We start from the raw sequence: 144179 nt of genomic DNA on the forward strand, positions 1-144179 counted from the left end.
CTACAGATTCAATGAAATTCCTATAAAAATTCCAGTATCCTTTTATGCAGAAGTGGAAAGGCCAATCTTCAAATTCATATGCAACTGCAAAAGGTCCCAAGGAGCCAAAACAATTCTGAAAAAGAATAGAGTTGAAGGACTCATACTTCCCAATTTCAAAACCTACTGCAAAGCTACTGTAGTCAAACAATGTGGTACTGGCATGAAGACAGAGACCAATGGAATAGAATTGAGAATCCAAAGATAAACCTTACACCTACAGCCAATTTATTTTTGACAAGGGTGACAAATCTATTCAATGGGAGAAAATAGTCTCTTCAATTAAGGGTGTGCGGCGGCTTGCTCGGTCGGTAGAGGTGGGGTCTGGCTGCGGACGAGGGGTCGGTCCAGCTCTGGACAAGGGGTCGGTCCCACTTGGTACGAGGGGTCGGTCCCACTTGGGACGAGGGGTCGGTCCGGCAGCAGACGAGGGATCGGTCTCACAAGGGGTTGCGCGGTTTGGCTGACGGGGTCGCCCGGAGAAGCAGGTGACGAACTGGGGACAAGGGAGGCCAGGCCCTTGTCGGGGGCTCTCAGGACTGGAGGGCGCACGGCAGAAGAACTACCGCGGAGACAAGGTAAACACGCAAGTCCACTTTATTGAGGGAGAGGCAACAGTTTTATAGGGGCTGGGGAAGGCTGATTGGTCGAAGCCACGCCCTGTTCTGATTGGTTGCCGGCGAAAGGTCAGTGGGCGGTACTGGACGGGGGAGGGGTGGTGGTTAGGGATTGGCTGTCGCTGTTGCTGGGGGAAGGGGCAGGGTTTAGGGATTGGTGGCTGCTGTTGCTGGGGTGGAGGGCAGACTTGAGTTTCCCACCCACGCCTGGTTGTTGCTGCTGTCGGGGGAGGGAAAAGGGTAGACTGGATTTTTCTGCCCTGCGCCTGCGCAGGGAGAAGGAAGAAGAAGGGTGCTGCCCCACAGGCATCGTGTGGCGCCATCCGGGAGGAGGGTCGGCCGCGGAAGCATGGCTGCCGAGAAGGGGAGACCCGAGGGCACTCTGCGCCCATGCCGAGCTTCCTTCAGGGGTGGCGGTGGGCCCGACCAACCACCCTATTATGGGGGCAGCGGAATTAGGCCTACCGTGGCCGCTCCCCTCGCCAGGCCAGCAAACCACACTTCAGCCCGAGGGGTGACCGCAAGGGTGCTTGGGAAACTGTATATCTATACAAAAGTGAATGGAATTGGATCCCTACTCTATTTACAAAAATGAACGCAAAGTGGATCAATGATAATAATGATAATGGATAAGAACTAAAGATCATAAAATTCTTAGAAGAAAACATAGAGGAAATCTTCAGGACCTTATAATTTGCAATGGATTCTTAGATATGACACCAAAAGCATAAACAAAGAAAGAAAAAATAAATAAATTGGAATTCATCAGAATTAAAAACTTTTGTACATCACAGCACATTATCCTGAAAGTGAAAATAAACCAACAGAATGGGAGAAAATATTTGAAAATTCTATTTCTATAAGAGTTTAATATTTAAGATATATGAAGAACTCTTATAATTCAACAGCAAAAGACAAACAACCCAATTTTAAAAATGGGTAAAGGACTTGAATAGACATTCCTCCAAATAAAATAGACAAATATCTAGTAGCACATGAAAAGATACTTGACAACATAGTCATTAGGGAAAGGCAGCTAGAAACCACAATGAATGTGAACTACCATTTCACATTCACTAGGATGATTTTATTTTTAAATAGAAAATATCAAGTGTAGAGGAGAAATTGGATCTTTTGTGCATTGCCGGTGGGAATGTGAAATACTGTAACTGCTGTGGAAAAATCTGGTGGTTCCTCAAAATTTAAGTATAGCATTACATGGCCTGGCAGATCCACTACTAAATATATAACCCAAAGAATTGAAAATAGGGACTCAAAAAAATACAAAAAAATACCCATGTTCATAGCACCATTATTTACAATAACCTAAAGGTGGAAACAGTCTAAGTTTCCATTGACGGATGAAGGGTAAAGAAAATAGAATATATATGCAATGGAATATTATTGGGGCATAAAAGGAAAAGTGTATGTTTCCACTTATATGAAATATCTAGAATAAAGATATTTATAGAATCAGAAAGGAGATTAGAGGTTATCAGGGGCTGGGAGCCGGGAGGGGAATGCAGAGCTATTGCTTAATGGGTACAGAGTTTCTGTTTTAGATGATGAAAATGATTTGGTAATGGATGGTGTTGATGTTAGCACAATATTATAAATGTAATTTATGGGAAGTGGATATGGCTCAAGCAACTGGGCTCCTGTCTACCACATAGGAGGTCCAGGCTTTGATTTTCCTGGTGAAGGCAAGTGGGCCTGTGTAGAGTGCTGGCCCGTGCAGGAGAGCTGACCCATGCAGGAGTGCTGACCCACTCAGGAGTGCTGGCCCATCTGGAGAGCTCAGGCAGCAAGATGATGCAACAACAAAGAAAGAGACACAGAGGAGAGACAATAAGAGATGCAGTAGACCAGGGAGCTGAGATGGTGCAAGCAATTGAGCACCTCTTTCCCACTACGGAAGGTCCCAGGATCGGTTCCCAGTGCTGCCTAAAAGAGAAAGACGAGATGAAAAGACAAGTACACACAGAAGAACACATAGTGAATGGACACAGAGAGCAGACAGCGAGCATAAACAATGGCAGGGGGGATAAATAAATAAATAAATACGTAATTTATGCCACTGAATTGTACAATTAAAATGTTTAAAATGGCAAATTTTATGTTATATATATGCTACCACAATTAAAAAAGAAATCACATCAAATTACTAGAGACTTGGAGATTCAGGTCACTTTTCATTTGTTAACTCTTCAGGGAGTTTACCAGAAATGCATACTATTTTAGTCTGCTAGGCTGCCAAAATGCAATATACCAGAAATGAGTTGGTTTTTATAACAGGAATTTATTTGTTTACAAGCTTACAGTTCTGAGGTCGTGAATATGTCCAAATCAAGGCACCATCAGGAGATATTCTCTCTCCTATCCGGGTCCCCTCTCTCACAAGGCAAGGCACATAGCAGCATCTGCTTGTCTTTCCCCTCTCTTCTGGTTTCATCACTTTCAGTTTCTTGGTTTAGTGGCTTTCTGTCTAAACTCTTGTAGCTTGCTCTCTGTGCTTTGTGGGATTTTCTCTGTCTCTTTATATATTCATCCCAATTCTAAAGGACTCCAGTAAGAAGAATAAGACCTAACCTGGGTCACACCCTACTGAACTAACCCATAAGAAGGTCCCACTCACCACAGGTTTACACCCACAGGAATAGATTAGCCCTAAGAACATGATTTTCTGGGGTCCATAAAAACCTCAAACTACCAACTTACATAGAAATGCTTCCTGTTTGTAACCTGACTTTCCCTTCCCACCCAGAACACCAATATCCAGCAGTTTCCAGCCCTCAAAAGATGGATATTCAGTAAGTACAGGTTGAGTTGAATTGATTTGAAACAAAAGCTAACTTCATTTAAGGGTATCTCTCATGGCATAGAGATTTGAGTAGAAGTAGTTCAAAGGCCTAGAGATCCCAGCTTACGTGGATGCCTAAATTATGATGTGCCATGTAGATTGACTTGTTTTTGCTGATGGTCCTTTAAACTTTTCCTTATAATTTTAGGTTTATTGTTTCTCAGCCCTTACTACCCAGAAAATTTTAACCTACTGCCAAAAAAAAAAAAAAAAAAATCTTGTCCCTTCTAATTTTCCATTTACCCATTGGTTCTCAAATAAATGTATGTTCAACAAATTTTATGCCAATGTTGATTCTCCTGTGACAAGGAAGCATTTATCCACTTTTTCCCTTATACTGTTTTCTTCAGCAGCAGGGATACTATTTATTCGTACATACAATTGTAAACCTGAAAGGGAGTCCAGAGAAAATCTAGTCCAGGACTTCATATAGTTAAAGAAAGTAAGGCTTGGGAGTTTAGTGACTTTACCTAGCTCCCTTAGCTAGTTAGCGGCAAGAACAGTTAGAACTCAGTTCTTTTGGTTCACCCAACTAAATAGCTTCAATAAAACTACCATGACTAAACTACCATAAGCATATTATTCCAAATTTTAAGTGGAAATTTCCCATTCCAAACACTGTTATTGTAGAACATCCTTTCATTTTTAATTAAATTGTCATTGTAATTATTTTGCTTAGTTTATAGTAATCTTTTTTTAAAGATTTTTTAAAAAATTTATTTCTCTCCCCTTCCCCATTCCACCCCCCCAGTTGTCTGCTCTCTGTGCCCATTCACTACGTGTTCTTCTATGTCCGACTGTATTCTTGTCAGGGCCACCCAGAATCTGCGTCTCTTTTTGTTCCATCATCTTGTTGCATCAGCTTTCCCTGTGTGCGGTGCCATTCCTGGACAGGTTGCACTTTTTTTCATGTTGGGCGGCTCTCCTTATGGGGCACATTCCTTGCATGTGGGGCTCCCCTATGTGGAGGACACTCCTGTGTGGCCTGGGACTCCTTGCGCACATCAGCACTGCGCGTGGGCCAGCTCATCACATGGATCAGGAGGCCTGGGGTTTGAACCTTCGACTTGCCGTGTGGTAGACCAATGCCCTATCCCTTGGGCCAAATCCGCTCCCCCCTCCCTGTATTTTAATTCCTGGACATCTATATTTGTCTTCTTTAAACTACTATAAAGTGTACTAGTTAAGAGCTTGGACTCCAGAGTAGACTGGCAGGGTTCAAACAATAGCACTGCCACTTACTAGTTCCATAAACATGGTCAAACTACTTAGCCACTCTGAACCTCAGTTTCTTCATCTGTAAAACAGGGATAATTATAGTACTTAACTCGGAAACTTGTGTTTAGGTTTAAATGAACCTTATATGAAATTGGAACTTTGCCCAATACACGGTTAGTGCTCAATAACCATTAGCTTTTATTATTTAAAAGAAGTCTAGACTCTACAATTTCGACTATGAAGAACTCTGTTTTCAGAGATAAGGAAAGTATTGCTACTTTGATACAGGATGACCTGTTCTATTTTTTTTTTTCCCAGCAGAGCACTGCCTTTAATCGGCCACTCCCGGAGCACCCCCACGGGGGGCCTGGCCTGCTCCAAGTGCAAACCGAACGGCTGGGTCAGGCTGGGGTCAGGCTGGGGCCTGTGCGGGGAGGGGGGGTGGCTCCCGGCCCCAGGCAACGAGGCTGGCCTGGGCTAGCTCCGCGATGGACTCCCGGCCGCACTGCCCGGTGAAGCTGGCCACGGCCGCCAGCTCCTCCGGGGCTATGTAGATAAACTTGCCCCAGTCGTCAATCACACCTGTCAGGCTCCCGTCAGCCAGCAGGTCCTGGATCCGGCTCAGGGCGTCCTGAGTGCGCAGGCCCACCTGGGAAGCCAGGTCTTCCAAGAGCACCAGCTTGGACTGCTCGCTGTAGCTGATGAACTCAGTCCGGAAACTGGGGGACTGCTGCTCCGTGGCGCTCTGCCTGCGCCCTCCTCCTCCACCACAAAGGCCTCCTTCAGCCGCAGATATTCCTCGTGCTCCCGCCGGGCCTGCTCGTCCCGGGCCTTCCTCTCCTCGTCCTCCTTCTGTCCCTCCTGCTCCTCCTTCCTCCACTCGGCCTCACGCTGGGCCTCGACGCGCTTCCGCTCCTCCCTCGGCCTCCTCCGCCTCGCGCTGGGCTTTTCGCCCGGCTTCTCCTCCAGCTTCCGTAGTTTCTTGGCTCCAATCTTCCCTGACGGGAGAGTTTCCACCGGCTTCTCGACGCCCTCCTCCTCCTGGCCTGGGATGACCGCCTCCTCCTCGTTCTCCTCCTCCTCGGGCCGAGCCACCCGCTGGGCTCGACGCTGGGCCCGCAGGCGGCTGCCCAGGTTCCTCCGGCGCCCGGGCCTGACCTCAGCTCTCTGCTCTCCCGGCTCCGGCCTGCTCCCACCGGCGCCTCGTGCGGTGGCTCGCAGTCAGCTGCTGCCTCCCGGCCCCGGAAGTGAGTCAGAAAGAGAATAAGGCCCACTAGCAGCGCCGCCGCCGCCAGGTACGCCACGGGGGCCACCACGACTGCAGCTCCGACGCAACCAGCACGTCCACGCTAAGGCCTGGGACCCCCCCCAAGGCCCCGCCCAGCGCGCATGTTCTACTTCTCAATACCAGCCCCTGACACTTTAGTGCATCTCTTCTCCACAGAGAACATTAACCAAATACGTTGATTTACAATGTGCCAATCCACTCATGCCATTAGTTCGGCCCTGTGCACCCCTCGGCTTGGAATCTCTGGACAGTTTTTGGAGATTCCAGAATTCACTTTCTAGTTTCAGTTTGTCTAGAATGGCCCTTGAGAGAACAAAATGTGTCAGTAAGAAGCCTGAGAACCAGAGCTCTGTATTCCTATTGCCTTAAGATTCCCTGGACCAAGAAATGTCCAAATAATTTGTAAACACTTTAAGACAATTCAAAATGATCCACTTAGAGTTGCCTGCCTGGATTGTGACTGAAAGTAAAAGCTTATAAGTTATTGTATTATTTTGTTTTAAAAATAAGGCATTTAAGGAAAGAAAATTAATAGAATCTATAAGTTGAGGTCAGAAAGACCAAATTTGGCAAGATTTCTATATTAATCTTATTGCTACTGTAAAAAATTACCACAAATTTAGTGGCTTAAAACATCATAATTTTATTAATTTACAGTTTTGGAGGTCAGAAGTCTGAAATGGGTCTCACATGGCAAAAATCAAGATATCAGCAGGGCTACTTTCTTTTTCTATCTTTTTAAAAAAAAATTAGCAAAGTTTTAGGTTTACAGAAAAATCATGCATAAAATGCAAAATTCCCATATACCACCATATGTTTTTTTTTTTTTTTTTTTTAAATTTTTTTATTTTTTATTGACTTTGTAATAATATTACATTAAAAATATATATGTGAGGTCCCATTCAACCCCACCCCCCCACCCCCCCTCTCCTCCCCCCCAACAACACTCGTTCCCATCATCATGACACATCCATTGGATTTGGTAAGTACATCTTTGGGCACCTCTGCACCTCATATACATTGGTTCACATCATGGCCCATACTCTCCTCTATTCCATCATGTAGGCCCTGTGAGGATTTACAATGTCCAGTGATTACCTCTGAAGCACCATCCAGGGCAGCTCCATGTCCCGAAGACGCCTCCACCTCTCATCTCTTCCTGCCTTTCCCCATACCCTTTGTCCATTATGTCAACTTTTCCCAATCCAATGCCACCTCTTCTATGTGGACACTGGATTGGTTGTGTCCATTGCACCTTTATGTCAAGAGGAGGCTCAGATTCCACCTGGATGCTGGATGCAATCCTCCCATTTTCAGTTGTAATCACTCTAGGTTCCATGGTGTGGTGGTTGTCCTTCTTCACCTCCATCTTAGCTGAGTGTGGTAAGTCCAATAAATCAGAATGTAGGTGCTGGAGTCTGTTGAGGCTCAGGATCTGGCTATCACATTGTCAGTCCAGAGATTCAAATCCCCTAAATAAATCTTAAACCCCAACATTAACTGCACCTCCAGCACATTAGCATGAAAGTCTTATGAAGGGAGATCCCATCTGAGTCCAGATTCATCACACATAAACACCATTTCCAAAGAGGGGCCATCTGCCCTGGTAGTTAACCCCATCGGCCATGACCATAACTCCCATGGGTCTCTTTAGCCCTCAAAGGAACCAATATCTGGGGGTTGTATCTGCTTTATCTGTCTCTCTGACTCTGCTCAGTTGTGCATGAGGGCAAACCTTCTGCCAGCCTCCAGACTCTTTTTTAGAAACTCGTAGCCATATAAACTCATTTCTCCTTTCCATTTCCCCCTTACTTTAGGTCAAACAGCATTTTAAAGTCATGGTATTTTATGTAGACATGGATATTCTGCTGATCCGCATTGAACCTTCCGTATAAGGTCATTTTCCAGTTGCATCATCAGTTGGTAGTTGATAGTGGTCCCTCGTTGCCAGGGAGGCTCATCCCCGGGTGTCATGTCCCACGCTGGGGGGAAGGCATTGCATTTACATGCTGAGTTTGGCTTCGAGACTGGCCACATTTGAGTAACATGAAGGCTGACAGAAGGAAATTCCCAGGCACAAAGTTGCTCTAGGCCTTGTTATTATTTTGGGTTTATCAGCTCACAAGCATAGTCATTAGTATCAGGGGCTCACTGTTGAACCCTCACTCCCTCCCGGTCCCCACCACTGTACCTGGGAGACTGTCGCTGCTCCCCTAGGGACCACGACAGAGCACCACTGGCCAGGAACCCAGTACCCCCCCTACTGTGGTTTTTAATTGTTGCCACTATGAGTATATCCAAACATTACCATGCACCCTGGACATATGTTCTGTACAGCTCCCTGTCAGTCATATATCACCTGTCATTGGTATCCCATACCAGTATCCCTCCATTGCCATTGTTGAAACACTCTGTGATCCAGAACTCCCCGAAATTTGAAGCCCAATATAATGTCATGGTCCCTTACTAGGGAATGGCATATAGCGATGAGTTTAAACCACCATATGTTAATACCTTGCATTAGTGTGGTACAATTGTATAATTATACTATTAACTATAGTCCATGGTTTATATTAGGATTCACTGCTTATATTGTATAGTCCTACAGTTTTTTAAAATTTTATATTCTAGTAACAAATATACAACCTGCAATTTCCCCCTTATTCACATCAAAATACATAATTCAGTGCTATGCTATTAATTACTTTGACAATGTAGTGTGTCTATTGCCATTATCCATTACCAAAATCCAAAGTTGGTTCATTGAAGAGATGAATAAGTTTAGCTTTTAGCTAGACGACTGATAAAGAAAAAGCAGAGCAAGTTGGCCCACAACAGTTCCTGCTCTCCTCCCTGCTGAGCCTTGAGTGGAATCAAAGCCATGCCCAGCCAAGGGAGGAGGGTTGTTTCAAGGTGGGTGTGGATCTCCTTAACTCCTTCTGTCATCACCTACATGGTTTCAACCCCAAAGCTAGCTCAGGACCAAGGACAGGAGCTCCCAACCCCCAACTCCCAACTCCCAACTCCCATCAGCAATGAGTGATGCTTTATCCAATCAGTTGAATGCCTTAAAAGGGGAAGTAATTTCAGCATGGAGTAAGAATTTCCCAGCTTGTCTTTGGACAGCCAATGGAACTTTCCAAGAACCTTCATTGGACTTTCATCAGAACCCCTGGTTGCAGCCTGCCTGCGGAACGTGGACTTGTGCATCCCCAAGATCACATGAGAGACTCTTATAAAATTGCCTACTATTGACAGATATCTCCTGTTGATTCTGTTTCCTTAGAGAACTCTAACTAATACACCTACTGAAGTAAAACGGGCTATATGAGGATACTATGAACAACTGTATGTCAACAAATTAGATAACCTAGAGGAAATAGAGAAATTCCTAGAAATATGCTGTATTAGTCAGGTTTTTTTGGAAACAGAATCAACAGGAGATATCTGTAAATAATATGAGATTTATAAGATTCTCTCACATGACCATGGAGAGGCACAAGACCAGGTTCCGCAGGGAGGCTGCAAACCAGGGGCTGTGATGAATTCCAATGAAGGTACTTAATGAGTTTCTGGGAGACTTTGGCTGTCCAAAGGTGAGCTGGGAAATTCTCCCTAAATGCTGAAATCACTTCCCCTTTTAAGGCATTCAACTGATTGGATAAAGTGTCACTCATTGTTGATGGCAATCTCCCTGGTCAATGCAGATGTAATCACTCATCTATGCAGTAAACTCACTGATCACTATAGACCATAATTGTCCTTATATTACAGTTAGCCCAGTGCTTGCTTCACCAACAACTGGGTACTATTACCTGGCTGAGTTGATGCTTTAGCCAAACCATCACAGTGCTTTCGTATCTGGAGAGTGGGAAAGTGCTTTTGTAATTACCAAAATGCTGGAATGGTTTTATAAATGGCTACAGGGTATTTTTTGGAGCAATTATGAAATGCTTGATAGGAAAGGCCTAGATTGCTTTGTAGAGACTGTTGACAGGAATATGAATGCTAAAGAAACTTTTTATGATGAAACAATTATTGGAAACTGGAGGAATGGTGATTCATGTTTTAAAGTTGCAGAAAACTTATCAAGATTTACTCCTGATGTTATATGGAAGGCAGAATTTGAAAATGGTGAGCCTGAGCATTTAGATGAAGAGCTTCCCAAAGTAAACTCAGAGAATGCGGCTTGGCTTCTTGCAGCTTAGCAGAATGCTAGACAAGAGAGATAAGGTGAGGACTGAACTGTTGGGCACAAAGAAAACAGAAACTGATTCTGGAACTTCCAACTCTTTAGAATCAAGCCCAGAAGAAAGTGCCCATTGGAGGACTTAACTAAACTTGGAAATTGTAAATCAGGATTGAAGATGCAGTTATCTCAGAAATACTTGTGAAAAGTCTTACTGTCTGATGGGTTGGACCCCTGCTTCTTGCATGCTAAACCAACAAGCTTTTTGAGAGAGCTGTATGAACAAAACTACTGTCAGCTTGGACTAAAAGGGACATGGAAAGGAGAGATTGAAGGAGAAATAACTTTAAGAAGAAAACCATGGAAGGTGAGATCTGGAATTAAGAAATCTCCTCAAGCCAAGAGAGGAAGCCTGCCATGTGTACAGAGAGGGTGAGTTTGCCCAGGCAGTGAAAAGGTTGGATGTTCTCACCCAATGTTTGGGGAGAGTTTTGCCACCCCAGTGTACAAAGAAGGTGGAGCACATTCCCCAAGGATTAGAGAGATAAGGTCATCATCCCATAGGTCTGAGAGGGGTGGATCTGCCCCCTTCCCCCCATGAATTAGGGAAGATCCGGTGGTCAACTTGTTGTTCTGAGAGATTTAGCCTGTATGCCAAAGGTTAGGGAGGATGTTGTCTTCACTTCACTGTACTAGGGAGATTAGGACTCTAATCCAAAGATTGGGTAAAATGTGGCAATCATCCCATTGCTCTTGGAGGGTAAGGTCTAGAGCTTTGTCAACACCCAGATGCTTGATGTGGGTGGAACCAAGAAATGGCTGTTGGGCAAGTCTATGGAAAGGGTGGGTCCCCATGAGGCTACAGGGAGAAGAGGCCATTGTCTTAAGAATGACCCTCAGGCACTCAACATCTAATAAAGTATGTCCTGCAAGTTTATTGAATTATAGAGGACCCATGACTCAGGTTTCCCTCCCAATTTCTCCTTACGATAATGAAAATGTTTATTCTTTGTCCATTTGTGTATTGGAAGCAGATAAATAGTTTTGTAAGTTTCAGAGATCCACAGCAGGCCTTTGTCCCAAGACAAACTGTATTTCTTTAAACTGATCATGATGATTTTGTACTTAGTATTATTACTGAAATAAGGATTTTTGAATATTTTAATGTCTTTTTGGGATTCAGAGGGTGGAGTATGGCAGTTTGATATTGTTTATGAATTCCAAAAATAGATATTGGATTATGTTTATAAACTGGTCTGTCCTTCCAGGCATATTAGATTTATTGGACTCAAAGGTTTCACTTTTACTTGATTGAATAATGATTAAGGCTTTGACTGGGCCATGTCAGTAGGATATTGCATCCCTAACCCCTTGGTGGGCAGGAACACACAGAGAAACTGCACCACAGAGAAGCGAGTTTGGAGTTTTAATGCCGGAGCCCAGGAAATAAGCACACAGAGGAGCAGAGAGAAGGCTGGATTAGACAGGGCAGAAATCCTGGGAAGAGAGACAAGCCATTCACCTGATGATTTACAGTTTGCCTTGTGGAGAAAGCAGAGCAGCTGAGCCTGGAGATAAGAAAGCCCTGTGAAGAGAGGAACTCAGGAAGCCTGAACCCCTGCAGATGTTGGCAGCCATCTTGCTCCAACACATGGCAATAGGCTTTGGTGAGGGAAGTAACTTACGTTTTATGGCCTGGTAACTGTAAAACTTCTACCCCAAATAAATGCCCTTTATAAAAGCCTACTGATGAAAGAATTTGGTGATGTGGGAGGAGTGGGGGGCGGGGAGTGAAGAGTGGGGGTTTATGGGATCCTTTTATATTTTCTAATGTAACATTTTGTATGATCTATGTATCTTGAAAAAAAATGGTTTTAATCTGTTAAAAATAAAAGCTTACAGATTTCTGATATTTTGCATCAGCACCCCTTTGGCTGACTAATACATACACAAACTACCTACACTAACTCAAGAAGAAATAGAAGATCCCAATAAACCAGTAACTAGTAAAGAGTTGAATCAAAAACCTCCCAATGAAGAAAAGCCCAGGATGAGATGACTTCACAGGTGAATTTTATCAAACATTACACAAAGATTGAACACCAATCCTTCTCAGACTCTTCCAAAAAATTGAAGAGGAAGGAACACTTCCTAACTCATTCTACCAGGTTAGTATTACCCTCATAGTGGAGCAGGATAAATGTACCACAAGAAAACTACAGACCAATATCTCTTAAGAATATAGGTGCAATGCTCCCAGAGCCTGCCTGTGTGGAATATGAATGTGTTCATGTGGTCATGGAGTGTTATTTCAGTGGGTCTTGCTGTTTCTCTACTAAGAACTCTTTTTAAATGTGATTTGTTTCAATGTGGCACTTTTTACAACAAAACTACAGTTGAAAAGTTCCAAACTGTATATATGGTATGAAGCCTGTCCTCAATGTGTTTCTCATATCCATGTGGAATTTCATATCTTGCAGTGTGTCCTGTAAATAAAGATTAAATTCCAAATATATATACAGAATTCCCATACTGAGGAGTCCTGCTACATTCTCTAAAAGAGTGGCAAGAATCTCTAGCGTACATGGGCAGTGCCTAGTGAAAGAGGACAGACTAACATACCGGGCCCTTGATGTTAATGCTTGTACTTATGAACCTTATTTTGTTGTTTGTTTTGATTTTCATTTTTTTAATCTTACATCTGGTATATTTTTTCCACACCCTGCCCTATTTTTTTAAAAAAACAAATCCATTCTATTGGTACATATTAATAAAACATACAATGCATCCAAAGTATACAATCAATGGTATTTGGTATAATCACATAGTTGTGCATTCATCACTTCAATCATTATGAAAGCATTTTCATTATTTCAATAATAATAATGATAAACAAAAAGCAGACAACCAAACAAGGAAATTCCTCCTCTCTCAATCTCTGTTTCCCATGCTGTACATAGCTGCTATTTCTGGCTATTCTTGTACAATTATTTATTTGTTTATTAAGCAGTTTTATTGTGATATATTTATATTCCTTATGATTATCCAAAATGTACAATCAAAGGCTTTTTTTAGTTGTTAAAAAGACTTTTATTATAAAATTATAAAATAAATAGAAAAATAGATTGAAAGAAATTACAAATTTTAAAAGAGAGTGCAAGACCAGGTTAGATTCAGTATAGTCAATTATAAGAAATAGACAGTATAGCAACAAATATTTATAACTGTAAATAATAATTCTAATATAATAGAAATTAATTATAGAATAATTCTGATTTTTATATTACAGCTCTATTGGACATAATCTCTAAAAATGAAATAAATTATTGGTATGATTATTTAATTACTATTTGAGCCATTGTTCTTTCTGGATAATCAAATTCCTATTTAGGAATTCTTCACATCTTATTGGAATGAATTACAGCAGATAACAATATGCCAACTCAGGGAAGCAGATATGGCTCAACAGATAGAGCATCTGCCTACCATATAGGAGGTCCAGGGTTCGAACCCAGGACCTCCCGGCCTGTGTGTTGAGCTGGCCCATGTGCAGTGCTGATGTGCACAAGGAGTGCCCTGACACACAGAGGTGTCCCCCACGTGGGGGAGCCCCACATGCAAGGAGTGCGACCGGCAAGGAGAGCCGCCCTGCACAAAAAAAGTGCAGCCTGCCCGGGAGTGACACTGCACACACGGAGAGCTGACGCAGCAAGATGATGTAACAAAAAGAGGCACAGATTGCCGGTGCCATTGACAAAAATACAAGCGGACATAGCAGAACACAAAGCGAATGGACACAGAGCAGACAGTGGGCAGGGGTGGGAGGGAGAGAAAATAAATCTTAAAAAAAAATATGCCAACTCATAATTTTATGTGGCAGAAAAATTCAAAATCTTTTTCAACAGTAGTTATGCTTAATCATTATTGACCCAGATGGATTATTTTAATTAATGAGTACACATCAGAAAGGGTTAAAGAAAAATGAAGTATCCAAAAATATCTCTTCTCCAATCCTCCTCAATTATTTTGTATGAAGAAACTTACAGAATACTGATCACAGGAACCATTTGGTAGTTGCACTGAGTAATTATTGTTCATATACTATAGTAGTGTTATTTTACATTTATCTGGTCTACTCCAGCTCTTTTTTAGTTACTGTTTGTATGGAATACCCTTTTCCAACCTTTCACTTTTAACCTCTTTGTGTCCTTACATCTGAGGTGGGTCTCTTGTAGACAACATACGGGCAGTTTTTTTTTTTTTTGTTCTATCAGTCTATGTCTTTTGATTGGGAAGTTCAACCCACTAACATTCAGTGTTACTACTGTAAAGTCATTACTCACTTCATCCATTTTGTCCTTCAGTTCTCTGTTGTCAAACCGTTCTATTGTCTGTCTTCTTATTCTTTAGTTTACCCTTCCTAATAACCTTAATTTCTAAACTCTTCTCCAAATCTCTCACCCTTGTTTTTTTTCCTTTCAGGCTTCAGCACCCCCTTTAGTTTCTCTTGTAAATCTGGTCTTTTGATAACATATTCCATCAGTTTTTGTTTGTCTATGAAGACTTTGAACTCACCCTCATTTCTGAAGGACAGCTTTGCCGCAGTTTTTCTCTTTCAGTACCTTAATTACATCATAGCGCTTTCTTCTCTCCTCCATGGTTTCTGATGAAAGGTCTGCACTTAATCTTTTCAAGTTTCCCTTGTATGTGATGCTTTACTTTTCTCTTGCTGCTTTCAAAATCCTCTCTTTATCTCTATATTTGTCATTCTGAATAGTAGGTGTCTTGGGGTAGGTCTATTCAGATTTATTCTGTTTGGGGTGTGTTGTTCTTCTTGGATATTGATATTTATGTCCTTCATAAGGGTTGGGAAGTTTTCAGTCATTATTCCTCAAATATTCTTTCTGTCCCTTTTCTATTCTTTTCTCTTGGGACACCAATAAAGTGAATGTGCATTTTGCATTGTCTCAATTCCCTGAGACTCTTCTATTTTTTCTATTCTCTTCTCTTTCTGTTCTTCTGTCTTTTCCAGTTCAGTTATTCTTATAAAATTGAAACTTGGCCTATATAATATATATTGCCTAAGAGTTACCTCCTGAAAGCCTCCTTATCCCTCAAATGTGGCCTCTCTCTAAGCCAAACTCAGCATATAGGCTCACTGCCTTCCCCCAGTGCGGACCATAAGCCCTAGGGATGGGCTTCCCTGGCTCTGAGGGATTATTACCAAGTGCCAACTACTGAGGCATTTAGAAAAAAGATCTTGGCCAAAAGGGGGAAATACTAAATACATGTAAGTTTTTCATGGTTAAGAGATTTCAAGAGTAGGGAGGTCATTCCAGAGGTACACTTATTCACACCTCAGGAGGATCTCACTGACTGCAACAGTATACAATGCCTCCAGCAGAGGTGCTCCTGAGGGCTCTGGAGACATTTGGACACTACAGACAGTATAGGCAGGGCAGACAACCTTAGGAAATCGGCACCCCATCGATGGGCCTTACCTTGGAATATATGATAACCTATCTGTCCAAGGTCAGAGAGTTATGCTCACTTATAATTTTCCTACACATGCTTCTTCTGTCCCTTTTATTTGAACCTATAATTAGCACTACACCCATTACATATATGTCCCAGAGACTTAAATCTTTAGTCTGTTCATATGCTGGTTGAGCCCTGAATTTCAGCAGAGTTACTGAAGCCAACACCTACTCTCAAGTTCATCAGACTCACCCAGGAAAACTATCAAAAGGATGATAAAGGAGAACTCCTATCCCCCAAAATAGAGACCATCTATAACTGCAAGCAAGACATTTCCATGCATCTGCCCCATGGGATCTAAGCCTCTTCTCAATTGGAAGCAGAGTGGGCATCAACATCCCCAAACCCTCAAGATTAAGGAATGAACAAGCATAAGGGAGAATGCAACTATAAACTAAAGCAGACATTCTTATTCTAGTAATGGAAGAACTTGTAACATTGATATAAAGGCAATGGTCACCACAGGTTCTGAGGGGAGGGTGAGGGAAGAATATGTGTAATATGGGACATTTTGGGGACTTTGGAATTATTCTGTATAACACTACAATGACAGATTCAGGCCTTTATACATTTTGTCCAAACCTATAAAATTGTTCTGTGAAAAGTGTAAATCATAGTGTAAACTATAGACCATGGTTAGTAGCAATGTTTCGCCATGTGTTCATCAATTGTGGCAAATGTATAACACTAATGAAAGATGTTGTTAATGGGGGGGAAGTGTGGGAGGCAGTGGGGAGATAAATGGGAATCCCCTATATTTTTTACATAACTTTTAAGTTATCTAAAACTTCTTTAAAATAAAGAAAAAAAACAAACTCAGAGCAGATCTATGATTCAATAAAGTTGAGAAAAAGAACTAAAAAAAAAAAATGGGGCAAGAAGCTGTGTCTATCAAACATATTGGCAATTTCTAACCAAAGGCAATCTAGAATTTTAATGTTATTGATGGGAAACATTCCTAATAGACAAAAATTACTCATCTTAGGAATGCTCTCCCAAACAGGATATCCCAGACCAGTCACTTGCCTATTTCAAATGATGCTAAGTATATTTAAAAATTGCAGTATTTTAAAATATTTTCATTAAATGATTCTTTTTTTAAGATTTATTTTGTTTGTTTATCTCTCCCCTTGCTGTCTGTACCCACTGTCTGCCCTTTGTATCCATTTGCTGTGTGCTCTCTGTGTCTGCTTGTCTTTTCTTCTTGTCTTCTCTTTAGGAGGCACCAGCCACTGATCCTGGGACCTCCAATGTGGGAGAGAGGCACTCAATTGCTTGAGTCACCTCAGCTCCCTGGTTTGCTATGTCTCTCATTGTAGCTCCTCTTTGTCTCTTTTGTTGCACCAGCTTGCCCCATGGGCCAGCTTGCCTTCACCAGGAGGTCCCGGAAAACAAACCCAGGACCTCCCATATGGTAGATGGCAGCCCAATCACTTGAGCCACATCTGCTTCCCTAAATGATTCTTTTCAAAAGGCAAATGAAAAGCTCATGAGATGTCTATCTTTTTTGTATTTCTATGTTTCTATGTCTGATTAATAGCTTAAATTTTAAAATTTAAAGTATAAATTCTCTCTCTTTCTTAAAAAAAGAAAAGAATATATGTGCAAAAGTTCTGCTTGTAGGGTTGGTCTACAACTTTTTTTTTTTAAGGAAGTACCGGAATTTGAACCCAGGGCCTGGTACATGGGAAGTAGGTACTCAACCACTAAGCTACATCCACTCCCCAATAACAGTTGGTTTTTTTCATTTGTGTGTGTGTGTGTGTTTAGAAGGTACCATCTGAAAAACAAATATCCACCAGCTTTTGTTTTTCTGGAAATATCTTAATCTCTCCCTCATTTTTGAAAGAAAATCTTGCCAGATATAAAATTCCTGGTTGGCAATTGTTTTCTTTCAGCACTTTACATAGTTCACATCACTGCCTTCTTGCCTCCATGGCTTCTGATAAGAATTCAGCAATTAATCTTATTGGGATTCCCTTGCACATAACTAATTGCTTTTCTCTTGCAGCTTTCAGAACTCTCTCTTTGTCCTTGGCATTGGACAGTGTGGTGGTTTGGAGCTTTATATACTCCAGAAAAACATATTCTTAAATTTAATCTGTACCTGTCAGTGTGGACCCATTGTAGGTAGATCTTTTGGATGAGGTTAGTTCAGCTAAGGTGTGGTCCACTTCAATCAGGTTGGGACTTAATCCTATTACTGGCGTCCCTTATAAATGGAATGAACTTCAGACTGAAAGAAAGAAAGCCATAGAGGCAGCAGCCAGAAGCTGAACATCATTAGAACCAAGAGAAGGGAGATGCCACCATGTGCCTTGCCATGTGACAAGATAAGGACTGAGGATCACTTGCAGCCAGCCCCGGAACACCAGTGTTCAGAGGCAAAAACGTGGTTTTGATGATGCTTTTTTAAAAAAAGATTTATTTATTTATTCCCCCCCCCCCATTGTCTGCTTTCTGTGCTTATTCGCTGTGTGTTCTTCTGTGTCCTCTTGTATTGTCATCAGGTGGCACTGGGGATCTGTGTCTCTTTTTGTTGCATCATCTTGCTGTGTCGGCTCTCCATGTGCGTGGCACCACTCCTGTGGTTTCATGCAGGGCAGCTCTCCTTTGTACAGGGGCCACTCCTTGCATGGGGAGCACCCTTATGTGGGGGCATCCCTGCATGGGCCAGCACCCCTTGCACAAGCAGCACTGTGCATGGGCCCACTCACCACACGAGCCAGGAGGCCCTGGGTATCGAACGCTTGGACCTCCTATATGATAGGCAGATGCTCTATCTGTTGAGCCACATCTACTTCCCTGATGATGCCTTGATTTGGATTTTCTCTTAGTCTCAAAACTGTGAGCTAATAAGTTTCCATTGCTTAAGCCAAACACATTGAGGATCATTTTAAAAATGTCATCCAGGGTTTCCAAAGCCTGCTCCTCTCCATTGATGGTTTCTGGATTTTTATCTTATTCCTTTGGATGGGCCATCATTTCCTCTTTCTTTGTCTTGTAATTTTTTATTGCACACTGTACAGTTAACTTTTTAAAGAGCTAATTGGATTTTTATCTCCAGCTAGTGATAGGACAGAGATTATCTTGAATTCCAGATAAAACTAAATAAATCAAAGCAAAAAGCACATTTTGCTATCATTGCAATTTGGCTCAGGTCTGGTAGTCTCCTTCTTTGCTTAGTCTTCCTATCAAGAAGATAAGTCCAAGGCAAATTTGAAGTTGAGGCCCCTCTCTGTCTTCTCTGAGCCTGCAAGCTGCCCCAGAGCAGCCTTCTTTTCTGGTTTGTGCTTGCTAGTGGACTTCGGAATTTCCCTGTTTACAGTTTATAAGAGTTAGAGTGAATGCTCCCTCTACTCCCTTTGAAATAGACTTTTACTCCCTCCTGGATGTTCTCTTATGTGACAAAGCAGATAGTCCTTTGCCCCAGGTCACTTAAACAGAATTGTTTCTCAAACTGTCCAGCTCTCTGCAACTGTTGCTTCTCTGCCCTCAGGACAAATTCTGGGAGGTGAGCCTGAGGCAAGTTTCCTGGCTCATTCCCTTAAACTTCCCCAATAGATGGACACCAACATCCATGTACTTCAGTATACGCACAGGGGCCATTCTTCTCCCTTTGGAAGAGGGTCAGGGGCCCTCGATGGGAGTACAAACTGGTTCTACCCTGTGTCATGGGGGTTGGGGGGGGGAGGAAGGGGCGAGCAAGGATGCGAGGAGATTATTCTATGGATGGCTTTTGAAGCTGTGCTTCCTTAATTTATCACTGTCCCAGTTAATGCACCTTTGTTTTCTGTAGTTTTGAGGAAGGTTACTTTCTGTAAGAGTCCTCTGCTGCTTTTGCCCAATGGGATTTGGAACAATGGCTGCCCTTAAGTCGGCCCTAGGGATCTGAGCTGGTTGGTCAAAAGCAATGAGCAGTGATCAGACCACACACCTCTGGAGTTTGAGGACTAGGTCTTTTATATCCCACACTGTCATTAGCAAGGTGCCACAGGAGTCCAAGGAGCAGTTCCCCACTGCTGCCTACCGTATGCTATTGTATGAGGGACAGTAGCTCCTGCAGGGAGGGTATAAATCATGGTATTTATCAACTTCTTCCTCCTGCTCCTTCCTGGAGGCTGCACTGTGGTCCGTTAGACTTTGGAGTTTCAAAATAGTTGATTCAGAGAGTTCTATCAGTTCATTGGCTGTTTTGGTGGAGGTACTGATTCCTGGAGCTCCCTACTCTAGCATCTTTCCCCAGTCCTCTTTCAGTGCTGCTTTCCTTTCTGAAGGGATAATCTGCTTTCTCACTTTTTCCAGATTTACCTGCATTCATTGACTCATTGTCCACCTTCCATTTTCAAAGACAGCAAAGCAGTCAATGAAGACTTTCTCACATGTTTTCACACTGACACTCACTGTTCTGCTGCCTCCCTCTTCTACCTTTAAAGCACCTTTGTGATTATGTTGAGCCCACCTGGAGAATCCTGGAAAATTTCCTTATTTTTAGGAGAGTTGATTAGCAATCTTAATTCCCCCTTGCTATGTCTATGTAATATAGCATATTCACAGGTTCCAGGGATTAGGAAGTGGACATTTTGGGGGGGGGGGGGCGGGGGGAGGAAGAGGCAATTATTCTGTGTACCACAGTGTTTTCAGACTATTCAGTGACATCCCAGCAGACGTAAGTATTTAGACTCTGCAGCAAGTATGTCCATAGAATAAAAGTGGGTGCATCAGGTTATTATAACTTGATGTCACTAAATCCAGCTAGCTCCTAGAAATCTAATTCTGTTTTCACGTAATCTTTCTATAATAATTTGGCTTCCCACATGTATTTACTGTAGAAAGATAATGTTCTGAGCAGTGAACAAAAGTATTTGGCAATTTGGTAATTATTATTTTCTATATAAATCAATAAATTGATACTGGGTTTTTAATATATGGGTTTCAATGGCCTTGTTTAGTTTCCCTGGCTGCTGAAGCAAATACCATGCAATGGATTAGCTTAAACAATGGTAATTTATTAGTTCACAGTTTTGAGGCTAGGAAAAAGTCCAAATCAAGGTGTTATCAAGGTGATGCTTTCTTCCTGAAGACTGGTGTTCTGGGGCTGGCTTGCTGGTGACCCTCGGTCCTGGGATCCTCTGTCACATGGCAGCCTCTCCTGGCCTCTCTCTTCTGGATTACTTTGACCTTCAGCTTCTTGTTTTCCAAGGCCTATTCTCTATCTGAATTTTATTCTTCTTAAAAGGACTCGAGCAAATAGGACTAAGACTCATCCTGATTGGGTTGGGCCACACCTTAACTGAAGTAACCTCATCAAAAGGTCGTACTTACAATGGGTTCACGCCCCAGGAATGCATTAAGTTTAAGATCATGTTTTTCTAGGGTACATACAGCTCCAAATTACCACTGCTTGATTAATGTGTGTCCACATCTAAGAGATGATCTAGACTTGGTAAAGTGGCAGCTCAAGTTTCTAAGTCTGCAAGAATGAGACCAGGTCCTCAGATCCTGAAGAAGCCTGTCTGTCTCAGTGGCCTTCCCCAGGTGATTGAAATCTGACTTTGATATATTTGTCCCTTCAAACTGAAACTCAGAATATATTTCACCACCTAGTTATGGACTGGCTCCTCTCCTAACCTATTATGGATGTGTAAGGCCTCACAAAAAAATACTTGCCCAGCGCTCCATACACCTGGAGGCAACTCTGATGAGAACCACGATGATTGGCTTAGAGTGATGATTCTTAACCTTTGCTGTAATTTAGCTTTCCCTGGGGAGCTTCTAAAACATTTCAACTCCCAGTAACTACACCCAGACCAAATCTCTTCTGTAGAACAAATACACACACATGTATACATATAAACATATATTTATATGTCTTTGTGCTTATTTATTTATGAGCAAGGAGAAAATTATTTAAGGATATTCATCAAGACATTAAAATGATAATTTCAAAGGGATGGGGTTGGAGGGGATAGAGAAAACAGGGATGCTCTTAGCATGTGGGGTTTTGGGCAAATTTTCCTGGGAGCCCTTTTGTTTAAACAATTTATTTAAAATTGTGCTCCACTAGAAAATGTGAAGCTAAAAATGAAAAGAACAATATATAAACTGTACTCTAGTTTTAAAATTTTTTCTCACTGGAAGGAACATCCATTAACAATTCGGAACCTCCTTCACATATATTCTGTGGCTGAACAAATAAGTAAATGTATGATAGATAATGAGAGCCAAGTTTCTCCCTGTTATTACTGTAAGCTATCTCCAATAGACAGGCCTGGACATTGTAAATCCTCACAGGGCCCACTGGATGGAATGGAGGAGAGTATGGGCCATGATGTGGACCATTGACTATGAGGTGCAGAGGTGCCCAAAGATGTACTTACCAAATCCAATGGATGTGTCATGATGATGGGAACGAGTGTTGCTGGGGTGGGGAGAGGTGGGGTGGGGGGGTGGGGTTGAATGGGACCTCACATATATATTTTTAATGTAATATTATTACAAAGTCAATAAAAAAAAAATAGACAGGCCTGTCAAATCCCACACTGCAAAGGACAAATATGTCTTTTAGTGAGAAGGTGAGAAGGTGATTTATTTTGAGTGCACAAGCAAGGAACTGGGGGACTCTTCCCAAAACCAGTTCTAAGTGAGAATGGGAAGTAGGGTTTTTAAAGGCAGAGGGTAGGGGGAGAAGAAAAACAACCTTTTATTAATTAAAAAAAGTGATGCCAGGGGTCTTGTGAGGAAGGTACATGCAATTTCTCAGTCCTGTGTTGTCTCAAGCACATCTAAGGCCTGGATTTCAGCAGGTACAAGGGCTTCATGGCTCCTTTCTCAGACAACTGCTCAAGATTATCAACCTTTTTGTCTCTGGGGAAAGTTACACATTTACATCATTCTGTCTGATTTGCCTTGAGACATAATCTTATTCCTACAAGCAAAATGGAGACAGTCTGGTTAATATCCCCTAGGGAACTAAATGCAAAGAGTAAATGTTTAAAATTAGATTCATAAAAAACTAGTTCAATTACATTTAGGGTTTTCAAAGCTGCTTAAGGGAAGAAATTTCATTAGGCACATTTTCCAGCTATCACTGTGAGAGAAAGAAAGAAGTTACAATTAAGCAATGGGTTAGGCTTGAACGAACTCTGTGGTATTGGATTAGAGTCAGAGTTGCAGTATATGAACTTTGTTTAGTTTACCATATAATACACGTAGATAAGAAATAATTTTTAAGAAAGAAATAATTATAGATATGTCTATATACATTACAACTAGAATCCACACATATATTCCATTGCTCTGTCAGCTGAGAATGCCAAAAGCAACGACACCTTGGTAGCCATAAGCATGTCCACACCCAGAGCTTAGTTTCTAAAAACCATTCTCCAATAAAAGCAATAGGGCTCCTTGGAGAAATGACTAATTCTAGGGTTGGAGCAGGAAAAATGCAAGATGAGCTCTGAGCATCCTGTAATACCAGCATGTAAGGGAGTGCTTATGAAAACAAAAGGATGGGGGCAGGTCTAAAGACACAGGAGCCAATGTGAATGAGCTCCCAGGGCTAAAGCTGGAACAAGTTAAGCAACAACAAGAAAAACAATGAAGTATTATAGTCCAAAGCATAAAATAAATATAAATGAATCCTCCCTGATAAAAAATATATGATTGGATAAATTGTAAATGGATGAGAAGAGATGAATCTTCCTAACTGAAGAATTCCAAATAATACATGGACAAATCTACACGGATATTCCCCCTCCATGAGGTGGCACTTTAATCCCTCCCTCCTTAGGTAGGGGCTAGATTTATGACTTGCTTCAAAGGAATAGTGTGAGGAAAAGAAATAATAGTAACTTTATAGTGGAGAGAGATGAAAAACTCTACCTTAAGCGAATAATCAAGGTTAACGTCAATAGTGATAAGTCATGTTGATAGTATGCACCTCTGACGTGATGTGATGGGAAGGGCACACTACCTCTGTGGTCTGCCTCCTAAAGATCCAGAACCCCAGTCTGGGTCAAGAGAAAAACATCAGCCAAACTCAAACCGAGGGACATTTTGCAAAATACCTGACCAGTACCCCTCGAAACCATCAAGGTCATCAAAAACAAGAAAAGTCTGAGTGAACACCACAGCCAAGAGAAACCCAAGGATACGTGACTAAATGCAGTGTGGTATCCCAGATCAGCTCCTGGAAAAGAACAAGGGCATTAGTAGACACTAAAAACTGACAATTATTAATCCATCAACTGTAATGAGTGAACTACACTAATGCAAGTTATTAACAGAGGAAGCTGTGTGTGTATATTTGCGTCTGCGTGTGTGTGGTTGGGGACGGGGGTCATACATGGGAACTCTACTTTCTGTGCCTAAAATTGATCTAAAAATAAAATTTACTATTAAAGAGAAAGGGACATTAGTGAAAAAACTGGTGAAAGACAAATAAGTCTGAATTTTAGTTGGTAGTAATGTGCCAACATGAACCTCTTAATTTTGACAAATTACCATTTTAGGTAAGATATTAACATTAGGGGGACCTGTGTGAGAAGTATATATGGAAATTCTCTCCATCTCTGCAAATTTTCTGCAAGTCTAAAATCATTCAAGATAAAAAAATTTATTAGGGAAAAAAAGTACTCCAAAGCTTAAGACCCATGAGGCATAGGCCTGGAGTAGCATCTTTCTCGCTTGAGTCCAAAGGTTGTTCTGGTCTCTATTCACCTGGTTTATAATTGGTTTAGGTTAGGCATGGACATGTGTCAATTTTGGCCAATGTTAGAGACGGTAAGTCTGCTGAGAGCTCCTGGACAAGGACTTCCTTGGTCTCAAACTAAAGCATTTGGAAGAAAAAAAAAAATCATCCATCTTCTACTACTGCTGATTAAGTGGCTTTTTGCCAGAGGTTCTTGAATGGGATTGATTTTGTCCCCCTCTTTGAGGGGGAGTGGCATTCAACAATGTCTGGTACTTTTGATTGTCACATCTGGGCTGGTATGACTGGCTTCTAGTGGGTAGAAGCCAAGGATGCTACAACTTCTTGTAATTCACAAGATGGCTTCCTACCACAAAATGTCAACAGTGCTGAGGTTAGCAAACTCTGCTGTATGAGATAACTGCAGTGTGGCAGACGTCTTATGAGTAGGAGGGCAAGATGGTCAGACTGAGGATGATAACCGAAGGACAGAAAAAGAAAATTGGTTCTTAGTAACAATGCAGTGGAAATAAACACTGAATTAACCAACCTTGGAGCACCTGTCTCCAGACTTTTTGTTAGGTGAAATAATGTGTCCTTTTATTGTTTAAGCAACTTTGAGTTGGCATTTCTAATACCCACAGTTAAAAGCACTGCAATTGACACAGATGGTGGGAGAACAATGAGTAGTACAAAAATCACAGTGGGGCTGTAAGCACAATGTGAGCCAGGGAAGAGAGAAATGCCCTATCTGGCACAAACTCTGATCCCTTTGATGTATTCCATCTGAAATCCTACTTGCTCTAAGGATCCCAAAAATAGCTTCTATTATGTGAAACTGCACTGATTTGTTCCATTTATCAATAATAATTAGAATAAAACTTATTTGTAAGTGACTAGAAATCAGTAAGCATATATTAGGCTTTTTATATATTTTCTTGAGGAAACTTCTGAAATGTTTCTGTTCAAAGACATTTTATATTTATTTATTTATTTATTTTCATTTACATTGTCTCCTCTCTGTGTCCATTCGCAGTGTGTTCTTCTGTGTCCACTTGTATTCTTGTCAGTGGCACCAGGAATCTGTGTCTTTTTTTGTTGCATTATCTTGCTGCATCAGCTCTCCGTGTGTGTGCATCGCCACTCCTGGGCAGGCTGCACTTTTTTTGTAGGGGGCAGCTCTCCTTACGGAGTGTACTTCTTGCATGTGGGACACCCATGTGGCAGGGCACTCCTTGCACACATCAGCACTTCGCGTTGGCCAGCTCACCACACAGGTCAGGAGACTCTGGGTTTGAACCCTGGATCTCCCATGTGGTAGGCAGATGCTTTATCAGGTGAGCCAAAGCCACTTTCCTCAAAGATATTTTAAATCCTGGGAAGAAAAAATGGCATATTCTCTTCAAACTTGCAACTTGAAAAATTTTTGGATCCAATCTTGGAAATTTTAATATTAATTACTGAAAGCATGGGTAAATGGGGGTAGGAAAAATAAAGAAAGGAAAGCATTATAACATTTCCCTCCCACTTTCTGATGGGGTTAAAGAGGGCGGAAAATCAAGGAATGCAGAGCATAGTGAAAAGTATTACAGGTACTATTTATTACCTTGGACAAATAATTTTTCTGAGGCTCAGTTTTCAAATCAGAGTAACAATACCTGTTGAACCTGCTTTCCAATATTAAGACTATTAACAGAGAAGTTCTTTGGAAAATGTAATTTCCTGAGAAAGTGAAGGCCTTTATAGTTTCAAATTTTAAGTTCAAAGAGGCCTAATAATAGGAAAACACACATTTGGAAAAACCAGCTCAACCTCAACTACACAGATTTGCTAATAGTACAAACCTAGCTCAACAGCCCGCCATAAGTCTGGCTAATAACTCAGGAATTTCTCATTTGATCTTACTTCCTGAACCTATTTTCCTGACTCTTTCTTTGATTCCATAACCTCCCATCTAAACTAATCGGCTTCCTTTCCAAAGTCATTTGCTGGAACTGAAGTGAAGAAAGAAGTCTGGCCAGAAGTTAGGCATCCAGGGGAATTCTGACCAAGGAACACAGAGACCCCCTGTCCCTTCTCTCTTACCCCAGGCCCTGCAGGTCTTTTCAAAGAAAGCTTAAGCAAGTTAAAAGGAAGCAAGAGGGGGTGGCGGACTTGACGTCCAGCTACCACATGGGAGGTCTGCGGTTCAAACCCCGGGCCTCCCTGACTGGTGTGGAGCTGGCCCATACACAGCACTGATGCGTGCAAGGAGTGCCCTGCCATGTAGGGGAGTCCCCCGCATAGGGGAGCCCTACGTGCAAGGAGTGCACCCCATAAGGAGAGCCGCCCAGCGCGAAAGAAAGTGCAGCCTGCCCAGGAGTGGTGCCGCCCACACGGAGAGCTGACACAACAGGATGACGCAACAGAAAGAAACACAGATTTCTGTGCCGCTGACAACAACAGAAGTGGACAAAGAAGACGCAGCAAATAGACACACAGAACAGACAACGGGGGTGGGGGGGGAGGGGAGAGAAATAAATAAATAAATCTTAAAAAAAAAAAAAGAAAGCAAGCAAGCAAGAGGCATTGAGGTAGCAGGGTCTACTTATTTTATGATTCTAATTCTTTTGAGTGGCAGTTGACCTAAATTAAAAACAGTAAAGAGTTACTAGGACAAATGCATGATGTTTCTTTCTGAAAGGGGGGAAGGGATTCAGGGTGCTAGCCCCACTGTTCTTTTTTAATGGAATGTTTGGCTGCTTTCTCCACCCTCCACTTCCTTTTTTTCACCTTACTTATTTAGTGTTCGTCCTCTTTGGGCCCTCTTCCATGAGACTAGAACACATTAAATATCAGCTTTCCTTCCTGGGCAAAGATAAAATATACAATGTGGTGGTTTAGACTTATGGACCTCAGAGAAAAACATTCTTAAGCATTCCTGAGGTGTGAGCCCATTGTAAGTAGGATTTTTTGATGAGGTTAAGGTGTGGCCCAACTCAATCAGGATGGGTCTTTAAAAAAATTTTTTATTGACGTATATCATTCATACATGAACATACATAAACAATAAGTGTATAGTAAAAATTGTGAACTTACAAAACAAACATACAAACCATCACGCAGGGCTTCCATCCATCACCCTACCAACCAACACCTTGCACTGTTGTGAAACATTTGTTACAAACCATGAAAGAGCATAGTCAAAATATTACTGATAGTACTTACATTTGGGGTATTTCCCCACAACCCACCCAATTATTAACACTCTATATTAGTATTACTACATTTGTTATATTTTATGAAAGAACGTTCTCATCTTTGCACTGTTAACCAGAGTCCATCTTCTAGCACTGGATTCCCTGTGTAACAGTCCCATGCTTTGCACAATCCATTCAAAGTATACACAGTGGCTCTCATTTTCATCAGAGTTGCACTGTCATCACCTTTGTCAATTTTAGAATGTTTTCATTACCCAAAAAGTAAAAACCCCATACCCGCTTATACCCAGCTATCAATGTCCCTTAGAATTGTTATAACATCTTTACCAGTGTTGCAAAAATATTACATTATTACTGTTCACTGTCATCCATATGCTTCATTAATTGTAATTTTCCTGTGTCTCACCATACTCTTAACATTTTTTAAAAGAAGAACATGCTTATATTTATACTATTAACCATAATCTTCATCCACAACCTAAATCAGGTTGAATCTTAATCCTATTTACTGTACTCCCTTATAAGTAGAATGAAATTGAGACAGAGAGAAAGCCATTCAAAGCAGGAGGCTGAAGGTTAAGAGAACCCAGAAGAGGAGAGGACAGGAGAGACCATCTTGAGCACTGCCATGTGACAGAAGAGCCCAAGGATCGCCAGAAGCCAGTCTAGAACACCCGTCTTTGGGAAGAAAGTATCACCTTGATTTGGACTTTTCCCTAGCCACAAAACGACAAGCCATTAAATTCCCATTGTTAAAGCAAGCCGATCGCATGGTTATTTGCTTGAGCAGGCAAGGAAACAGAAGATACAGGATACTACAAGAAAGCTGATCACCCTGTGGGAGATCCCTCCAATCATGTCTAGCCCTATTTCCCTCCACACACACGCACACACACACGCACACACACACACAGAGGGCATAGTTCTAGTTCTAATGTCCCTGGCCCTCTATTCCTTTCCTGTCCTTTTTGAGGTGATCAACGGAAGAGTGACTCAGAGCATCTTCTCTATCCCTGCTCATGATGCCCAATTCTTTTTCATTCCTTCAAACTACTAGAAACGTAAGCTTCCTGAGGCCAGAGACCTTGCCTATTTTGTTCATGGAGTATCTGAGCCCGGTACATAATTGGCGTTCAACAAACACTTGTTAAATGAATGAACCAATGATTCACTAGGCACAGCTGTGTGCCAGGTACCGCTCTAGTAGCTGAGACTGCAGAGGCGACCTCTACAATGTGCTTCCTTAGGAAACAGACTAGGGCCCAAACACTGGCACGCTAAACGCACTGTGTAACAGAACTGTGGGATAGCCGAGGTCACAGGTGGCGGGTGTCTACAGGTTGGATTTCCACTGCGGCGAGGACGATCTACAACGCCAGTCACAGACCCAAGAGCGGTTTGACCACCACGTGATTCTCCTTGGCAGACAGCCCGGGCTTCCTAGGCCCTAGCGGGTGCTGGGATTCAGCGGTGCGCAGCTGCTGGCCGCATCTACCTCGCTGTGGCTCAGGCCTGCGGGACTCGGGACAGCCAGGCGTCACGCCCTAAGCCCCGGCCTAGAACTGAGGTGGGGCCTCAAAAGAAAAAATCTCCCCCCCTCCACCAGGGCCGCTGCTTCCCCAAGACCTCACCTTATCCCGCGCTGAGGGTGAGGCGTATCTCAGATAGAGAGCAAGGGGAAGTGCGTGGAGGGCAGTTGCGCGGGCGGTTACGGTGCGCTTCTTACCCCGCACGCCGGGTGTCAAAGGGTCCTATGCAGGTGCTTTCACGTCGGCCGCGTCTGGTGGGGATTCTTCTCCCAGGCTGCGGTTTAGCTGAAGCCAGAGAGGAAGCTCAGGCACGTGGCCAAGGCTACCGAGCCCTGCGGCCCCTGTGCGATCCTGGACTCAGAGTAGCTGCACGTGTCGCCTGCTACTTACAACGAGCCCTAAGGGTGGGCCCTTTACCCTCAGGCCAACTTAAGGCCACAGCGCACCCCCTGTTGCGACCAGGTCTTCCCTCCCCCGCCCCTCCCCGCCGGGGAAGGAATCTTCTGCCTCCCACGCCTGGCTCGGTGCATTCAGATGCTAATTCCTAGAGCCCTCAAGCCGGCCTGGCCTCACTTCCCCTGCGTACGCCATCCCACTGAATCCAGAGTTTCTCCCTGCTTCTGCAAGCGCTGAAGGAGCTCTAGCCTGTTTAGACCCTGCTTACTTAAGAAGGGCCACGGTGTTTCTCCTCCCCACGCTAAATGTTCTAGCGGGACAGCTTGGGAAGTCCGCGCTCTCCAGCGGTCAGTCTCCGGACAGAATTCTAGAGAGAGCTAGAAAATTCTCCGGTATCTTAAACGCAAATTATAGCTGCGAGATGATCCGGAGGAAGGAACGCGGCTGCCGCGGAGACGTTGGAGGCAGCGGCGCGGCGAGCCCAGCTATGGGAGTTCCGCCTCCTCCGAAGCTGCTGGGCTGGGGCGACCTACTCCCCACCTTGTCTTAAGCCTAGAGCTCTGACGGCCCCGTTGCTTTTGCGCAGCATCGCCAAACAACTGCCCTGGTTTTGCTACGTGGCGAATTACCGGGCGAGGAGACTGGTAGAGGAAGAGTTAATCGCCCACGAATAGTATTTCATCTTTACCTTCCTACCACTTGTTTTTATTTAAGGGTTATGTTTGTTTAAGGGTTATATTTCACCAGACTGTTCAACTGAAAATTTCCACATTTTTACCTAGAACATTTTTTAAAAGGAAAAAAGCTTCCCTTCTTGAAAACATGCTTTCTTGCTAGTGTTTCGTAATAAAACCATACTGTCCACTATGGACATGAGAACCGATTACGTAGTAGTTTTTACAATTACGGTCATCAGTTTTCTGTATTTTTTCTTAGCATATGAATACTTACACTGACTGTAAGTTCTTTCAGACGTAACTGCAATTCTTGGACTTAAGTAGAATTGATTTTTACACTTTCTACCCTTTTAAAAGGAAGATACATGCTGACTGTGATTTAAAAATCGTCTAGCGAGTCTTCCGCCTCCTCGAGGGAGTGGCTGACGTGCACCAAGTCCTTGACAATGGTCCGTTTTCTCTAAAGCGGCATTGCCTGGGGCCTAAATCTGGACTGGAGCCTGAGACTGTGCAAGTGGATTGGAAAACTTTTTCTTGTGCGTTCCCATGCCTTTTCTTTGCATTGATCACCAGACCTTTTGAAAACTGTAATAGTTTCCTTGCAGAGCTCCTGTAAACTTACTTAGGAGAAAGGTCATATTTAAGGGGTCTAGGAGGAACTAGAATGGCGCTTGCCACCGCCTGTACAGGACTGGCCGAGGGAAAGTGCAAATTAAGTCTTGGAAAGCATGGAAGCGAGAAATGATAAAGGAAAGAGTGTTCAGGCCAAGAACCCAGGTACCCAAACTCTTACAGATCAATGTGTGCTCCTGTTTCTCTTTTATTAACATCTGTCTTTACCATGAGTAAAAAACACTTAGTAAAATTATTTTTTAAAGGAGTAGTAGGAATTGCACCCAGGACCTAGTGCATGAGAAGCAGGCGCTGAAGCACTTGAGTAACATTGGCTCCCAACAAAATTATTTTAACAGGCTTCTTGCCTTGGGATGTTGATCTGGGACATTCGCAGCCAGCGTCCTACAGTCAAGGTGGGCTCCTTGCCCCCACCCCCGCCTTCCTCCCGTGGTGCGACTCATCAGACCTCAAGGCCTTGGCAGGGCCAAGCTATCTGCTCATTGTCCGTTGTAAACAAGCTGCGTTTGCAGCAAGGATGCGGAGAAGAGGGGTTGCAGTGCCAGCCGCGGAGGGCGGGGGTTCGAGGCCCGGGCACGCAAGGAGGGTGCGAGCTGCGTGGGCGATGGGTCTTGGGACCGACCGGGGTCCTGGGCCCGGTGCGGAGCTGGAGTGCCGCGCCCATGGGGCTGATGTGCCGCCAGGGTTGAGCGCCAGGATGCGCCAGGGTCCATAGACGGGACCGACCAGCTCTTCTCGTATCCGGGGGCAGTTCCTGTAGCCCACCTCAAAGCAGGTCGCCGCGCGCGGGTTTCCGCGAGCGCACCACGAAAGCGGCGCGAACGGCTTGAGGCGGCGGGGAAACGACAGCAGAGAAGAGGCAACGCCCGGGGGCGGGCTTGGGTCTCCGCAGAGGCACGAAACTGGGAGACCCGGGCGAGTCTTTCCTCTAGCCCCTTTCTGTCCGCCTCAGCGGCGCGTCCAGGCGCGAACCAGAGGAGAGCGACACTGAGCCCTGTCTCAGCCGCAGACGAAAGCCGGGCGCCGGCGTAGGGGACAGCCGGGCCTCGCGGCCGGTGGGCGACGGAGCTCCGCGGCCGGGCCGAGGGAGCGGCTGGGGCTGGTGGCCGCTGCGGGCTTCCCGCGGCCCTGCGGGATGGGACGCACCTCTTCGGCGTCCGGGGTGGGCCTCGGCTGCGACCACAGGTCCCTGACCTCGCCTCTCTCCTCTCCTCGGCGGGCGCCAGAGGTCAGACGGGTGCTCAGAGGAGCAGAAGAACCAAACGCGGGATCTGATGGAATCTCTCGTTCCATTATTGTCTCGCTTCTGTGTCTATTTGTCAAAGGATACTTTGTGCGGAGTTTTCTTTCTTTTAAAAGATATTAAATGCTTTTATTTTCAGTATTAAAAATCAGTATTTTTAATATTGAAACAGTGCTGATTTTAACAAAATGGCAGCAAAAAAAAAAAAAAAAAAATTCCAAGGTACAATCTACAGGGTAATCCATTCTGAGTGCCCCGCAGCGCTGGCAGGGCCCTGTCCTTGGGCGCCCAGTGGAGCCCCATTCACAGAAATGCACACGCGTGTGCGCGTCTGCGGGGGCTGGGCCAGGAGCAAATACCACATAGTTTTAGTTTCTGAACCTTCGCGTGGTTTTGATGGGATGAAGTAAAATCTCAGGGCCCGAGCAATCACTTCTTGTCAGAGTTGACTCACTTAACCATTGGAAATGATTGAATGCTTCAGAAGGAAGACTGCTTTTGAGGTCCAGCATTCTAAGTAGCATTTGGTATCTGCAAAATTTAGACTCGATTGTTTGCATTCTCTGTAAAGAGAGTAGAGTTGTATTGTACTTACAAGTTTCTAACTAGTTTTTTTTTTTTTAAGACTAAGCAATGATTAATGGTAAATTAACTGCAAGCACAGAAGGGAAAAATTACTTACAGGTTCCTGGGTTTCAAGCACAACTACTAGAAACTGGTCTTTCTTTACTTTTTGTTGTTTATTTTAAAAAAAATTTTCCCCAGCAGTCTTTTTACTTTCTTCTTCCCTATTTCAATCCCAATTTATAAGAGCAAGAAGCAAAGCTAAATACTCATGTTTCACATTTAGGTTACCAAAGTAGTTATCCGATTATTCAAAAAACACCCAATATTTCTTTATTCTTTGATGTGAAGTTCTAACCTTCTAGACTTAAAAAGTTGGACAGAAACTTTCCTTGCAATAAGACTTTTCAATAGTTCTAGCATTGGCTCTTTTTTTGTTAACATATTCAAGCTAAACCTCCCTTAATGGCCCCTCTTTAATGAGCATTCCTGCAAATCATAGTAGAAAGTACTTCCTAATTTTTAATAAGATTAGGAAGGAATAAATTTATAATGCTGAGAGCAAAAGGTGTTCTTTCCTCCTCAGATTATCACTATTTTGTACAAATATCTTGTTTTAAAACCAATATTCCAGCATTCTACATCTATATCTAAATATTCTTAGTTTTAAATTGACTTGGAATATGAAAAAGGTATATACTCCTAATTCTAACTTTTTACTATGTTTATTGCCTTGGGTGCCAAGAATAAAAAAGTCAGAGGTTAGGGCTTTGAGGAAATCATGAATATCCTTAGTTCACATTTTTTTTTCCAAATTGGAAGAGGACTGACCTTTCTCCTGATATCAGAACAGTATTTACTTTTCTTTTCTGTATATTTCTGGCCTTGCATTCTAAAAACCAGAGACTTGGACACTCATTCTCTACTATATAGAGAGTTTGAAAATAAATAGGAATGGTTTTGTAAACACACATACTAAATATACTTTATTTTCTTTGCAAAGGCTCTGTGGAGTCTACTTAATTCTCCACTACTGCCATTTTCATCTAAAATAATAAAATTAGAATACCATGGGTAATGCTATTCAGCAACTATATCAATAATTTAAAAGATTTCTTCATTGAATATCTAGGTGATTTAGTCTTGACTGAATAGCCATGGTTACTTAAAATGGAATAAAATTCAAGGAAATACAGCCTATGTCTTCAATCCTTTCATCATTAAACATTATTGCCACTTCTTATAACCCATTCAACATTTCAGTTGCTCTTAAGTGATGCCTTTAAATTGTTTTGCCCTTAAACACACCAAAATCTTGGGGTTTACCTAAAAGTCATTTCTGTAGAGGGATATTACTAGAAATAATAACCTGCCCTGAAATCAGGATATCTGCCTGCTCCTTGATGAGATTCAAGTGGATTTGCAGGTTTTTTAAAAAAAGTTTTTCATAAAACGTATTTGTTATAATGAGAGAAGTACTTCTCTTTTGTTGAATTACAAGATGTTGAGACCAAGGAAGCTCGAGTGTGACTAGTCAAAAGATAGAAAGAGGGGGACAGAAGCAAAAGTTTCTGTCTCTCAGATATTCACTTGTTCCAGCATCAGTAATAATCAATTAAGATGTCCTGTGGAACTTATTTTAATTGGGTGACCCAGAAGAATCCTATTACATTTGACTTTTGTCTTACCTATGTGTATTTGGATTTTTAAACAGTATCTGAAGGATGGGGTCCACAGCCTCCAGAGATCCCTTCAGGTCTGAGATACTTGGCTCCTTGGGATGCAATACTAATGGCCTCTAGGAGTCTCCTAGTAATGAGGATGTTGTGTCATTTGGTAGGGTTGTATTAAAGGATGGGAGTTTAGCCAGGCTTGGGAAAAGAATGATTGTTCAGAGGAGGTGATCAGTTCAAACTAGACTATACTATTTCAGTTTTCAACTCCAGGATCAAAGCTCTTTTAGATGCATGCTGGAGAGCTGGTGGTCATGCAAGACAAAAGTAGATCAGGCTTCCTACCTGCAGTGAGGGAATGCTAGGGACAGACTCATCCTTCTGACTTCCCAGGGGAGGCTTAGGGGACCCGGATACAAAAGATACATTGCTTATCCTTTCATCAACTCCCTTTTTAACTACCCTGGAGGAAGTATGGTGAGGAAAAAGGAGAGGTTGCACCTCTCTCACTGATTGTATGGCTTTAGGCAAGTGTCGCCACTTTCTGGGCTGTAGTTTCCTTATAAAATGAAGTGTTTGATTAGATGATGGTTAAGGCCTTCTCAGTTTTGTAGTTCGATGAGAGCTGGAGAAGAAAAGTATTAAAGGTTGAATTGTCGAACCCACCTCCCAATCTGCCAGAAGTTTTCAGGGATATGTTTTTATCAACCATCTCAATTTAACTCTCAATTAACTGCAGTTATTAATTTCTCTCTATTGCATCATCAATATTTTCCCCTTTTGTAACTTGTTACCATACATCTTTGTGTATGATGTAATAATATCTACCAATCTTTAAAAACCTTCTCTGTTCCAACATCAGATACTGATGGTAACTCATTCGCCTCCAGTTACCATCCTATTTCTCTGCTTCCCGTTATAGAAAAGCTCATCAAAAAAGGAACCCACAGTTACTGCCCCCATTTCATCTCCCATTCTCTTGTGAACCTGCTACAGTCAGATTTCTACCTGCATGGCTCCAACTGAAACTACTGCCAAGGCTAGCATAGACCTCCAGGCAGATTCATCTAATGGTCAAGTTTGAATCCTCGTCTTACTTGAACTTTCAAAATCATTTGACAGAGATCATTACTCCCTCTTTTTAGAAACTTTGCTTGATTTCCAAGACTCTGCTTTCTTAGTTCTCCTATCTCACTGGTTGCTACTTCTTTGTTGTTTCTTCACCTCTCTGACTTAAAAGTTGAAGTGCCCTAAGGTTCAGTCCTTGGATTTTTCATGTCTATATGTACTCATTCCTTTGATGATCTAGTTTCATGGTTTCAAATACACACCATGTGTTGAAGACTTCCCAATTTATATCTAGCCTGACAGCTCCTCTGAATTCTAAATTTATATATTTCAACTTCCTACTTGATATCTTCATTTGGATGTCTAATTAAATATCCCCAAATTAACATGAACTCTTGATTTCTTTGCCGTATTTGCTACCCCTTCAGTCTTCTTCATCTCAGTAAATGATAAATTCATACTAACAATTTCCTTAGGCCTAAATTCTAAGAGTCACCCTTGATTTCTCTTTCTTTCACATCCCTCCCCAATCCATCAGAAAAGCTTGGTGGTTCTGCTGTAGAAACACATCCAGATTTTTCCTCTTCTCATTACCAACACCACCACCCTCGTCTAAGCCACCATCACCTCTCTCCTGGACTGTTGTTACAGTCTACTGATTGGTCTCTGCTTCCACCTTTGTCCTCCTTCATTCTCTTGTCCACATTGTGGCCAGTGTGAACCTTCTAAATTGAAATTCCATTCACATTATATCCCTGTTCAAACCCTGTAATGATTCCACATATCACCAAAGTAAAACCCACAGTCCTTAACATGACTTAAAAGGATAGATAGAATCTATCTGCATGGATAGATTCTAATGCTCTGTTATGATCTCATTACCTACCATTTTTCCGTCATGCACTCTGTTCCAGGCTCACTGGATTCCTTGCTATAGTTTAAATCTACTAGGCACATTCATGGCCATTGTGCCTTTCCCAGATATATTATGTAACCTTCTCCCTCACTCCTTTAGGTCTCAAATACCATCTTATCAGAGAGACTTTTTCCAGTTATACCATATAAAAGAGCACCTCTTACCATCAGTTTCTTACCATTTAATTTGCTTTATTCTTATAGCACACATCCTCACCTGAGATATTATTATTTATCTTTAGGTAGAACTGCTCTAAAATTTGTTATTTCAGTGACTTGCAATGGCTCAAAGATAACCAGTCTCTGGCCTCCTTAGGATGTTAGTTTCTGTTTTAGATTTGTTCCCTCATAAATGATTGCTGCTATTCTAGGAATCCCATCCTCACACAACATTCAAAAACAGAAATAGTGGGGCCAATTCTTTTGGAGCACCACTTAAAGATCCAGGAAAACCTTTCACCGGTATCTCCAGCAAACTTGCCCTCTTGACTTTTTGGCCAGAATTGTGTCACATGTCTATTCCCAAACCACTTATAGGCAAGAGAAAAGAAACACCCATGGCTGATTTAAGTTAATTAGAATTCACCTATTGGGGCTTGGAGAGATTCAGCATCCCTAAAGCACTTGACCACTTTATACACAAACATAATTAGTATTCTGTTAGCAAGAAAGAAGTGGGGATGATAGTTAGTTGTTGGATGTACATTTTAACAGTGTTTGCCACACTTGTGATTGATCACAACACCCATTTTGTTGTCCATCTCTTGTCTAAATAGCTTGTTTTCTCGCATTCCTAGGCAGCTGATCATTTGAATCAAGGAAGTTTTTTCCACATTTATTTCTGTTGTATTTAATTGTATTCATGTGTAGGAGGCGTATTTGTTTTTTATTGCTGAATAGCCAACCTCCTTGAAATTCAGAAGCGTAAAGCAACAGTCATTTCTTTGCTTATAATTCTGCAATTTGGGCTGAACTTAGCTGGGTGACTCTTCTGCTGGTCTCATTTATGTGTCTGTAATCATTTTGGGGACAGATGAGGACTGGGCTTCTCTCTCCATCTTTTTTTTTTTTTTTAACTTCTAAGGAGATTAGATTAGGCTTCTTCATATGGCAATCAACAGTGTTTCAAAAGGGCAGTGTGCCCAAATGTGCAAGTTCTTTTTAAACTTCTGCTTGTATCACCTTTGCTGATGTATCATTGATCAAAGCAAGTCACAAGGAGAAGTACAGAGTTATTGTGAGAAGAGACTGCATGAGGGCATGGATACCAGGAGATGGGATTCACTATGGGTCATTATGTAACAATTTACCACAGGCAGTTAACCACTGGAGAGAAAGCTATCCTTGGAAAAACTGTGTGAAAACTGAAACAGCCGTTCTTCCTGGGAATATTGTACAACTTCTCTAAGTTGTACACTAAGAAAGGGCTGCATGAAATGTAAAAATGAGAATAACAAGTCTGCAGAATAAAATTTGTATGCATGATTTATTATATATCTTAAAAATTAACAAGCTAATCTAAAACTGAGTTCAGTTATGACATGAAGGTAGCAGTCAGTATCAGGTACAGGAATGAAAGTGAAATATCTTCCTAGATGTTTTCCTCCTTCCCTCCCCCCCTTCTTCTTTTCTCTTTAAATGCTCTTTACACTTTTAAAAATACTTTTTATACTTCAGTGACACAAGTAAATTATCTTCACACTTTAGAGATGTTAAAGATTACCTGAGATACTTACCTGGCAGGGGAGATACCATGATCACGAAGATGGTTTTCCCAGGGCGAGGCTTATCCACTGCACTCTGAATGTGCTGACCCCTGTGATTTCCCCAAATGTGGGAAAGTCCACTGCATAATTTGTGGTAGTGGGAACTGTGTTCGTGCTCTCCCCTGGCAAAAAAAAAAAAAAAAAAAAAAAAGAAAAGAAAAGAAAAGAAAAGAAAAGGATTACATGAAACTATATGTATGTGCAATCCTAGACCGTAGTATTACCCAAAATATAATGACCAGTATTATTTATTTTCTACATGCAATATGTATTTCTCATTCATCAGGAAAAGTCTTCTTAAAGATGTCTTATTTGGGAAGAGGGTGTAGCTCAGTAGCTGAGCATCTGCTTTGCATATACAAGATTCCAGGTTCAATGTCCTTTAAAAAAAACTTATTTGTACACTAATGCATTATTTACAGTACCCACACAGTGGAAATAACCAGAGTGTCACCCAACAGATGAGTGGATAAACAAAATATGATTCATACAAACAATGGAGTATTATTCAGCTGTAAAAATCAATGAAGTTCTGGTACAAGTTACAATACACTCGGAACTTTTTTTTTTCTTTAAGATTTATTTATTTCTCTCCCTCCCCACTCCTCGTTGTCTGTTCTCTGTGTCCATTTGCTGTGTGTTCTTCTGTGTCCACCTGTATACTTATCAGGCAGCACTGGGGATGTGTCTTTTCGTTGCGTCATCTTGCTGCGTCAGCTCTCGTGTGTGTGTGTGTGGCACCACTCCTGGGCGGGCTGCAGTTTCATGCCAGGTGGCTCTCCTGGCCCAGGGACCACTCCTTGTGTGTGTGGGGGGGTGGGCACCCTTACCCCAGGGCATCCCTGTGTGGACCAGCACTCCTTGTGTGCAGCAGCACTTCATTGGCCAGTTCACCACATGAGCTAGGAAGCCCTGGGTATCAAACCTCCTATATAGTAGGTGAATATTCTATCTGTTGAGCCACATCTGATTCCCCAGATAGAACCTTGAAGACTTGTTGCATGAAACGAGCTAGACACAAACAGACAAATATTATGATTCCATTTATATGAAATATCTAGTACGGCAAATTCATAGACAGAAAGTTGATTAGCGGTTACCAAGGGCCAGGGAAGAGGAGGCAAAGGGAAGTTATTACTTAATGGGTGCCATTTGTTTTGGATGGAAAACTTTTGGTAATGGTTGCACAACTTTGTGAATGTAATTAATACCACTTAAATGTGCACATACAATTGTTAAAATAGGATATTATGTTATGTGATCACAATGGGATATACATATATATATCCCATTTCTGATCCTGTAACCCTAAATTACAGGTCAATAATCAAGGTACTACCCTGCTAGCAATCAGACTTCACTGTGACCAGATTTGCTCTCCCAATTATTTCTCTGGTTAGCTCTGCTCAGACCCTCCTGCTCTGGCCCCTGCCAATGCCATACAACCGTGGTTAAAACCAAGAGGGCTTCAGAGAAAGTGTAGAAACATCCTGAACCAGGAGACCCTAAGCACAAATCAAGTATAGACAGGCATCAATGCTCCCATGGGCCAACATGACCCTCAAACTGAACACTGGACATACAGTCAAGTCAGGCCATGAGATATGCCTTGTTAAAAAGTTTTATTAAAGGACTTTATAAGGCAACATCCTGGCTCCAGATCCAGCTGCCAAGGAAACCTTTTATGCAGCAGGGACTGGGTGGGGCATGGCAGGCAGCTCTGGCTTCCCACCTTTTTGCTCTGAGATGGGAGTGGTGGGTAGGATCTTATCTTTGGGTTCCACAGTACTCACATGGTCAGACAGGGGTTTCTTAAGACCAATCTTACCACTTGGATCCTGTCTGGGCAGCACATGGTGCACAGCAGTATCAACATCCTAGGGTCCCCACTGTGGATCATCAGGCCATCCACAAACTTCATGGTTTAGCCTTCTGTCCTTGGGGGTTTCCCAGCCTCCACGACCTCACAGCCCTTGCCTCGACTCTCCATGATGAACCACAGCACACCATAGCAGGCCCTCAGCACAGCAAGCCCTCCTGGGAGTTTGGAACGCAGAGACTCTGCCTGGGCAATGGCACGGAGACCTCTTGTGGCCACCTTTTCAACACAAAGCTCTACACTGCCCTCAGAGAAGTCAAACCTCTTCTGAATTAGAGCAGTCAATTCCCAGATCCACTGGCCTTTCCCACCAAGAACATTCTGTGTCCTGTTGGCCAGAATAATAATTTCTCTCCTGGTTGATTTCAACTCGAACCTCAACTTCACCTAGCTCCTGAGTGAGAAACTTGTTCAGTTCAGCTTTGAAGATGCCATCAATGACAAACTTCCTCTTTTTGGAAAGTTGTGCCGCCATCTTGCCGCTGCATGCTACCGAAGGGAAAAACCTAGATGTGTACAATAGGAATCAAACCCTATCCCAGTTTATTCACTGTCCATTTGCCTTATTTTACCTAGCATCACTGGTGTTTGAAAACAAAAGTCAAGTTATTTTTAAAATAAGAACCAGAAAAATTGTCCTTGGTTGTCAGCTTCATTAATTACTGGGTTATATGTCCTAAAAATACACATCCATTACTCTCAGGTCTAACCGTGAGGAGGTAAGGGCTTCTGTTTGCTGTGTGCTTTGTCAAACCATGCTTTTCGTGGCTAGCAGGCACTGAAATGCCTCTTAAGTTATCACAGAAAAGAAAATCTTTTGCTGAATTATATTTTCCCTCACTAATGGCAGATCCCATCTCTTTTCATGTTCTGAATCACACTAATCAATGAACCATTCTGTCTTTCTATGTTGTTCCACTAGAAAGTATTTCTAACAGCTCCTCAGCCTTCCTCCCTTCTCGACCTTTTCTTCTCTTATGTCCCTTTACCATCCTCTCCCTTCCCCTTCTCTCTCAAAATCAACTCTTCACATGACTCAAAATGAGGCAGCTGAAATTAAAGTCCTCTATTGTCACCACCAGTGCTAAAATTAAGAAGTGTGTGGCTATGGTCTTTGGTATGAAGTTGGGAACCAATAAGGGATCTCCTTCACGGTCAGTGTTTAGAGCCGCTTTTTCTCCTTGAACTTAATAGTCTTGTATTTGTCATCTTTTCCTGAGATATCTAAAATACTTCATACAGCTGTTTAAGATTAAGAAGGAGTAAGTTCATTTTGAAAAGTAGAAAACTGAGGAAGATAGATGCTATAGGAATAGTGCCTTTATTAAGCAGGCACTGACATAAAATTAAGCCTAAGCCTTTTGTGGGGAAAGGGGACTGAGGCCTAATTTTGCATTCCCTTCCAGGCAGTGTATCCTTCCCTATTGATTTCTGGAGTAGTTGTCACTTTATTATTGGGGCTTTTTTTCCCCTTTTCTTGTACTGGTCTTTGAGCACTCAGGACCCATTTGTTTCCTTTGGGGCTTAAGTATCTATTAGTGTAGAAAATAAAAACCTGCTTAAAAAAATAAATAAAAAAGGGATGAAGTACTGACATGGAGGAAACTTGAAAACAGTATGCTAACTGAAAGAAGCTAGTCACAAAACACCACATGTTTTATGCTTCTATTTGTATAAAATATCCAGAAGAGCAAAATCTAAGGATACAGAAAATAGACTGGTAGTTGCCTAGGACTGGGGAAGTTGGGAACAAATGTAGAGGAACTGCTAATGGGTATGGGCTTTCTTTTAGGAGAGAATGAAAATATTCTAAAATTAGGTGGTGTTGATGGTTGCACAACCCTGTGAATATACTAAAAAATATTGAATTGTATGCTTTAAATGGGCATACTGCATGGTATTTGAATTATATCTCAAAGCTGTTAAAAAAGAAAGAAATGTATGTGCATAAAAACTCATCTTTTGTAAAATAACCTAAGTTTTACATTATGATTCTGTGTGTATTTAAGAGGTTATCTAAATGTGAGTCCCTACTATAAATGAAGGATATATAAAATTCAAACATGCTTTCAGAAAATTAAAATGTATCATTATTTGGTCATGGGCATGAAAAACATGTGTGATGGCATTGCATTTTAAACCAGACAAACACATAATTATGAGAGTACAGGAGCCTAACCAGTGAACTTATTATTGTTATTCAAAGATGCTGACCATGAACCTGAATTTGGTCCTTAGTGATGACTTAAGCTGGATATTTATATTGTTTTGTTCCTATGGCTATGGTAATGGACAACTGATGAACTTTCATTGTTCATAAGTTGTCTTCCAGAACAGTTTCCTCCCATTATGTACTACTCTTCAAAGAGTTTTAGATTCTTGACTTGAGTTAAAGGAAAACTCTGTGCCTGAACAGAAATTCTGTGGCTGAACAGAGATTTACAATTACTTTCTTCACGAGGTAGGCCAGCCTGAGGAGAAAGGAGGTTTTCAGGCCAAAGTCTGTTGAGGAATTGAAAGAAAGACTCACCACTGGCGTCTTGTCCCTCTGTCATATGATCATCCCCCTTGGCCAGAACCTTCTTTGTGGCAAGAGGTCCCATTTTCCCACTCTGGCCAGGTGAGGAGGTCCTGGATTCTGTGTGGCCAACACATGTCCCTACAGATATTGGGTTTGGGAGTCTAAATTTGTGTAGGACTTTATTACCAACTCCTACTCCCCCCAAAAAAGTGCACTGGCCATTATCCCTTCTCCAAATTCCCACATCTCCTTCCTTCTCTTTTCTCCCCCTTTCCCTCTTGTTCTCATAAAAAAAATCATTTAAATCCCTAGAGTAAATTTTAATTGGCAATAAATTCCTATGTTTCCAAATTTAAAAAGGTATCAAATGGATACAGTGAGCAGTCTCTTTCCTGTCCCCAAGCTCAGACATGGAAAGTCTCCCATCCTCCAGGGAACCCATGTTTCTAGGTAGATTTAAACAATCAGAAAAACATATCAGGAAATTCAGATAATTTTTAATATCTACGATCCCTCTGTTATTCTGTCGTTCATTGTCCATCTGCCCTTTCTGGCTTCTCTGCTCCTTGTGGACTAAAAAAGGCTGTCACTGCTCTCTAGTTAAACAACTGTCCCAGCTTCAGCTTTATGCTGCCTTTTAGTTTTTAAAAGTCCCTTTTCTCTTCAGCTTTCAAACTCAGGAGCCGCTTATGGGTGTAGATTTGCAAGCAGACTGTATCCCTATATATATATAGGCTGAATGGAATCACTTAGGATATTCCTGTTTTATACTGTGTGTATATTTTACACATGTTTACACACATCGGGAAATATTTTCTTTGACTTACTTGGGTGCAAAGTTGTCTTTAATATACAAAAGAAGATCTTTCTGTTTTCCTTCACAACGGTTCTTTTTCCTAATTCAAATTGTTATTATTATTGCCCCGAAGAGGGTAGTTCTCTGGGGTTGGAAGGTAGAGATGAGAGATAGAGATAGAGATACAGAGACAGAGAGAGACAGCGAAAGAGAGACAGAGACAGAGACAGACCCAGAGAATCTGAGCTTTCCAAGGGAAAGAAAAAAGAAAAGAGGGAAAAAAAGTCTGGGAATCTCAAGAACATCTTTATTTCGCCTTTTAACTCCCCGCCTTTCTGATTAAGGAGTTCAGCCCTGCTCCCCCGCCCGCATTAATTATCGCCAGCATCTTTTCTCAGAAGCTGTCACCACCACTTGCTGAACTTCAGCCCCACCGTGAGCCATTAGCCCGGTTCTTTCCCGTTCCGCTTATTCTTTCCTCAGTTTCTCCCTGAAATCTTTATAAATCTCCCTTGGAGGAGGAGTGACAGAGCGGGTGGAAGTCTGAACACAATGCAACCTGAGAATTTCTGTCACTCCCTGCATATGCTCCTAAGTGCTTTAATCCCAATTAGGGGCGGCTGACACACGGTCCTATTCATTCCCATCAGCTCTTGAATACATTTGCCTAGAAATGAACTTCACAAATAGAGGCGCTCCTAAATGTGCCCAACAGCAAGGAAAATCGAATTGAGTGCGGGCTCATTCGGCAGCGGCCGGCAGAGAAGCACTGAATGTGGAGGTGCCCCGAGACATCGCAATTCAGCAATACACTCGCTGACTTTTCTTTGCACCATGTCAACCGAAAGAACCAAGAAATAAGTTGGGGAACTCCGGTTAAAAGGCAACTTGAGAGGGACTCTGAATACTTGTATTGAGCCGCTTCCAATGGAGGACTTTAAAAACAACAAAAAAGGCACCACAAAACCCACCAGCGGCGTCAGGGCTGCGTCCTGGCCGCGCGTTTGGAGTGTCCCGGCCGCCGCGCACCCACCGGCCTCGTAATTAAGGGGGAAATGGTCTCGTCGCCGGCGTGTCATCTGGTGGCGTTCCCAGAGCCGGTCTCTGCGGTCCTATTCAAGAGCCGGCCTTAATGTCCCACCCGCGCCTCAGGGGCTGCGCAGCTGGTCCGCGCTGACCTGCGGGCGGAGCCGGCGCGGACGCCTCGGGGGGCGCGGCCTGAGCCACCGCGACCGGCGTTCCCTGCCCAGGCCCAGGCTCCGCCGGTGGACGCGGGATGGCCGGGCCGCTGCCTGCCTGCAGGCCTCGCCTGCGGTCCCTCATCCTGCGCTCCCTATCCCGGGGCTCGGGGCTTGGCAACCCCATAACACGCGAGGCCCCAAGGCCAACTCGGGCCCCCTGCGGCGCCGAAGCCTAGGCCTTCACTGGCTGGACACAGGCAGTCCTAGAAAAGGGTGCCCTGAATGCGCCTCTGGCCAGAGCCCCTTAATCTCAGTCCCGAAGTCCTTCGCGGGGCGATTTCCCCCGAGGCAGAACCCAGTCGGGTCCAACCTGCTCGGCTCCCTCAACCTCTCGAGCCCCGCGCTCCAACACAACAGGCGCGGGCGCGGGTGGGTGCCCCGCACCTCTCAATGCAGCGGAGCCTGAAGGCAGCGCGGTGGTGGGACGCGGCTCCCTGCAGCCTGCTCCTCCCGCTGGCTGCAGCTCTCGAACATCCATGCCTCAATGAGGGCAACCTGTTACCCGGGCAGGGTCGGTGCCCGCGCAGTTCCGCGGTGGGCAGGCGACAGGGTCGCCCCCACAGCCGCAGCCGCGCACCTCGGTGCAGGAGGGGTTTCACTTTAACGGGGCCCCTGGACGCCCATTTTAAGTCCATAAAAAAGCCGAGTGGAATGTTTTGATTGAGTCTCAACATTGTCTTTGAATAAGGTTGAGACCATGTAATTAATGTGTCTTTTTAATAAGGGACAATACGGCCGTTCAAGCTATTTAATTTCATTTAATTTTCCATCCCATTTGCTGCACAGCCCGCTTTTACTTTTAACACCCAGCCTTTCACTGCCCATCTTGCTCCACTGGGCACATTAGATTGGTTTCACCCTTGCTTTTTAGGGGAGGAAAAATAAAAGAAAATGTGTTCCTTTCCTCCTTTGTGGACAATTTATTTCACTTGGGGAACTTCAACTCTGAGCCACAGGACAGAATAAAACTCGGCGAGCTGGTGTGAATGCCTCTAGCGCAGGCCCTTTCTTCTCGCGGGGCTGGGAACCAGTCACAATTGGCTATATTAATAAATAACTTTCCTCACAGTCGGCCTTTACATGGTCCTATTGATAAAATTGTTCGCGTGTCGTTCACGCTATTTCACTCATTAAGGAGGGCCGGGGAGGCGCCCCGAACCCAGGCCCTGCGCTCGCCCCTTCCCGATCACAGCGCTGGTAATTTAAACTGGGTGTCATCCCGGAGTCGCCAGGCCAGAGGTTAGAGGGACATGTTCATGGCTTAAATTTATTGCCCTCGACTCTTCGGAGTGGCTTCCTCTCCTCCTCCCCTCCCCCAGCTTTTGCCATTCATGGGCCGGATCAAAGGCGTCCTCCCCTCGTCGCGGACTGCCTTCGCGGCCTGCAGAGGAGCAAATGGAAGGTTAAAAAGAAAAATAAGCAGCAGCTCTCTTAAAAAGTGGCCCTGGACCAGGTGCTACTGCACGGCCCGAGGGGCCACAGGGTGTGGCTGCGCAGACCAGCCCACCCGGTCTACACAGGCCTTGGACCTGGTACGGTGGAGGACCATGCGTGTGCTCTGCAAGCTCTTGTCTTGAGATGCTTAGACACTTGAGACATTTGACCGGGCCTGGATCCCTGCGTGATGGAAAGCTTGGGCTTCGGAGTTTCCAAGTCGCATTCGCTGTGCAGATCCTTGCTACTGACTTCTGCTGTAAATTAGTGTGAGAGACTGGGAGGAAGCCCAAGATCCGTTTGCATCATTCCCATTTGACGGACTAGGAGACTGAGGCTCAGAAGTAATTCACTCAAGATTCCCGGGGTCTTGAACGGCAGAGCAGACTCTTGACCCTGTCGGTTGTAGCGTCTCCAGCGAGGGATATTGCCGTAAGGGCTGGTGCTAGGCAAACTTGTTGAGTTAGTAGGAGTTGCCATCCTGCCTCCTGCTGTCCTTGTTAAGCACGGTCGCCGCGTCGGGCAAGCAGGCTAAGCCAGGCAGGGCAGGCGCAGGCGCTGAGCGGAACCCTGCACCCTTTTGTAGAGTGGGGGTGGTGGGGGTGGGGGTGGGCAGCAGGCCTGTGCAGAGCCGGAAACCGGCGCCACTCTCACCTCTCCAGGAAGAACCGCTTAGGGCTCATGTCCTGGCAGCCTAGGGTCACCAAGTGGGGTCTGGAGTGAACAGAGCGAGGCAGGTGCTGGCAGAACTGCCACAAATATCTGATGAGTTCGACGATTCAATTACTTGGCATCTATCTTTTGAAAATAACCTCACACAAGAGGAGGATCTCCCCTCACCCCAGCAAATGAGCAGCACTCTGGTTTAACCTTGAAGTTCCCATTTTCCTAGTTCATGTATTAGGCTACAAGAGTTGTCCCCAACGCCCACTTCACCCTTCACTACACAGCGACATTTGATGGAGTGGGTGTTCTTGTTTTTTATTTAATTAAAAAATTATTTTTAAAGCCCACTTTGTTGGTTTTGGAGAATGTAGCCCCTTGCCCTCTCTCTGGGTTTTACACTTAAAAGTAAATCAGAGCTTGCGAGGACTAGTTGCTTAATTACCCGGCCTGCAGTACCCTTTCTTCACCAGGGCTCAAGAACCCCTGCAATGCGACTGCTTCCACTGTCCGGAGAAAATGCGGGTCCGGATATGCCAGAGCGCAGTGATGTACAGCTGACCTGCCTCCCCAAACTTGTCTGGACGCTTCATATTTTGGGCGAAACGGGACAGAAGGAACGATAAAGTGGTTCTAAATAGACGACTGGCCCGAACCCAATTCCCTGAAATGGTAATATGGTCGTTATTTTAAAAGTGTAGGTATTTTCTGGTGTTTTCCCATCAAGTACCTGCCTAATTTCTGTATGGCACACGCCAGAAATCAATAGAAGTTAACAAGTCCTCCAAACAGTCCCCATCTCTTTGTTTAATCTCCTTTACAATAAAGCCAAGGGGAAAGAATTAAAAATCTTTGAAGTAGACCAAGGCTCAAAGGAATCAGCCAAGTAAACTTAAAGTAGTCACTTATTTCCCAAAACTGGTTTGTCGGCTAACAATAAAAGGAAGTAAAATTTATGGATAAATTATACAGTGGATTTGTCACTTAAAATATCGTAACTGTCTCGAGGACAATACCCCATGCTGAGGATTAATGGTCCCGCCGGACCTTTGATTCACCAGCGCCTTTTCTTCGCCCTTGACAAATTGGATTTTTAGGAATGGGAAGGTCGCCTGGACCATTGTGCGCCAGCCATTCAGAGTCCTCGATTATGCAGGGGGCTGAGGGAACCACTCCATGTGACCCTCTCGGGTGGGACTCTGCAGCTACTCTGCAGCTGCTCCGCAGGGCAACTCTCTCACCAAACTCCGCGCCCTTGCCCTCGCGGTGCCAAAAGGCGCCCGCCGCAGTAGAAAAGGCGCAGTGCATGCCTGCCCGCGTCACTCCGCGGGCGGAGGACGCACGTCGGGGCGCGGCTCCCCCGCTCCCGCGGGGCTAGGGCTCCGTCACTCGCGCCCGACCGAGGACTAGGGGCACCGGAGCGCCTGCCTGGCGGCGGCGGCAGCAATGTACGGCAACGCCCGCGCTCCCGCCGCGAGCGTGAGCGCCGACTGCTGCATCCCGGCCGGCCTGCGTCTTGGGCCCGTGCCCGGCACCTTCAAGCTGGGCAAGTACCTGTCAGATCGCAGGGAGCCCGGGCCCAGGAAAAAGGTATTGACTACCCTGACCTCCTCCCCGTGGAAGTTCGCCTCCCTTTCCCCTGGCCCAGGAAAGGCGTAGAGAAGGAGGGGAAGAAGAAGGGGTGATTAAGTCGTTACCTGCCAATTCGGCCAGGTGGAAGGGCACTCCGATTATTTCCAGCAGATTGCATTAACAGAGAGCGAGACTTGATGAGAACGGACAGTCCCCGGGTGGGGTGCACCGGGCTCTCTCCTGCCGGGACCGCTTGGAATCCCTCCTCGCCCTGGGGTGTCTTTCGTATAGGCGTGGGGGGCACTGGTTTTTCTCCGCAGACGCGCCCTGTCTCAGGGGACGCAAGACGTCCAGGACTTTTCCTGCATTCTTCCCTTCAACGACCTAATTTGAGGCTTAAATTTGCCTTAAAATAATTTAATCTCATCTCTTCCGCAAAAAGCCCTGGGGATGCTCCCAGTTCCTAGAACCTCCTCCGAGTTCTTTGCTGATGTCTGCTCGTCGGTTTGGGGTAAATGGAGAGGGGGTGAGCCTGGTGGTGGCTCTGAGGCAGCGCCCAGTCCTCGAGGTCCCGAGGGCTAAAGGCGTCCACCCGCATGGGCCACGGGGTCCCGGCGCCTGCAGCCCTGCTCTGAGAGTCCAGGGGCCAGAGCCTAACCGGGGAGGCCAGGGTCAGCTCACTGGCTCTGACTCGCCCAGCAGCGTCACCACCCTTGATCAGAGAGGGCTTTTAAAGTCCCGGCCCGCCCTGAGGCATCCCGGCAGCCGGAGAGGCAGCGGGAGAGGAGAGGCATCCCGGCAGCGGCAGACAGCGACAGGGAATTGAAGGCATCTGGTGGGGAGGGAAGGACTTTGACAGTAGCTTGGCGTTGACTAGAGCTTTGCCGTAAGAAACCGCTCCAGAGCCCGCGCCCCTGGACCTTCTTGCCCCACTCACTAAAGCTGTGTTTGCAGCGCACCACGCCTTCCTCTTTAGACGGACTTTAATTGCATTTAAACGTCGGGCCAGCTATGGACCAGCTTTTTTTTTTTTCCTTTCCTGCGCGCGCGCTTTGTTCGGAGACTTTGGCTGTTCAGCGTGGCCGCACCTCCATGTGGTGCAGCTGTAAGAGAGAGGCACCAGACTGCGGGGTGGGGGGCGCTCTGGGCGCTGGAACTGACCGCGAAGCGTCTCTATTCCGGTGTAATGGCTGTTTTGGAGCCGCTGTTGGAAGACCTGGGGCTGAGCGGGGGTGGGGATGGGGGGGCGCATCTTGGTATAAGGTTAGCTCAGGCGAGCAGGGAGCATATCCTCACCGCTGGTGTAGCCAGGGTGCGGCGGGGTGGGAACTGTTAGGCTAGTTGACCTCCTGTCTCCCCTCTCCTAAGTAACGTCCCTACGGAAATTCCTACCTCCCAGCAGCCAACAGCGGTTTGGCCAAAGCAAACACAACCATTTTCCGGGGTCGAGTGGAAGATAAACTTTCTCTCTGGGTTGGGGGCCTGGCCGTGGCGTGGGGGAGAACGACCACTGCTTGTGTTGCAGGTGCGCTTGGTGAGAGGGGAGCTTGTGGACGAGTCGGGGGGCTCTCCTCTGGAGTGGATAGGGTTAATCCGGGCAGCCAGAAACGCCCAGGAACAGACTCTGGAAGCTATTGCAGACTTACCCGGAGGACAGGTACTGTGGGCTCTCCCCCTACCCCAGTCGTCATTGCGGGGGACACCAATATTTAAAGCAAAGCGCTTTAGGTAGAGGTCCCATTTAATCGTCCCAACAGCTCGATAAGGTAGATATCATCATTTCCCCCTTTCTAAGGATGAAGAAAGTGAGGTTCAGAGAGGCCCAGTAGCGTTTCCAGGGTCACACAGCGTCAGATTCAAACCTTTCCTCGCCTTTGACCGATTCCCGGGAAAAGACGGTGAGCTATCCCATTCCTTGTGTCCCAGATCTTCTACCGAGCGCTTCGAGACGTACAGCCAGGGGAGGAGCTGACCGTGTGGTATTCCAACTCCTTGGCTCAGTGGTTCGACATCCCTACGACCGCGACGCCGACGCACGACGAGAAAGGTACCGACTCGGAGAGGTCTTCCCGGGCGGCGATGGGCGAGAGTCCGCTCTACTCTGGTCTTTGGTTGCATACTACACCTGAAGGGCCTTTCTCTCGCGCTGTGTAAAACTGAATTCACGCTCCCTGTCTGCGTAGGCAGGAATCAACGTCATCACCACTTCCTTAAAATCAACAGTTAATGGTGACAACTGCAACAGTAACAACCTGGCTCATGATGGCAGGGGAAAATATTCTTGAAAAAATATTGTGCTGTCTTCCCGGGGTCATCCTTTCCTATTGCCTATCCAAAGAGAACCATTTACTCAATTAAGAGTCAGTAAAAGAGCCTTAAAATATTATGACAGTAATTACTTCATGGGTTCCAGAGAGTATAACTCAAACCTGGAATGCTTTTAGAAAGTAGAGACATATCTCTTCTCCACTGGTTTGGAGGAAAGAAATGTATTTCTACAGCATTTTAGAAGCATTATGGTACTTACAGCTGGTCAGCTGGCAGGTACTAGGAACCTTCTATTTAAATGGCATTTATTCATTTCCCCCTCCTTACTTAAATTGAATCTGGGATGTATCCCAATTTCTTCTCAGATTTATTTGATCCCTTCCAAAGCCAAGAACGGGTTTATGCAAATTAAGGTGCAGTAACTAAAGAGAAAAACATTTTCAAACCTTCCCTAGGACATGGAAGAACATTTCCTGTGCAAAGAGGGCAGCCTGGGATCTGCTAAAATATTTAAAGTCTTGAGACTCCTTTTCAATACACCAGCTTCTACGGCTTTCTTTTTTCCTCATCAATTGTTTTAGTTTGTTGATAATTTCCCCTAAAGAAAGTTATTAAAGTGAATTTAATGAATGCTGTGACATATTTTAACAAGCTTTCCTCTTGAACTGCTGGCTCAATCTCATCCCTTTAAAAAAGGATTTAAAGAAATGAACACAAATGTGGGAGTTAGGAAACACTTCATGAATAAGACAGAATGAGGTTTATTCAGAATGATGAGGCACTTCACTTCAAAGAATCACTGTACTCTGTAAATTTATTCTATTGATTTTGTGAGTAAATATTATGTAGGATTTATAAAATAAATGTTTGTTTTTCACATCACATTATATTCAATTCTCTTGTCAATGTCTTCCAGTAAGAGAGAAGCATGACAAAAGCCCCGCAGTGGAGAACTCTCAAATCTGCCACTATAGAACAATTCAGAAGACTATGGGGCTTTAGGGGTTAGACATTGTGTTCAGGACGCCTTCCTTAGGCACACCTAAAGAGCACAAAAGCAACTTGTTTGAGTAGTGGCCCTCATGTTTCATTTCAGCCAACTGAGCTTGTAAACATCACATGGCAACAGATGTCAGAATAACCACTGTTTTCCTTTTGGTGGTTATATGGATTATTCTGAACCCTGATTTTTGAGAGGCTTGAAATCTTGACCACCTTCAGAATTCAGGAAGAAGAGGAGGCAAAGTTACCTATAAATGTGTCTGATATTCTTGGCATGGGGTGGATCTCAGAGTCTGGCAAATTTGTTAGTTGGTTAGGATAAAGTGAAGAAGGGACATGATCAAACAGAACACATGTATTTGCTTAAATCTTGAAAAAAGGAAGAAATAGGTAGGGATGGTTGCCATTCTTCCAATGTTGCAGGGGTTCTTAATCTTTTTTGTTCCACGGAACCTTTGCCAGTCGTTCCCCTTAGTAAATCCACGCTATACTGTGTATTATTTAATAAATATATCACACCCACACCTACACGTCCCCACAAGAATTTCTTTTTTTAAATTTCAATTCAGACTTATGGACCCCTTTTAAGAATTCCTGCACTGTTGTCTAATTTTGGTGGGTTTCAATTCCATAAAAATAAGAAGGAAATGCTGATTCTTTGTTTTAGGGACAAAGTTTACTTGGCTTTCCATTGAGCTGAGTCATCCTGGGAAAGTCTCTGAAAACTCCCTCTTTAAAAAGGGGTGGCAGGAGGGAAGTTCTGAACTTAGTGAAAAAGAGGTTAAGTTACCCCCTCTTGATGTAGAAGGGGATTGGACATAGCCATCCCAGGTCCACAAGATGGAGGAATAGAGTATGGATTAGAGTAGACTTACTGGTGTTCTGCTGGGGAACTATTGTGATTAGTAAGGGAAGAAATTGTACTAGTGATGTGGAGAGGATGGCCACGGTGGCTGCTGATGGTCGGGAGAGGGAAGAAGAGATATGGTGTGGGTTCATTTTCAGGAGGTGGAGTTGTTCTATGTGGTGCTGCAGGGATGGATGCTGGATGTTGTGTGTCCTGTTGTGGCCCACTGGGTGGACTGGGCTAGAGTGTGGACTACAATGTGGACCACTGTCCATGTGCTGCAGCGGTTCTCCAGAATGTATTTGCCAGGTGCAGAGGATGTGCCACAATGATGGAAGAGTTTGTTGATGGGGGAGGGATGGCGTGGGTGGGGTGGGAGGTATATGGGGACCGTATATTTTTTGAATGTAACATTTAAAAGAAAATAAAGAAAAAAAAGAAAAAAGTAAAGCAAAAGGCAAAAAAAAAAAAAAAAGGTTAAGTTATTACATCAACATATACACTAAGAGACCTCAGAGTTCTCTTTCCTCCACTCAAGATTTACATGGATGTTGAATACAAGGTAATAGGAATATTGAAGTGGTTTAATCTAAGTCATCCATTGATAATTAGGACAGGTTCTCATAGGCAGATCCTCCTCCTCCCCCTCTCTTTTTTCCTGCTTTCCCTTAGCCTTAGCTGGAGTAAGTTGCTCTTCATTTGAAACTCCATCTTGCTTATCTGGAGGAATACTTGGAGCTGCCTGTGTGCAAGGAAGGAGAATTGAACTAATGAGACAAATGTATACCTTGGATACTTCTATGTGGGTCAACTAACTTCTTTCTCAGAGACATCTTTCTCTGATGTCTCTGATAGTATCAATCACATTTTAAAAGAATCCTAATTGCAAGATTCCTCTTCTGTGTACAGATGTAATATGACCTTTTTGAAATTAACTTCCACCATATGATTAGAATCTATTGCACACGAGTCCCTTCATTGTGTCTACAAACCCTGGCAAACTTAAAAAACACTTAATGCTAATAATATAAAATTCAAAAAGCACTGACACCAAAACATATATGTAGAGTTTGATAGAGAATTATGAACTTATTAAAGGCTGAACATCTTTTCATATATATATAATTAATGTATTATATATTATATACTCATGTCATAAAAAATAATCCATGTGTAACTTTTCCAAGGACTTTACCAAGTTTGGATTTGTCACATATCTAGGAGTTAATCAATAACCAGGTGGAACAACTGACAAGATAATGCAAAAGCCCTCCAGTTTTTAGAATATCAGGACATAGGACTTTATTTTCCTCCCATCAAATTAAATCGAGTTAAAGAGGAAATAAAGATACAAATAATTTTGAAGAATAGCAAATCACAGTCCCTCTGTGGTCCTTCGGTTGGTTACGCTCCAGGAAAACCTCAGGCAAAGTGTTTAAGGCTCGGAGGGGGCAGAAAGGGTGGGCAATGGACACAAAAGACATTGTTCCATGAAAAAGAATGATTACATATGGCCCATACATACAGGATATTGTCTGGCCTGGTAATGAGGCGCTCACGACCATTAGATTGGCCTTTGTTCAGTTTATCCAAACTCCTTGACATACGCCACCTATTCTGCAAACGCCAACAGATGGGCCCGGGCACAGCACAGTCTCAACACTTGATTTAAAGCAACAGCTGCTCTCTGCTCTCTCTCTTCCCCTGCCAGCCTGCCATAGCGCTGCCCTCCCAACAAAGATTTGCTCGGGTGACCTGGAGGAAGTCTCCATTGGAAGGGCTCAGATCACCTCTATTCGTCTCTGCGTAGTCCCAGAGGGTGGAGATGGTGACAATGGTTAGCCATTTGGGGACTTCTCGAGGTCCTTGCTCACCGAGTCCCAAATTCATTTTTTGTCCGCGAGGACCCAAGAATACTCCCTCTTTCCCCCATTCCGCTGGTCAAAACCTGGGCTGTGCCTTGGGTGCGCTGAAGTTTTCTGTCCGCTCATTCGCCTCTCACGGGGTCGCTTTCCCACTCTTTCTCTCCTAGGGGAGGAACGCTACATTTGCTGGTTCTGCTGGAGGACATTTAAATACCCCAATAGCCTTAAGGCGCACCTACGCTTCCACTGCGGGCTCAGCGACGGCGGGGGCCGCACCTTCCTGCACCACGAGCACGCGGTTCGCCCGGGCACCGCTGCAGCCGCGGATGGCCGCCGCGTCTCACCGAAACCCTCCGCGCCCGACTTCGCCGCGGCTGTCCCCGGCGGCCCTCAGCGGCCCCACCCGCAGTGCCCAGCGCTCCCACAGGCATGCGGGACGCCGGAGGGCATCAAGCGCGAGGCATCCTCCGCGCCCTCGGCCACCGCGCCGTCCCCGGGCAAGTGGGGACCGCTCAGGAAGGGCAAGGAGCAACCGGAGCGCTCCCTGGACATGAGCGGGGCGGCCCGCGGACACGGCCACCTCCTTGGCATCGTGGGCGGCTCTCCAGCGGGGGGCGGCGGTCTGACCTTCTACCCCGGTGTGCGCTCGGCCTTCAAGCCCGCTGGCTTGGCCAGGGCGGTGGCGGCCGCGCACGGCGACCCCTATCGTGACGAAGGCGGCGCCAAGCCCGGGGCTGGGCAGGCCTTGGGCAGGCTGCTGGGCGGGGGCCGGCAGGGCGGGCGCCCCGGGAGTGGGGAGAGCTCGGCGGCGGGCGGCGCGGGCCACCACCACCACCACCATCACCACCACCACCCCAAGTGCCTGCTCGCGGGGGACCCGCTGCCGCCGCCGCCGCCTGGCCTGCCCTGCTCGGGAGCCCTGCGTGGCCTCCCTCTGCTCCCGGGCTCCCCGGAAGAGGTGTCCGCCTTCAAGCACGTGGAGCGCGCCCCGCCCGCCGCCTCGCTGCCCGGCGCCCGTTACGCGCAGCTGCCCCCCGCGGCCGCGCTGCCCCTCGAGCGCTGCGCCCTGCCGCCCCTGGACGCGGGCGGGCTCAAGGCCTACCCGGGCGGCGAGTGCAGCCACCTCCCCGCCGTCATGCCGGCCTTCACCGTCTACAACGGGGAGCTGCTGTACGGCTCCCCGGCCGCCGCCACCTACTACCCACTCAAACTGCACTTCGGCGGGCTGCTCAAGTACCCGGAGCCCATCTCCTACTTCAGCGGGCCTGCGGCGGCGGCCGCCGCCCTGGGCCCCGCCGAGCTGGGCTCTCTGGCCAGCATCGACAGGGAGATCGCCATGCACACGCAGCAGCTGAACGAGATGGCGGCGGGGAAGGGCCGCGGCCGCTTGGACGCGGGGGTGCTGCCGCCGGCCCTAGTGGCGGGGGGTTCCGCGGGGGGTGGCGGCGGCGGCGGCGGCGGCTCGGGCAAGCCCAAAACAGGTCACCTGTGCCTCTACTGCGGCAAGCTGTACTCGCGCAAGTACGGGCTCAAGATCCACATGCGGACGCACACGGGCTACAAGCCGCTCAAGTGCAAAGTGTGTCTGCGGCCCTTCGGCGACCCCAGCAACCTCAACAAGCACATCCGGCTGCACGCCGAGGGCAACACGCCGTACCGCTGCGAGTTCTGCGGCAAGGTGCTGGTGCGCCGCCGGGACCTGGAGCGCCACGTCAAGTCCCGCCACCCCGGCCAGAGCCTGCTGCCCAAGGCGGACGACGGCCCGGGCGCCGACTCCGGCTATCCCCCGGAACCCCGAGAGCCCAAGAGCGACAACGAGAGCGACGTGGATGTCTGCTTCACGGACGACCAGAGCGACCCCGAGGCCGGGGGCGGCGGTCAGCGCGACTCGTGATGCGCCTTCCCCGCGGGTGGGAGAGGGGGTGGACCGACCGAAGTGGGGGGAGTCTGCTCGCGGAGGAGCCACAGGCAGGCGCACAAAGGCTGCAAGCCGCTCAGGTGCTGGACAAAACCGTTGTTATTTTTCGGAGGTCTCTAAGTTTGAACAGTGAGAGATTTCTCGTGGGGGTGCTGAAAGGTTCGGAAGTTAAGCAGATCCCGCCACCTGGACTACCCAAGAGCGGCTGGCACCCCCTGCCCCCCAACTCTGCGCGCTGCAGCTCTGGGGAGCCTACACCTAGGCTTTCCCGGAACCGCCCAGGCGGCTGGCTCCCCGGGTTTAGGTTAACGTCTATTCGAACGTCACAGCGCTCTCGAGGGTATCGGGTTTTAACTGCCACGTATTTTTAAATTGTACTTTTGTGAGGAGGAAATTGTGCCTTTTGAAACGATGTTTTGTTTGTATTTTACGTTAGCATTTCACTGCATAGGCAAACAGTAAACAAAATTCGGTAGGTGTGACAACGGTACACTTGTTTCCATGTCGTCTGTTTTCGTGTAGAAGACTACGCCTTGCCGCACTGAATATACAGTGGTAGCAGGTGTACAAATTGGTCAAGTTGCAATTATTTATAAGAGAATAATGACAAATGTAAAATATTTAAAGCATGAATCTAAAAGCACGCAGTATATAATTTTAAAGAAAATATCCTATTGGGTAGAACAAATGTGGTGTGCGTATTGTGTTATAATGAATGATATACAGTGAAGACAGTATTTTGATCTTGTGCAATCTTTAAGAAAAATAAAGATACAAAACGAGAGCTCACTTAGCGATTTCGGTAGCTCCTTTAAGTAATATTTTAATTTAAAAACGATTTTCTAGGAGATTCCACAATAAAATAAATCACAGCACACTTGAATTTAACAAACACTTTGATTATCATAAAATAAATGTTAAGCCCTATTGTAAAGAGAAATATACTATTTTCAGTATGTATATCTCACAGGTTCCCAGATAGCAGGAAAACCAATTGTTTTCTGAAACCATTATTAATCATGCCAAGTGTTTTCAAGTTTACTGAAAGAACCTAACAACCATCAAAGAAAAAAAAAAAAGGCCAGATATTCTCCCTTTCCAGAAAGAATTATCGAACTGTGGAATGACTCTTTATTTCTTGTATTCGATTTTGACAGAACTTAACTTGGGAAGCTAAAGGAAATTTGCTCAGTGCTTTTTACGATTTATATACACTTTAGTATTAATTCAACAATTACTTAAAGAAGAGTTATTTCAACTGCTGATCTATGTATTTTATGTATGTTTCTTTTTTCCTCATGTACTCTTTTCAACAATCCTGTTCTTCATTGTGGGTCCTATTTTACAGAAGAAGGAACAGACTCTTCAAGGTCACTGGGGGGCCCATAATTAAATTGGCAGTTGGAGGCAATGACTTTATTTACTGGCTTAAAAAAAATGCTAGCTAATGAAGGATATTATGAAGAATATAATTTTGTGATCTAAAATTGGAAACCTTTCTCTCCTCCACATACACATTCTTGGGGAGGATTAGATTAGACAGTCCTTCAGCACCTTAACTCTTCCCAGAGGCTGGTAGGAAAATTCTGGAAGGTCACCAAAGGGTCTGTATATGACCCTAATTATTTTAATCAAATGCCTTTTATTATCTGAGTCCTGGGTGCTGCAAGCAGTTTCTGCCCTGTTATTTCCGTGTATGGAATACTGCTGGTCACTGAGGGCCACCAAGGGCTTTTTCTCGCACATGGATTGGGGGCAGGTGGCTGAATTCTGAGGGTAGTGATCAGCAAAACTATTTCTTCTATGAGAAAAATTTTGTTGGAAATTCTTGATATCTATTGACAGCTAATCAGAAAGTGTTTTGCTTTTTAAAGAAGCCTGGAGAGAAAAAAGTATGGATTAACATGTATATGTGGTGATAATGATACTGCTCTTTTTTTGCAGACCTACTCTGTGCCAGATCATTACACTATTTGTAACTCTTTCCTCTCAAGAGAGGAGGACCATGCGCTCCCTGGCCAGGTGAGGGACAGCCCTGCCATACAGAACTGGAAGGGAACTCAAGCATCTGTCTACTCAGCTCCAGCTCCAGGCTCTCTTACCGTTTCTTGCGTTCCTTTTGAAGCAATTATTGCTTGCAACCAAATCCACCTTTATAGAGGAATATTGGAAAACTTTTCTGAAATGAGAATGTGTAAGTCCTCAGGGAAAGTGAGAAAGGCCTAAGTGATAAATATCGGAAAAGACTTGTATCAGCTGCAAAAGTCATGCTCCCCAATTTCTTATGTCAGAACTAACTCCTACAATTCTTTTGGTTCTGTGTGAAAATAATCTATAAAGAAAGAAATTTTAAAAGTTTGGTCAAAGGAAATACATTTAGAATTGATACAGAATTTAATAAAACAAGGCAGTGTTTTGTTCCCCCTTTATAAATTGGTATCTGCTAGAAGTTACTAGAATTAATTTCGATATAAAAATGGTATTGGAAGTCAGATTTTAAAAGCTCTTAATTGCAGGCTACTTGTAATTCAGCAAAGGTTGCCTCAGATGACACGTATATTTGTTCATGTATGTGTATACTACTATAAAAATGAGCATTAATTTTACTAGCAAAGTCAAATCAGTGATATACAATCAGTAAAAATAATATTATTTAAAATGGCTCAGTTGAATCAGAATTTCTCAGATTTCTTGTATCAGTCTCCTGTCTCTTTCTCTCTGCTCCTAGTCCTGTGCCCTGGAATCCTCTTTCAGAATATAAAAGTTTAGAAATGAAAAATCCACATCCCAGTGTCTATAACTAACTTTGAGGATTACACTGGAAGTTTCCGAGATTTCAACTGAATATTTTTACCAAAAGATTACAAAGAAATACATAAAAAAGGAGGAAGACTCCTATCTTTTAGAAGTGAAAGACTCCAGATTGTTTAGAGTCAGTTGATCTGGGCCTTGAAATGTTTTTGCTTACCTACATAAATTCTACAGACTTGGGTTCTACTCTTACCTCCACAGCTTACTAGCTTGGCATCTTGGACAGTCTCTTTATTTCCTCAGTTTCCTCAGCTGTAATAACGAGAAATAAATAGGGTATTTGTGAGGATTAAATAGGCTAATGAAGGTAAGCTCTTTAGAATCTTGCCTGACACGTAGTAAGCGCTCAAACAATTATTAAAATAACTGTAGCAATCCTTGGTGTTTTCATTGCAAAGACATCAGCTGGGAGTGGTGGTAGTGTTAAGAGCAGGTGCCCATTTCTAAGCATTAGCATCCTTTTGCAGGGCACGCGCCCTCGACTCACTTCTAGCCCCAGAAGAACTCTCATCAACTGCAGAAAATTAAGGCCTTTGATACTTTTGCAAAGGAGAAATTTCTCCTCACCTCCTACCAGGCCATCCTTCCATTTTAAGCTGACTCTGAGTCAAACGATTCATCGCGGTTAGACATACCGGAAGGAAAATGCTCATTTCGTCCGTTTTTTTCACTTATTTTGGGGAAGTTTGGGTTGGCGGTGACGCCTGAGCTTAAGGAAGATGAATGTAACTGAGGTGAGCGCGAGTGCAAAGAGCGAAGCCTCCAGCAAGAGCTGCAGTTCCGCGAGGTTCTACCGGGGGAAAGTTGGAGAGTTGGAGGAGCGTGGTGGCCTCAGCGGCGGGGTTCCAGAGCAGAGAGAGCGATGATTGGCTGGGCTCGATATTGGCGCACTCCCATTGGCTTATCCCGTGGAGGCAGAGTTGTTATTGGCGGCGCGCCCGTGGCGGGCTGGCGGGGCGCGGAGCTCGGTGCAGGCGCCGCCTGGCTAGCTCCGGGAGGGGCGGCAGCGTTTGGGACCGGGTGGGCGCCGGGGCTGCAGCCTGTCAGCCTGGCGGGCTTGCGGCTCACAGCTTCGCTCTGGCTTTCCTTTCGCAGACTGACTTGCTTTTCGGGTTCTGGGTTCTGGGTTCGGAGCAGAGGTGGGAATGTGCCACTTTTAGGTGTATAGCCCATGCGCCCGGGGAGAGAGAGGCGCGGGAACCCGGCGGCGCCCAGTGGGAAGCGGAGCGGAGAAGGCTGGCGACGGAATTTTAGGCGCCAAACTCGTCCTTGCTGAAGCCCCTTACCCTGCTTGGCAGGGAGCTGCGGCACCAGCGTTGTGCACCCTCGCCATCTGCTGCTTCCCCAAAGGGAAGAGGGCAGAGGTGCTGGCGCCATCGGGAGGTCAGACGTGACCCTTGGCCACCCAGGTGTGAGCTGTGAAGAGGAGGCCTCAACAGACGGCGGGGCCAACTTGTTTAGTTCCAGAAGGAGCGTGGCGCTGGCTCTGGGCTGGGTGACCTTCCTACAAAAGATGAAAGGAGAGCTTCTGTCATCTGCGACTGTAGTTTAATTCAAATTAGGTGTAACCGTTGTAGCAGACAACTTGTTAATGCCCTTGGCTTGCAAACCATCCGAGGGTCCTTCAAAGAGGGATCGAGATTGGATGGACTCAATATTGGATGTAATCCCTTTGAGGACACTGTTTTTTATGCTCAGTGCAATCCATTTTAACATTGAAAATTTAAAATGCTAAAGTTAATTAAATAACATAAAAGTGATGGCATAAAAGAGTTATTTGGTAATTTGAGTTAACCAGATTAAGAGAATGTTTTCATGTGCATAGTGAGCAACTATTAAAAATAAATATATCAAATGTCCAAGGATCATAAGTATTCTCTACTTTTTTTTCTATTCATATACACTTCTGTATAATTCTAAATTGAAGAAATAGCTATAAATACACACGTTTTCTGTTTTTAAGGATGAAAGTGCTGTGATGTTCCTGGAAGTTACTTTAGAGAATGATTTAAAATCCAGTGTTCCATGGCAAGTTGTATTTGAATAGGAGACAATCAACTCCAGCCACCTGAATAGAATGCCTTAGGTGGTAATGTCATATGTAATAGGAGATATAGTGAAGAGACATGCAATAGCAGACAGCTTTGGATAAGAACTTAGTGAAACTCAAAGATTGTTTATAATCTTTTTTTTTTTTAAGTTCCTAACAGCTGGCAGAAAGATAAGATTTTATGCTTGGCACTGAGCAGTTGATTTCCTGAATTCTTACCTTAAGGTAAATGGAGATGCGACCAGGTCAGGTTCAAGCTCCCTTAAGTGCATTGGACCAGAGAAGAAAACATCTGTGAGCAATAAAATGCTTTCAGGAATGCTAAAAGTCCATCCAATGAGAAATGAGTCCATGCAGGAAGTTGAATTTTATAAATTTATTTGTGATTTGCAGAAAGCAGGAGAAATGTCTTAGCAACCAAGAAGACAGAGAAAAGAAAATACATTAGGGAGGTTATGGTATAGGTTTTTCTGAATTATTTAAAATTAACATGCTGAAACATGGTCTCAGGGCATCCATACATGCCTGCAATTGTTTCCAAGATCAATTGTAGTCTATTTTCTTGAATTGGTAGTTGTAGGCTTCATGGTATTCATATTGGCTAATACTCTCCTCATGAAGTGAAAAAAGTAGCTTTTCTTGAGGTTTCCTTGACAGCACTTAGTTTGTTAAATCATCATTATCTTATTTTAATCTTTAGAACAAGCTATTTTACAGAAAAAGGAAATAAGACTATGTTACACAGCTAGCTGGAAATATTGCCAGGATTCCCTCTTAGGTCCACTGACTCCACAGCCACACTCTCAACACCGTCATCTGATATAGGAGGTGTCCAGAAATCCAATTTGAATCCTTAATAAGGGATTCAGTGAATGTTTATATATATACATATAGGTACATACATAATTTTGAAAGAAGCTTAGATTACATGTATGTTACATCGGAAATATAGGGGATTCCCATATATGCCACTCCTCCCCCTACCACACTTCCCCCATAAGAACATCTTTCATTAGTATGGTATATTCGTTACAATTGATAAACACATATTGAAACATTGCTACTAATCATAGTCTATAGTTTACATTATGTGCCACACAATCTTATAGGTTTTGACAAAATGTGTAATGGCTTGTATCTGTCATTGCAATGTCATGCAGGACAATTCCAATGTCCCAAAAATGTCCCATGTTACACCTATTCTTCCCTCTTCTTCCTCTCAGAACCTGTGGTGACCACTGCTTTTATATCAATGTTACAAATTCTTCCATTGCTAGAATAATAAGTCTACTTCAGTTCATGGTTCCAGTCTCCCTTTATGTTTGTTCATTCTTCCATCTCGAGGGTTGAATGTTTTTTAGGACGATGATGAGGTGAATTGAAAGATCAGTGGGTCAACAGAATTTGTCAGCTGGAATCGGAGTTAAGCTAGAGACCATCTTTGGCTAGTTATGTATTTGAAACCATTTGAATTCTTGTAAATCCCCATAAGGCTGGGTTCAGTCCAGCCTAGTCTGGCTTGGTCTTATTAAACACAAAGATGTGTGTCTAGGAATGAGTCTAGAATGACCCACCTGTGGAGCTGAAGACTCTAGGAAGGAAGGTAAGATTGATTCTGTTAAGAATTTTAGGGGAAATGGACTTTGGCCCAGTGGTTAGGGCGTCCGTCTACCACATGGGAGGCCCGCGGTTCAAGCCCCGGGCCTCCTTGACCCGTGTGGAGCTGGCCCATGTGCAGTGCTGATGCGCGCAAGGAGTGCCCTGCCACACAGGGGTGTCCCCCGCGTAGGGGAGCCCCACGCGCAAGGAGTGCACCCATAAGGAGAGCCCCCACACTTCCTGTGCCGCTGACGACAACAGGAGCGGACAAAGAAACAAGACGCACTTCAAGTGTTTCTTTTTCTTTTTATTATTGGTATTTAATTACATTAATTTATTTTTTTAAAAGAAACTTTAGATTATGTAAATGTTACATAAAAATATAGGGAATTCCCATATGCCCACACTCCCTCCCCCTCCACACTTTCCCACATTAACAACAACCTTCATTAGTGCGGTAAATTTGTTACAATTGGTGAACATATTGGAGCCTTGCCACTAACCGTGGATTATAGTTTACATTATAGTTTATACTCTGTCCCGTGCAATTTTGTAAGTGATGACAAAATATATAATGACCTGTATCCATCATTACAACATCATGCAGGACAATTCCAAAAATGCCCCTATATTGCAAATATTTTTCTCTTTCCCTTCCCTCAGAATCTCTAGTGGCCACTGCCTCCACATTGAGATAAAAGTTCTTCCATTGCTAGAATAACAATCAAGTGTTTCTTTTTATAAGTTTAAGCACACAAGAATGGATGTATTATTTTCCTCTCTTTCTTAAACTAAATATTTAATGTACACCTTTCTCTATTGTGCTTGTTTTTCTTCCCACTTAATAATATACTCTGGAAGTTTTTCCATAGCTATTCAAGGAGAGCTTCCTCCTCCTTCACCTCCTTCTCTTCCTTCTCCCCACCCCCCGCCACTTTTTTATACTGCTCCTTAGTATTCCATTGTGTAGACATAGGTAGATTAATTTAACCACTTCTCCTGTTGATGGACTTTTGGGTTATTTTCAATGTTTTGTAGGTGGAATGCAGGCATTTTCTAGAAGTTGCCACTGTTTGGCTGTCATGGAAAGGGAGCCATTGAGGACACTGAGCTGGACAGGATAGTCAGGAGATGAATGATTAGCTGACTGCTCAACCTGCTCCTCCTCTCCTTGGTTGGAAGACTGAGAGTCACCTTTAGCTCTTGACCATAGTCTGCACATAGGGAGACAATAATGGGGCCTCCACCCCATTCTTTTCTTCTCTTGGGAATTTGGCAAAGAATCCTTAGCTACAGAACCATACTTCTCCAGGCTAAGCAAAAAGCAATTCTTATGTTAGGTAAACATGGAAAAAGTATGTGTTTGCATGTACATGCATTTGAACTTTTAAATTTCTTTTCTATGAACAATATCATCAAGTATTGATTTCCCCTGTGATGAGTATTATTAAAAGACACCTTATATAAAACCACCTTTGGGATTATGATTCAGACCTGTAACTGGATGATTGGAGCATGGGCCTATTGTAAGTAGCAGGTACTGAGCACAGCCCACACCAGCTGTAGAATAGTGGCGAACACTCCAGTAGGGAAACAAACAAATGCAAATGAGATGCTCTTGGCCATGGAACAAAGATGAAAATGACATTCACTTGTAAATGAGTTTTCTGTGTTTGATGTAAACAGAATGACATGTATTTTGCAGGAAGACCTCTATGACCTTTGGACGGTTGTTGAATTCATTACGTGGAGCTACATGTTTCTGACATTTTATCATTGTTAGTGTGTCTCATGATCTAACTATCTCTAGGTTTTACATTTTTTTTTAGAAGGCTTTCCATGATTTTCTCTCCTTGTAGATGGTGTGTGAGTTACAGTGAGATATTTATCACTGACCGGTGAAATACCCTGAAATAAAACCTGAATCTGGCCTTGTTCTAGGATAAGTTTGTGGCTCATTTGTTGGAACTCGGGGTCAAGAGAACTAAACTAATTTCTTAGCTTTGCTTTTCATTGCTTGCTGTTGCCCAAACTAAGCATTTGCTCAAACTTTATATTTAGATGATTAATATGTGGCTTTGCTTTCTGAGCCTCATTCATCCTTCAAGCTCTCTTCTCTATAGTCTTTCCTCACCCTCACTGTTCCATCCTAAAGCAGTCTTTTCCTCTTCTGAATGTCCAAAGCAGGTGGTCTGTGATGCTCATCAGTCATTCATTCTGTCAAATGCTGATATTGGGCTTGGACTATCTCATTTACTTTTTTTAAAGGTAAAATTCACATAGCATAAAATTAACCATTTTAAAGTGTCCAAGTCAGTGACATTTACCTCATCGACAATGTTGTACAACCAACCTGGAACCTATATAATTCCAGAACATTTTCATCACTACGAAAGGAAACCCTGTCATTCCCCATTCCCCCAATACCCCATCCTCTGCAATCACAGATCTGCTCTATCTTCATATTTACCTATCCTGGATGTTTTGTATAAATGGAATCATATAATATGGGACCTTTTGTGTATGGCTTCCTTCACTTAGCATAATGTTTTAAGATTCGTCCATGTTGTGGCATGTGTCTATATTTTATTCTTCATGACTTAATCTATTCCATTGTCTGTATATCACATTTTGTTGATCCATTCGTCAGTTGATGGGGGACATTTGTGTTGGTTTGACCTTTTGGCTATTGTGAATATGAACATTCATGTACACATTTTTGTTTGCATGCATGTTTTCAATTCTTTGAGGCATATACTATGAGTGGAATTGCTGGGTCATATGGTAATTCTATATTTAATTTTTTGAGGAACCACCAAACTTTTATTTACTTTTAAAATATCTTGGCATAAAACTTTAGACATAGTAGGTATGCGACAAATATTTGAGAATTTTGATTAAACATTTTTTGAATTTTCATTTTTCTGAGACTGAGAGCCTGCTACATGCCAGGCACTATACCAGCTGGGGTAAAAAGGACCATTAAGGTTTTCCCAAGATGCTCATGGATCAGTGGAGGAGGAAACACAGGAAAGAAATTGACAGCATGATGTGGTGAGTACATGGTGGAGATAAGCACAGAAGAAGGGCACCTCCTCGGGCAGAGAAAGAAGAGGGTGAGGTTAGGGAAGGAAGAGCAGAGGGAACGACTTCCCAGAGGAGGTAACCCCTGAACTGATTCTTACAAGATGAATAGAAGCCACATAGGTCAAGGTTAAAGTGAGATGGAAGAGCATTTCCAACAAAAGGAGGGCATGACCAGAGACTGCATGGAGAAGCACCATGGATATACCTGGATGTGTGGAATTCCAGACATTGTGGTGCTGAAGAGGGGCAGGGTGGCAGGCAAGCTGTGCTGAGAGGAATATCCATCAGGGAGAAAGTGAGGTGCAATCAGCAAGAGGAAAGCTTTGGAGTGAGGCAGAGCCAAGTTTGCATCCTGGCTCTGCATCTTCTTAGCTGTGGGAATTTGGTCAAGTTACTTAACCTCTAGATGCCTCAGTTTCCTCAAATGGAAAATGGAAACAACAGCTTTGTATTTAAAGTGTTCTTGGGAATGTTAATTGAAGTAATGCTTGCAAAGTATTTAGCACAGTGCCAGGCATAGGATAAGCATTGAAAGCTTACCCTCAATATTTTAGGGTAAAGATTTTTTGACTAATTGCTTTTGAGAGATTGGAAGGTTGCGTGGAGGCCATGATGGGTAAGGTTAAGCCAGAACCGACAGGTAGTTTTGTCTTGCAAGAGGACTGATTAGAAGGTAAGGAGACCAGTTAAGAAGCAATCACATTCAGCATTTCAGGAGACAGATGATGAGGGCCAGTGGTAGTAGGGATGGAGAGGAGAGAATACAGCTAAGAAATATTTAGGCCATAGCAGCGACAGGATTTTGCAACCGGATGGGGGAGTGTGAGGAAGAATGAGAAGTCGTGTATATTAATGATAGATAGTGCCAAGGTGTTCAGTAGAACTGCACAGTGTTGTTGGGTTATTTGCAAATACCCTTTAGCCTGAGATGTTCTTAGAGGTGTTCTGTTTAAGAAATACGGTCTGAAAAAGAAAAAAGGAAAGATTGATAGATTTAAATATATAAACAACAAAAGCTCATGCTGCCTCCACCAAAAACAAAAACAAAACAACTAAACTAAGCTAAAGATAACAATTAAAATTGAAGGAAAATATTAGTTTTGCCAATAACAGAAGGTAATAGTAATATATAAATAGCTCATTAAAATTTATGAGACTGCTTCATGATTCCAATAGATAAATGACAAATGGTAAGAATTTAGTTAAGTCACTGGTAAACATACATGTTTCAAAGATATGCATATTAAAATACATTTAAATATAAAAATTAGATAAAAATGTAAGGAAACAAAGTGCTAGTTATATTGCTCTGAAATTGTTGGAAGCACATATTGCTGATGTCACTTGTAAGGTGGTCCAACCACTTGCCCAGCAATATGGGAAAATTTTGCCAGGACTCTATATTTGTTTATATTTAGTATTCATATTTCTGAGGCTTAATTTTTGAGAAACAATTGAATGATTTAATAAAAGCATAGAGGTATATGCACATAGTTTTTCACTGCAGCATTACATACTATAGCAAAAGTAAATTATTTAGAAAACTTCAATATTATGGCATAATATGAATGAATGTTAAAATAATCAAGATAAAACTGGAAAACTTTATGAAAATATTGAGAAAAGCTGAATAAAAATGATTGTCCATTATGATTGTAGTTACTTAAGAACATGTATTTGTATAGACAAAGACTAGAAGGTAATACCCAAAATGTGAAGGTAGTTGAATTAAGCTTACGCATACTCTCAGGTGCTTTTTTTTTTTTACTTTGACAACTGTAGTCCTATCACCTGTATTAAGTAACTGTTAACATTTTGCCAATCTTGCTTTGTTTTCATTGCTGACTTATTTTGAAGTAAATTAAAGTTATCATGACATTTTTCCTCTTTTTTTTTAGTATGTACAGGGGATTGAATAGGACCTTGTACTTGGGAAGCAGACGCTCAACCACTGAGCTATGTCTGCTTCTCAACATGTTTCCTCTTAAGACTTTAGTATGCATCAAGGACATCTCCCTCCATACCATAATACCATACTACCACATCAAAGTCAACAATATCATCTGGATCCCAGGTCCCTGGTGCTATGTCGGTGAGTGTTCCCAGGTTGGCAGGCTCAGGGGATCAGCCATCAGCTCTCTATATCTTATGGCAAGGGTCTTAGAGTCAGTGAGCTCCATCTGCAAGTCGAGCTGCCTCTTTTTTCCCTGCCCTCTGCTCTTGGGAACCTGGGGCCCAGGCTCTTAGACCCTTGGAGCCAGCTGGCAGTGAATTGTGGGAAACCAGCCAGCAGCTCTGTACATAGGGTGAAGAACCTTGGAACATCTTTGTCCAGCCATTTGTGGAAGGTCCCAAGATTTCACTCAACTTCCAACTCAACTTACTGCTGCTAGCTCCTAAACATCTGGCTAAGGAGAAGATTTTCTTTCTTTATAGCTTGTGCAAAGAACCATTTTTCCTTTTGATTAGCTGGATCTTCTGAATTAAATCAGGCCTCGAAAAATCGACAATTAGGAATGTGAGTACCTAATAAAGTTATCAAGATGATTGTGTAACTTCTGGAAAAAGCAAAACAAAAGAAAAGCAAAAACAACAACCAAAGAACATTTTACTATGGCTGTTCTCCAAAATTTACAGAAGTAGAAGGAATGGTAACATGAAACTCCCAATATTTTACCATTCTTATTTCATATAATTTTGTTTAAGTATTTTAAAACAAATTCCAAACATTTTATTATTTCACTTGTTAATACATTACACCTGGCAAAAGTAACAATTATCTCCTAATATTATGTAATAATCAGTCTATGTTGAAATTTCTCCAGTTGTCTTAAGAATATCTTTTTACAGTTGTATTTGTTTTAATCTGGATATAAACAAGTTCCAACCACCCTGTTGGTTTATGCCTCCAGAGTCTTTTAAAATTTATAAGGACTCCACCCTCCTCCACTTCATTATTTAAAGAGAATACGTCATTTGTCCTGTAGAGTTCAAAATATTTCATAGATGGTGCTATGTACTTATTTACTGTATGATATTAGAAGTAGTGTAACACATGCATGTCCCACAGAACTAGTCAGCCAAAGGGGTGCTGATACTAAATACCAGAAATTGGTTGGTTTTTATAAAGGGTATTTATTTGGGGTAGGAGCTTACAGATACCAGGCCTTAAAGCATAAGTTACTTCCCTCACTAAAGTCTATTTTCATGTGTTGGAGCAAGATGGCTGCTGACATCTGGGAGGGTTCAGACTTCCTGGGTTCTTCCCTTCCAGAGTCTTGCTTCTCTCTGGGTTTAGGGTTCCTCTCTTCCTCGGGCTCCAACTTAAGGCTTCAGCATCAAACTCCAACATCAAAAACCTTTCCCATGCCTTTTTTCTGTGAGTCCCCACCCACCAAAGGGTGGAGACTCAATGCCCTACTGGCATAAGAGGTTTACATAATTACTTAATCAAGTAAACCTATGAATCCAATATAATCTAATATGTCCAGGGGAAAAGATCAGTTTACAAACATAGTCTAATATTTCTTTTTGGAATTCATCAATAATATCAAACTGCTACACCTACCTTTAGTGAGATAAAGATTGAATATTGGATTCAGGGGTAGTCATAATCTTTTCAACTAATGGTTTTGGCAGACACTGATGAAACTTGCCTAGACCATTCTTTCATTAGGGTGTAAAATATTTATTTTCTAATTTTATCATTCTGCATTTATTATTTTATCCTGTTGCCTTTTAATCTCAGCTAGTTGCATTTTCCATTTAATTCACATTTCCCCCCTTTTTTTTTAAGATTTATTTTTTATTTCTCTCCCCTCCCCCCCTTCCATTGTCTGCTCTCTGTGTCCATTCGCTGTGTGTTCTTCTGTGTCCACCTGCATTCTTGTCAGTGGCACCGGGAATCTGCGTCTGCTTTTTGTGGCATCATCTTGCTGCATCAGTTCTCTGTGTGTGCAGCACTACTCCTGGGCAGGTTGCACTTTTTTTGCATGGGGCGGCTCTCTGTACGCGGTGCACTCCTTGCGCATGGGGCTCCCCTGCACAGGGGATACCCCTGTGTGGCACAGTACTCCTTCAGTGCATCAGTACTGTGCATGGGCCAGCTCATCACACATGTCAGGAGGCCCTGGGTTTGAACCCTGGACCTCCCATGTGGTAGGTGGACGCTCTATCAGGTGAGCCAAATCCACTTCCCTGGATTTAATTCTGATGCTTTGAGAAATGGCCTGGAACCAAGGTTTCAGAGGAAGGTTTCTCTCATCTTTAGCTGCAAACTTTTGAGGTAATGATAATTATAAATAGTGTCAGCTTTACGCCTTGGCATTGTTTTGATACCTTTTTTTTTTATTATTTCATTTTCTTTTTCTTTTTTATTTTTATTGACTTTGTAATAATATTACATTAAAAATATATGAGGTCCCATTCAACCCTACCCCCCCACCCCACCTCTCCCCCCCCCCCCCCCAGCAACACTCGTTCCCATCATCATGACACATCCATTGCATTTGGTAAGTACATCTTTGGGCACCTCTGCACCTCATGGTCAATGGTCCACATCATGGCCCATACTCTCCTCCATTCCATCCAGTGGGCCCTGTGAGGATTTACAATGTCCGGTGATTGCCCCTGAAGCACCATCCAGGGCAGCTCCATGTCCCAAAGATGCCTTCACCTCTCATCTCTTCCTGCCTTTCCCCATACCCATCAGCCACCATGTCCACTTTTCCCAATCCAAGGCCACCTCTTCTATGTGGATATTGGATTGGTTGTGTCCATTGCACCTCTATGTCAAGAGGAGGCTCAGATTCCACATGGATGCTGGATGCAATCCTCCCACTTTCAGTTGTAATCACTCTAGGCTCCATGGTGTGGTGGTTGTCCTTCTTCAACTCCATCTTAGCTGAGTGTGGTAAGTCCAATAAATCAGATTGTAGGTGCTGGAGTCTGTTGAGGCTCAGGACCTGGCTATCACATTGTCAGTCCAGAGATTCAAATCCCCTAAATATATCTTAAACCCCAACACTAACTGTACCTCCAGCACATTAGCATGAAAGTCTTATGAAGAGAGATCCCATCTGAGTCCAGATTCATCACATATAAACACCATTTCCAAAGGGCCATCTGCCTTGGTAGTTAACCCCATCGGCCATGACCATAACTCCCATGGGTCTCTTTAGCCCTCAAAGGAACCAATACCTGGGGGTTGTATCTGCTTTATCTGTCTCTCAGATTCTGCTCAGTTGTGCATAAGGGCAATCCTTCTGCCAGCCTCCAGACTCTTTTTTAGAGACTTGTAGCCATATAAACTCATTTCTCCCTTCCATCTCCCCCTTACATTAGGTCAAACAGCATTTTAAAGTCATGTTATTTTATGTAGACAGGGATATTCTGCTGATCCACATTGAACCTTCCGTATAAGGTCATTTTCCAGTTGCATCATCAGTTGGTAGTTGATAGTGGTCCCTCGGTGCCAGGGAGGCTCGTTTTGATACCTTTGTGATATGATTTGAGGAGAGCTGAAAGGTGTGCTTGATAAAAATATTTTTCTGTTCTCTGACTATAGTGTCTGACACCACACAACAATGCTATTCTCTCCCTTAAGGCCTTTCTGCAGACTTGTGATTTGTAACCAGGATAAGTTCTGATGTTGTCTGGGAGTGAGATGGGAAGAAGCACAGAGCAGCACATTAACGAACTTATTAGCTGGAATTTGTTTATCTTGTTAGCTGATTGCACTTGTCTCTGGATCTGGGCCTTGAGGGAATGGGACATGGGACTATTAGCTTTGATGAGGGGAAGAAGGTTGGGATTGGTCCAGAGAGTGTGCACTCTTGGCCCTGGTTTATATGTGAGTCTCCAAGAATGAAAACTATTGGAGTAGAAGGCAGAGAAAGAAAAAAGTTGCAATTGATGTGGGGGAGTACTGAAAACAAATTCCTTGCTTTATACTTTTGCTGAGAATGATTCTGCTTAAACCCTCAAAGTAGCATAGAAAGAAGAACAAGAATCTGTTTTCTCTTTTTCTTTTCATCACCATGTGTGCTGGTGGGATGATGGGATTCTAAGGTTTAGCGGTGTTTTCATTACAAGTCGGCAGTAAGAAAGAATGAGTAATAAAGAAATGGGTGGGGGAAGAGGACTTGGTTCAGTGGTTAGGGTGTCCGTCTACCATATGGGAGGTCCGCGGTTCAAACCCCGGGCCTCCTTGACTCGTGTGGAGCTGGCCCATGCGCAGTGCTGATGCGCCTAGCGTGAAAGAAAGTGCAGCCTGCCTAAGAATGGTGCTGTCCACATGGAGAGCTGACACAACAAGATGACAGAACAAAAAGAAACACAGATTCCCGTGCTGCTGACAACAACAGAAGCAGACAAAGAAGAAGACACAGCAAATAGACACAGAGAACAGACAACCAGGGGGGTGGGGGGAGAAGGGGAGGGAAATAAATAAATAAATCTTAAAAAAAAAAAAGAAATGGATGAAAGAATTGATTACGCATTTTTCCTAACTGGAAATACAAATGGCCAAAAAAACACATGAAAAGATGTTCAACATCACTAGCTATTAGGGAAATGCAGATCAAAACTACAATAAGCTATTATCTCACACCCATACAGAATGGCCATTATTTAAAAAACCAGACAAACACAGAAAACTGCAAGTGCTAAAGAGGATGTGGAGAAATAGGAACACTCTTTCAGTATTGGTGGGAGTATAAAATGTTGCAGCCTCTGTGGAAGACAATTTGGTGGTTCCTCAGAAAACTAAATATAGAACTGCCAAATGATCTGGCAATCCTGCTGCTAGGAATATATTCAGAAGAACTGAGCAAGAACGCAAACAGATATTTGCACACCTATTTTTATGACAGCATTATTCATAATTGCTAAAATATGGAAACAACTTAAGTATCTGTGAACCAATGAATGGATATATAAGATGTGGTATATTCATATTATAGAATATTATTCGGTTGGAGAAGAAATCAACTGGGGAAGCATATGACAACATGGAGGAAACTTGAGGATATTATGTTGAGTGAAATTATGGCAGACACAAAAAAGACAAATTTTGTATGGTCTCACTGATATGAACTAATTATAATGATAAGACTTAGGAAGTTGGAATATGAAGTGTGGGTTGGTGGGAGATGGAATGTGGAATGAGAAGGGGAAGATGATGCTGAAAGTACATAGAATGTTTAATAAGGTCAAAGTAAATATGTGGCAATGGTTGGGCTTGATGGTAGTACATTACAATGAATGTAACAAACATTATTGTTTTATGAATGTAATTGTGGTTGAAATGAGAGATTTTTATATTTTTATTTTTAGAGAAGTTTTAGATTACATAAATGTTACATAAAAAATACAGGGAATTCTCGTATGCCTCACCCTTCCTCCTCCCACACTTTTCCCCCTTAACAGCATCTTTCGTTAGTGTAGTACCTTTGTTACAATTGATGAACACATACTGAAGCGTTGCTACTAACCGTGGTCTATAGTGTACATTATGGTTTACACTTTGTACCTCACAACTTTATAAGTTTTGACAAAATGTATAGTGGCCTGTATCTGTCTTTGTAATGTTATGCAGAACATTTCCAATGTCCCAATAATGCCCCATGTTACACATACTCTTCCCTCTCTCTCCCCTCAGAACCTCTGGTGACCATTGTCTTTATATCAGTGTTCCAAGTTCTTCCATTAGAGAATAATAATAAGTCTACTTTAGTCCATAGTTGCATTCCTCCCTTACGTTTTTTCCTTTCTCAGTCTTGGGGATTTTGTGATGGTGATGCCCACTTTACTTCCAATTGAAAGGGCGCTTAGATCTCATTGGGCAGATCTCATTGCAATTGTAGATGCTCTCTGTTATTTGTAATGGGCATTATCCATAATTATCCTTTTGTTAGTTTTCCTGTATGATTCCAATGAACTTGAGAGTAGGTATTGGCTGCAACTCTGCTGAGATTAAGGGCTCAATCAGCATATGAACAGACAGAAGATTTAAGTCTCTGGGGCACATGTTTAATGGGTATAGCACTACTTATAGGTTAAAATAAAAGGGGCATGAGACCATGTGTAGGAAAATTATAAATGAGTTCAACTCTGATACTTTGGGGACATAGGTTATTATATATTCTAAGGAAAGGTCCACTGACAGTGTGCTAAATTCCTGGGGGTTTGTTCTGTGTATACTGTCTGGATGTCTCTAAAGCCCTCAGATGCCCCCCTACTTGAGGCACTGTTTACTGCAGCAGGCAATGAGATCCTGCTGAGATATGCGTAAGTATAAATGCTGGAATGACCTCCCAACTCACTTTGAATTCTCTTAGTCATAAAAACTCATTTGTATTTGATATTTCCCCCTTTTGATCAAGGTCTTTTTCCAAATGCACTGCTAGTTGGAACTTGGTATTAATCCTTCGGTGCCAGGGAAGCTCATCCCTGGGATTCATGTTCCATGCTGGGGGTGGGGAGAAGTAGTGAGTTTATATGCTGAGTTTGGCTTAGAGAGAGGTAACATTTGAGCAACAAGGAGGCATTCAGGAGGTAACTCTTAGGCAATATATATTATTAGGCTAAGTTTCAATTTCACAAGAACAAAGTTTGTAAGTACAAAGCATCAATATCAAGGGCCTGACATGTTGGTCTGTCCTCCTTCACTAGACACTGCCCGTGTATGCTAGAGATTCTTGCTACTCTATGAGAGAAAGTATCAGGATTTCCCAGTATGGGACTTCAATATTCCATCGATTAATCTGTGGGTCTCCACCCACTGAGACCACACCCCATGACCACTTGAACACATTCATATTCTATAGAGGTGCCCCAGGTGCACCCCTCTCAACACAGACCCCTTACCCACACCCTGCACCATTGATTCTCCCTTGCCACAGTTGTGACTCTTCTGTAATCCAAAACCTTCCCTCAAAAGAGCCAAAAAATAAATAATACCAAATACACACACACAAAATTCTTGCATTGCCTTTCATCACTGTAAGATCTGTTATCTTTCAGGTACAGAGCCAGTTTCTTCTGTATGGTACCCCAGTGTGTTATTTTTTTCTCTTTATTTTCAGAGAAGCTTTAGGTTACAGAAAAGTCACATAGAAAATACAGAGGATTCCTATATTCCATACCCCCTCTCCCTCTCACATTTTCCCCTATTAACATCTTACTTGAATATAGTACATGTGTTACAATTGGTGAACAAATATTTAATCATTGTCACTAACCATGGTCAATGATTTACATTATGGTTCACATTCTGTACACTTGTATAGGTTCTAACAAAATGCACAATAGCCTGTATCCATCATTGCAAGGTCAAGAAGAGTAATTCCAATGCCCTAAAAATGCTCCATGCTCCATCCCTTCTTCCCTCTCCTCCCCTCGGAATCCATGTTAGCCACTAAGTTGCAATTTTTGGAGAAAAAGGTTCATAGTTAGATGCATTAATATCGAGGACTCGACTTATTGGTGTGTCTTCTTTGTTAGGCAGTGCCTATGTTCTTTTTTTTTAAATTTATTTATTTATTTATTTATTTATTTATTTTATTTATTTAATTCCCCTCCCCTCCCCCGGTTGTCTGTTTTCTGTGTCTTTTTGCTGCGTCTTGTTTCTTGTTTCTTTGTCCGCTTCTGTTGTCGTCAGCGGCACGGGAAGTGTGGGCGGCGCCATTCCTGGGCAGGCTGCTCCCTCCTTCGCGCTGGGCGGCTCTCCTTATGGGTGCACTCCTTGCGCGTGGGGCTCCCCTACGCGGGGGACACCCTGCGTGGCGCGGCACTCCTTGCGCGCATCAGCACTGCGCTTGGCCAGCTCCACACGGGTCAAGGAGGCCCGGGGCTTGAACCGCGGACCTCCCATGTGGTAGACGGACGCCCTAACCACTGGGCCAAAGTCCGTTTCCCAATGTGCCTATGTTCTTGAGAAACTCTTGCCCCTCTATTTGAGAATACAGCAGGACTCCTCAGGATGGGAGTTTAATATTTTCTTGTTTGTTGGTACTGTGATAACACCCTATGACTAGATGAACACTTTTATATTCCATAGAAAAATGTCCCAGGTGCACCCTTTACCACATATCTCCCCACCTCCATGCTCTGTACCAATAACCCTTCCCTGCTGTATTTGCTAAAGAACATTCCCCACCATTGTCATTTTTAACCACAGACCTACACATTCTGTGTTCACCCATTCCTTCCTCTAGCTCTCCTCCCCAGTTCCATGGAGAGCCCAGTCCAACCCCTCACCCTGCTCACCCTTATATTCCAGTGCCATTGACCCCATTCACATCCCTGCACCACTATCACTCCATCTATTGCCAAACCACCCCCCCTTCCACATATCATAGGTTTTTCCCACATTAAGACAAACTTACCACACTCTATTCCCTTTCTGTCTTCTTTTAACCTATCTTCCAGACTCTAGCTCTGTGAGTCTCCTCAATTGCTTAGGTCATAGCAGTGAGATCATGTAATATCTGTCCTTTCGTGATTGGCTTGCTGCACCCAATAAAAGGTCTTCAAGATTCATCCATGTTGTACCGTGTGTCAATACTTCATTCCTTCTCATAGCTGAGTAATATTTCATTGCATGTCTATATCACGATTTGCTTATCCATTCAGCTGTTAATGGACACTTGGGTTGCTTTCAACTTTTGGCAATAGCGAATAATGACGCTATGAACATTGGTGTGTATATATCTGTTTGTGTCCCTGCTTTAAATTCTTCTGAGTATAAGCCCAGCAGTGGGATTGCTGGATAATATGGAAATTCTATAGTTAGCTTCCTGAAGAACTGCCAAACTGTCCTCCACAATGGCTGCACAATCCCAAATTCCCACCAACAGTGGATGAAGATTCCCTTTCCCCACATCCTCTCCAACTCTTGTAGTTCTCTGTTTTTTAATAGCTGTCAGTCTAATAGGTGTAAGATTATATCTCATTGTATTTTGATGTGCATTTAGTCTAGGGAGATTAATGTTAGTTGGAGGATAATATAGGGAATGTGTAACAATGATTTTGGCAGCAGATGAGGACTGTGGTTAATAAAATAAGTATAGAATGTTCTTCTATTACAAGGTATTAAGAATGTGGTGATACATGGGAAATATAACTAATGTAATTTATGGATTTTAGTTACAAAATTGTTATGGTTTTGTAGCAAAAGCAAAGTTGATACCATATTAATGCTAAAGGTAAAAAATAGAATATGGGGTTTAGTTTTGTGAGATATGAATATGATCAAGCATTTTTTTCTCTTCTTCAATTTTTCATTAATAAGGAGACCTTGACTATGTCATTTAACTAATTTGTATTCATCTGTGTATCTTTCTGAACACTAGAGGAACAACTGGGTTTGTAGTTGGAATTAGAAGAGGTGAGAATGCCTGGACAGAGCGTTTTAGGAATGATGCTTTCATAACTAGTTGACATGCATTTTTCTGGTGTTTTACTTTTTTGAATTTGAAATAAAGTTACTGAAAAAAAAAAATGAAAAGTTCCAAGGAGGAAAATTTAAGCAAGATGGAGGACTTAGAAAAATATGTGGGAAATAGGAGGAATCACTTTTTTTTGAGGTACCAGGGCTGGGGATTGAACTGTGGACCTCATATGTGGGAAGCTGGGGCTCAACCACTGAGCCACACTGGCTCTCCTGAATTGTTTTTTTTCATTTCTTTGCTTGTTGTTTGTTGTTGTGGTTGTTGTTGTTGTTTTAGGAGGTACCGGGCACCCAACCCAGGACCTTCCATGTGGGAAGCAGGTGCTCAACTGCTTGAGCCACATCTACTCTCCAGAATCACTTTTTTAAAGGTGAAATATGACAGCTTGATCTCTTTTGCCATAGAAGAAAGTTTGGCTTGCTGTTTTAGAGAAACAGGCCATTTTTTTCTTTCCACCTACTCAACAACCAGTTCTAATAAGGACATTTCAGTATTTTTATCTTTATAATAATTTCAGAAACAGTAGTTCATTTATTCCTAATAATGTTACTGAGAAATACCAGTAATTATATAATGACTACAGAAATCACCTTTTTAAGTAAATGAAGAGGGAAATGATTTTTTCTTATTATGTGTACCCAATTTATATGTAATTACCAGCTATAAAAGAACCTTCCTGGTATGCTTAATGACCACCTTTTGTTCTTGCATGAAAAGTCGAGGTTTTTCATTCAACGTTTTGTTCTACTCAGCTTATTTCTAGCTGGTTGGGGAGATAGAGGCAGCTGTTTCATGACACCCCTCACAGCCTTCCTCAGACCAGGGAGTGGATTGCTCTGGAAACCAGCTGGCTGTGTTCTTTGCCTGTCAGACCCAGTACAAGCAAACAGAGTTTGGGCAAACCAGTGGAAACTCGCTATGGAGAGAAGTGGCTCTTGACCAAAAAACATGGGCAGATAACACATAATATATAAACATGCATTTTTTCCCCCATTACATTTGGCTTTATTAGCTATTTCCTCCTTTATGAAATAGCCTTTGAAAACAAGGCAGGAAATAAAAAAGAGCAAAATAAATAGGTTTTTCTTTTTCCTGTTTAGCGATGGGATCAGGTGTTTAGATGTCTGCTGTCTACACATTGCAAGAGCAAAAATAATCAAAATAACGATTTTCCTTTTAATTAAAATAAACTTTTAGATTTTCCCCTTAGACTTTTTCATCTATCTATAGCTAGAGGGCAAACCTATTTTACTTTTTGTATTTAATAAGCTCATATCTTATATACTACAATATCTTATTAAATACAATCTAAAATTTTCTAATTTTCCAAATGGAATAATTTTGATGTGTGGAGTAATATGTAGACAATATCTTTGCATATACATTATTTATAGTCATGAAAATCATGTGTATGAAATGGCAGGAAAAATGGGGCAGTAAGCTTTCCCAGAGATCCAGTGTACTTGTGTGGTCAGTGCTTGGGAGACAGGGTAGGTGTGTGCACACGAAGGAAACTTTGCTCCTCTTGATCATGACCTTGGGCCATCACAATATCACTGAGCCACCTCATCACTGGAGCTGGAGCAGCCTTCCTGGATTTTCCTTATAGCAGTAAAAGTTTGGCAATGTATTTTGTACATCTATATTACATTTTAACAACGCATCTCATGTATTTGTTTATGAATCTGGTTCCTTGCTAAAGTGTGAGCTCTACTAAGATGAAACTACATATTGGATTTTTTTTTTTAAGATTTATTTTTTATTTATGTCTCTCCTCTCCCTGCCCCCCCCAGTTGTCTGCTGTCTGTGTCCATTCACTGTGTGTTCTTCTGTGACTACTTCTATCCTTATCAGCGGCACCGGGAATCTGTGTTTCTTTTTGTTGCGTCATCTTGCTGTGTCATCTCTCCGTGTGTGTGTCGCCATTCTTGGGCAGGCTGCACTTTCTTTCACACAGAGCGGCTCTCTTTATGGGGTGCACTCCTTGCACGTGGGGCTCTCCTATGCTGGGGACACACCTGCGTGGCAGGGCACTCCTTGTGTTCATGAGCACTGAGCATGGGCCAGCTCCACACAGGTCAAGGATTTGAACTGTGGACCTCCCATGTAGTAGGCAGACGCCCTATCCATTGGGCCAAGTCCGCTTCCCTGCATATTGGTTTTTATAGCTGCAGTGCCACTCAGCAACAGGAAAACAGTAGGCAAAAGTTTTTTTCTATTAGATGGTAACTTCTTTTTTTTTTAGCTAGTAAAAAGAGTTTATCGAGAAATGAGGGGAAAAGAAAAAGTATACAATCAAGATGTATATGTGGGCTCCTCCAGGCAAACAGCGAGGATTTGGGGTTGCGGGATGGCCTTTGTAAGGCTGTTCTTCACTCCTCCACTTTACTAATGTAGGAGGAGGACTCCAGCTGTTTACTGTTCTGATTGGTTGCCCCACCTGTCAGCTCTTAGGGGACCACTGGTGATGCTTTTTGTTTGGGGTTATCCATGCCCAAGGGAGGTAACCCTTTTTTTTAATTATTTCATTCATTCAACATGTAATAATCGTAGTGAACAATGTGTCATCCCTTACATGTATTAACTAATTTGATTCTCAAAATAACCCTATGAGGTGTTGTTATTATTCCCCATATTACAGATGAGGAAACCTAGTAAGCTATTAATTTATTTTGATTTTCAATCTGTGTTCACTCAACAAACAATTTTTCAATCTTTGTTCACTCAACAAACAATACTTTGTGCCAGGCACCATTCTGGGTGCTAGTGGGTATAGTGGTGAACAAAATACCTGCTCTTATGGCCGAAGACAAATGGGAACAAACAAATTAATAAGCAAAATACTAGCATTAAGTGCTATGTAACATTGAGTTACGTGACAGGTAGGGACTGAGGAGATCTTTTGTAGACTGGAAGGTCAGCAGGGCCTCTTTGAAGAAGTAACATTTTTTTAATTATCTTTTTAATTTTTTTAAAGATACATAGATCACACAAAATGTTACATTAAAAAATATAAGAGGTTCCCATATACTCCACTTCCCACACCCCCCACTCCTCCCATATCAACAACTTCTTTCATTAGTGTGGTACATTCGTAGCATTTGATGAGTACATTTTGGAGTATTGCTACACAGCATGGATTATAGTTTATGTTGTAGTTTATACTCTCTCCCAGTCCATTCAGTGAATTATGGCAGGATATATAATGTCCTGTATCTATCCCTGCAATATAATTCAGGACAAGTCCAAGCCCCCCAAATGCCCCAATATCACACCTCTTTTTCCCGCTCCCTGCCTTCAGCAATTCCTGTGACCACTGTTTCTACATCAATGATATAATTTCTTCCATTGCTAGAGGCACAATAATTCTATAGTAGAATACCAGTAAGTCCACTCTAATCCATATTTTATTATTCCATCCTGAGGACCCTGGGATGGTGATGTCCACTCCATCTCTAAATTGAGAGGGGACTTAGGTCACACCTGGCTGATGGATGGAATTCTTCTGTTTGCAGCTGTAGACTCTCTCAGTTCCTTGATGTGGTGGTTGGCCATCCTCAACTCCCTGTTAGCTGACCTGTGTAAGTCCAACAAACTGGAGAGTAGGTGTTGCAACTCTGTTGAGGCTCAGGGCCCAGTCCAAAGATTCAAGTTTCCTGAGCATACACAATCCCCAGCACCAACCACAGGTTCAGTAAAAGTGACAGAAGAGTCATGTGTAGAGGGGTCACATCTGAATCCAACTCCATCACATGTAGGAGCACAAATTTCAAAGCAGGGACCACTGGCAAGGCACTGGATTCCAGAGCCATCTGTCATGGCTGTAGGACCTGGGTGTCTCTGGAACCCTCAGGAACACCGCTCCCTGGAGTTGTATCAACTTTGGCTGTCTCTGAGATCCTGCTGAGATTTGCATAAGCTCGACCCCTCTGATGACCTCCTGACTCATTTTGAATTCTCTTAGCCACATAAACGCAATTGTCTTTACCATTTCCCCATTTTATCCAAGGTCTTTTTCTAGTTGCATCACTGGCTAGTGCTTGGTAGTAATCTCTCAGCACCAGGGAGGCTCACCCCTAGAAGTCATGTCCCATGCTGGGGGGGCGGGGAGGGGCGGGGAAGTAATGCATTTACATGCTGAGTTTGGCTTAAAGAGTGGTCACATTTGAGCAACATGGAGGCTCTCAGGAGCTAACTCTGAGGCACCCTGCAGCTCTAGACCTAGTTGAAATTTCAAGCACACAGGCTCCTAAGCATAGTCATCAGTATCAAGGGCCCATCATTGGACCATCCTTCTTCACTGGTCTTTGCCCTTGTACTTGGGGGATTGTTGCTGCTTCATTGGGGAGTGCTTCCCAGAATTGGGAACTCAGCACTCCCTCAGTTCTCGTGTGAAACTCTACCCCCTAAGGAAGTGACATTTAAGATGAGACCTGAAGGACCAGAGGAGCCATGTGTTGAATATCAAATGGAGGTCCTTTGAGGCAAAAGGCAAAGCTCATGCAAATGCTTTATGGCAGTAATAAGTCTTGTGCTTTTAAGAGAGTAAGACCAGTGGGGCTACAACTTTAGGGATTGTGGGGAGGTGGTAGGCAGAGGTGAGGTCAGTTAAGGCTGTATATGTCAAGGCAAGGGTAATGAATTTTGTTCTAAGTCTGATGGGAAGCCATTAGAAGATTTAAAGCAGATAAGTGGTTTTAGAAAGATCACTTTGGCCTCACAGTGTGGAAGAAATTGTGGAGTGAGACAAGAGTGGAATCAATTGCTTGGAGGCAATTGTAGCATTTCAAGGGAGAGAGTTCAGTGACTTGGGCTATAGTGTTAGCAGTGGAGGAGGTGACAAGTGGTTGGATTCTGATGTATGTTTTGGAGAAAAAAATATAAAACACTTGCAGATGGATTTAATGTTTAAGGTGAAAGAAGGAACTGAATCAATGTTAACTTCTAGATTTTAGGTTCGAAAACCAGGTGTTTGGTGGTGCTATTTACTGAGATGGGGAAGGTTGCAGAAATGGGGAAGCAGGAACTCTTTGTGATTTATGCCTTTTCCAAAAGGGCTCAGCAACAGTACAGGACTAAGAAAATGTGGATGATTGCATCATTCTATAGTTTAGTCTTTGCAAAGGCAGTTGAAGAGGTGACAACCTAGCAGTTGCACAGAGGAGTATGCAGAGGTGTGTAGAGGAAAGATGAAAGAGTTGAAGAACTGAGAGTTGCAATGCAATCCAAGATTGTGTGTACAATTGCGAGGAGGAAGTATGAAGGATGAGAGGTGATACTGGAGTATGAGATTCCAGATGTGGAGCTTTTCTAAGTGATGATAAGATTCAAGGTGTTGTCATTGGTATGAACTGCCAAAGTGAGGTGGAGGTAAACTCTTTAGGGTTGAAAATATTAATATTAATATTAAAATGCTTTTTAAAAAATGTATATTGAAGTTCCAAGTAATGATGGAAGGAGCCAAGGTAGAGAGGGAGGAAATAATTGGGTGCCAAGATCATTGATGAACAGGGGAGGAAAGATATGGATGGCAATCATGAAGAAACACAGAGGGTGATGCAGAGACATGGAATGGCATTCAAAGACTTGTTTGGAAATGTAGGTATTTGGATGTGGGAGGGAGGTAGGAAAATGTGGTATCTAGGTCCCTTAGAAAAAGGAGAGGTTCATTACTAAATAGAGAAGGCCCCCAGCAAAACTGGATCCTGGCAGGAGGCTGTCTATATGTCAGTTAACTCTGGAGATGCAAGGAGTACTTTGTTAAGAGGTCTAGGAGAACTTGCATATTGAAAACAGAAAAGACTGGGATAAAGGCAGGCAGGAGAAAAAATAAGCCATGGGCAGGCATGGAGTTGGGGGTGGTTTTTCAGGGAGAGACTCAGAACAATGTGGGGAAGGTTAATTTCTGCATAACACCAAAAACTTTGGGGCAGCTGTTTGTTATAACCTAGAAGGATTAAAACTCTGATTCCACATCACACAGAAGTTGTTAGGGAATCTCTCCAATCTACCAGAGACACCATAACATATCCAACTAACATATCCAATGTAACATTACCAGTAGAGGGCCAAATTGACCTGTGTCTCCTGAGGAGTGCACACTGAAGGACCTAACACCATCTACATAGTATTCTAGCCCAAACTGTTTAACCTGAATTGAATAATAAGAAACAGACAAATTTCGACTGAGATGCATTCTTCAAAAATAATTGGCTTAGATTCTTCCCAAATGTTAATGTCATGAGGAACAAAAATGGACAAAAAAGCTGAAGAACTGTTCTAGATTAATGGGCATGAAAGAGGTATAATAATTCAATTCAATGTGTAATCCTTGATTGGAATGCAAACGAACAAAAATAATAAAAATCCCCTGAACCCAGTTATTAAGGACATTATTGGAACAATAAAGGGAACTTGAATATGGACTGTGTATAAGACAATAGTGTTGCATCAATGTTCAGTTACCCATGTGGAATAATTATACTGAGGTTATAAAGGAGAATGTTCTTTTTCTTAGGAGATGCAAGCTGAAAAGTATATAGGGATGAAGTGTTATAAGGTGTGCACCTGACTTTCAAATGGCTCAGCGATATCTATATCTAGACCTTTATATTGCTATGAAACGGTATTCATATCTCTTTCTATTTCTCTAAAGAGAAAGAAGGCAATTTTTTTTACATTTAAAGAAAATGTTTTAAATTTACAGACATGATTTTTAAGATGCAACGTGAAAAATATTTCAATAATTACATTAAATAAAAATTATTAAATTGTTAAGTAACTTTTAAATAGAAATTATTTCAAGAATCACACTAAAACCAAGCATAAGGGGAGCAGGTGTAACTCAGTAGTTGAGTGCCTGCTTCCCATGTACAAGGTCCCGGGTTCTGCCCCTGTACTCCAGAAAAACAACAACAACAACAAATCCAAGCATAGAATAGATCAAACCTTGAGGGTTAATAGTCTATTTTCGGGGAAGCAGACTTGGTGCAATGGATAGGGTGTCCGCCTACCACATGGGAGGTCGGCGGTTCAAACCTCGGGCCTCCTTGACCCGTGTGGAGCTGGCCCATGCGCAGTGCTGATGTGCGCAAGGAGTGCCCTGCCACTCAGGGGTGACCCCCGCGGAGGGGAGTCCCACGCTCAAGGAGTGTACCCCGTAAAGAGAGACGCCCAGCGCGAAAGAAAGTGCAGCCTGCCCAAGAATAGCGTTGCACACACGGAGAGCTGACACAACAAGAGTACGGAACAAAAAAGAAACACAGATTCCTGGTGCCACTGATAAGGATAGAAGCGGTTACAGAAGAACACACAGCAAATGAACACAGAGAGCAGACAACTGGGCGGGGGGAGGGGAGAGAAATTAAAAAAAAATCTTAAAAAAGAATAGTCTATTGTCAGTCATGACCAACCTAACAACATAATATACCTTATTTTATATTCTGGAAGTCATCCAAATGGGCTGCGTTGGGCAGATGGAGAAACAGATATACTTTATGCCCTTATTTTGGCAAATCGATGATAGTTTATCATGTCAAAACAAAATACTCCTTTCATTGAAGAGGAAAATAAAGACTTCTTTAGATGGATCATTTTTATTCCTTCCACACATCTCGACCCTTCATGGTATCTCTGGGATAGGAGACTACAGGTAATATGGTAGAATTAATGCTTGAGGTGTATTATCCTGGCTCCTCATTTCCTTCTTGCCTTACAAAGCAGGGCAATCACTAATTCACATAATATGTGCTCTGGAGAGATAGGGATGATTTCCAGAGGTGGGTGGTAGAAGTTGTGGCTAAGGGGAGAGTGAAGGTATAGAGGTGGTATAAGCAAGGGTCTTTAATCCTTTCTCTCTAGGGAATGTGTTCTTGGTACAGGGCCACACCTTGTACCAAGAGTAGTATCTTGAGCACTACAATATCAACTTTAGCTCAGGAAAACCAAATACAATTTTTTCTTAATTTTAAGAAAATCCTTGCCCCCTTTATTAAAGGGAAAGATGCATTTTTTTCTTTGAGATAGAACATAAAAAAAATAAGAACTGGTTTAATTTTAATTTTATAGAAATAGAGGAGATGAAGAGATATTAGGGAGTCCAATATGGGCTCACATTTCTGGATTAGCATGTTTTAAAAAAAGCCAATTGTAAAACAATGCCTGTTACTTATGACATCATAAAAGGAAAGAATCGTACATGAGGCATAGATATTTTCATATTCTTAAAAACTTTACAATACTTTTTCTTATAAGTGGTGGCGTGGAGCTATGTACCCTTGAAAAACACATACTTAATAGTAATCCAGTATTAGGGTGTAAACTCCTATAAATAGGACCTTTTGATGAGATTACTTAAGTTAAGGTGTCATCTACTTGAATGAAGATGGGTCTTAATCCTATTACTGAAGGCTGTTTAGGAAGGCCACAGAGGGAGTAGCCAGAAACTGAATGTTAACAGAACCTGGAAGAGAAGGGAAAAGCCAGGAAAGTCTTCCAAGTGCATTGTGATGTGGATAGAAAAGCCAAGGACCAAATATCACCAGCTGCCAGCCCCAGAATGCCCCAGTCTTCTTGGAGAAGGCATTATCTTGCTGATGCTTTGATTTTGGACTTCTTCTAGCCTCAAAACTACGAGCCAATAAATTCCCATTGTTTAAGCCAACTCATTGTATGGTATTTGATTTAACAGCCAGGAAACTAAAACATTATGATTGTTGAAAGATATTTGAAGCTATTTATACAACAATATGCAGATCTTCCAAAGGTGAATTTTTAAAAGTGTATTTCAGTGATTCAACTGATGATTAAAGATGGCTAACAAGCTGCTTTTTTGTACTGTTCACTCCTTGAATTCAATATAACCCAGACCAGCACATCTTCTCAAAATATTTTTTAAAACTTCATTCTCTTAAATCATAAAAATGTATAAATGTGTTACAGAAAAACCAGAAAGCTCAAACAGGCAAAAATAAGACAAGTTAAAACACCCACAAAACCACCTACCTGGAGAAAAACAATGTTAACATGTTGCTTGATTACCTTCCAGTGCTTCTCCTATCAAATAAGTGGATGCATGTGGTGAAACTGACCATACATAACTTTGTTATCTACTTTTTAAGAAAATGTGTAATTTAAAAAAATTGTGATATTTGGATACCTTTAATTGATCTGTGGTCAAATTTCATTCAATGAAGTCTAGTCTTTAGCATTGTTTGATTTTACCAATTTGAAACACTTTGGCATGAATGAATAAGGTCTTAGTGGTTGTTTTGGTTTCCTAGGCTGCTCAAGCAACTACCATGAAATGGATTAGGTTAAACAATGGGAATTTATTAACTCATGGTTTTGAAGCTAAGATAGAAGTCCAAATGAAAGCATCACCAATGTGATGCTTTTTTCCCAAAGATTTTGATGTTCTGGGTTTGACTGTGGGTGATCCTTGGTCCTTAGCTTGTCATACGGCAAGGCACACGGCAGCATCTTGTCATCTCTTCCTTCTCTTCTGGGTTCCATTGATGTTCAGCTTCTGGCTGCTCCCTCCGTAGCTTTCTTTCTCTATGAATTGCATTCTGTTTATAAGGACTTCAATAATAGGATTAAGATCATCGTGATTGAGGTGGGCCACGCCTTAACTGATGTAGCCTCATCAAAAAGTACTAGTTACAATAGATTCACAACTACAGGAATGCATTAAGAACATGTTTTCCTGGGGGTACATTCAGTGGTCCCATAGGATCTAATGTGTTCCTTATTTCTTTTCTGTGTTAGAAAGTGGTTTACTGATTTGGACTCTGCTGTGAAAATCCTTGAGAAGTTGTAGCAGGTTATACTGCTGCACACAATCCCTATATCTCATCATATCATACTACACAATCTTATTGGGAAGAAAGGTGATGGGATGGGACAAGACCAAAAGGGCCAGGTTGAAAGATAAAACCACCAAATAGCTTTACAGAGATGTCAGTTCAGCACATGCTTTGGAACATCAGGCAATGGAAATGACATCCCAAATGACATGCCTTTTTTCCTCCCTCTATACACTAAAAATGCTTGTATTAATTGACAGCATATAAAAAGTGAGAGAATACAATGCCTAGTAAGTCGTGTGACGCTTACAGGTAAAAGACTGAATTCTTATGAAAAATAAATGGCTTTCCACTTAATGAACTGGAGTAGTTCCAAGGACATCTATTCATTTGTGGAGCAGGTGCAAATGAAGTTTTGAGAAACTTGTACAGTATTTAAAAAAAAATAAAACATTTAATTAACAAGCTTGAAAACAGTGGAGCACTTGAAGTAGGAATAAAACAATTGTTTTATATCAAATAGTGCAAAACCAATTTGTGAATGCAACTGTATTGAAAAGCTTTAAAATATTGATAAATTGCTGTGGGCTTTAAAAAAGAAGTTTTAATTTTCTTTCAAGGTTTTCCCTTGAGACAAGTTCTAAGCCAGAAAAGATGTTCAAATGAATAAAAAAAAAAGTATATTCTTTTTGATGGGCCAAACTGATTTAGAAGGAACAAAGATGAAAGGAGTTAGAATATTTATAAGCATTAAAAAATAAATTAAATGCAAACATATTTCTGTATGTGGGTTTTCCCCCTTAAGGTTGTTTTTCACATCTCTGTAGTAACTTGTTCTTAGGGATTTAAATATGACAAATTTGGAAAAATAATATAATATTATGTTTGTGTATGTTTCCCAAGGAATTAATCCACAAGGAGATCTGTGAAAGAATATCTAAAGATTATGTAATAAATAGAATCTTGAGAAAGAGATATTTCATGATAAGAAAACTTCAGTTAAAGTTTAGGTTTAAAAATACTTTACATTACTTTTTCCATACAGTAATCCCTTTTGATTCCAGCCTTTTCTAAAGGCACATGCTGTTGGACATATCAGATCTTGCACTGTGTTTGCCAGGCCTTTAGGGTAATTGCTTCATTAGTGACTCTAGGCAGGAAACCTGAGCTACGTCGCTGGGTTAGGTGTCCTGCAAAGCATGCTGGGTGTGGGGAACGGGAGGAAGAGATGAGATGTGGAGGCGTTTTCAGGACGTGGAGTTGTCCTGGATAGTGCTTCACGGACAATTACGGGACACTGTAGATCCCCCCAGGGTCCACTGGATGGAACGTGAGAGAGTCTGGGCTATGATGTGGACCATTGACTATGGGGTGCAGTGATGCTCAGAGATGAACTTACCAGGTGCAATGGATGTATCACGATGATGGGAGAGAGTGTTGCTGTGGGGGGAGTGGGGGGCGGGGGCGGTGGGGTTGAATGGGACCTCATATATTTTTTTTAATGTAATTTAAAAATAATAATAATAAATAAATATTAAAAAAAAAAAAAAGCATGCTGGGTAAACCCTCATGACAGCATGGCCTTCCAACAGAGGATCCAGGTACCACTGCTCTGTTATTTGGTGTCTCTTGTTTGGAAAAATGCAGCAGATAAAAAAACCACAAATCACTTTCTGGGCAATTCTGCCCAGTGCTGGGGATTAAAGAATGAGGTTAAAGAACTTGATTCATTTCTTCCTCCTGACAAGGGCTTATTCCCCAGAAGTGATCCTGAAGCCAACAGAAGAAAATTAAAAGTACAAGGGATGATGTTTCCCAAAGCAGTCACGAGAAAAAGGCAGCAATCTTTGTTATTCTTTAGTCCACAAACCTTTTTAATAGCTAAAGACTGATAATGATTGAATAAGAGATAATGCTCTGATTTTCCTTTTATGAATCTTGATTCTTTAGGCTTAATTTTCCATGTCTTGAAATGAAAATTACTGGTCTCTGGGTATATTGATTTGTTTTTGTTTAGAAAAAGAAAATCAGGGAAGTGGATTTGGCTCAATGGATAGAGCGTCTGCCTACCACATGGGAGGTCCAGAGTTCAAACCCAGGGCCTCCTGACCCATGTGGTGAGCTGGCCCACATGCAGTGCTGATGTACGCAAGGAGTGCCGTGCCACGCAGGGGTGTCCCCGGTGTAGGGGAGCCCCACCCACAAGGAGTGAGCCCTGTAAGGAGAATTGCCTGAAAAAAGTATATCCTGCCTAGGAGTGGTACTGCACACACGGAGAGCTGCTGCAGCAAGATTACACAACAAAGAGAAACAGAGATTCCTGGTGCCGCTGACAAGAATCCAAGCAGACACAGAAGAACATACAGCGAATGGACACAGAGAGCAGACAACGGGCGGGGGAATAAATAAAAAGTAAATCTTTAAAAAAAAGAAAAAGAAAACCAATAACCATCAAAGAGCAAAACAAGGCATGAATAGAAAGTAGAGAAACAAAGCAGTTCAACACAATGCATTAAGCACTCTGTGCTATTAAATTATGTTAGTTAATGCTCATTCTTAAAAAGAACTCCATTTTCTCAAATGCATGCTCTTCTACTCCTCTAAATGAATTCTTTATTAAGCTACTGTTTTGCTTTCCTTGTGTTTCCCAGGGGTACAAATCTTTTAATCATTTGGTAGCATTTTGCCTTCTGATTCTTTGGTTTTCTTCATTCTACCTGTTTGCTTAATTATTTGACCTTCCTACTTTTCACCTTCTTCTCTCTAAAGCAATTTTTTTAGGTGTTCCTTCACATCTTAATTCTTCTCACTAATCTTCCATTGCTTAAAACCTTTTATATATTGAATGAAGCTGCAGAGATTAAAGGTAATTTCTGCTTACATAAAAACATTACACTATTTACCTTTCCTTCTGGTATATTATCACGAGTAACACAATACAAATATTTCTGTATTCACTGTTTCATATGCTGTTGTTGATTCCTGCTGTGATAATTTTCACCATGTAGGAGAACCACAGAGTATCTTAGAAATTATAGCAACCCTTAGCTAGAAATCAAGACAGGAACTTTATAAACCTGTCTCCTCGTGGACCCCTTTTAGCAGGACTTTATTTACTAAAGTTTGATAATATGATGGAGATCTGCTGGTAACATCCAGCAGAATTTTCATCCCCAGAGTTGATTTGGCAAAATAGTTTCCCTTTTCTCCCTCTCTAGAGTAAAGCACCATTAAGTATGATAATATTCAGAGGGAAGAGATCAGTGCTTTGTTTAAGCACACATTGAAGTTCAATAACTTTGTTATAAGGTACTCTCATCTAATGGTGGTCTTACGGAAAAATCTTTAAGGATTGTATTATAATGAGATTCCAGTTTACTAGCATCTGGCAATGATTCCATTTGAACCAATTCTAACGTATATGACAATTACAACATCCGCCATCATGTCTTCTTAAACACAGTAGGCTGAAACGAATTTTTACTTTCTTTGTAGTTAAAAGCTGTAATACAGAAATAACTGTGATACCCTTAGCTACCTCTAAAATAGGTAAGAATGTTTACCCATGCTGTAAATGGCCCTAGGTGACTGTGCTACACCTTGGTGTAGGTATCCTTTCTGGCTGCTCTCAGTTGGTACTCTCCTGCTGCTTCTGAAATGCTGCTGTATTTTGCATAGCACTTATTCACTCTGTAGGCCAGTATGGTCTAATAGCCAAATATGTAATAAAATTTCTCTAATAGTTACATTAAACAAAGTAAACGGAATCAGGTGAATTTATTTTTGATGATGTCTTTTATTTAATCCAATATATCCAACATGTAATCAACATAAATATATTAATGATACATTTTAGATTCATTTTTTTGGTATTAAGTCTTTAAAATTTGGTATATATTTTAGCCTTATAGCACATCTCAACTCAAAAGCTGAAATTTTATTGGATGCTTAATCTTTAGATTTCATAAAGTTTACAGTGAAAGTAGATTCATACATCTAAGTTGTGCCAAATGTGCTTAAAAGTTTTCTAATAAGTCAACTTAGTATCAGTTTTTAAATTTAAATTAATTACAGTACAATAAAAAATTCAATTCCTCAGTCGTGCTAGTCACATTTCTAGTGCTTAGTAGCCACATGTATTTGTGGCCACTGCCTAGGTCAGCATTACTATGGATGCTTACAGAGGCATTAGGCTGAAGAGAAACAATGATACATGGTACCCATCCCTTTCGCCTTCAAGGGTAGGGAAAGTGAAAGGAGTATAAAATGCAGCAGTGGCCTGAGAGTAGTTTTTTTGGTCTCTGTCTATAGAACAATGTGACTTTTGGGGATTGAATCATGTCCTCCATAATGACATGTTCAAGTCTTAATCCATGGTCCTGTGGCTGTGAACCCATTTGTAAACAGGACTTTTGAAGATGTTATTATTAATTAAGGTATATACTCATTTGAGAATAGAACCTTCCAAGATCCTATTTAAATGAGTTCAAATCTAATCAGGATGGTACTTAATTCATTCACTGGAGTCCTCATAAGACAGAGGAAATTTGAATGCAGTCCATCAGAAAAAGTCAGAGGCCAGTAGAAGCCGGAAGTCAGAAGAAGCCAGAGAATGAAACAGATTGCCATGTGACTAAGACAGAGATGCAAGTGAAGGAACCCCGAGGACTGATGAACTCTACAGACTCTGGGAGAAAGCATGGCCCTATTGAGATCTTGATTTTGGACTTCTGGTCTCCAAAACCGTGAGACAATAAATTTCAATTGTTTAAGTCAACCAGGGTGTGGTATTTGTCATACCAGTCTGGCAAACTAAGACAGTGACTTTATAGCTAAAAGGCCTTTTTTGGGTGTGATTCCTTTTGACTTCATATCCATGCCTAAGATGACTAAGGTGCCTGACAGTCTTAGTTCTTTATAGGTGAGACATTATTTTATATTTTTATGTGTTACATGTAAAGAGATAGGCATGATTGTTATAATTGTATATGCTTTTCATGATCAAACAAAGCACCTTGCATTTAAACTTTGTTTTTTAACAAGAAACCTTGTATTTCCCAATGTACAATCAGATTTTCTAATGTCAAAATGTATATATTTGTTAATTATACGAGCTCCCTATCTACATTGTTGTTAACTTCAGAATTCTGTCTAATTTTCCCCCTTCAGATAACTGGCTTTTTCTCATTATTTTCTGCTATTGAATCCAACGTTTCACAGAAAAGTTGATTTGTTAATTGGTTTAATCGCCTCTTCTCATAATGACCGGGTATGATTGGCGGAGGAAGCTTGTTATCAGTCCGTGGTACTGGTAAGCAGTAATTACAGATAATGACGCTTTTGTCTTGCGGCATTCTGAAGATTGTCCTGAACTCCTCCTCTCTGAATTAGCAAATAGATTGTCACGTTGAATTCTCCTCTGGTTTCTTCCCCTGCCTCATTCCCTACTCTCCCCCCAATGAAACAAAATTGCAGCTTGTTAGGTGGAAGCTCATTTGAAGTCTCAATTTTCTTGAGTACTCAGCTCTCTTGGGGAAGTGCCAGGTGCTTAGTCGTGGTCATAGCACTTGCCTTTGGCTTAAGGTCCCAACTCACCTGGCATCCTACATGTCTTTGATTTTCCTTTTGCTTGAAAAGGCAGCGGTTGTCTTGACAGCAGAGCTAAAGCTCTGTCCTTGTACTTTGATGCACATTAATGCAATCTAATAATCAAAGTCATTTGTCAAGAAACAGGGTGTTCACACTTTTCTCTGAAGAGATTGGATTAAATAGGTGATTTTATGTGGATGTATGCCAGAAAAGACAGCCACTACCATTTCAAAAATGTGCCTGGAATGCAGAGCGCAGAGGTTTTAACTAAGACCCTACCTTTATACTAGTGGTTCTAAACCAGGGACAATTTTTGCTTCCCAGAGGACAATGGCGAGGTCTGGTGACATTTTTTATTTTCATGACTGAGGAGGCAACGTTCTATTGGCATCTGGAGAGTAGAGATCAGGGATTCTGCTAAACATCCTACAGTGCATAGGACAGTCCCTCACAACAAAGAATTATCTGGACCAAAATATTCATAGTGCTGAGGTTGGGAAACCTTGCTTCAAACGATGAAAGTACTGCTGTGGCATATTTAATTCCTCCCTCTCCCAACAGCCAGTAATATATGTGGTTTGGGGAACAATAGATTGAGAGGAAAATTGGAATTAATCACAAAGAGGATGGATTTGCCATGCCCTGATCTGGGGACTCATAATGGGCAAGAGAGAAGAAACAAAGATGGAAATAAAAATACAATTCTTATAATTACAATAGAAATATTGTATATAAGAAATTCTGAAATATAAGTGAAATGGAAGCAATACCCTAAACTCTGCCATACTTCAGAGTCTCCAGAAAATTTTCCAAAAGAATCATATTCTTTCACCTGCAGGGTGATCCGTGAAAAAATATAATCAGATATATTTTAGCCAAGGGCTGCTTATATCCCTCACTACTTGAGGTTAGACTCCATTTGGTGAAACCCTGATGTTGTAGCCTTATATGACACCAAACCCAGTTTAATTCAGAGCAACATGAATTTATCCCATGATAATAAAGAGGTTGTTTGAATAGGCCCTGTTTCCAGAGTTTTTCGATTAAGGTGGATCTACAGCTGTAAACTGGATTAACATCTTTAGGATCACTACCCTTTCTGGTATATTCTGCATAGCAATGTCATAAACATCAATTTATTCCTGACATTTACAACATAGTAGTGGGAAAAGGATGACATTTTAACTTATTATTTATCTCTGTAAGTCAGTAAGAGAACCAATAGTAATCCCACAAAGAAGACAGTTCTAACAATTAGAATATTTCTAACAATGCTAACATTCTAATGATGAGAGCTCTCCTCTTGAAAGATGGTAAGTTTTCTTATTGGAATTTTTTTTGCAACTACTCTATGATCACATGTAGATATTATTATTATTGCATTGAGTTAAAATTGTGCTAAATGATTTCTGAGATTCTTAACAACCCCAAAGTTCTCTGATTCAATGATTCTGTGAGTTTATCCTTTAGAACTTACAATTGCATAGCCTCCCAGTTCCAAACTTCCCATTCTTTCATTGTGACAGTTTGAAGGTGGATGGACCCCAGAAAGTTATGTTCTTAGAGTTAATCCAATCCTGTACATGGGTGTATGGGAACTTTTGGTTAGGTTACATCAATTAAGGTGTAGCCCAGGATGGGTCTTAATCCTCTTACAAGAGTCCTTTTTAAACAGCGTGAAATGGACAGACAGACAGGAGAAAGACACAGAAGCTGAGAAAGAAAGTCCTGGAAGCCAGAAGCTGAAAGCAATGAAATGTGGGAGAAGGGAAAGGTTAGTGGACACCTCCATGTGTCTTGACATATGACGAGGAGTCCAGGATTGTCATCAGCTGGTCTTCAGGGAGAAACCATCACCTAGCGATGCCATGATTTGGATATTTTTCTCAGCCTTGAAACTGTAAGCTTATAAGATAATAAATCCTCTTGAAAAAGCCAACATGTTTCTGATATACTGCATTCTGTTAGCCCAGCAAACTAAAACATTCATGTACAGGTTTTCTTAATTTGATCTAAGACATTGCTCTTCCCTATAATCCCCAAACAAAACCTCTGCTAGCATCATCTCTGTCCCTCAAATATGCTAAGCTCTTTTAGTCTCCTATTCCTGGATTGTCTGCTCTTCCTTCAAGGCTCAGCTCACCTACTCCCCTTCATGAAGCTCTTACCTATTGTTCTAGCCCAAACTGCTTGATGACTGCTTCCTTTTCTTATTTCTCCCACATTTGTAATTGGGTTGTAGAATATTGGGAACATAACAAAGTCATAAAGCTAGTGTACCAGTTGAAGAGGAAAGGATTGCCATCTTAACTTCTATAGTTTCTGTGTTTCTTTATGACTTCTCTACAATGAATTCCTCATCTACTCACTGTTAATGATGATCAGACTATTTAACACTTGATTACATGCTGCATTTCATAAATTCTTGTGTCTTCGACTAAACTCTAAGTTTTCTGGGGCCATACATTTGCTTTGGTTCTTCTATTCCAAACTTTTACAGTGCTGGAACCACAGTAAGCAGTTAATAAATGACTGCTAAAGTAAATTAAATGAAGGTTACACTGGTGAATGTTTGGCTGATTATTGATTTGCCAGTGATTTCATAGAATAGGATTTTATTTTAGAACAGTGGATGCCAGATTGCTTTTGAGATGTTCCCTTATATGAATAAACCTGGGGAAGGTTATGTTTTAGTTCTCTTTTTCATTGTCTTTTAAGAGCAGAATGGGAACAATAGAGATGGAAGAATAGAAATGGCTTTAAAAGAACAAAGGATGTAGAACTGGGCTGCCAATCGTTTCTGAATCATGGCAATTCTTTCCCCCTTTTTTTCTAAGGAATGCATAGCAATCTTAAAATGTCAGTCTCCATCTCATTGTCCTTGTGCCTGCCTTTTCCTATTCTTGGAGCTAAAACAATGATGGCCTTCACATTTAGGATGAGTCTTACCCATGTGAGCTTGCCCTGTCAGAGACAAGGAAGGTATATCAACAATGTTGGCTCTGCCATCTTGTACAGTTTACAATTGAGGAATGATCTTAGATTCCTGGGAGTGCTGTAAAGAAGAACTACGAATTGGGTGGCTTAAAACAACAGAAATTTATTATCTTACAGTTCCGGAGGCTAGAAGTCAAAATCCTCTGAAGTCTGTAGGGTTCTGGCAGTGGCTTGCTAGCAATTATGGCCTACCTTGGCTTGTGGTATGACTCAGTTTCTGCCTCCATCACATGGCTGTCTTCTCTTTTGGTTTGCATCCAAATTTCCTCTTCTTATAAGGTCCATCCTAATCCAGTTTGGCCTCATCTTAACTATTAACATCTTCAAAGATCCTATTTCCAAATAGGATCACATTCACAAGACCTGGGTTAGGACTTGAATGTAACTTTATAGGGAACACAATTCCATCCATAATTGCTATCATCTTGAATTTTGGATCCAGTGACTCCTTTGCTGATCCACTTTACTATTTGAGATCAATTTCAGCTGATCTTGTCAGGAACTTGGTGTCCCCAGCACAACCTTTGAGTGCCAGTGTTTCCTCTTCAGTGAAGATCTCTCCTACCTAGTTCTAATCATTTTTTTCCTTTCTGATGAGTATCATGATTCCCCTGTAGAACTGTAACTCTGACGTAAACCTTAGTCTGGTGACAGATACCCTGTTCTTTGCCTTGTGTTTTCACGTCAGTTATCCTTTAGACCTGGAAGCCTCCTTTGTATCTCTGCCTAATTATCAACATCCTATACATGAAGAGTGTCAACTAAGCTAACTGCTGCCTAGTTGTCTTTTCACAAGTTTTACCTAAGATGTCCATCTGTTTTTGCCTTTCAGAATTATACATGGTATTTCACTGTTCTGTTCAATAACTAAGTTAATTTTCCTAAATATTTGTGTCTCATGTATAAGTTTTTTTTTAAAGATTTATTTTATTTTATTTATTTCTCCCCCCTTCCTCCACTGTCTGCTCTCTGTGTCCATTCACTGTGTGTTCTTCTTTGTCTGCTTGATTCTCATTAGGCAGCTCCAGGAACTGATCCTGGGACCTTCCAGAATGGGAGAGAGGCAATCATTCTCTTGCACCACCTCAGCTCCCTGATCTGCTGCATCTCTTATTGTCTCTCCTCTGTGTATCTTTTTGTTGCAGCATCTTGCTGCATTAGCTCTCTGCATGGGCAAGCACTCCTGTGTGGGGTAACACTCCGCATAGGCCAGCACTCCACGTGGGCCAGCTTGCCACATGGACCAGCTTGCCTTCACCAGGAGGCCCGGGGTATCAAACCCTGGACCTCCTATATGGTAGATGGGAGCCCAATTGCTTGAGCCACATCTGCTTCCCTCATGTATAAGTTTTGATGTGGGTCCATATTCTTTCCTGATTCTGGTAGCTCATTCATTTGCATGCTGCATCTGACTGGTAATTTTCCATGGAAAATGATTACCATGAGCAAGCATGTGGTAGAAAAGAATGCTAGGAAAATTAAATTCTGTTAAGTCTATTCTTTCAGAAGTCTTAAGCACAGTTCTAATTTTATGACTTTACTGTCTAGGAGTTTCCCAGTTAGACCAGCCATCGAAAGTCCATTGGGGGAGAAGTGGATTTGGCTCAACTGATAGAGCATCTGCCTATCATATGGGAGGTCCAGGGTTCAAACCCAGGGTAAAAGTTCATTATACAAGGTTGTCTTGGCCTGTGAACCCCTGGGGAAGGCAACTTCCATGGCATCCTTTTTGGCTCTGCCTGCTGCCTTCCCAGAAAGGTGAGCCTGCAAAGGCATGGACCCAGGAAGCCCCTGGCTCTCTGGCTCTCTGTCACTGTTGTACACCCACTAGGGCAGAGGGTGGGAGAAGGCAAAGGCTGCTGGCCCCAAGGGCAGAGTTGACAGCTGCTAAAAGAGTTTGAAAGAGCAGCACAGTGAGCTCCTGTCCTGTGCCCCAGCCCTCCTGACTTGGGTCATATCTAACAAGCCTGGGCGTGTGGTACAGATGCAGAGAGTGCTCCAGTCTCTTCCCTTCTGGGATTACATTCTGTGGGGGCTTGTAGATGAACCTGTTTAAAACAGATAACCAAAGGAAGGCAATGAGTAGGCTGTAGGCCATTGTTTGACTCACTAATAACCTCCTGGCTGGCTTGCCAAATAGGTTACTGGATTTTGTCTAGATTCTTGACTATGCTGCAGAAATGAATTTCAAGAATATGTTGGTGAGTTAGGCCAGAAATTTATTCAAGTAGAGAGGGACAAGAAATGGGAGAAAATAACCGGTCATGGGTCCCAGATAGAGAGAAGAGGCTGAAAAGTGATAAAGCAGGCTGATTTATAGATGGTAATCCCATTAGATTTTAAATCTCAGGTTTTACTTGAACAGCCATCATGGCAGAGGAAAAACGGTGAGAGCAGGGCACAGAAGGCAGGAAGAGGCACACAGGTCAGCATCACAACTGGAACATGGTGAAGGCAAGAGTAGGGGTCCAAAGGTGAGAGAGTGAGTTCAGGCTTTGTGCTTACCTTTTGTTTTTTTAAGATTTATTTTCTCTCCTCTTCCCCCTGTTGTCTGCTCTGTGTCCATTCGCTGGATGTTCTTCTGCATCCACTTGTATTATCAGGGGGCACCAGGAAACAATGCCTCTTTTTTTTTTTATGCTTTATTTTATTTTTTTTAAGATTTATTATTATTATTATTTTATTTATTTCTCTCCCCTTTCTCCCCCACCCCCCAGTTGTCTGCTCTCTGTGTCCATTCACTGTGTGTTCTTCTGTGACCCCTTCTATCCTTACCAGCGGCACTGGGAATCTGTGTTTCTTTTTTTTTATATAATTTTTTTTTAAAGACATTTAATGTAGGTCAAAGCCAACTTTTACAAGCCTAACATCTACGTGTAATTTGGCAAATATTCCCTGTAGTTTTCCAGTCTCATTTTCTAGGACATTTAACTTTCTCTTTTTATTTTTTTGAAGATTTATTTATTTGTTTTTTTCTCTCCCCTTCCCCCCCACCCCGGTTGTCTGTTCTCTGTGTCTATTTGCTGCGTGTTCTTCTTTGTCTGCTTCTGTTGTCAGCGGCATGGGAATCTGTGCTTCTTTTTGTTGCGTCATCTTGTTGTGTCAGCTCTCTGTGTGTGCGGCACCATTCCTGGGCAGGCTGCACTTTCTTTTGTACTGGGCAGTTCTCCATTAGGGGGCACTCTCCTTGCATGTGGGGCTCCCCCATGCAGGGGACACCCCTACGTGGCACGGCACTCCTTGAGTGCATTAGCACTGCTCATGGGCCAGCTCCACACGGGTCAAGGAGGTCTGGGGTTTGAACCGTGGACCTTCCATGTGGTAGGTGGATGCCCTATCCATTGGGCCAGGTCCACTTCCCCAGTGTCTCTTTTTTGTTGCATCATCTTGCTACATCAGCTCTCTGTGCGTGTGGTGCCACTGCTGGGTGGGCTGCGTTTTTTTCATGCAGGATGGCTCTCCTTGTGGGGTGCACTCCTTGCATATGGAGCATCCCTATGTGGGGCACCCCTTCATGGCACAGCAGTCTTTGCGCGTCACAGCACTGTGCATGGGCCAGCTTACCACACGGGTCAGGAGGCCCTGGGTATCAAATCCTGGACCCTCCATATGGTAGGCGGGCACTCTATCAGTCCATGTCCACTTCCCTATGCTTACCTTTTAAACTCTTAATTATTCCACCTCTTTGCTAATGACCAGAGAGGAGTCCAAGCTGTTTGCTGTTTTGATTGATTACCCCACCCATCAATCCCCCAGGAGGGCTCAGTTATAAAGGCCTTGGGTAATATCCAGGGCTTCTCCTGGCTTCTGGAGGAAATCTTGTTCTGAATGGCAAAATCTTGGAGGGAAGGGGGGTCTTCTAGCAGCCACCTTGAGGATATTGATGTCCATGTGGACACTTTGCAGGTTCCAGATCCATCTATTGATTTCCTATCTTACTTGCTAGCTTCATTCCCCCCTCAGAGTTTACACCTTTATTCTTAAATGGGTGCTGAAGGGAGATGGTCTTTCTTCTGTAGCTACTTCCTGCTGGTTAGGGCTAATCGGCTCCACCTGACAAGGTGTAAAACCATCCTGCTATTCTATCTCGGTTGGAGGAAGATGGATCTGGCTTCCTGGATGAAGTTCCCATATGGCTAATAAGATGCTGATTCTGGAAGAAATAAACTTGATTAGAATTTTGAGAATATATGGTCCCACTAAAAGGATACTGGACCATGAAAGTAGAAAAGGCCAGATGCCTGCAAAGGCTGCATTTTCCCCGAAGTTGGTGGGAAATAATTCTTCCTTGAATTATTTTGTGTGTTGGTTAACTATAAGGAGAGATTACAATAGGCAATGGGGTTTGGTATAAATTGCCAATCCCTGTTCCTATGGTAGGGGAGAGGAATGAGAAGAGGTATTGCCCTTTTTAGTTAAGTTATCGTAGATGAAAACAGACAAGATTTTTTAAAGGGGTGCCTGGTTTGCCCTTTCCTAGCAATAGCATTTGGGCTAGAGATAGAGAGAACAGCTGACTTCGACACAGACACTACTTAGCTTTTTCTCTTGAAGAGGGATTTTAGGCTGTCCAATGACTGGCAATCAGGTGTTCCATCAGATGCTTCTGGTGAACTGGCACTTTCTTGGGCAGCTGGCTTCACTCAGGATTAGTGTGCCAAGCTGGAAATTTCTTTAATGTTAATAGCTGTGGGAGTGATCAGAGCTACAGAATAAGGTTTCTTCCACTTTGGCTCTAACTGAGAGTGAGGCTTGTTTTCTTGCCAAGTTTTGATCGGAACCTGGTTTACAGGTCCTGGGTGAGGAAAGGTTGCTCACAGACCATCTCAAAAGGGCTAAGCTGAAGTGTATCCTAGCCACCTCATTTGCCATTTCCCTCCTGGTAGGAAATGCTTAGCCCTGGTAGGATGGCATGTGGATCTGCCAGTCCTCTCCAGAATATGAGTGGGACAGGTTCTGGAATAAGGGCTAGGAGGGAGACCTGGGCTTAGCACTTTCATTAACTACCTAGAAAATGAAGTTTACCAGGACTTTTAACATGTTCAATATTTTTCTGCTGATGATCTAGAATAATAGAAAAGATATCATCATAATCATCAGTCATATGTCTAGAATAGGAGAGATATTGGCATAGTACTTAATACTAACTAACTAATGTGCTACTCAATGCATAAGTTTCTCTTTTGGCTCCAATAGATTTATGTTCCAGGTTTGCAATACCTTGTATGTTGTCTCTCCATGGGAACAGGCCATAATGCCAATTGTGTTTAAGTTCTACTCACAGTATTCTGGTGATCATTTCTCCATTTGGTATGTTCTTCACTCAGCTGGCAAGCTGCAGCACTGTTGACCCTAGAAAGAAGCTAGGAAGGTAGGTTCCAGTATTCCACAGGCCTGGTGCATAGTGCCCTTTGGCACCATGAAACAGTGACAGTCTGGAGGTGATATTCACTGTATATTTGGCTATACTGAGCCATCAATGACTGCTGCAGGATTGAAACTGCAACAGTCTCCATCAACTTCAGGAGCACAATCAGAGATGTTGTAGATACCTTTATTATAACAGGAGAACCTCAAATCTGATTTCCTAGGCACAAGCAAACTGATAAAGTTAGACACCGATTTCAAAGTTGAACACAAAGTTAAGCACAGATTAAAACAGAAGAAAGAATTTTATGCCGATAGCATTTCTAGGAACTCTTTGATCTTAATTGATGGTACATGAGGTTTCTTATTTTCCAGGAGGGGTTTAGTAAAAGGTCTGGATCTTGATCTCTATTCACACCTTTTATAGGCACAACTGAGTTTAAACTGAGAAGGCTATTTCTAAAAGGGAGTTAGTTGAAGTTTGAGATTTATTTCCTCATTTCTAAGGAGACACTACATGAGGTTTCTGGGCTTCAGATCTATCTGTCCTCTCTTCTTACACTAGTTTAACTGAAACTCAGGGTTTCATACAGAGGCTGCTCTTGGCTATACTGTGGCCATGTAGACCAGCAGTACACAGAATTTCCTGATTCTTGAGAAGACACTCCTATGGGGAGTTTGCTGGTATGTTAGAGGCTGTGCCTATTATTCTAGGGAGAATGAAAAAGCTCTATTTAGTTGGCTGACCTGGCATCCCAGAGTCCTAGTATGACTAAAACTTTCACCACTCCACATAATTTGGAGCTGATGCTCTGTTCTTAGAGTCCTGAGAATTTTAAATTTTAGAGTCTGGCCTACAGGTGTCCCTGTGGGTTACTTAGGTTCTGGTGGATGTCTCTGGAGATTAGACCAATGCACCCAAGTAGAGTTGGTGGGAGACGTTCTGAGCAGTTATCCCAAATCAAAGCATCTGAGATATGTCTTGGGGTATATTTGGCTGCCCTCTCAATGGAAGGGCCCAAGGAATGGGAGCCATTCAGAGTTTACTGCTCTGATTCTCAGCACCCCTACATTCCAGGGTCTGAGACTGACTGCACTGTTGCCCAAACAGAATCTCCTGAGCTAATTCTTAGGGAATGTTGGACTGCTTTCTGATTCCACCACCCTGGTAATCTCAGAGCCCCTGCCCCTGGGCAATTCTGGGGCCATTCTGGACTTGGAAAGACAGACTGAATAGATTGGATGCTTTTTTAGCTGAATATTGCTCCTTCCTCCCCAAGGGGCAGAAAGCTTCTTCCTACTATTCTTCCATAGGTCTTAGATGCAGTCCTAATTTTATGACCTTACTGCCTGATAGTTTTCCAGTTAGGCCAGCCATCAAAATGTTATTAAGTGATTAGAGATCAATTGTTCTAGCTAATAGGCCTTGAGGCCCTGAGGCAAAGACTTTCTTGCTAGCAAAGGCATTTTCAGTTTTATAGTTTTTAAGATATTCCAAATCATTTTAACACAAACCTGTCCTGAGAGATTCAGTAGTAGGAAGTAGGAAGGTAAAACATGAGCAAAAATTAATTATGCAAAGGAGTCCTGGCCTGTGACATCCCTGGGGAAGGGAACTCTCATGGCACCCATTTTGGCTCTGTCCACTACCTTCCCACTTCATTCCAGATCAGGTATGGAAGGCAGGCTTGCAAAGGTGTGGACCTGCTGGGACAGGCAAGCCCCCATCTCTCAATCATTGCCTTGTTGCTGCTGAGAGGAGAGGGCAGGAGAAGGCATTGGCAGCCAGGCCCAAGGGCAAAGCTGCTGGCTGCTAAAAGGGCTTGGAAAAGAAGCTTTGCAGCACCTGGTGCTCTGCTGGGGGACCTCTGTCTTGTCAGGGCCGTGACTGGGCTCAGATCTTACAGGACTGGGTGGAGGCAAAGACACAGAGTTCTTGCCACCCAGCCTCTTCCCTCCTGGGATTATGTCCTGTGGGGGCTCGTGGGTGAACCATCTAAAATGGTAATGAAGGGAAGTGGACTTGACCCAATGGATAGGACGTCCGCCTACCACATGGGAGGTCCATGGTTCAAATCCTGAGTCTCCTTGACCCATGTGGAGCTGGCCCATGCGCAGCGCTGATGCGCACAAGGAGTGCCGTGCCACGCAGGGGTGTCCCCTGCGTAGGGGAGCCCCATGCGCAAGGAGTGTGCCCCATAATGGAGAACCACCCAGTGCGAAAGAAAGTGCAGCATGCCCAGGAATGGTGCTGCACACACGGAGAGCTGACACAAGAAGATGACGCAACAAAAAGAAACACAGATGCCTGGTGCTGCAGATAAGGATAGAAGCAGTCACAGAGGAACACACAGCAAATGGACACAGAGAGCAGACAACTCGGGGGTGGAAGGGGACGGGGAGAGAAATTAAAAAAAAATCTTTTTAAAAAAATAAATAAAATGGTAACCAAAGGAAAGCATTAAACAGGCTGTAGGCTGTAGGTCATTGTTTCACTCACCAATAACCTCCTGGCTGGCTCACCAAATATATAATTGGATTTTATTTAGGTTCTTGGCTATGCTGTAGAAATGAATTTCAAGAGACATTGGATGAGTTAGGCCAGTAATTTATTAAGGTAGGGAGTGAAGAGAAATGGGAGAAAATAACAGATCATGGGTCCCAGGTGAGAGGAAGAGGCTGAAAAGTGATAAAGCAGGCTGATTTACAGACTACAATTTCCCATTATAGATTATAAATGCCCAGGTTTTACTTGCGTTCATCCATGCTGCAGAGAAAGTGGCCAAAATAGGGATCCAAAGGTGCGAGAGAGTGATTCATGCTTTGGTTTACTTTTTAAACCATTAATTATTCCACCCCTTTGCTATTGACAGGGGAGGAGTCCCAGCTGTTTGCTGTTTTGATTGATTACCCCACCCATCAATCCCCCGGGAGGGTCCAGTTATAAAGTTCTCGGGGAATATCTGGGGCTTCTCCTAGCCTCTGGAGGAAATCTTGTTCTGAATGCCAGAATCTTATGAGTGGGGGTCTTCCAGCAGCCATCCTGGGGTTTTCGATGTCCATGTGGACTTCTTGCCAGGTTTCAGATCCATCTATTGATTCCCTATTTTACTAGCCAGCTTCAGAAATGTAAGCTTTTACCCTAAAGAAATCCTCTCTATAAAAGCCAATACATTTCTGGTACTTTGCAATAGCACCTCTTTGGCAAACTAAAATGTGGCCTTTAAAACCAGATGACTTGATTTCATTTCCAATTACAACATTTGAGCAAGACACTTAACTTCTCTGAACCTGTTTTCTCATTTCCAGAAGGGAGACAATACTTACTCTACTTATCTCACAGGATTGTTGTAAGGATCAAGTGATATAATAGATTTATAAAAGTGCCTTGTGAATATATTTGAAGTATCATTATATTAGAACTGTAAATGTTATATAGAGTTGAGGCAGGTTAGTATAGGGAAAGAGGGAAGGTGGCTGGGACCTGGCAGAGAACATGGCTGTGATACCCTCCCCAGAAACACCTGCTACTAAGAACAAAGCCAGAAAAACCCCACTGAGACCCTGGCCACGAGGCCCCATTTAGAACTTTCTGGGGTCAAGGGGAAGCCCTGGTTTACTCCAAACAATAGGCCTTCCCATTGGCCCTCTGAGAGCTAACAGGTGGTGCAACCAATCAGAACAGCAAACAGGGGGGCCTGTCCCCAAAATTAGGAAAGGTGAGGAGGAAAGGCTTTAAAAATGTCTAACCTGGGACCCCTTGTTCATGTCTCACCCTATAGCACACCTACAGCCATGCCTCGGGTTGTGTACTTAGCTCATTTCTAGTTCTCTTGTTTCTTTACTCTCATGCCTAAATTCTTAAATTCTTTTATGACACATTGCCAAGAACCTAGAAGCCTAGAACCCAGAGTGTTCCACTTACAGAATTTCTCTAATTTCTACTTTCTGAATATCTCTCTGCTTAGTCATTACATTAGTCAAGACCCATTCTTTCTATCCTGGACTATTTAACTAAATTTTTACTTGCTCACTTTGTTTTCAACTTGGTTTACCTAAATCTATCCTTTAAACTACCACCAGAGTAGACTTTTTGATGTGCAAATCTCATCATCTGTTTGTCTGCAAAATGTCCCTCAGTGGCTCATCAGTGGCTAAAGCAGGAAGTTGAAACTTCTTAGCCTGGTAGATAAAGTGTTTTGTGATTTTTTTTCAACCTTTTTTCTAGACATTGCCCTCTTTTCCACCTTTCCAAAACTGCTTACTGCTGTGCACAATTACCCATACCTCTCAGAACTGCCTTGCATAGCTACCCTTACCTCTCTGACTCTGCACCAGCTGTCCTCTGGCTGGATGCCCTTAACCCATCCTATGACTAACTACTGAATTCTTACTTATCCTTCAGGTCTCAGCTCAAGGTGTGTGCTCTGGAGAGTCCCCTGTCTGCCAGAAAGAGCTGGGTGATGCCACACTTAACCTACAGCACCATGTAATAACACTGTGTTAATGGGTTTATAATAGACTCTACCTTATAAGGCAGCTGTATATTAATATTTGTAAAGATTTCAATAAATATTAGCTGTAATTATTAAGAATCAGGGCTATCGTTTTCTTGGTGAGGGGGAGAATATGGATAACCAAGATTCTAATCAAGAAACTTTTCCCCAGAATCACCGCAATGGGAGTAGCATTTTGGCATTTATTGACTGTTGTTAACTTGGTGAGGCATACACTACACACCAATAGCATTTATTGTTCAACTCAAATAATAAAATATATTTATTTATATCTGCTTTATATATTTCCTTTAGCAATAACAGACATATTTCTCCTCAGATTTCTTTTTCTCTTTCTTCTTTTTTGTTAGACTCCCCAGAGGGAGTCTAACGTGAAGTTAGTCTGTTTCAGAGTTGGCGGCACTAGGAAAACTGTCAGGTGAGAAAAAAAGAGAAAGGAAAGCAGCGATTTTGTGGGTAATTACTACTTTGTGACCCTGTGTGGCTAAGTGATAACTCTATTACTGTTTTCCCTGAACTTCCCCCACATCCAAGGAGGAGGCATTGTTGTTTGCAGGAGCTACTACTGACTGAGCACTTCTAAGTCCTTTCTTCTTCATAAAATCCAAGAATACTGAGAGAATGATACTTTGGTGTGGATACTTTTGGTACAAGAATAAGGGAAGGCAAACATAATGAAAGTAAATGTGAATACCTTTCAGTTTTGTTTCATGAGAAAATATAGGTAATATAGAAAATATAGTTTATGTATTTTAAATCATTAATATATAATAAATGTTATTATTCATTAAAATTACTAAAACTCAAATAACTTAGAGTTTAAATGCTAAGCATAGAACTCTAGCATATGAATTTAAAAAAAATTAAGTTTAATATTTATAAGTAGGGAGCTTGCCAGTGAGACTACATTCTAATATTCCCCCAACTTTATATTTTTAAGGAAAAGAGCACTGATTGTCAGTATCGATTTGTAAATGGTAAATTTTTTTGCTTTTTATAATGTTTTTGATAGGATTTCTAGAGACAACATTTTTTTTTTACCTCCTCTTCTAAGCAGACATTGTATCTTAAGTGGATGCATTGAAAATTGTCACAGCTTTTTTTGAAAGCTTGCAAAGGTTTTATTGATTTTATTACTTTCAACATGAAAGGTGAAACCAATATAGCCAGTTCTCTAAAATGTTATGTGTTTCTCTCCAAATATCACTTCTAGGGTTACTTGGAAATCTTAATCCAGTAGTCTTGTCCAAAGCCACGTTAACTTTGGTTCCTGACCCAAATCTATTATTATATTTTGGTAATATTACCTCATAAAAGTTTCTTCAATTCCAAAAGTAGAAACTTCTCAAAAAATATATCTGCTTTAAAATGAATCTTTCACCCTTTCACCCTTCTGGATAACCTTTTGAAAAAGGATCACATATTTACATTCACAGTATGTGCATCCATGTAGAGTTAGGTTGGAGGAAAAGAAAGGGCGAGGCTATTCTCTTTGAATTTAACCATGTGTGGAGAACAGATTGAGATTATGCTGGAATGCTTTTGGTTTATATCATTTTACATTGATGTGGGCTATGGGTGGGAGGCTGTTCGTCTCTTCTGTAGATAACCTAAGCTGTCCTGACCTGTGGGTGTGGGACAGTAAGAGGCTGCAGCCCTGTCCTTGGTGACCATGGCAATGACTCCAGTCCCGAGAAACAGTTAAGCAATGCAAATTCTATAAACTTTAAATATTCAGGGAAAATGCAAACCAAATGTGCTAAACGCTTATATAGAATGTATGAAGTCCATGCTAAAAGCTTAGGATGTGGAAGATATATGCTAATTCAAGACTATTGAGCATTGAAACAAAGAACGATTTGGCCCTTCCTCTGTATAAAAGGAACTTGAAAATCTTGTTCGGGGCTCGGGTTTGAAACAGAGAGCTCCAAGTCCGGCAGGCCCTCGTAAATCATTTTTTCCTTTTCAAAATCTTTCCTGAGTTCTGGCCTTTCTATACGCAAATAACTGAACCTCACTTGTCTTCTACAACAGCATTTGTGGATGCTTGTGAACAGGATGACTTTGTTGGAATCATTTAGCTTTGGGCAGAGGTTCTCAGTGGATAGGGTATGTTGAATTTCAGTTTCTTCTCCACCAAAAAATTTGACTCAAGGTCATATTCTTAGAAAAATTAGAATTTTATGGAAAAACTCCCTAACTCTCTTTTAAAACATCTTGAAAAGGACAGTATGATTACATTATTCCCTCTCAGTTGTCTGCAGGCCTGCAGAGTTTTTTTTTAAACTTTTATAATAAGCATTACATGATTTATAGCAACGCTGTAAAACGTCTTTGAAAAACTGAAGTATTATACAAGTACAAAATATTTTTTAAAGACTCATTATAAAAAATTTAAAACAAAATAGGTATAATGAAGCCTCAGGCATCCATCTCCCAGCCTCAACAATTAAAACTCATGGCTGACCTTATTTCATCTTAAGTCATTTTGAAAAAAAGTATTTCTTTTCTACTATCCATTTCTTCTTTCTCCAACTGTTAAATTTCTTAAAATGTCCTAGGTGAGAGAGTGATACAGAACATCCCTTTTTCTCCCCTTCTTGTTCTCATCCATTTCGAGTGACAGTACGGTTTTATGCTTTGAAAAGGTGAGTTTGGCTCCATGGCTGTGGCTGAAACAGTTTCCGTGGTTCTGTTCGGTTGCTCTTTACCTGGGAGACATTCAGTAATGGATATCCAGCTGTTTTTCCAAAGGCATATTTGGGTCTTTCAAGTGTGCTGAGCTCAGACACAGTCTTCTAAAAGTCTTGCTTGTCCCTTCCCCAGCTGCCTCTTTTTGGATGGAGATTGAAGATTGGCACCCACGTAGCAACATTGTTTCTGAACCCTTAAGGAGGATGCAGGGGAGCATTTTGCCTCAATTGCCTTTCCCAATTTTTGATGAAAATAATGAACAGTAGAGGGCCTTGCTCTTAAGGAGACACTTCCTTCTTAAGTGCCATCTCTTTGTGTCTTTACTGTCTCCGTTGTGCGTGTACAATGGGGAGAATGGCTCTGGAGACCTTTTGCCCAAGCCTATTATGCTGTTATTCCATCTGTCTGTGGCAAACGAGAAAAAAAACTGTGTTAGGACTTGCCTTATGGCAAATTCTGATCTGCAGTTGCTATTTTCCCACACTTACTTAAGCTTCTTTGCACATCTACTGGCACAAAGGCCTGAGGGCCTCCTTCCGAGTGTGAGATACTTTTATACATCCAGGCCCTCTGGCCTGGCCTCTGGCAGATGCAAACAAACAAACAAAAGGCTGCTTAGAGCTGCCTTCTAATAGTAGAAACTGTTCATGGCTTAAACAGGAGAAGGCATATTAGAATGTCAAGTGTGCCCTGTCACTTATCTGGAGGTGGCAACATTTTGTATTTTTTTAAAAAAATAACATTTCTATTTTTATGTAATCTTTTGAAATGAATTAGCAATAAATAAAGAGCCTTACTGGGGAAAATGACTGATTTTTAAAAGTGACCATCTGTTTAAAAAATGTGATTTGAAAATAGATAAATGATTCCAATAAATTTGGAGGAGGTACTTAAAAGATGAATATTGGGCTGCATGGTACTTACAGAATGTGGAAAAATATAAGTTAATGTCTTACAAACAACCTTTTACTTAAAGTTATACAGAATCTGGTTTTGGCTTTCCCCTGGATACAGTGTTGTAACCGCATGTATCAATGATCAGATTGGATTTGGGGAACAACTTCATGGATGATTGAGGTTTTAGTATAAATGGAGCATATATATTGCTCTGGGTTATGCGTGGCTTCTCCTTCTTTTGACTATTCATATTTCACCCAAACTTAGGATAGACAGAGTGGGTTTCTCTGTTGAAGTTTGAAAAGAACAGAAAAAGATTGAAATAAATTGTCAGATCTGAAACTTTTGGGAAATGGAGTTTAAAAAATAGTCTGTTTTCTGAATAGTTAAGTTATCATAAAATGCAAGACTTGTCTCTCCCTCTCCCCATGAATACTAGTTGTTAAATGTATCTATTTCCACAAAAAACCCATTTTAACGATATCATCCCCTTTTTAGGGAGGGTGAGAGTAAGAAAACACAGGGAAAAATAGCATTAACTGAATTTTATCGACATTTAGGATGGAAATGATAGAGATATGATTGAGAATCTCTAGACATTTAAGAGAAATAAAATAATTAGGTAAATCCTCTTTTTCTAGGCCTATGCTTATATTTTTTCAATTCATGAACCTTCTCTCAAAGTCCAGTGGCATTTCCATCAGAAGATGGGATTCCAAAACTGCAAAGGGGATTTGGAAGCTTTCCCAACCTGGCCTCTCCTCACTGTGTTGGATCAACAGGCAGCCACCTTTGTGGTTCGCTCCTTCCCTGGTCCATTTAACTATGGCCAGTGTGGTAGGGTCACTTGACCTACAACTTGAGTCAATTTCTGTGCAATGAGTCGCCAGGGACTGCTTTTAGTGTTCCGGACTTGGAAAATCACGGAGAGTTCTCTGCAGTTTCTCTCTCACAGTTTTACTCCTAGGTCCTGTCTGCTGACATTCTAGCCTGAACTGTAGCTTGCTGTGATTTTTCCTGTGCTGCTTGCTTTCTTTTTTTCTCTTTTTCCTCCAAATTAATTTATATGCTCACAGTTTTCATACTTTTTCTCTGTGAGCACTTTAAAAAATTATTGTGGTAACATTGTTTATAACATAAAACTTACCACTTTAACAATTTTAAAAACATTATTATGATAACATATATATAACATAACATTTGCCATTTTAATCATTTTTAAATGTACAGTTCAGTGGCGTTAATTACTTTCACAATGTTTTGCTACCATCAATAGTATCCATTACAAAAATCTTTTCATCTTTCCAAACAGAAACTCTATACCTATTAAGCAGTAACTCCTCACTCCCCATGAGTCTTTTTTGATCCACAGTTTCTATTTAATTCTGTTTGGAATAAAACTAGATGAACTATTTAAAATTCAGTCTTGCATTCCTTTGGTATTTCAACCTAATCAAAAGGTGGATGACCTGGTAATAAATATTTGTTAAAATTTCTTTAGGAGTTTTTGACATGTCAGTATGTTCAACTTGCACTACTTAATTTCCCCTTCCTCCTGCCCAAGGATGCAGTTGGCTTGGTTGCAGCTGATTTATCTTGGCATCTGCCTCTTCTCTGTGGGGTTTCTGGGAAACGGGGAGCGGAACATGCCCAGGATCACTGTGTATTTTAAGGGTATGGATAACTGTGAAGCTGGCCTAAAATTTCCGACACCAGTATTTACTGACCAGCTGGTTCCGGGAAATCCTGTCACCTTTCAGGGGATTTAACCTGGGCTTCCTAAAGTGTATGCCATGAAAAAAGGATGATAAAATATACCTGTGATAAAATTATGTGTTGCATAAGATGTTATACTCTTAAAGATCTGTAATGAATATTGGCATAATAAAGGACAATGTAGTAAAGAAAACCTGTGTTTTGTGAAATTTATTTGACCCTGGAACCCTGCAAGTCACCCTTATTAATTAACATCTTCTGGAATTAGCATTTGAAAGAATATTTTTTGCAATTCTGACTTAGCCTGTTTTTGTTATTAATGACATTTAAGAATAGCTGAATTCAAAATGCATTATGTAAAACAAACTTTCTCTATATCAGTATGATAAAGACATTTGTCATTTGATGAACTTCATGTACTGGGTACCAAATTTTTAGCAAAAAGTTTTCATAGTCATGAAGGTTGCAGGGAAATGTAAACTGTATATTATTTCTGACTGGGTTGTCTTAATGGAAATCTTGTTGTTGAATGCTTTGAGCTCTTTTGAAGCTTTATTTCACCCTTTTTATACAAAAGTAGGTATGTCAATATGCAAGTCAGGTCTTTCAAATGGAAAGTCATCCAGTTAGTTACAGAATGTTATTATCAGCAAATGAGGTTCAAGATTCAGATCCCACAGTGTTTTATTGTGGTATCTCCAGCCCAGGGATCTTTCTTGGCAAGAGTGTGTGCCCTTTTTGACATGTTAGTTTTGTAAACTTGAGTTACCATTTTGTCCCATACTAATCTTTTATTATTCTGGAATTTCCTTGGACTTTTATATTTTCAGTTCAATTTCTTAATATGCTGGATTGAACTCATACCTTTACTTGGATGAAAGGGTCAGGGCCGGTGCCTCTGTCCTTCTTCTTTGCCTCCTTCAGAAATCCACATGGGGACTTCAGAACCTTTGTGTCCTTACCCTTACTCACCATGGCTTCACAGTTACTCACGTCCTGCTATTTCTCCAGATGAGTGCACTGTCTATACTCAGTCCTCCAACATTGCTGACCCTTTCTAAGCAAGAGCTATTGTTCCAATCAGTTGATCACATATATATTGAGTGCCTACTCTTTGCACAGCATTGGGTTAGGAGGTGAGGAAATTAAGAATTAGGCACTGTTTCTGCCTAGGCAGAGCCAGGCAAATGGATCATCTTAATATAATGTGAACACATATAATGTGTTCCATGGAAGGCACGGGAGGTCCCTCTATCCAGCCTAGGGCAGTCAGGGATAACTTCCTGGAGTAAGTCACCTGAACTGAGTCTTTTTTTTTTTTAGATTTATTCCCCCCCCCCCCCCCCCCCCGCTGTCTGCTCTCTGTGTCCATTCACTGCGTATTCTTCTGTGACCACTTTTATCCTTATCAGTGGTACCGGGGATCTGTTTCTTTTTGTTGCGTCATCTTGTTGTGTCAGCTCTCCGTGAGTGCTTCTCTTGGGCAGGCTGCACTTTTGCACTGGGCAGCTCTCCTTACAGGGCGCACTCCTTGCGTGTGGGGTTCCCCTACGTGGGGGACGCCCCTGCGTGGCATGACACTCCTTGCTGCATCAGCACTGCACATGGCCCAGCTCCACACGGGTCAAGGAGGCCTGGGGTTTGAAACGCGGACCTCCCATGTGGTAGGCAGACACCATATCCATTGGGCCAAGTCTGCTTCCCTGAACTGTGTCTTGAAGGACATGTTGGAAATAACCAGATGAAGAGGGGCATGGTATTGAGAGTGGGTTTTCCAGGCAGAGGAAACATTATAGACATAGACAGGGAGATGTAAACTATATGTACATTGGTACTGCTGGAGCGTGAAATTTGAGTTCAAAGAAGGAAGAGATGCATTCCTACATCCTTTCCACACATAAACTCAACTCTGGCTGATGAATCTTTTGAAGATGGAAGGAACAATTTTTCTTTGCCAGAACCCAAGGACAGCAAGGAAGACAATGATTCTGTCATTTAAAAAGTGATTCTTCACAGAATCCTGAAAGGTAAGGGGTTGTGGGTGAGGTTCTCCATTCTTTCGGGATTTTTCCTGATTTGCTCTACCCTCTAAGATTAAGTAAAGTGCAATTTCCTGGTAATGATTAGCTTTACAAGATACTATGCTAAAGAACTCTTGGAAGGCACTATCTCCTATCCAAACACTGGGCATAGATATATAGTTGATGGCACTGATGGTTGAAGTTAATATATCATATCAAGTTAATATATCAAATGATATATTAAACAAATATGTTTTTATCGGCAGAACTGTCTTAAGAACTGAGCATATGGTGATAAACAAAACAGAGGAGGTTCTTGTCTCCTTGGAGCTTCTTACCCAGCAGGGAAGAAAGAAATTGAAAAAGTAATTATAATTGTGTTGTGTACTATAGGGGCATCAAATTAGTATGTGAGTAAGAGTATGCTTAGCAATATTAATTTCAAGTGTAAGTGGCCATCTGAGCACTTATATATATGAAAGCAGATATTTGACCACTGGAGTAAAAGCTAATTTATCAGTGGTCGTACTAGATAGGATTGGAATTTCTAGTTATATTGGGCATATAAATGAAGACTATCCCTGAGCAAATCTCTCTTTGAAATGATCATTGTTCAGGTTAAAGCAATTTGTTTACTTGAAAACCAGATATAAACTTTGTAAAAAGACCAATATTTTCACCAAAAGCCCAAGAATATTTTAAGCAAAGGCTCCATCTGTAAGGGTGAGAGCTGCAGTGCGGCATCTAAGAGGCTAGGTAATTTTGCCAGAAGCTCACTGACTGCAGCTTGTGACAAATGACTGACCCCTAGGGCCACCAACCCTGGCTGCCTGGTGCTCTGCTTGGCCCCTGCCGAGTGGCTCCTATTCTCTCACCTCTGACAGGACCACTCTTCTAGCCTAAGGCGGGTATTTTCATTATGATCCATAATAAAGTCGAATGAACTTTGTAATTGAACAGGCATCATATGCTGGAGACTTTTGATGGGCTCAGCTCATCAGGATTTGAAGAGGGCTGTGTGCGAGGGGTGGGGGTGGGGGGCTGGGCCTGAGATGGCAGCCAACGGACACTCTTGCTCGCTTCTATGCTCTGCTTTTGTCCATTTGCTCAAGTGAATCAGAATCAAGGGGTCTTTTCAGAGCCTGGTATTATCGGTCTGCTATGGCATGAATTAGAAACAGAAATTGTGTTTTTATAACAGGATGAATAAAAATAGGGTAAAATTCCTCCTTGGAAAGGTCGGCTTGCTATGTAAACATTTTATAGAAATAAACTATCCTTATCTCAAGATTCCTTCTCGTGGACAGAGACACCAAGATCTAGCTGGAATTAAGGTGGTTTCCACCTGGGTAGGGAGGATGTGGTGTGAGCAGGGAAAAGGTGAACCTATATGAATGGCTTCATCCACTTGCCCTATGCTAATCATTGCTCAGAATTTCTGTTGATCGTATACTTACACTGTCCATCAATTAATGATGAGAGACTTTCTAGTGAGGCTATTATACATACAATATTGTGAACAACGAATAAGGCTTAATGAGGTGCAGAGTTGGGGCAAGGAAGAGGGGACGCACAAATGTGCATTGGGTGAAGTAAAAGAATTTGTCAATGTAATTATCTGTCAATGGAATTATCTTCTTTAATGGACAGAAGCTGTAGCATGAATCATCCCAAATGGAGGACAAAATCTTAAAAATTATATCGCATAGAGGATGTGGGTTTCTCTTTGTATTTCAAAAGAGCTTTTATTTGGATTACTGGGATTTAACAGTATCATCCTTTCTGCGACCAGTGACCCCAGTGCATGTTTGTTAAATTACATGTGTTCCCACAGAAAATTAATTTCCTAACTACAATCTAATTGGATAACCAAGACATATGTGCAACAGTCAAGAAGCAATGCATGGTGGAGCGGGTGTAGCTCAGTGGTTGAGTGCCTGTTTTGCATATACGAGGTTCTGTGTTCAATCCCCAGTACCTCCTTAAAAAACATTAAAAAAAAAAAAAAAGCAACTGCTTGGGAAATGGCATGAGTAAAGGTATGGAGAAGAATCAGGCCTAATGTGAGCTGCAGTGGTGAGTAAGGTGCTTCCACAAGGAAGCAGGGCATTGCATGGGGGAAGTAGTGCTTGCCAGGAAACAGTCACATTCTGGGGGCAAGTTCGGACAAATATAGATGCAGGTACCCTTGGTGGAGGGTTTCAAAATTAAATTGATCCTTCAGGAAATAAGGAAACACTGTAGGTTCTTGGTCAAGGAGTGACACAGTAGAGTGCATGGTGCGTGAGGCCTTTGAAGACTGAATGTTGACAAGAGAGCCAGGCCAGTAGCAGTAGTCTGTCACCTCAGTACTGATCCTGGGTTGAAATGGTGGGGACTTAACTAGAGTATGGCTATGAAAGTCAGACATGTTTCAGATGAATGACTGGAAAAACTTGGTGAAAAATTAGCTGTGGGGAGGCAGGGGAAAGAGTCCGTAAAAAATAACCTCAAAGGTTAAATTATAGAGTTACAGTTATGGTGGTCCAAGAGTTTCAAAAGAACTATGAAACTTTGCAAGTAGGATTGGTGTTAGGAATTGCCAAGGTAATTTCCAGTAAAAATAGTGGGTGGTTTAGTTATGCCAAGATTATGCCAAGAGAATAGAAGAAGCATGACCTATGACTTGTGTTTTTCAAGTCTGAGTCTTTATTCTGAATTTGTGATAGGACAAGAAGTGTTCTCCTTTTACTTTAAAAAAATAAAGAGCATACATGGAATAATTACTATATACTTTTAAAAAATAGATTTTATTTATTTATTTATTTAAAGATACATAGATCATACAAAATGTTACATTAAAAAATATAAGAGGACCCCATATACCCCCACTCCCCAACCGCCTCCCCCCACTCCTCCCACATCACCAAACTCTTTCATCAGTGTGGAACATTGCATTTGATGAACACATTTTGGAGCACTGCTACACAGCATGGATTATAGTTTACATTGTAGTTTACACTCTCTCCCATCCATTCAATGGGTTATGGCAGGATGTATGCATATATACATACGTACTTTTACTGATACTTTTTCTTTATAATTTAAAACTGTTTTCTCAAGAGATATAGAATTGTTGAAATAAACATCTGAGAGGGCTCAGAGGAGTGCTAAGAAATGATAAGTGAAAAAGTTCATTATTTAACCATAATATTATAGCTAATATTCATATCAAAGGTTTTCCTTTGGGAATCCCTGGTGTGCCACTCTGTCAGTACAACTACTGAAGTTGTTAATGCTTGCTATGAAAAAAGAAACTGTATAGAATACAGAAAATACGGAAGGATCCACAGAACTTATTTAGTATCATTCCCTGAGATCTGGATCCGTCTTGGTTTCCTGCTCTTATTGCAAGAGGCTTGAGCTTTTTCTTTTGGTTTATATGAATTGTCTCTTTATTAATTTATTATTGGGCAATTATGAAGTCATTTTATCATGCATAAATTATATTAATTTTATAATAATATATTTATATATTATAATTTATAAAACACATCAGGCTTGAACTGCAAGTTATCTGGGATTACAGACAGCATATATGGCATGGTTGCACAAATAGTTATAACACACACTGTATGCTTTGTAGTCTGGGAGCTCCAGAACAGGCAGAAAAGCAGGTGGCAATTTTCTTTTACAAAATGTAATCGCCAATATTGTTACTTATTCTTACCAAAATGTCTCAGATCATGGAACTCTTCTGACTCTCATTGCAATGTAAATTTATATATTGTAATATTTGCTTTGAAATTTATATACTGGCTCACCATATGAACATGTTCTCATTGCCTACTCAGGCCTTTGAGCAATTTGCAGTCTTTTGTTAGCAAATAAAGGCCCTCGGAGCCTCCTATTTTGAGCCCGGAGTTTACCAGCTGCTATCCAATACTGGGCCTCATTAGAGGCCTGCTGCTCTGCTGAGAACCACACCACATGCTACACCCCCTCTTGTCTACATATTAGCCTGTTGCTGCTCCTTAAATTACCTGGTACAAAAGCTTGCTCTATTTCTCCACGGAGAGCTACCACTTCTATCCAGTTTGAAGAGGCTCTATATCATGATCTCTCAAACTGATTAAAGTTTGTGGGCAGGCCACAGGTTGCTATAGAGCAACCTTCCTAAGGCTGATATACAGGAGGTTTTTTTTTGTGTGTGTTAGTGTGGGTCAAAAAATAAAAGATTACTGCCATTGCAGCTTACGTTCAAAGCCTGTTTTTTATTTTCTTAAAAAGTTTCATTGTTTTAATGCAGGTGATGTAATAAATTTCCATTTCAAAAGTTATTTCTCAAGGAAAGTAGAACATACTATTAACTGAAAATATTTGAAATAAAAGATTTAAAGTATTTTCAGTGGAGGAGGCTAATAAATATACTGCAAAAATATTTCCATGAAGATTTTTGGAAATCATAGATTGTATCCAATTTTTGTATGTTCACTGGAAAGTATTTATATTTTTAAATGCAAAAGCATTACACCTTTCTATTTTTTTTAAGGGGATTTGTTTGCAATCTAGTGATACAAGGAATGGATTAAATAGTGTCAGTTTCCTATGCCAAATATCCAAAATAAAATTTCAGGATTTCTGAGAAAAAAATTTTGACATTTTGGTTAAAGATTCAGAGAGAACAGTGAAATTCTAGGTGTTCCATATTTCCAACAAAATTAGTTGATGAAAATCTGTGTCAGCCCAAAAGTTAAATTACTGTGTGATTGTTCATTAAAAGATTATGGTTTTCCAGGACTCCTTAAAGTAGTAAGCTCCTCTCAAACATTTTAAAATAATTCGGTAAATAAAAATTCTGCTCACACAATGATGGCATAAAAGAGGGGTTGTTCTGTCTCCGTAGGTAGGAAGGTCTGGCTTAACAACTGACTGACGTACTTCCAAAGTATTTCTTATGGTCTCACTTTGTTTATCATGTAGTTCTGTTTCTTCTTTCTTCTCCTCCTGTTGGATCCTCTCTGTCTTTTGTCTTTCTGTATTTAGTGAGGGTCATATTTACTTGATAAACTACAAGCACTCCTATTTCCTCACCTGCTAATCTTCTGGAGGAATTTCATGATTGTCCTGTTTCCTCCACTTCTTCTTCCAGGTTTTCCCTCATAGCCAGCATCTTTTCTCAGGTAAACCTTCCTGGTCAGCCAGGCTGGTCTTCCTGGACACTCCCTTAGTCACCCACAGGGAAGAATTCCAGTGGCTGCCCAATTGTAAGTGTTCCAGGTGACCTTTTGAATGAAATATATGTACTTCAGTTGGGAGCATATACAGCAACTGTACTTATCTATGCATACAATAATGACGCTTTCAGCACCAAATACGATGTCATTCCGTGTGGGAAATTTCTGGTTACTGAGTCTATAACTGACATGGAAAAAAAGAGTTCCTGAACTTAATTTGCTTATCTTTATAAATAAACAATGAGTGTCTCTGCCCAGCACTGTCTCAGAGTTTCAGAGAGAAATGCTTTTTGATGAGAAGTAAAGAACATTTAGGGTAATCGAAGCATACCATGTAAGCAATTTCTATGGGTGTGAATAAACACATTTAAAGTAACTGTTGGACAGGAGCAGGGATTGTGGCAGCTTCAACCGTGACTACAGTGACCACAGCACTTTAACAAATGCTTACTGATCATAAATGAACTTTAAGAGGTATGTTTGTAGGGTCTATTGTGCTTTGTGGCATGGCTAGATAGATGAGGAGGAGAGATGGGACATCTTGGAAAATGGCCATAATGGATTAATTAAATACATATTTAATAAGAACTTGCTATATGTCTGGCATTGTATTAGATGCTGGAAGGATAACAGCGAAAGAGAGACATGGTTCCTGTCCTCGTGAAACTTGTGAACTGCAGAGGGATAAACACGAAGAAGCAGACAATTGCTTTATGCTGCTAATCAGGGCAATAATGGCAGAAAGAAAGTGTGCTGAGAGGACAGATTGGTCCTGCAGGTAGTAGAAGTCATTCATGCATAGACTAGATTAGAGAAACAAGCCTGGGGACTCTGGCCTCCTCTCTCTTACTGGGGATATTGGCTCTGGAAACATCACACTTCATCTGCAAGTCTCCTAGAAACAGCCATTGCTGTAGCTATCTTAGGCTGCCAGGTAGGCTCTTCTCTACTCTTTTTTGTTTACCAAGCCCTAAGGTGATTTCATCTGTTGGGTTGGTGTATGTGTGTATTTACACACAACACATATATTTTGCTATCCCATTTGGAAGTAAGCTACAGACCTCATTAACTTTAGTGTGGCTCTCCTAAGGTTTATTTCCTACAAAAAACACAATAACATCACAATCTCTAAAAAATTAACAATAATCCAATCATTTAGTATCTAATCTATATTCAAATTTTCCCAGTTCTTCCAAGAATGACTTTTATGACTATTATTTTTTTTCTTGAGCAAGGATCCAATATATGTTTATGTATTATAGTTAGTTGTTATGTCTTTTTAGTCTTCTGCCCCAGAGGTTATATATTTTTTACCTGTCTGGTCTATATTTTTATACTTTTATTACATGAATTATATATCTCTAAAAATAATAATGTTTTTTTTGTGTTTAACATTTTACTTAAGTGGTATTTTTTTTTTTTTTTCATTTATTCATTTATTTCTCTCCCCTTCCCCCTGACCCCGGTTGTCTGTTCTCTGTGTCTATTTGCTGCGTCTTCTTTGTGCGCTTCTGTTGTCATCAGCGGCACGGGAATCTGTGTTTCTTTTCGTAGCGTCAACTTGTTGTGTAAGCTCTCCGTGTGGGTGATGCCATTCCTGGGCAGGCTGCACTTTCTTTCGCGCTGGGCGGCTCTCCTTATGGGGCACACTCCTTGCGCGTGGGGCTCCCCTACGTGGCACAGCACTCCTTGCGCGCATCAGCACTGCACATGGGCCAGCTCCACGTGGGTCAAGGAGGCCTGGGGTTTGAACCGCGGAGCTCCCATGTGATAGACGGATGCCCTAACCACTGGCCCAAGTCCACCACCCCTTAAGTGGTACTTGACCGAATGGATTATTCAACAGTTTGTTGTTTTCCCTCAACTTGTATTTTCAAGATCTATCCATTTTAAATACATGCAGATCAATTTCATTCATTTTTAACTGCTATATGCTATTCAGTGTAAGAAAATACCTTAATCTATTTAGCCATTCCTCTATTGAAAGACACTTAGGTTGTTTCACTTTTTTTGTTAGCTGAATTATTTTGCCTTTTTCTTCTAGCATTACAGGGAGGCACAACAGAGTCTCTCTTATTAAATTAGGGTGGTGTTTATGCAGGCCAGCTAATTTCTCAGTAAGTCTTCTCTTTTGCTCAGTTACTTCTGAGACCTCTCCTGCCATGAACTTGGTTCCATTTTTAGAACCCATTTCCTTGGCAGCCCCAGGTCAGATGGTAGCATATTCTTTGCCTTTCAGGGATCTTTACAACACCCTTTCTGCTGATGTTGTAGACCAGAGGTTCTTAAGTCTAGTGATACATTAGAATTATTGATTGCCCAAGTTCTATTCCCTGAGATTCTGATTTACTGATCTGGGGGGAAATAGAGCAGTTAGGGTTCTGAACCCTGGTTGATCATTATGCAGAGCCTGCAGAAAAACTGTATAAAGTGGCACAGGAGGTACATAGGGTCTTACTGCAAGGAAATAGGGAGCAGGGCTGTATTTTAGCCCATGTGCTTTATACTTTCCTAATGGTGTTTGCACTTAGAACTTAAAAAGGCACAAAAAATGATGACTACAATAAAAATTTACATAAAAAATGATGACTGAAAATCTGCCTGTGGAATGTGGCAGATGGGAGAACTATATGAAAAGTAAAATTTTTATGTAATTATTTCTCACATTACTATAGGACTAAAGAAAAGTTTGTCTCATCTGAGATGTTGATAAACTTCCTATTAGATCATGAATGAGGTGTCATGGTTAATGATTCCCTTTTTGTCTTGGCTTTGAGGAGTTTTTAAGGGGTGAAAATAATGTTTATTGAGACCATATCATGTGGCAGTCTCTTTTTCTACAGCATATAATTTAATTGTCCAAATAGTCATTAGTGGGTATATTCCCCAATTTTAAAAACAGAGGTTAAGGGAAGTTAAATAATTTACCCCAAACCATAAAGATAGCAAGTGGCAGAGTCTGACTGGAAGCTAAACTTGACTGATTCCAAAGGGCAGTTTCTTTCCATACTTCTGTTGTACACACGAAGAGGATTTGTAAAGGTTTTCCACAGTTTCCTTCTCTCTGGATGACAGTTGCCCCAAACAAAGCTGAATTCCCGATTTCCAAGACTTTGTAGCTCATGACATAGACAGTTTGAGAGGTGTCTACAGCAAAGTGTGGCTGGAGAAGCTGGGAGAAAGACATCCTCTGCGGCCATACCTCAGTGGAGGGTCTCCAGCCTCATCACTCCCAGTCTTCCTGTGCCCAACGCCTGCTCTGCTCTCTCCATCTATACCACTCTATACCACTATGTCTTTCTCTGATAATGCACTCTTCAGCTCTTTTCCTTTTCCTGTACCTTTGCTGTAGCCTTTTTCCTGTGGCCTGGCACTATTGGCTCTTTCCCCCCCCCCCCCCCCCAAATTGGCGCCCTCATCTATTTGCTCATTGTTTTTTTTTTTTAAGATTTATTTATTTATTTTATTGCCCCCTTTACCTCCTCTTCCCCCTCCCCCCACTCTGCTATTTTTGCTGTTTGTATCCATTGGCTGTGTCATCTTCTGTATCTATTTCTTTTTTTGTCTTCTTATTTTTTCTCCTCTAGGATTCACTGGGATTCGATCCTGGGGACTCCGATGTGGAGAGAGATTCTGTTAGCTGTGCCACCTCAGTTCCTGGTTTCTGCTGTGCTCCACCTTGACTCTCCCCTTTGTCTCTCTTTTGTTGCATCAACCTCTTGCTGCGTGACTCACTTGTGTGGGCACCGGCTCACCGTGTGGACACTCTTGTTTTGTGGGCACTCAACTCGCCACTCGGGCACTGGCTTGTCACATGGGCACTGGCTTGCTGTGCAGGCACTGTTTCTCTTCTTTTTCACCAGGAGGTCCCAGGGATTGAACCCAGGTCCTCCCAAACGGTATGGCGGAAGCCCTATCACTTGAGCCACATCTGCTTCCCTGGTTTTTTTTTTTGCTCATTGTCTGCTCATTTTGTTTTTTGCTTGTTATCGTGCTCATTGTCTTCTCATTGTTTTTTGTGTTCTCTGCTTGTTTGTTTGTTTTCTTTAGGAGGCACCAGAAATTGAACCTGGGACCTCCCATGTGGGAGGCAGGTGCTCAATGACTTAAGCCACATCTGCTCCCCATTGGTTTTTTTATTTTATTATTGTTAAAAAGATTTATTTATTTATCCCCAGCCCCCCACCTCTCCGTCCCCATTGTTTTGCACTCGCTGTCTGCTCCCTGTGTCCATTCACTGTGTGTTCTTCTATGTCTGCTTGTCTTCTCTTTAGGCAGTACCAGGAACCAATCCTGGGATCTTCTGGAGTGGGAGAGAGGCACTCAATCTCTTGTGCCATCTCAGCTCCCTGGTCTTCTGCATCTCTTACTGTCTCTCCTCTGTGCCACTTTTTGTTGCATCATCTTTCTGTGCCAGCTTTCTGCTCAGGCCAGTACTCCGTGTGGGTCAGCACTCCGGCACAGGCCAGCTCTCTGCTTGGGACAGTTTGCTGCATGGGCCGGCTTGCCCTCACCAGGAGGCCCTGGGAATTGAACCATGGACCTCCTATATAGTAGACGGGAGCCCATTTGCTTGAGACACTTCTGCTTCCCCCCATTGGCTTTTAAAAGGTATGACTTGGTGGGATTACTTTGGACTAGAGTTCGGGGAAAATCAGGAGTACAGAATATTGAGGTTTGTGGTTGTGGGAGACCGAATGGTCTTAAGAAGGGGGAATAAGTAACTTACCCTAGGATCTTTTTGCACCTATAAGTGATAATGAGAAGAATTATAGAAATTAATGGTCTAGAAGCAGGGATTGTAGCAATGAAAGTACAAACTTGTGCAAGTCTTTACATAAATGTGCAAACTTGTGCAGAGCTGTTTTGGAAAAAAAAGACACTTTCTACATTTCAGCTGTTGTGATAAGGTAAAGCACAGTGTAGTGGGTCTGACAGGCTTTGGTGGTTTGGTTTGGAGTCAAAAATGGTGCCAGCTCACTCAGTAGATTTGAATATAAGAGACATTATGACCAATAGATTTGAATATAAGAGAAGTAAGTTTTCATAAAGGATGCGAGGTGGTGGTGCCTGGAACTGTAACCTCATTTAAAGTGGCAAAGCATTGACCAGTTAAACAATACAATTTTTTTCTATCTCATTGCCCAACTGTTGGGAGATGGAGAGGAAAGAGAGGGAAGAAAGAATGCTGTGATTTGTTTAGATGCCTAGAAAAATTGGAACTAGAGATACCAAGCCACCTGTGAACAGAATGTCCTGCTTGTTCTGGCCGAATCCTTGAACATGATGTTGGCGGGGAATCCAGGTAGAGAGTCCATGTGTGGTGGCCATTTGGGGTTGTTCCAGAGGGTAAGCTCTGTTGCCGCGCATGGTAGGAAGTTTCCCGTGTCTCTCCTGTTAATGCAGATGGTACACAAAAGAGTTCATATTGTCTATTTGCAGCCTCATATGTAGGCAAAGACCTGTTTTCTCTATACAAATCCATTCTTTGCATGGCTTAGGGACCTTAAGCAAAGTCCAAAAGACAGTGACTGTCCAAGGCATAGCAGTTTCATTGGGTTTGGATGAAAAATTGAGCACCCTAATTTGTAAAATTAAAAAAAAAATCCTTCTTTATAAGAGTTATTCTTTTCTGGGCAGAATATCTTTTAGACTTGGTTTGACATTTTTTTTTTTTTAAGATTTATTTATTTATTTATTTATTTCCCCTTCCCCCCCCACCCCGGTTGTCTGTTCTCTGTGTCTTCTTTTGTCCACTTCTGTTGTCAGCAGCATGGGAATCTGTGTCTCTTCTTGTTGCGTCATCTTGTTGTGTCAGCTCTCCGTGTGTGGGGCACCATTCCTGGGCAGGCTGCACTTTCTTTCGCACTGGGCGGCTCTCCTTACGGGGCGCACTCCTTGTGCGTGGGGCTCCCCTACGCGGGGAACGCCCCTGTGTGGCAGGGCACTCCTTGCGCGTATCAGCACTGCGCATGGGCCAGCTCCACTTGGGTCAAGGAGGCCCGGGGTTTGAACCGTGGACCTCCCATGTGGTAGATGGACGCCCTAACCACTGGGCCAAGTCCGCTGCCCTGATTTGACTTTTTTTTGAGGTCTAGAATATGTTGGGCAGAGAAGAAGAATTCTAGTACAAATCAAAGTGCTCCCGTAATCCTTGACCCAATGCCTGGATTTTGTTAGATCTGTGGAGGGAGTTTGACTAGGCAGACAAATTCCATGAATGTTAGGTCAGGTGTGCAGTTGATAACTGTGGCAGCTTGTGTAGATTTTTAGCCAATAGCTTGAATAATGTCCTTTACAAAGACATGTTCAAGCCTTAAACCCTGCTCCTCGGAAATAGAACTCCTTTGTAAAAAGGATCTTGGAGGACGCATTCGTTAGGGTGAGAGCAAACTGAGTCAGGCCTTCGTCCAATATGGGCTGGAGTCTTTACAAGCAGGGGAAATTTGGACATGGTCAGGAGGAGGAGACAGACAAGAGAGGTGGTCATACCACTGAGGCAAAGACTGCCACAAACTTCAGAAAAAGCATGGTCCTGCCAGTGCCTGGATTTTGGGCTTCTAACCTGCAAAAAGTATGAGACAAAAAATTTCTGTTGTTCAAGCCAACCAATCTGTAGTACTTTGTTATAGCAGCCCTGGTAAACTAAGACACCCACCTTTGAAAAGAATTTGTTCCTTATAAGTTGCTGGCTAAATACCACTTAACATCTTGTCTTGCGCAATCTGATCTTTAGGGCATTGCATCATTCCTTATTGTCACTACTTTAGCAGGCCAGGAGCAGCTAGTAAAATTGTTTTTTAAATTTACTAATATTTTGAGCTAGAAAAAACGTTTAAAACTATTTCATTATGGAAATGCCAGACATGTAGAGAGAGAATTGTGTAATGAATTCCTGTGTACCACTACCCAGCCCCCAAACACACAATTCACAGCCATTCCTGCTCCATCCATCCCAGCATTTCCTCCCCCAAACCACACTAAAGCAAATTCCAGACATGACACCACCTCATCTGTAAATATCTCACTATGTATCTCTTAGAGACAAGACTTAAAAAAAAACACTCCAAAACGACTATCGACATCTATCATTAAAAATCATGATTCCTTAATGTAATACAATATCTAGCCAGTATCAGAAATTTCAGTTGTTTTATAAATGTCATAATTAAAACAAAAAGTTTGTTTCTTTGAATTAGGATCCAAATAAGGTCCATACAATGCAATTGCTTGGTGTGTCTCTTAAGTAATTCTTTTTCTTAAGCCATTTTTAATCCACAGGTTTGTCCTTCTATCTCTCTATTTTGAAAAATCCCTGCAATTTATTGGTTGAAGTACCTGGGTCATTTGTCCCGAAGTTTCCCATAGGTTAAAGGTGCTCATTGGGTTTCTAAAGTATCAATTAGCATGTCCTTTTCCTTTTGTATTTTCTGTAAAATTTGTAATTGGATCTACAGCTTTGATCAGACTCAAGATAATTTTTTTTTCAAATTCTTCCATTGGGATATACATGATGTTTGGCTGTTTTTCTTTTTTCAATGTCAGCAGCTGTGAATAATTAATTCCTGGATCTATTAATTCATTAGTGGTTGCCAAATGATAATATTCTGTCAGTCTTTATCAACTATATTTCTATACAGAGAAACTTGCCCTCGTATACGATTTGGTACTTGGGGGTACAGTTAGTATAAGAAAGGCAGAATAAATACCTGATTCTTTTCCAGTCAATATTCGAAATAATGAATGGTGACCTTGAATCCTCAAAATGCGAATAATTGGGAGTCTGTGGTCCTAAACACATTATCTTAACTGACTTTCAAGTTGTCTCACCTTTGGCTAGTGAGTCTCTTCAAGCTGAATCCTGAGTTCTTTTAACATCACCTGGGTAGTCTTGAAAAACTTCTGTGCTGTCTGGTAGGACAAGGTGTCCTAGGCTTACCTTGTGTATTTCCTGCCCGGCTCCTGGAAGGAGTCCTGAGTGCTTCATGCTACTGGGCTGGTCATTGTTTTAGGCCTCTAGGAGAGCATTTAATATTCTTTCTCCAAGACACCAGGAACAGAAGCTTGTATTATGAACCCAGACATTACGATGGCTATGTAGTTCACATTCTGAAGTTGTGGAAAGCTTTGTTCTGGGGGTAGAGCCTTGGCCAATAATGGATGTTCTTCTGTTTTTCCATTATTTCAGGCAAAATCTCACTGAAAAAGAGTGTTTCTAATCACCTAGGTGATTTTCAATGCAGTCCATTTGCCTTTACCTTTGGTTTCTTTCAGGGAATTATTTGGTGATTTTATACACTGTCTTATCCAGCATACTCTATATGTGATCATTCAGGGATAGTTTCATCATGATAGCTTAAATAATTGGGTATAATAATTTTTCAGCATACTGCCAAAGGCATTTCAGATATAGAGGTTAAGATAAACATTTCCCATTCCAGAAGTTTGCTCTGTAGTAGAGAAAACAGATATTAATGATAATCACAATGCAGTGTGAGACACATTCATGTACACATGTGCAAGATGCTGTCAGATCACTAAAGGTTGAACATCCAACACTGTCTAGGATTGAGCGAGGAAAGGTTTACCAAGGAAGTGACAGATGAGCTGTGTCTTAAAGGATGATAAGAGTTTTTCAGAAGGAAAATCAGGGAAAGACCACTATAGGCACATGTGGTAGATGTTCACGTTGTCTACTCAATAGCCATTCCCTTACCTCCTTTTCACTCTCCTATGATAAAGGCTGCGGATGCTAGATACTTTCCTGTATTTCTTTACAAGTGGGAGTGGTCATGTGATTCACTTCTGGCCAATGACACATAAGACATGCTGGCTTGGGATGAGAGGTGCTTCCGAAAAAGATAGAGAAATGTCCAAAGGGAGAACCCTTCCCTCCCCTCCTAATTTGAATATGCTACATGGGCTCATGATCTGGAGCTGAGGCAGCCATCTTATGACCATGAGGCGATAAGCATGAAGATATAAATGCCAACCTGCTGAGGATGGCAGAAAGTGGATAGGAGTAAGCCATCTACTTATGGCCTTTTTGTGAATAATTGAACCCCTTCGTCAGGGATTTAATTATTGGGACCCAAAGTGTCTTAACTGACTCAGTGTGGAAACTACACTGTTGGTTACTAGATTTGCTGAATACACTGTACGATTGTGGGGACATACAGGTAGAGACTAAATTGGTTTATCTCACACTTTATCTCACACTTATTTTCCTGAAGAATATTTTTCCTTTATACTGAGTCAAGTAGTTTCATGTCAAATCTGTAGCAATCTCAGTCCTCCACTGTAGAACATTTTATTTTCTGCAGCTGAAAACTTCCAACATGTCAAGATATTTCTGGTACAAACACTTACTTTAGTTTCTCAAGTAGAAGGGGATGGAAATATTGTAATTCTATATTGTTTCACTTTGAAGGGTGTAAAAATATGAGGTTTAGAATTGATGTTGGGCCTCCCACTGTTTGCCTCCAGTATACTGCCACTGTTTCCCAGAAGAAAAGTCTTTTTCTTTGCTTTAACCATGGTGATGCTGAAGCACTAACTGATAGTCTGTGCAGAATTGATTACTCGTCTGTGGCTTTTCTAGTCAATGTGGATGTGGGTAGATTGCAGGTGTGAGCTTAAATCTTTGAAAAACAAAATTTTGAGAAGCAAGCAAAAAAATAAAAAAAAACATTGGAAAGGAAATGTATATACAGGAATAAATAAAAATAACATTTTTATTATGGTGGTTTGGAGCTTTATGTATCCCTTAAAAAATACGTTCTTAAACTTTTTTCATTCCTGTGGGTATGAAACCGTTGTAAACAGGATCTTTTGATGAGGTTACTTCAGTTAAGGTGTGGCCCAGCTCAGTCAGGATAGTCTTAATCCTGTTACTGGAGCCCTTTATAAATGGCGTGAAATCAGACTGAAAGAGAAAGTCACCAAGGGAGCAGCCAGAAGCTGAACATCAGTAGAATGAGGAAGAGGAAAGAGAGAGACCAGGAGACTCTGCCATGCCTTGCCGTATGACAAACTAAGGACCAAGGATTGCTAGCAGTCAGCCCCAGAACGGCACAGTCTTCAGGGAGAAAGCATTGTCTTCATGATGCCTCAAATTGGTCTTTGTTCCTAACCTCAAAACTGTGAGCCATTAATTTCCATTGTTTGAGTTATCTGTTTATATGGTATTTGCTTGTGCAGTCAAGGAAACGAAGACACTAATCTATATTGAGCACTTCATATATTTGAGGTACTTTCCTAAGCTCTTTACAGGTATTAAGTGACATGATCCTTACAATAGTGTGAGCTATCACTATCTCTGCTCCATGCAATCTAACTCAAGGGGCTGTGTTCTTAACCTCTACCTTCCCATGTTTCCCATTATGGATTTATAGTTAAGAGAAAAGGATGGAGAAACTCCACATTTTACTGTATGGCCTATGGTTTGGTTTTCTGAAAGGATGTGGGGGAGACTTGTTTTCTTGAACTCCACAGGCCCTTTCAGTTTGCTATGGTATTATCCATTTCATTAATAACTGTCTTAACACTTGGGCCCTCTTTCTTGAGCTGTACAGTGGCACAGCTGTGTAGGAAGAGCAATTAGAGTTTAACAAAGAGTTGCTAATTATTTACAGATGCATCAAGAAGAAAAGATTTTAGAAGTTATTGTTATGATTGCTGAAGGCAGGATGAGAATGGTGGGATGTATTTATGGTACTTTTATCTGGTATCCTTAGGCCTAATGTACTGTCATTGTCATTGACAGCAAATTCTCAACACAATTTTGTTTTGCTACATTTTCAGACTTCTTTGCTATATTCATAATGATCAGCTTTTCGTAGCTCAGAGAGAGCAACAAACATTTGGCCATTTTAAGGAAGTGGGAAAATCTTATATCAGTTTTCCCCAAAGGACTGAATTTTGTATGTACAGGGTCTTTGTTAGCTAGTGTTTGGGATTGTTGTAGATTATGTGGAAATCTAGTGATGAAACAAATAATTTCAAAATCAAGTTGAAGTCCTCTTACTTGTGCAAAATTAATGTCCCCTTCTACCTATATTTGTTGGAGATATTCTATATATGATATATTTAAAGAATGGAGAAAACTTGAAGTATTTAATTCCTCATGTGTTTATTCTGAGATTTCTTTTTAAAAAAGAAAGGGTAATGATTCTTAAGGCTTCATAGTATCTTCTGTGTGTTAAAAAGGTATGTAGTCTGAGGTCACAAATTATAAAATGGCCTCCATTTAGTAGAACCATTAGGAAAAGGTGCCACTTCCCATTGTCCTTGTAAGCAGAGAAGGCTGGATTTCAAGCCACATCTGTACTTCCTGAGCTGCATGAACTTGTTTAGGATGCAACCAGCACAGCTATATGTGATGGCCCTGGTCATTCTGCAGACTGTTCAATAAGATGATGAAAGGATATAATTTAATTACACTGACAGTTAAGTGGTTTTTTTCTAAGATAAAATTAGAGATACCACATATGCCTTTAAGAAAGAGGGGTGCTTTGGTCCAGGCACATATTTATAAAGGACCATTCTGTGCATCAGTAACAGTATATAATTCCTGAGACTTACCTCTTACAAATAAGATGGATGGTTTAAAAAGAGGACACATCATCATCAAGTAGCTCCTGTATACAAGGTATTATAGTTGGTGTGGAAAGTTGGGAGCAGGTAAGAATGAATGAAGTTTGGATTCTGATTTTCCCTAATTGTTGCCTTAGCACAAGATGAATTGGGCCTTAATGAATTTGTAATATTATTTAATTTAATAATATTTAATTTATTTAATAATTGTAATCTTAGCTCTTGAATAAGGATGGGGTAAGCTTGGGATATCATGAGCTATTATTAGTAAAAGAAGATATTGAAACTAGAATCTTTGCAATATAGCAAAAGCTTTCTGCTAGAGTTTTCTTGCTCCAGACAACTCCTGTTGGGCAAAATTTCCTACATGTAAGGTATTTATTTATATATCTTTATATATAAATCTAATATGTATATTATATATCATATATCTATCTTTGCATTGTATATTATATATCATATATCTATCTTTGTATTTTATAATTAAATTATAAAAATTCTTTATGTATTCTGGGCACAAGTCCTTTATCAGAATATGTTTTGCAAAGATTTGCTCCCAGTCTGTGAGTGTTTTGCATTTCTAAACATATGACTTATTAGAAATAGAAACTGAAGAGAACATGCATGCCAGTGCAATGTCATTTTAACTGTTTTATTGTGTAAATGCAAAAACATACATATGTACCTCTTCTTGACATTAAAAAAAAAAGTTGAGTTTATTGAAGTATGATTTTCATAGAGTAAAAGGCATTCATAGATGTACAGTTTAATGAGTTTCAACAAACATATACAGTTGCATAACACAGTCAAGATATAGGATATTTCTATCATCCTAAAAAGTTTCTTTCTGTCCTTTTGTAGTTAGTCCTCTCCCTCTTCTCCTAGATCCTGGCAACCTTATCCAGAATGCCATATATAAATCAAACAGTATATTTATTCTCTTTTGAATCTGGTTGCTTTCACTTAGCATAATGCTTTTGAGAGTCATTCATGTATCAGTGGTTCATTCCCTTTTATTGTTGCTAAGTATTCCATTACATGGATGTAGCCCAATTTGTTTATACACTCTGTGGTAGATAGATACTTGGATTGTTTCCAGGTTTTGGCAATTATGAATAAAGCTCTTATAGAGGTTTATGTAATGGTGTTTGTACAGACATATGTTCTCATTTATTCTGGATACATACCTGGGATACGAATGACTATTAGTCATAAGTCAAGTGTATGTTTAACTTTTCAGGAAACACAAACTATTACCTAAAGTGGCTGTACCATTTTCTATTCTCAGTAGCAATGTATGAGATTTCTAGCTCCTCTTTATCCTTGCCAGCACTTGGTATTGTTTGTTTTACTTTAATTAGATTTTAGGTATTCTAATAGGTGTGAAGTGCTGCCTCATTGTGGTTTTAATTTGTATTTCCTGAATGAATAATGATATTGAGCATTTTCCCCATGTGCTTATTTGCCATTTTTATCTCTGGTGAAGTGTCTGGTTAAATATTTCGCCCATTTTTAAAAGTTCGATTTTTATATTTTTATATGATTGAATTGTAAGAATTCTTTATATGTTCTTGGAAACAAGTTCTTTATCAGAGAGGTATTTTGCAAATATTTTCCTTTACTTCATGGCTCATTTTTGCCTTGCATTAACAGTGTCTTTCAAAGAGCAAAAGTTTTTAATTTTGTTGAAATCCAATTGATCTGTTTTTCTCTTATAGATAGTGCTTTTGGTATCATATCTAAGAAATCTTTGCTTAATCCAGGGTCACAAAAATTTTTTTCCTATGTCTTTTTCTAGAAACTTTATAGTTTTATGTTTTACATTTAAGTCTATGATCCACTTTTGTATATGATGTGAAGTAAGGAACAGGTTTTTTTTTTTTAAATGTGGTGAATTACAGTGAAATCCAGTTAATTTTTCCAGCACTGTGTGTTGAAAAATTTTCCACTCCCATTAAATTCCTTTGAAAATTTTGTTGAAAATCAGTTGGACATATATTTATGGGCCTACTTCAGAACTGTCTGTTGTTTTCCAATTTGCCAATGTCATATTGTCTTGATTACATGACTTTATAGTAACACTTGAGAACAGGTAGTGTGAGTCCTACAACTTAGTTCCTATTTTTCAAAATTGTTTTTTCTATTCTAGGGCCTTTGTTTAGAATCAGCTTGTAAATTTCTAGAAAAATCGGGGATTTTGATGGAGACTGCATTGAATTTATAGATCAAATTTGGGAGACCTGACATCTTAACAATATTACATCTTTTGATTCTTGAACACAGTATATCCCTCCTTTTATTTGTGTCTTTGTTAATTTCTCCATCAATGTTTTGTATTTTTCAGAATAAATCCTGCACATGTTTTTGTTGGATTAACCTTTAAGCAGTAATTTTTTTTTTTTTTTTACCATTCTGTATGATGTTAACTATAAGTTTTTGTAAGTGTCATTTATCAGGTTGAGGAAGGTTCTTTCTGTTTCCAGTTTGCTGAGGGATTTTTTTAAAATCATGAAATGATGTTTAATTTTGTTAAATAATTTTCTTTATCTATTGAGAATACCACATGATTTTATTTTTTAAAGATCCCCCTGCCCTCCCCAGTTGTCTGCTCTCTGTGTCCATTTGCTGTGTGTTCTTCTGTGTTGGTTTGTATTCTTGTCAGTGGCACCGGGAATCTGTGTCTCTTTTTGTTGTGTCATCTTGCTGCATCAACTCTTCATGTGTATGCACCACTCCTGGGCAGGCTGAACTTTTTTCTCGACGGTTGGCTCTCCTTATGGGATGTGCTCCTTGTGTGTGGGACTCCCCTATGCAGGGGACACCCCTGTGTGACACTGCACTTCCTGTGCACATTAGCACTGTGCATGGGCCAGCTCATCACACGGGTCAGGAGGCCCTGCACCTCCCATGTGGTAGCAGATGCTCTATCAGTTGAGCCAAATCTGCTTTCCCCATATGATTTTAATTATTAGTCTTCGATGTGATGAATTACAATGATTGACTTTCTAATATTGAGCTAACTTTGCATACCTGAGTTAAACTGCACGTTAATGATTTATCCTTTTTATGTGTGACTGGATAAAATTTATTGATATTTTATTCAGGATTTTTATGTGATCTTTGATATGCTCAAGGAAGTAAAGGAAAACTCAGAGAAAGAACTAAATGATATTGTGAACACAGTGAATACACAATATGGGAATATCTTTGAGATTCTCAATTGGAAACAAATACAAATACTGGAGTTGAAGGTCATAATAAGAGAAATGAAAATTTCCTACATGATCTCAACAGAAGGGGCAGAAGAAAAATAAGTGATCTTGAAGACAAGACAATAGAAATGATTCAGGCTGAAGAATAGAAAGAAAAAAATGTTAAAAAAGAAAAGAAAAGCAAAGCAAAGCAAAGAAAAGAAAAGAACAGAGCCTAAGAAACTCCATCAAGCAAACGAATATGCACATTATGGGAATCTCAGAAGGAGAAGAAAAAGACATGGGGCAGAAAGAATATTCAAAGGAATCATGACAGAAAACTTCCCAAATATATTGAAAGATATGAATATGAACATTCAAGAATCTAATGAACCCCAAACCGGATAAACTCAAAGATAAACATATCTAGACACACAGTAATCAAACTGTACAATCCCAAAGACAAGGAGTGAGTTCTGAAAGCTGCAAGAGAAAAGCAATAAATTATGCACAAGGAAGTCCCCAAAAGATTGAGTGCTAATTTCTCATCAGAAACCATGGAAGCAAGAAGACAGTGGTAAAAACACTTAAAGTGCTGAAAAAAAATTGCCACTCAAGACTTTGATAAGAGTTTATTACAATTAGAGCTGTCCTACAAGCAATACTAAAAGGAGTTCTTCAGACTGAAAGTAAAGAACATTAGAAGGTGGATTAAAATGGCATAAAGAAATAAAGATCTCTGGTACAGGTAACCATTTGGATCATTATAAAGTCCAGTACCATTGTGTTATATTTTTTGGTATATAACTCTAGTTTTTAACTGCTCACAGGTGCTAAAGGCAAATACATAAATTTATGGTTTTGTTCATACAATGTATAAAGATTTAAAAAAATATTTGTTTATTTTTAAAAGGTACATAGATCACACAAAATGTTACATTAAAATATAAGTTGTTCCCATATACCCCACTCCCCACACCAACAACTTCTTTCATTAGTATGGTACATTCATAGCATTTGATGAATACATTTTGGAGCACTGCTACACAGCATGGATTATAGTTTATGTTGTAGTTTACATTCTCTCCTAGTCCATTCAGTGGGTTATGGCAGGATATATAATTTTCTGCATCTGTCCCTGCAATATCATTCAAGACAACTCCAAGTCCCAAAAATGCCCCCATATCACACCTCTTTTTCTGTCTCTCTGCCTCCAGTAACTCCTGTGGCCACTGTCTCCACATCAATGATATAATTTCTTCCATTGCTAGAGTCACAATAATTCTATAGTAGAATACCATTAAGTCCACTCTAATCCATATTTTATTCTTCCATCCTGAGGACCCTGGGATAGTGATGCCCACTTCACCTCTAAACTGAGAGGGGGCTTAGATCCCACATGGCTGATGGATGGGATTCTCCTGCTTGCAGTTGTACACTCTCTTGGTTCCTTGGTGTGGTGGTTGACCATCCTGACCTCCTTGTTACATGACATGGGTAAGTCCAATGAACTGGAGAGTAGTTGCTGCAACTCTGCTGAGGCTCAGGGCCCAGCTGGCACATCGACAGCCCAGAGATTCAAGTCTCCTGGGCATACTGCAGCCTCAGCATCAACCACAGTTCAGTAAAAGTGACAGAAGAGGCATGTGTAGAGAATTCACATCTGAGTACAACTCCATCACACTCAGGAGCACAAATTCCAAAGTAGGACCCACTGGCAAGGCACCAAACTCCAGAGCCATCTGCCATGATCGCAGGACCTGAGGATCTCCATAACCCTCAGGAGCACCACTACCTGGGGTTGTATATACTTTGGCTGTCTCTGAGATCCTGCTGAGACATGTGTAAGCATGACCGCTCTGATGACCTCCTGACTCATTTTGAAGTCTCTCAGCCTCATTTGTCTTTACCATTTCCCCCTTGTATGCAAGGTCTTTTTCTAGTTGCATCACCAGCTGGTTCTTGGTAGTAATCCCTCAGCACCAGGGAGGCTCATCCCTAGGAGTCATGTCCCACACTGGGGGAAGGTAATGCATTTATGTGCTGAGTTTGGCTTAGAGAGTGTCCACATTTGAACAACATGGAGGCTCTCAGGAGGTAACTCTTAGGCCCATGCAGTTCTAGGCCTAGTTAAAATTTCAAGCACACAAGCTCATAAGCATAGTTGTCAGTATCAAGGGCCCATAATTGGACCATCCTTCTTCACTGGTCTTTGCCCTTGCACTTGGGGGATTGTTGCTGTTCCATGTGGGAATGCGACAGAGCTCCCCCAGATGGGAACTCAGCACTCCCTCAATTGTCATGTGTAACTCCATTCACTATGTCAGTACCCAATAAGCATATGAACATATCTATATACACTATGTGCATGCCCTGGCAAACTCCTTCCCATGCATCCCCCATCAAGGATACCCCACACCAATGCTTCTCCCCTGCCATAGTTGAACCAATCTGTGGTCCAAAACTAAAAAAAAATGAAGCCTAATATATTGCCAAATTTGATTAATAAGAAAATGAAGTAGTAATAATAGGTTTAAAGATTAGAAATAAAATACATAATAATTTAGATAAACTAAAATAAAGTAAAAATTAAATTGGGGTATTAAAAAATGAAAAGTACTATAAAATTTTTTTGATATTTTGCCTTTCATCACTGTAATAGGTGTTGTCCTGTTTGTACATGGCAAGACAATCTTCCATTTCTTCCTTAGTGTCCTACATCTTTTTTTTAAAATTATGTCTTCAAAAAAGTTTTAGGTCACAGTAAAGTCACATATAGAATATAGGGGACTCCCATATACCAATCATCCTTCCCTTTTATCTCCTTTCCCAACAATGATCTTTTTACATTGTGGATGTTACATTTGCTACAACTGAGCCTCTTATATTTTTTAATGTAACATTTTTTTTTGGTGATGTATATATCTGCAAAAAAATACAGTTTACAAAAATGATGGGGTGGGGGGTGGGGAGCGGGGTATATAGGAACCTCTTATGTATTTTACATTTTTTAAAAATGTTTTTAATATAACATTCTTTGTGATCTATTAACTTTAATTAAAAAAGCATAAAAAATAAAAATGAAAAAATAAAAATAGAAACAACAAAAAATTGAAACATAGTTACTAACCATGGTTACATTATGGTTTACATTATGGTTTACATTTTAGATTGTACACTTTTATAAATTTTTGGTTACATTATAGTTTACATTATGGTTTACATTTTAGACTGTACACCTTTATAAATTTTTGGTGAAATTTAACATGGTTAGTATCCATTATTGCATGGTCATGCAGAACACTTCCATTGCTCCCCAATTACCCCCTCTTCCATCTATTCTATTGCTCTCTTCCTCTCCCCTTGGGGCCCATGGTGACAATCAAGCTTCACTGCTTGAAGGACAAGATTCATAGATCCTTGCAATAATGCGAGGGCTTGACACACTAGTCTGTCCTCCCCCATTGGGAGTCAGCCATGTTCTCGAAAGACATCCTCTCCTCTGTTTGAGAGCATAAGGCCTCCCCAGGATGGGGGTACAACATCTTCCTGCTCATTGTATGGGCCTCACCCATTGATATAACACACTATGACAAGATGAGCTCTCACACACTCCCTAGAAGCCTGCCCCAACTGTATGCTGTGCCAAATGCCCCTCATCCAACACCCTAAACCATTAACCCTTCCTTATTATATTTTCTAAAGATTTTTCTCAATAGTTTCAACCATGTACCTGCTTATCTCCCATGTTCACCTGCTCTCCTCCAACCCTCCACCTAATTCCACTATGGTTTTGTCCATACAATGTACAAACATTTAATTTATAACAAGTATAACAAAAGGTGGGTGGACAGGAGAATATAGGAACAGTGTATGTGTATGTTTTTGAAGTTAAGTTGGTGTTAAATCTAATATGATTGTTATATATTTAGGATGTTAAATTTTAGCATAGTAACCACAAAGAAAAAATCTGAAAAAATATATTTAAAAAAATTAGAAGGGACTCAAAATGGTCTAGTATAAAAAAAATCAAATAAAATAGAAGTGGGTATTAATGGAAAAATTTAGGGCTAAAAAGGTCCAAGACTTAGAAAGACAAAATAGCAAAATAGCAGAAGAAAGACCTGCACTATCAGTAGTTATTTTAAATGTCAGTGGATTAATAATCCAGTCAAAAGGCAGAGATTGGCAGAATGGATAAAAAAGCATGACCCAACTATATGCTATTTACAAGAGACTCACCATATTCAAAGATATAAGTTGAAAGTCAAAGGATGGAAAACATATTCCATGCAAGTGGTTACCAAAAGATAACAGGGGTTGCTTTAAATATCAGAATAAAAAGACTTTAAGTAAGAAGCTCTTACAAAGATCAAAGAAGGTCCTCACATAGTGATAAAAGGGTCAAATTAACAGAAGGCCCCAAAATTATTAATATTTGAGGAGAGTGAAAATGAAAACACAACATACCAAAACTTATGTCACGCAGCAAAGGCAGTGCTGAGAGGGAGATTTGTAGCTGTATATGCCTATATTAAAAAAGAAGAAAGATCTCAAATCAGAGATCTAACCTCAAAACTGGATGATCTAGGGGAGTGGATGTAGCTCAAGTGGTTGAGGACCTGCTTCCCATCTATCAGGTCCCAGGTTTGATCCATGGTATCTCCTAAAAAACCCACAAATAAACAAAAAACTCAACTTTCATTGTGGAACAGATGTAGCCTAGTGGTTGAGCACCTGCTTCCCATGTGTGAGGTCCTGGGTTCAATCCCTGGTACCTTGTGCTAAATAAATGGAAGAATAGTCCATGTTCATGAATTCAAACACTAAATATTGTTAAGATGTTACTTCTACCCAACGTAGTTTACAGAGTCAATGCAATCCCAAGAAAAATTCTAACGAGTGTCTCATCCTGTAGCATGCCCACACCCATGTGTGGAGTTGTGTACTTTTTTCCTTTCTTGTTTCTTAATAAACTCTTTACTTCCTTGCCAAACAAACAAACAATTCTAACAGGCTTCTTTGCAGAAATGAAAATGTCCATCATCAAATTTATATGGAAGGGTGAGGGGCCCCAAATAACCAAAACCATCTTGAAAATGAAGAATGAAGTTGGAGGATTCACACTTTCTGATCTGAAAACTTATAAAACCATAGTAATAAAAACAGCATGGTGATCATTGGGTCCTCCTGGGGTATTGATGGGTGGGGTAATCAGTCAAAACAGCAAACAGCTGGTACTCCTCCTGTGTCATTAGCAAAGGGGCAGAATAATTAGTGGTTTAAAAAGCAAGCAAGACATCATGCCCTCTCTTGCCTTCCCCCTGTCCCAGTTCCTGTCCTGGTGCCAGTCCATGTGCCTGTTCCTGCCTTCTGCACCCTGCTCGCACCATTTTTCCCCTGCCATAATTACCACTCAAGTAAAACCTGGGCATTTACCATTTATAATGGGAAATTGTAGTCTGTAAATCAGCCCAACTTATCACTTTTCAGCCCCTTCCTCTCTATCTGGGACCCATGATTTGTTATTTTCTCCCATTTCTCTTCCCTTCCACCTTAATAAATTACTGACCTAACTTAATGAACAAATAAATAACAAAAACAGCATGGAGCTGGCATAAGGACAGACATATAGACAAATGGAATTGAATTGAGAGTTCAGAAATAAACCCTCACATTATGGCTGTGTGATTTTTGGTAAGGGGGCAAAGACCACTCAACTGGGAAAGAATAATATCTTCAATAAATGGTGTTAGGAAAACTGGATCTGCATTTGTAAAAGAATGAAGGTGGACCCCTACCTCACACCATATAAAAAATTCAACTCAAAATGGAACAAAGATCTAAATATTGAAGCTGGAACTATAAAACTCCTAGAAGAAAACATAGAGAAGCATCTTTAGGACCTTGTGTTAGACAATGAGTTCTTAAACTTTACACCCAAAGCATGAGTAACAACAACAACAAAAAATAGATGAACGGGATCTCATAAAAAAAAAAAAAGTTCTTCATAAGACTTTATCATGAAAATAAAAAGACACCTTCCACAATGGGAGAAAATATTCAGAAATCACATATCTAATAGGGTTTAATATGCAGAATGTGTAAAGAAATCCTACAACTAAATACCAAAACAACAAACAGCCCAATTAAAAATGGGCAAAGACTTGAATTGACATTTCTGCAAAGAAGATAAACGAACGACCAAAAATCACATGAAAAGATGTTCAACCTCATTAGCCATTAGGGAAATGTAAATGAAAACCAATGAATTACATTTTCACACCCACTAGAATGGCTACTATTAAAAAAGATCCAGAAATTTACAAATGTTGGAGAGGATGTGGAGATGTAGGAACAGTCATTCATTATTGGTGTGAATATAAAGTGTAGTTACCATGGAAGATATTCTGGTTATTCTTCAGAAAGTTAAGTATAGAATTACCATATGACCCAGCCATTCCACCTCTCAGTATATACCTCAATGAACTGAAAGTAGGAACTCTGATAGATATTTGTAGACAAATGTTCATAGCAGTGTTGTCCAGAATTGCTAAAAGATGGAAGCAACCCAAGTATCCATCAAAAATGTGGTATCAACATACAATGGAGGGAAACGGACTTTGGCCCAGTGGTTAGGGCGTCCGTCTACCACATGGGAGGTCCGCGGTTCAAGCCCGGGCCTCCTTGACCCGTGTGGAGCTGGCCCGTGCGCAGTGCTGATGCGCGCAAGGAGTGCCGTGCTACACAGGGGTGTCCCCCGCGTGCGCGCAAGGAGTGCACCCATAAGGAGAGCCGCCCAGCGCGAAGGAGGGAGCAGCCTGCCCAGGAATGGCGCCGCCCACACTTCCCGTGCCGCTGACGACAACAGAAGCGGACGAAGAAACAAGACGCAGCAAAAAGACACAGAAAACAGACAACCGGGGGAGGGGAGGGGAGGGGAATTAAATAAATAAAAATAAATCTTTAAAAAAAAAAACAAAAAAAAAACCCATACAATGGACTATTCTACAACTGGAAAAAGGAATGAAATTCTGGTACATGCTATGACATGGATTAATCTTAAAGACATCACGTTGAGTGACATAAACCAGACACAAAAGGACAAATAGTATGATCTCACTGATATGAAATAATTAGAATAAGACAATTCATAGAGTTAGAAACTAGAATACAGGTTACCAGGAGCCAGGGTAGGGGTAGGGAATGAGGAGTTAGTGCTTAAATTTTACAGTTTCTATTTGGATTGATGGAATAGTTTTGGTAATGGATTGTGGTGTGTGTGAACGGAATTAAGAGCACTGAATTATATATTTGAATGTGGTTAAAGGAGAAATTTTAAGTTGTATATATGCTACTGGAATAAAAAAAAAAACCCATAGGACTGTACAACACAGTGAACCATAATGTAAACCATGGGCTATAGTTTAATACAATTATAAAAATATTCTTTCATGAATTATATCAAATGTACCACACTAAGGTAAGGTATTATTAATAGAGTTGTACATGGGAATTCTGTAATTTATGCATGATTGTTTTGTAAACCTGTGATTTCTCTAATAAAAGAACGCTAACAAAACAAAACCAAACCTCCACAAACAGTGCACAGGACCCCAGCCCTTTTTCTAACATCTTTGGCTTGAGGGTGTCAAGCGAGAGGCAGAGAGCTGGCCCTGGACACACTTCTGTTTCCCCTGAAGCGACAGCGTTCTGTGCAGGCGCCGTCGTGAGCATTTCTGCACTTCACCTTCAGTGTGTGGCCACCTGATGGTGAGACAAGCCTCCAGCAACACAGCGGTGATATGGACTCCAGGTTTTGCTGTGGCTGCAACAACCAGGTTGCTAATTAGGCCCAATTGTGAGGGTAGTTTTTGTGCTTTGGACACCTGTCCACTAGGAACTGGACTGAGACCACCAACTCATTTCCCACAGGTCACAGAACAGCTGTCAGATGGTATAATTTGGTCTAGTTCATTTGGAGCTGCTTGCAAAGGCTTTCTGAAGCATTATGTGCTACATAATGTGCATGATTAATGCTTGTTTATTTGCACAATCCTGTGTTGTAACTAAAGTGGTGGCCTATTTTATGCCAGTTATAATATACCATTCCATTCATGGGATGGAGTTCCATTGAGGGTATGAAGTAGAGTGATAATATTCAATCCATTTACTAGGGAACCAACTCATTGTAGCCATTCTGCAAGCTGCTTGCTCTGTTGAGTGATGATACCGTGCTTAACTCTTCCGAGAAAAGGATATGGGCTCATTTCCATTCTGATGAGTAGATGGAAAACGTACCCGAAACAGTGGTCATTTTGACCACGGGGTTGTCTTACTCCAACTGTCTCCTGTGGGAGAAGAATGCTGCATGTTATCTGTCCTTAGGGGAAAGCATTGCTTCCTTGTCAACCTTCGACCTGGTTGCCAGTCAACTGCACACCGTTTGCAGTGGCAGAAACCTTTCATATACTCCAGAAGCTGTCCCACCCTCCTCTGCCACACACACACAAAGGCTGCTTTTTGCAAATCAGAAAAGGCACCTGGTTCAATGTTGGCCTGTGCCTATAATTGGATGTGACCTTGGACAGGTCACTTAGGCTCTTTATTTTGTCTTGAGTAAAATGTTGGGGCTGGTTAAGTGACCTTTTAGGTCCTTTTCCATTGCACTGTCCTGTGACGCTGTGATTGTGTTCAGTGTTAAGTTTACACAGCAATTTTTTGGAAGTCAGTGCTGACAGTCTTTCCTTTTTATGTCTTGTTAAGAGACTGCTTTGCAGGTGCCAGGTCTCTGATGCATACTGGTTCAGAGGGAGGCAAGTGTATGTCTGTTATTTGCAGATAGATATTTTGCTAATCTTTATAGTTTAGCAAAATATCTGTTTTTGGATTATTTTGTCTTTAATGCTCCCAGCATCTGCTTTTTGTGCCTTTTCCTTCCTGTGATTAAAATCTTCCTCTTTTCTGGTTCCCTTTCTTCTCAGTAAAGTTGCTATCAGTCAGTTAGATCTTAGTGAGAATTTGCATTTAGGTGTTTATTCCCATGGAGATACATATCTACAGATATAAATGTTATATGCACACACATCTGTAAGTTACTGAATACCAACTTTATGCTTATTCCTGGGCTAACCACTTCCATTCATCATTTCATTTAATCTGTGTAACAATCTTTTTTTAAAAAAATTTTTATTTTTTAGGAAGTACCAGTGATTGAACCTGGGACCTCATACATAGGAAGCAGGTGTTCAATCACCTGAGCTACATCTGCTCCCCAACAATTTTTTGAAGGAGACATTATTATCTTCATTTTATAAATGTGGAAACTAAAACTTAGGGTTTAATCAGAACCCCATTCTGTTTGACTCCACACTCCCTATTCTTTTTTTTTTTTTATTGACTTTGTAATAATATTACATTAAAAATATATATGTGAGGTCCCATTCAACCCCACCCCCCCACCCCCCCTCTCCCCCCCCAACAACACTCGTTCCCATCATCATGACACATCCATTGGATTTGGTAAGTACATCTTTGGGCACCTCTGCACCTCATAGACAATGGTCCACATCATGGCCCATACTCTCCTCCATTCCATCGAGTGGGCCCTGTGAGGATTTACAATGTCCGGTGATTACCTCTGAAGCACCATCCAGGGCAGCTCCATGTCCCAAAGACGCCTCCACCTCTCATCTCTTCCTGCCTTTCCCCATACCCATCGTCCACCATGTCCACTTTTCCCAATCCAATGCCACCTCTTCTATGTGGACATTGGATTGGTTGTGTCCATTGCACCTCTATGTCAAGAGGAGGCTCAGATTCCACATGGATGCTGGATGCAATCCTCCCACTTTCAGTTGTAATCACTCTAGGCTCCATGGTGTGGTGGTTGTCCTTCTTCAACTCCATCTTGGCTGAGTGTGGTAAGTCCAATAGATCAGATTGTAGGTGCTGGAGTCTGTTGAGGCTCAGGACCTGGCTATCACATTGTCAGTCCAGAGATTCAAATCCCCTAAATATATCTTAAACCCCAACATTAACTGCACCTCCAGCACATTAGCATGAAAGTCTTATGAAGGGAGATCCCATCTGAGTCCAGATTCATCACACATAAACACCATTTCCAAAGAGGGGCCATCTGACCTGGTAGTTAACCCCATCGGCCATGACCATAACTCCCATGGGTCTCTTTAGCCCTCAAATGAACCAATATCTGGGGGTTGTATCTGCTTTATCTGTCTCTCTGACTCTGCTCAGTTGTGCATGAGGGCAATCCTTCTGCCAGCCTCCAGACTCTTTTTTAGAAACTCGTAACCATATAAACTCATTTCTCCTTTCCATTTCCCCCTTACTTTAGGCCAAACAGCATTTTAAAGTCATGTTATTTTATGTAGACATGGATATTCTGCTGATCCGCATTGAACCTTCTGTATAAGGTCATTTTCCAGTTGCATCATCAGTTGGTAGTTGATAACACACTCCCTATTCTTAATCTCCACAGTGACTACTCTGGTAGATGGACACACTTTGTCACTTTTAAGGGACTTTCAGACTATATAGCCAGGAGATTATGGTAGAGTTTATGGAAACCCTGATTGTCAACTCCGTAACTACTGCTTCCTGTATATATATATATATATAGATATACATATATATGTATCTTGCATATATATATATTCATTTCTTTATTATTATTATTTTAAAGGAGGTACTGGAGATTGAACCCAGGACCTTGTACATGGGAAGCAGGTACTCAACCACTGAGCTACAACTGCTCCCACTACCTGTATACTTTTGAGTTATGAATCCCTTTCAATGTCACTTGTAATCTGTTCTCGATTTCATTTTTTTCTGCTCTAATCCTTATTCTTTCTTTCCTTCTGCTTGCTTTGGGAAAGGTTTGCTCTTCTTTTTCTAGTTTCTCCTGTTGTTCAGTTAGCTCTTTGATTTTAGCTCTTTCTTCTTTTTTTAATGTAGGAGTTTAGGGCTATAAATTTCCCTCTTATCATTGCCTTCACTATATCCCATAAGTTTTGATAAGTCGAGTTCTTGTTTTCATTCATCTTAATATAATTACTGATTTCACTTACAAATTCTTCTTTGATTCACTGTTTAGGAGTGTGTGGTCCAGCCTCCACACATATGTGAATTTTCCCCTTTCCCACATATTATTGATTTCCAATTTCATTCCATTATGATCTGAGAAGGTGCTTTGTTTAATTTCAATCTTTTTGTATTAATTGAGACCTGACTAGCAACTAGAATGTGGCCTATCCTGGATAAAGATCCACGGGCACTTGAGAATGTATAACCTGCTGAGTATGGGTGCAATACTCTGTACATGTCTGTAAGGTCTAGCTTGTTTATCATATGGTTCAAGTTCTCTGTTTTCTTGATGATCTTCTGTGTAGTTGGTTTATCTAATGATGTGAGTGGTATGTTGATATCTCCAACTATTATCA

The 144179-nt window shown here is 41.6% G+C and overlaps 1 protein-coding gene, 1 non-coding gene and 2 pseudogenes across 2 annotated transcripts; 2 read left to right on the forward strand and 2 right to left on the reverse strand.

The window, feature by feature from the left end:
• Positions 1–5146: 5146 nt before the first annotated feature.
• On the reverse strand, positions 5147–14869 carry LOC101428914 (DDRGK domain-containing protein 1 pseudogene; annotated as a pseudogene).
• A 23198-nt stretch (positions 14870–38067) lies between these two features.
• On the forward strand, positions 38068–38230 carry LOC111765450 (U1 spliceosomal RNA). Its single transcript, XR_009188132.1, has one exon. It is a non-coding gene; the product is annotated as a U1 spliceosomal RNA (small nuclear RNA).
• Positions 38231–39787: 1557 nt separating this feature from the next.
• LOC101428470 (small ribosomal subunit protein uS3-like) lies at positions 39788–40459 on the reverse strand (annotated as a pseudogene).
• Positions 40460–48085: 7626 nt separating this feature from the next.
• On the forward strand, positions 48086–56601 carry PRDM13 (PR/SET domain 13). Its single transcript, XM_058307669.1, has 4 exons — positions 48086–48229; positions 49737–49868; positions 50138–50258; positions 54361–56601. Exons 1-4 carry the CDS (start codon positions 48086–48088, stop codon positions 56085–56087), a joined length of 2124 nt encoding a protein of 707 aa, XP_058163652.1. The 3' UTR covers positions 56088–56601.
• The last annotated feature ends 87578 nt before the right edge of the window (positions 56602–144179 follow it).

Source organism: Dasypus novemcinctus, chromosome 11 (genome assembly GCF_030445035.2).
Source record: "Dasypus novemcinctus isolate mDasNov1 chromosome 11, mDasNov1.1.hap2, whole genome shotgun sequence".
Lineage (NCBI taxonomy): Eukaryota > Metazoa > Chordata > Mammalia > Cingulata > Dasypodidae > Dasypus > Dasypus novemcinctus.

What these genes read in the sequence shown, in the direction of transcription:
- PRDM13 (XM_058307669.1), top strand. Translation starts at nt 48,086, where the DNA reads ATGTACGGCAACGCCCGCGCTCCCGCCGCGAGCGTGAGCGCCGACTGC. An exon ending in CAGACTTACCCGGAGGACAG is followed by an intron (nt 49,869 to 50,137) that starts GTACTGTGGGCT and finishes CTTGTGTCCCAG; the next exon opens with ATCTTCTACCGAGCGCTTCG. An exon ending in GCCGACGCACGACGAGAAAG is followed by an intron (nt 50,259 to 54,360) that starts GTACCGACTCGG and finishes TTTCTCTCCTAG; the next exon opens with GGGAGGAACGCTACATTTGC.